At 46.5% G+C, this 144,179-nt stretch overlaps 1 protein-coding gene across 1 annotated transcript; it reads left to right on the top strand.

Moving 5' to 3' along the window:
- The first annotated feature begins 55,721 nt into the window (after positions 1 to 55,721).
- On the top strand, positions 55,722 to 131,094 carry BRMS1L (BRMS1 like transcriptional repressor). The gene is made up of 10 exons (XM_073610529.1): positions 55,722 to 56,061; positions 82,591 to 82,681; positions 100,235 to 100,362; positions 102,630 to 102,709; positions 105,647 to 105,743; positions 108,411 to 108,497; positions 127,266 to 127,330; positions 127,690 to 127,729; positions 129,161 to 129,287; positions 130,181 to 131,094. Exons 1-10 carry the CDS (start codon positions 55,926 to 55,928, stop codon positions 130,296 to 130,298), a joined length of 969 nt encoding a protein of 322 aa, XP_073466630.1. The 5' UTR covers positions 55,722 to 55,925; the 3' UTR covers positions 130,299 to 131,094.
- The last annotated feature ends 13,085 nt before the right edge of the window (positions 131,095 to 144,179 follow it).

The raw sequence follows: 144,179 nt of genomic DNA, 5'->3' as shown, positions 1-144,179 counted from the left end.
CAATTTTCAAAACTTTGTGACAAAAAGTGAGGTCTGCAAAATACTCACTATACCTCTCAGCAAATAGCTTTGGGTGTCTACTTTCCAAAATGGGGTCATTTGGGGGGGTTTTGTGCCACCTGGGCTTTCCATGGCCTCCGAAACTGTGATAGGCAGTGAAGAGTGAAATCAAAAATTCACGCCCTTAGAAAGCCTGAAGGTTGGTGCTTGGTTTTCGGGGTCCCGTACGCGGCTAGGCTCCCAAAAAGTCTCACACATGTGGTATCCCCGTACTCAGGAGAAGCAGCAGAATGTATTTTGGGGTGTAATTTCACATATTCCCATGGCATGTTTGAGCAATATATCATTTAGTGACAACTTTGTGCAAAAAAAAAAAAAAAAATTTGTCTCTTTCCCGCAACTTGTGTCGCAATATAAAATATTCCATGGACTCGACATGCCTCTCAGCAAATAGCTTGGGGTGTCTACTTTCCAAAATGGGGTCATTTGGGGGGGTTTTGAACTGTCCTGGCATTTTATGCATAACATTTAGAAGCTTATGTCACACATCACCAACTCTTCTAACCACTTGAAGACAAAGCCCTTTCTGACACTCATTGTTTACATGAAAAAGTTATTTTTTTTTGCAAAAAAATTACTTTGAACCCCCAAACATTATATATTTTTTTAAAGCAAATGCCCTACAGATTAAAATGGTGGGTGTTTCATTTTTTTTTTTCACACAGTATTTGCGCAGCGATTTTTCAAACGCATTTTTTGGGGAAAAAACACACTTTTTTAAATTTTAATGCACTAAAACACACTATATTGCCCAAATGTTTGATGAAATAAAAAAGATGATCTTAGGCCGAGTACATGGATACCAAACATGACATGCTTTAAAATTGTGCACAAACGTGCAGTGGCAACAAAATAACTGCATTTTTAAAAGCCTTTAAAAGCCTTTACAGGTTACCACTTTAGATTTACAGAGGAGGTCTACTGCAAAAATTACTGCCCTCGATCTGACCTTCGCGGCGATACCTCACATGCATGGTGCAATTGCTGTTTACGTTTGACGACAGACCGCCGTTTGCGTTTGCCTTAGCGCGAGAGCAGGGGGCGACAGGGGTGCTTTTTTTTTTTTTCTTTATTATTTTTTTGCTTTTTTATCTTATTTTTAAACTGTTCCTTTCATTTTTTTTTTTTTTAATCATTTTTATTGTTATCTTGGGGAATGTAAATATCCCCTATGATAGCAATAGGTAGTGACAGGTACTCTTTTTTGAAAAAATTGGGGTCTATTAGACCCTAGATCTCTCCTCTGCCCTCAAAGCATCTGATGACACCAAGATCGGTATGATAAAATGCTTTCCCAATTTCCCAATGGCGCTGTTTACATCCGGCGAAATCTAAGTCATAAAATGCTTGTAGCTTCTGGTTTCTTAGGCCATAGAGATGTTTGGAGCAACTCTGGTCTCTGATCAGCTCTATGGTCAGCTGGCTGAATCACCGGCTGCATTCTCAGGTTCCCTGTTGAGACAGGAGAGCCAGAGAAAAACACGGAAGACGGTGGGGGGGGGCATTCCCTCCCACGGCTTGTAAAAGCAGTCTAGAGGCTAATTAGCCACTAGGATTGCTTTTACATGAAAGCCGACCGCTGGCTGAAAAGAATGATACCAAGATGATACCTAAACCTGCAGGCATCATTCTGGTATAACCATTCAAAGTCGTGAATGGTGTACCTGAAGACAAAAAAATGGTTAACAATAAAGCACAGTAAACGGTAAAGTATAAAAAATTGCATACCTGAAAAGCAAACATGATAAAACATAATAACAATAAAACATTGCAGAATAGAATACAGTAAAAAAGAGCAGAACAAGAGAGAGAGAATAGAGAGAGAGAGAACAATAAAACGACAACTATTTTTTTTTATTTTATATATTTTTTTTTTTTTTACACTTTTTTTGTAACTAACTTTTATAACTGTAACCGGTTCCAGGTTCGGGTCTCTCAAAATGCGATGGCATCTTGGGAGACCCTGTGAAAGTGTGCCTAGTCTGTGCAATGCTGTACCCTACGCTAATACTCAACTAGTGTATGGTAGCGTTCAAAACATTCACCAATGCAAAGACCAGGATTGTCAGGACAGGAGGGACAATAATAGCGGGTGTCACGCCTATATTCGCGCTTGCTGCAGACACGACATCTTTTTTGGGGGTTCGTTGGGTAGGGGTACTCGGGAGGACATAAAGAAAATGCCTCTCATGCAGCCGACTGCATTTGGCTGGGATGTGAATGGGGGAAGTACGGGCGCTGCAGAAGCGGTGGGTTCCCAATTAGGATTGGCGAATGCAGCAGGAAGGGCACTATGGGCACGACGGGCCTGTGTTTGTCTTCTTGGTGGCAGCGGGACACTACTTGTGCTTGCCACCTCACCAGCTTGAACTGCACTTATGGGACTCGCCACGTCACCAAGTGATACTGCAGTGCTGGTTTGACTACGACCGGGGTGTACTAGGCCGCTGGCGCTTGCCAATTCAATAAAAAGCTACCAAAAAAACTGTTAGCGATCGCAGGGATCAGGCCTGACTCTGCGAACGCTGCAGTTATGCGTTTAGTGTTTTGTAGGTGACAGTGATCGATCGATACTGCACTTGGGTGGGCTGGGCCGGGCGGAGGGGCAAAATGCAGGTGCTAGCAGGTATCTGGGCTGATCCCGCTAACACTGCGTTTTTGGGAACCCTAAACTGCTGGGGACGCCAGTATAGATCTGATCGGATCAGATATTGATCCGTTCAGATACTATACCACTAAGGGAGGTGTACGGTGCGTGCGTGGGTGTTAGCGGTACTGGCGCTAATCTGACGCTGCTTGGGGCTGGTGCTTGCCAGTTCACCAAAATACTACCAAAAAAACTGTTAGCGATCGCAGGGATCAGGCCTGACTCTGCGAACACTGCAGTTATGCGTTTAGTGTTTTGTAAGTGTCAGTGATCGATCGATACTGCACTTGGGTGGGCTGGGCTGGGCCGGGCGGAGGGGCAAAACGCAGGTGCTAGCAGGTATCTGGGCTGATCCCGCTAACACTGCGTTTTTGGGAACCCTAAACTGCTGGGGACGCTAGTATAGATCTGATCGGATCAGATATTGATCCGATCAGATACTATACCACTAAGGGAGCTGTATGGTGCATGCGTGGGTGTTAGCGCTACTGGCGCTAACCTGACGCTGCCTGGGGCTGGTGCTTGCCAGTTCACCAAAATGCTACCAAAAAAACTGTTAGCGATCGCAGGGATCAGGCCTGACTCTGCGAACGCTGCAGTTATGCGTTTAGTGTTTTGTAAGTGACAGTGATCGATTGATACTGCACTTGGGCTGGGCCGGGCGGAGGGGCAAAACGCAGGTGCTAGCAGGTATCTGGGCTGATCCCGCTAACACTGTGTTTTTGGGAACCCTAAACTGCTGGGGACGCTAGTATAGATCTGATCGGATCAGATATTGATCCGATCAGATACTATAACACTAAGGGAGGCGTATGCTGCGTGCGTGGGTGTTAGCGGTACTGGCGCTAATCTGACGCTGCCTGGGGCGACGCATATCACCGCCGGGCGATCAGGGGGCTAAACCTTTATTCGGTAATAAACGGCGGGTGCCCTGACACTATAAAAAATAAACAAACTAACCAGCGTCACCCGTAACAGTTATACGGTGATCAGTGGTGAAAGGGTTAACTAGGGGGCAATCAAGGGGTTAAAACATTTATTAGATAGTATATGGGGGTCCCTGACGCTATAAAACGCTGACGGCGAACCTAAATATTTACCTCACTAACTAGCGTCACCAGCGACACTAATACAGCGATCAGAAAAATGATCGCTTAGTGACACTGGTGACAGGGGGTGATCAAGGGGTTAAAACTTTATTAGGGGGGGTTAGGGGGGTATCCTAGACCTAAAGGGGGGTAATACTAACTGTCCCAACACTGTAACTGTCACAAACTGACACCAATGCAGTAATCAGAAAAAAAAACAAAAAAAATCAAAAAACTGCTGGTGTCAGTTTGTGACGGGGGGGGTGATTGGGGGGGGATCGGGGGGCGATCGGGGGGGGGATCGGGGTGTTTTGTGTGCCTGGCATGTTCTACTGTGTGTGTGTGTGTGTTGTGCACTCACATACCTGTCTTCTCTCCTCTGGACGGAACGGAAATTACCGAGTCGAGGAGAGATGACATCATTTCCTTTGCTGCTGTTTAGCATACAGCAGCAAAGGAATGTTCTCATTGGCCGGCGGCGATCGCGAGGGGGGGGCCACGAACGGATGGCCGCCCCCTCATCTCCGATCGCCGTGGGACAAAAGACGACCGCCTCGGGCACCGGGGGGGGGGGGTCCGATCGGACCCCCCACCCGCGGAAGGCAAATCACGTATATGTACGTGATTTTGCCTGTCCGTGCCACCTTGCCGACGTAAATCGGCGTGAGGCGGTCGTCAAGTCGTTAAAAGTAGAAATGTCCATTTAAGGTAAAACAGGCATGTTTCAAACAAACAAGAAATACACAAATCTGGAACTTACAAAGTTCAACTTTTGTATAAATTGAAGGCAATATCAGACATGAGTATTTATAAACTGTGTTTGATATTGCGTTCAGATGGGGTGAAGTCACCCCTGGAAAAGACAAATTTTAAAGATGCACACAAATTGCAGAATGTCAACATGCTGCCATCACGGGGGATCAAGGGACGTGTTTTGTTGGTGCAACCCCTTCCTCACAGCTACTTTATTATTGAGGAAGGGGTTGCACCCAAAAAACGCCTACATTGATCTTCCTTGATGGCAGATAGCACATGGTGACACACTGTGTGCATCTTCAAAATTTGTCTTTTCTATAAAATGGCAAAAAATGTTAAACATTTTTACATTACAAATACCACAAAAAAGGAAGGGATTTGGAGGTGTTTTAAACTCTCCCTAAAACATCAATGATGTTCTTTATTTTGTTTTTAACATCATTGATGTTTTTTTGGATGTTTTCCAAGTCCCTATTACACCCCATGACCTCCCCGATCAGGATCTGTGCACTTTCACTGGTGAAATGACCTGGATCCACAACATCACGATCACCTAAAAATATAGAAACAAAAACACACCATGTATTATAAATATGCCGGCATCCATCTCTTACCTGAGCCTGTGGTCGCAGACACTCACCTGTTGTGGTGACAATTTCCACCACGTCTCCCTCGTCCTCCTGTTGGCTTTGGGGGATTTCACCTTCTTCATGAAGTGGGGGGTCTGTTGTCTCTTCTGCTGAGTGGTGTCCTCCGAGTCTTTTCTCCCCTATGTAAAAAAAAATGGGTATACTTAGCACACAGATATTTGATGACAGAAATAGGAATATGAAACATTGCTTGGAAGTGGGGTACAATTGTCTGTTATGGCCGAGTTCCAAGATGAAGAAATATTTTTTTCCTTTGTCAAGCTTAAATACTTACCTGTTTGGTACAAGCTTCAGAGATGGAGTCACCCCTACATTATACACTGGAGCACCTATGTGGGACCCCCTAAAAAAAAGGTTGTTCTGTTGTCCCACACTAGTGCTCCAGTGTCCAGATGTGTAAACTGCTGCTGAGTGTCCTCTCCTTACACAGAATCTAGTTTGCATTACATTCTAGTTACAAACCCATCTAGACAACAAAATTATTTTAAGAGAAGTAGGCTAGAAAAAATGTATTCAAATGCATATGACCAAAACAATGGTGTTTTATAGGCCGAACGAACAATGTTTCATACGAACGAACAATGTGCCCATGAACATGAAAGTTGCCATTTTAAACTGTACAACAGTATAAAGAAAAGCACATAGAGCAGCATGAACGTAATAAAAATAACGAATAGGAACACAGGACAACTACTTACTTTTTTGCAGCACTCTCCTGATCCTTCTGTACTGCTCATGCTCCCTTAATTTGAGGTCCGACCACCGCTTCCTGAGCTGATCCTTGGATCGCCGTACCCTGAAATTCTTCTGCAGACTTTTGACCACTTTCGCCATGATCTTGGTCTTTCTGACATTGGGGTTGGGGTAAGGTCCATACTTCCCGTCATAGTCGGCCCTCTTCATTATGTCGACCATCTCCAACATCTCCCCAAAGGACATATTTGAGGCCTTAAATCGTCTCTTCTGGGATCGGGACGTTTCAGGCTCCAGACATTCCTCCTCCTCCTCGTTGCTGTAATTAGCAGGCACCTGTTGTATCTCCGCCATGTGCTCTTCCCCCACTGCGCCAAATGAGAAGGGGTGGGGAATAGACTAGAAAGAACGTCAGGGGTGGGCGGAGTTTCAAGCATGCGCAGTGTATATAAAGTGTAACATGCATGCGTAGTACGTACGATCTGTGAGCGGAGGAAGGAGTATCGGAGGCACCGATCGTGATAATGAAGGTAAGATTTAAATTTTGGCCTATACTGCTTCTAGATTGAGGCCTGTATTTAGACAAGTTTATAAGACTTTAGGCTGACATTAGGGTTTGTCTGGTGTTGTGTCTTGCAGTGAAAATGGATCTAGTCAATTATAAGGACTTTATGCCAATCTTCATAGATATGTTCAGGGAGCTGCCTTGTCTGTGGCAGGTAAACCACCCCGAATATAAGAACCAAACAAAAAGGAAGGCAGCGCTGGATAATTTGCTGCAATTTGTGAAGCCGGTGATCCCCACGGCAGACATCACCTATTTGAAGATCTTAATTGGTGGCATGAGGAGCACTTATCTAAGGGAGCACAAGAAGGTCCAGGATTCCCAGAGATCAGGAGCTGCAGATGACATTTATGCCCCCAGGCTGTGGTACTATGACAGGCTGCATTTTCTGTCAGGTCAGACTGAACCCAGGTCAGCACTCTCCACTCTTCCTTCCACGCTTCCTTCCCCCTCAGCTGAGGCTTCTGATGTCCAACCTGGGCCTTCCAGGCAGCAACATGTGGAGGAGCCCAGCTTGAGTCAGGTATAGCATTCTTCTAAATATTTCTGGTTGTCCAATCAATGATGTTAAATAGATGTTAGTTTGGAGTAATAATTTATGATTGTGATTGATGAACCAAAAACTAAAACCGTGTCCCTTTTTCATACACAGGGAAGTCTCAGCCAGGAGGTGGCCGGGCCAAGCAGGCTGCCCAATACCCAGGTCAATCCCCTCTGCCTTCAAAGAAAAAGTGGCAGGAAGAGGAGTAACCTGGAGGAGGCTGCAATAGGCCTATTTTGGAAGGGTACCGAGGCCCTCAGAACACCCCACAGTGTGGAAGATGATTTTGCAGAGCTAACTGCATGCAAAATGATGCAGATGGAGGAGGGCCAACGCCTCTTATGTGAGTTTCTAATTTTGGAAGCTCTAAATAAGGGGTTGAGGGGCCAACTCACATGTGAAACCCACATTTGTCAGCTCACCCATGGTCCTCCTCCTTTTTTGACAGATGTGACAAATCAAAATATATTGATGAAATCATGATAAATATTAAAGAAAGAAGTTTGTGATAACTCCGTGTGAATATCAGCAGCAAAACTACTTCATTCTTCTAGCATTATAAAGAAGAAGAGAGTGCGCTGCATTAAACAATTTTAAACATTGCAGCCTGACGAAAGTGCTATATCCATTCCAAACACTAATTTTACCAGACCGAGCTGTTCTGTCTTGGAATTTCTTCTGCACATGCGTGGCACTTTGTGCGTCGGAATTGTCCACACACGGTCGGAATTGACGCGATCGGATTTTGTTGTCGGAAAATTTCATAGCCTGCTCTCAAACTTTGTGTGTCGGAAAATCCGATGGAAAATGTTCCGATGGAGCCCACACACGGTTGGAATTTCCGACAACGCGCTCAGATCGCACATTTTCCATCATAAAATCCGACCGTGTGTACAGGGCATAACTGTAAATACTGCAGTTCCCCGCCTGTGGTATTAATAGGATCAGAACACCAGCAATTGTCTTCAGGTAGCTTTAGGTGCACACTGCGCAGAGGACACAGTACACTAACTGTAAATACTGCAGCTGCCTGCCTGTGGTATTAATAGGATCAGAACACCAGCAATTTTCTTCAGGTAGCTTTAGGTGCACACTGTGCAGAGGACACAGTACACTAACTGTAAATACTGCAGCTGCCTGCCTGTGGTACTAATAGGATCAGAAGAACACCAGTATTTGTCTCCAGGTAGCTTTAGGTGCACACTGCGCAGAGGACAAGGCACACTAACTGTAAATACTGCAGCTGCCTGCCTGTGATATTAATAGGATCAGAACACCAGCAATTGTCTTCAGGTAGCTTTAGGTGCACACTGCGCAGAGGACACAGCACACTAACTGTAAATACTGCAGCTGCCTGCCTGTGATATTAATAGGATCAGAACACCATCAATTGTCTTCAGGTAGCTTTAGGTGCACACTGTGCAGAGGACACAGTACACTAACTGTAAATACTGCAGCTGCCTGCTTGTGGTATTAATAGGATCAGAACACCAGTAATTGTCTTCAGGTAGCTTTAAGTGCACACTGTGCAGAGGACACAGTACACTAACTGTAAATACTGCAGCTGCCTGCCTGTGGTACTAATAGGATCAGAAGAACACCAGTAATTGTCTACAGGTAGCTTTAGGTGCACACTGTGCAGAGGACACAGTACACTAACTGTAAATACTGCAGCTGCCTGCCTGTGGTACTAATAGGATCAGAAGAACACCAGTATTTGTCTCCAGGTAGCTTTAGGTGCACACTGCGCAGAGGACACAGCACACTAACTGTAAATACTGCAGCTGCCTGCCTGTGGTATTAATAGGATCAGAACACCAGCAATTGTCTTCAGGTAGCTTTAGGTGCACACTGTGCAGAGGACACAGTACACTAACTGTAAATACTGCAGCTGCCTGCTTGTGATATTAATAGGATCAGAACACCAGTAATTGTCTTCAGGTAGCTTTAGGTGCACACTGTGCAGAGGACACAGTACACTAACTGTAAATACTGCAGCTGCCTGCCTGTGGTACTAATAGGATCAGAAGAACACCAGTATTTGTCTCCAGGTAGCTTTAGGTGCACACTGCGCAGAGGACACAGCACACTAACTGTAAATACTGCAGCTGCCTGCCTGTGGTATTAATAGGATCAGAACACCAGCAATTGTCTTCAGGTAGCTTTAGGTGCACACTGTGCAGAGGACACAGTACACTAACTGTAAATACTGCAGCTGCCTGCTTGTGGTATTAATAGGATCAGAACACCAGTAATTGTCTTCAGGTAGCTTTAAGTGCACATTGTGTAGAGGACACAGTACACTAACTGTAAATACTGCAGCTGCCTGCCTGTGGTACTAATAGGATCAGAAGAACACCAGTAATTGTCTTCAGGTAGCTTTAGGTGCACACAGTACACTAACTGTAAATACTGTAAAAACACCAGCCTGCCTGTCAGTATATTGGGAAGAGAATAACAGAAATGGATCTAGCTAAACTAAATACAGTATATATATACATATACAACACCTAGGATGCATATATATGTATGTATATATATATAGATATATATATATATATATATATATATATATATATCTATATATATATATAGATATATATATATATATATATATATATCTATATATATATACATAATACACTGTAAGTGCAGCTAACTGACTCGCCTGCCTCCTCTATCTAACACTAATGACACTGTCTCTCTGTCTATCTCTCTCCGCTGCCACAACACACTACACAAGGCCATCACCCAGGCGGCCTTATATAGTATGGGGCGTGTACTAACCCCCCTGAGCCATAATTGGCCAAAGTCACCCTGGCTTTGGCGAATTACGGCTCTCTGTACAGACGGCGCTGTGATTGGCCAAGCTTGCGGGTCATAGTGCATGCTTGGCCAATCATCAGCCAGCAATGCACTGCGATACCGCAGTGAATTATGGGCCGTGATGCGCCACTCAAATTTGGCGCGAACGGCCCATAACGTTTGCAATTTGACGAACAATCGAACAGGCGATGTTCAAGTCGAACATGGGTTTGACTCGAACCCGAAGCTCATCCCTACTCCTCACAAACAAATTGTCCTTTTTGAAGGAAAACACATAGGCAAGTATTAGTTAAAAAAAAAACCCTTTATTAAAGGGGTCATAACCAAATAAAGAGGAAGGCAACACTGGAGAAACAGCTGAAATTGGCGAAGCCTTTGTACCCCAGAGCACACATCAACTATTTTAAGGCAAAATTGGTGGCCTAAGGAGTCCTTATATAAAGGAGTGCAATCTGGTTCAGAAGTCCAAGAGATCATTATAGCAGCAGAAGACATACATGTCCCCAGGCTGTGGTCATACAAGAGCCTGCATCTTTTGCCAGACCAGACTGAACCCAGGCCATCACTTTCTTGTCTTCCTACCACTCTTCCTTCCAGGTTGTGGCTGTGGTGTTGGAGGTGTGCAAGAGGAGGAGGAGAAGGATGATGCAACTCACACAGGTGGGTATTGGGTGTGATTTTGCCCCTCAACCCCTCATATAATGTTTTATAAACGATTTCCTCACACATGAGGCGTTGGCCCTTCTGCATGTCCTGCAGTTTGGTGGCAGCCATGGAGGCAAAGGCCTCTTCACGAGTGGGGGTGGCTCTGAGGGCCGCAGAAGCCTCCTTAATCAGCCTGAGCGATGACTCCTCCATGTTCCTCCCCTTCCTGGGTCTTTTGGTTTGAAGGCGGAGGGGAGGAACCTGCAATTCTGTGAGGCTCCTACTGGGCCCAGCCACCTCCTGGCTGCCACTAACCCCGGCCACCTCCTGGCTGCCACTAACCCTTGCCTCCTTCTGGCTGCCACATTCCACAGCCTCCTCCTGGCTGCCACATTCCACAGCCTCATCCTGGCTGAGGACTTCCTGTGTATGAAAAAGGGACATAGTTTTAGTTTTTGGTTCACCAATCACACACAATTCACACAGCTCATGACTGTTGCAAATAGAATGTTAATAAATATAAAAGACTATCATTCTGAGCCCAGCATTTTTCATACTTGTCCCAATCATTTTTGGCCACTACTGTCTATTGATATGTAAACGCCTTTATTAAATCAGCAATTAGAGATCAATAATACCATCTAGTAAACATCATATATTTTTGGACCAGAAATCCGTAGAACAATGCTATACCTGACTCAAGCTGGGCTTCTCCACTTCTTCCTGGCTGGAAGTCCCAGGTTGGACATCAGAAGCCTCAGCAGGGGTGGAAGGAAGAGTGGAAGGTAGGGTTAAGAGGGATTCCCTGACTTCAGCCTGCTCTGACAGAAAACAAAGTCTCTCATAGTACCACAGCCTGGGGACATAAACGTTATCTGCTGCAGCTCCTGATCTCTGGGAATCCTGGACCTTCTTGCGCTCCCTAAGATTAGTGCTCCTCAGGCCACCAATTTTTGCATTTAAATAGGGGATGGTTGCCGTGGGGACCACCGGCTTCACCAACTCCAGCAGTTTCTGCAGCGCTGCCTGCCTCTTTTGTTTATGATTATAATGCGGGTGTTTGACCTGCCACAGACAGGGCAGCTCCCTGTATTTGAGGAAAAAAAGAAAAAGGGGGCAAGAGGAGGCCTCCTAAAAAAGATGGTCCGCTCAAGAACAAACTGTTATGAACCTGAAAAAACTTTATTGTGTCAAATTACTAAATAGAAACATAATCCACTAACCATGTATATTTAAAAAATAGGGCAAGGAAAGTCCTATTGTGTGCTGGTGGCCACCACAGACATTACACATACAAATTTCATGCACTCCCACTCATCAAATGTCACTGAAGACCCGGGTCTGTACAATTTTCATGGGATTCCAGAGCAAGGAGATAGCTTCATGAGTAATAGACATTCGGTCCTTTTAGGATAAGGTGCAAGTGCTGGTGAAAAACAAGGGTCCCATACAGATGTGAGCCAATGGCTGGTTAGGCATATATGTGTGTCAACCGACAAGGAGAAAGGGGGGGGAAGAGCGTCCCGATTGATTAGTGAATGACTGCAACTCCAAGGGGGGGGAGGGGGGGGGGGAGGAATGGTGGAGAGGGAGCAGCCTCACATGTAAAGCATTGAAGATAGACGGAGGATAGCCATAGATAAAGTGCCTCCTATATGTAAGGGTACATTTAAGCTCACCGTCTGGCGTCTTCAGTAAAGTCAAGGGCTGCTGATGACCGCGCTCATGTGGGTAAAAGACACGTTCATGCGGCATATAAGTTTATTATAGACATGAGCTGTTACTTCCAGGTATCCTCCAGCAAGATGTACGGTGAGTCACAAGGTTCAAACATACTGACATTTCATACCTTGTAGATTAAGCAGTCATAGGGAACGCTCAGAATCAATGTTCACCACAAAGGCTCCGTCTGATGTCCAAGATCAGGTTGAGACAATTAAAATGTTCACATCCAATTTCGGGAATATCCTTGTTGATGTGTGAAGGTCTGTGTGCCACCTGCACATAAGTCAGATGCTGAGCGCTTTCGCTTGTTTCCAAGCTTCCTCAGAGCTAGTGTGGTATCGGTAGCTGAGTGTTTAAATAGCCTTGTGGCTAATGTTCCATTTCCTTTTCCTTATAATCAGCACCTGAATACCATGGCCTGACCTTAATTACAATCACCAAAATGTGCCAAACACACTCATACACACATCTATACAGACAAACCATTAATGGTAATGGATATATAAAGATTCAATCTGATCGGCTTGTGTATGTGATCAGATTTGAATATTACATCTCCCACCATATATCATAAGATAAGATCCTGATCTCTGGGAATCCTGGACCTTCTTGCGCTCCCTAAGATTAGTGCTCCTCAGGCCACCAATTTTTGCATTTAAATAGGGGATGGTTGCCGTGGGGACCACCGGCTTCACCAACTCCAGCAGTTTCTGCAGCGCTGCCTGCCTCTTTTGTTTATGATTATAATGCGGGTGTTTGACCTGCCACAGACAGGGCAGCTCCCTGTATTTGTCTGGGAACAGGGGGAGGAAGTTGTGATCATTGAAGCCATCCATTTTCTCTGCAAGACACAACACAAGACAAACCCTAATGTCAGGCTAAACTCTCTGAATCTTGTTCCAATATAGGCCTCAATCTATAAGCAGTATAGGCCCAAGTTAAAATTGCACCTTCGTTATCACGATCGGCGCTTCTGATACTCCTTCCTCTGCTCACAGATCGTACGTAAGCTTTATATACACTGTGCTCCGCCCCCCCTGACGTTCTTTCTAGTCTATTCCCCGCCCCTTCTCTTTCAGCGCAGTGGGGGAGAGCACATGGGGGAGACACAGTAGGTGCATGATAATTCCAGCAACAAGGAGGAAGAAAGCCCGGAGCCAGAAACCTCACGATCCCGGAGGAGAAGATTTAAGGCCTCAAATATGGCCTTTGTAGAGATGGTGGAGATGGTGGACATCTTGAAAAGGGCCGACTATGATGCGAAGTATGGACCTTACCCCAACCCAAATGTGAGAAAGGCCAAGATCATGGCTAAAGTTGTGAAGAGTCTGCACAGGAATTTTGGGGTACGACGATCCAAGGATCAACTGAGGAAACGGTGGTCGGACCTCAAATTAAGGGAGCACGATCAGTACAGAAGGATCAGGAGAGTGCTGCAAAAAAGTAAGTAGTTGTTCTGTGTTCCTATTCTTTCTTTTTATTACGTTCGTGCTGCTCCATGTGCTTTTCTTTACTGTTGTACAGTTTAAAATGTCAACTTTCATGTTCATGGGCACATTAATCGTTCGTAGGAAACATTGTTCGTTCGGCCACTAAAATACGATGTTTTGGCCAGATGCAGTTCAATACATTTTTTCTGGCCTACTTCTATTAAAAAAAGTTTGTTGTCTAGATGGGTTTGTAACTAGAATGAAATGCAAACTAGATTCTGTGTAAGGAGAGGACACTCAGCAGCTCTTTACACATCTGGATGCAGGAGCACTAGTGTGGGACACCAGAACAAACTTTTTATTAGGGTGCCCCACACAGGTGCTCCAGTGGATACTATAGGGGTGTCTCCATCTGTGAAGCTTGCACAAAACAGGTAAGTATTCCAGCTTTACAAAGGTAAAAATAAAAATTCTTCTGCTTGGAACTCTGCCAAAACAGACAATTGTACCCCACTTCCAAGTAATGTTCATATTCCTATTTCTGGCCTCAAATATCTGTGTGCTAAGCATACCTATTTTTTTCACATAGGGGAGAAAAGACTCGGAGGACTTCACTCATCAGAGGAGACCAGGGACTGCCCACCTCAGGAAGAAGGGGAAATCCCCCAAACCCAGGAGGAGGGAGACGTTGTTGAAATTGGCAAAATTGTCACCACAACAGGTGAGTGTCTGCGACCACAGCTTCAGGTAATAGATGGATGCCTGCATATTTTTATAATACATGGTGTGTTTTTTTTTTTTTTTTTAGGTGATGGGGATGTTGTGGAAGAAGGTCATTTCACCAGTGAAAGTGCCCAGATCCTCATCGGGGAGATAATGGGGTGCAATAGGGATTTAGAAAACCTAAAGCAAAACATCAATAATGGTCAAAACAAAATGAAGAACACCATTGATGTTTTAGGGAGAATCTAAAACACCCAGAAATCCCTAACTTTTTTCTTGTTTATTTTTGTTTTTATGACTAATTTTTAATTTTTTTTTAAAAGCCAAATTATGAAGATGCACACAGTGTGTCAACATGTACTATCTGCCATCACGGGAGATCAATGTACGCGTTTTGTCGGTGCAACCCCTTCCTCAATAATAAAGTAGTGAGAGGAAGGGGTTGCACCCCCAAAACACGTCCATTGATCCCCCATGATGGGAACTAGCACATGTTGACATTAGGGTTGGGATCAGGAGGGAAATCTCCATTTTAAATCCCAATTTGTGTGCATCTTTAAAATTTGGCTTTTACAGGGGTGACATCACCTCATATGATGAAGGCAATATCAAACACAGTTTGTACATACTCATGTCTGATATTGCCTTCACTTTATAAAAGTTGAACTTTGTAAGTTCCAGAGTTGTGTACTGTTTGATGGTTTTAAACATGCCTGTTTTACCTATAAAAGGCAATTTCTACTTAACGTGACCTGAAAAATTATTATACAACAAACATGTTGGTTTTTTCAAAAACCCTTTTATAAACACACATGTGATTGTGCTTTAAGTAAAAAGTTTGATAATCAACAATGTGTGGCTTCTTCTTTCAATGCTCAAAAGCAGTTTTTGGAGTAAAGTTGTTTTTTTCTGTGACAATGGGGGTAATTTACTAAAGGCAAATCCACTTTGCACTACAAGTGCAGTTTCAGTGCAGTCTCAAGTGCACTTGTAGTGCAAAGTGTATTTTCTTTTAGTAAATAACACCCAACAGTGGTTTATAATTTTACACAATCATGCCATTTTCAGGACTCCCCAAATTTAGGTGATGGTGCTGAAAATGATGAATATTTTTGTCAGTAATGCATTACATACATTAACAACAAAAACAAGGTGTGTTTGTAGCAGACCCACAACATAATAATAATAGTTAGCCGAAGAAGAGATTGAGATTGTCACCTCATGTCTCAAAGAAATTTCGTTTGCACTGTTGAAGAAAAAGGCAAAAAAAAAAATACCATTAAAAGATAAACGAGGAGACAGCTAAAAGAAAGCCAAGTAGTAAATCAAAGCAAATATTTGTTCAGTTTCAAATATATTTTTATTTAAAAAATGTCTCAGACATTGTCTGGCATATCGATGAACCCCCTACTAAAGTATTCAAGGTGTCTTAAACGGACCTCGCGGGCACTCTGGGTGGGCAAGCCAGGATGGCCAGTTTCCAGCGCCGTCAGGGTTGGTTCATTCAGAATTCCGGACTCAAGCCCACCTAAGGCAGCATAGTTCACAGAATTTCTCCTTAAAAATTTGTGGAGAACACAGCAAGACAGGATGATGTGATTGAGTTTATATTCCGCCATGTGTATCGGTGTAAGAAATAGGCGGAACTGGCTGGCCATTATTTCAAACGTGTTCTCCACCACTCTTCTGGCTCTGGCCAGCCAGTAATTAAAGACCCTCTCGTCCAGGGTGAGGGTCCTTATAGGGAATGGCTGCATAAGATGGTCCCCCAGCGCAAACGCTTCATCCGCAACAAAGACGAATGGGAGTCCTTCCGCATTATCTTCTGGAGGTGGCAACCCCAAGCTGCCATTCTGGGACACCTGTAGAACTCAGTCTGGGTGATGACTCCACCATCCAACATCCGGCCATTCTTCCCCACGTCCACATACAGGAACTCGTAAGTAGCTGACACCACCGCCAACATCACAATACTTTTGAACCCCTTGTAGTTGTAATAGTATGCGCACGAGTTGGGGGGTGGGACGATGTGGACGTGTTTCCCATCAATTGCCCCTCCGCAGTTGGGAAAGTCCCACTGGTGGGCAAAGTGGGAGGCCACAGTCTGCCATTCCTGTGGCGTGGAAGGAAACTGTGGAGTCAAACAAGAAAAAAAAATTTTGTAATTTTGCACAGAAACATTGAAAGCAGATTAGACACAAATATTCTTGGCCAAAATCACTATAACATTTATTTTATGGAGTATTTAAAGACAAAAGTATAAGGTCCACCTATCAGATCCCTCACTACCTCTGATGGCTCATTGAAAAAAATTTTAGGGGGGGTTATATTTTGGACAGGTAACCCTCTCCACTTCATTGAGAGATGAATACATACATAATAATGTGTATTACTTTGGCCAGCCCCTCCTAACTTACACTATTGGCAGCCCACTGGACAGGTAAGAAGTGTCATAATACAAAAATAGGAATACACACACTGTCCAAATTGGAGCACATTTTTACATTCTGCAATTACCTATAAAGAGAATAATAGGATACAAAAACTTGAAACAGTACCATTTGAAAGTATTCTGGCAGGCCCTTTCACTACATGCTTTGGGGAATTAATCCATAAATATGACCACAAAAGAGGTAGGTATATCGTGTGTATGGGTTTGGCAAAGTCAGCAGATAGAGGATTGGTATCAGCTGAGTTAGCGGTTGGGGGGAGGAAGGGTTTTTGGGGTCCCAAATGATTTTGGGACCCCAAAAAAAAGCCTCTGGCACTCTGCCTAAATTTAAGGACACAGATAACATTTTTAAACATTTTAGGGGGTGTTTAGGGTAAATCAGTACTATGTAGCTGACAAAATACATTGTTAAGTGACTAGACTAGGTGTGTATAGGCCCAACATAGCATGCTGGGGAGGTAAGTAAAGGCAAATATGCATGAAGGACAAAAAACAAACTTTTAAAAATTCCAGCATGCATGAGGACAAAGGGGACATTCACAGCATATTATAATCATGGTAATTAGGGAATGATGAAAGAAATACAATACATTAGCAAACATTAAATACAATAAAATGTGATATTAAAGGAGAAATCTTACCTTAATATAGTCCTTCTGCAGGACCTGGATGATGGCAGAACAGGTCTCTGGTATAATGATCCCCAGAGCCTAGGGGGAGATGCCTGTCGAGAACTTGAGGTCCTGCAGGCTTCTCCTCGTTGCCAAGTACCACAACGTGGCGACTAGCCTCTGCTCCGGAGTGATGGCTTGCCGCATGCAGGTATCTTGCCTGCTGATATAAGGGGTCAGTAAAGCCAACAAACGGTGAAAAACGGGGTCTGTCATCCTGAGAAGGTTCCTAAAATCATCAGGGTTATTCTCACAGAGAAAAGGCATGTAAGAGAATTGGTTACGCTGGAGCAACCAATTCTTCGTCCATGAACTCCTCCTTGCCCTGTTCATGGACTGGGCTTGTGTCAAAATAAGAATCCCAACACCAAGCCCCCGCACAGCACGAACTCTACGATGAGTACGTACACGCAACATGGCTCCAAAATGGCCGGCTGGTCAGAACGAAGTAACAGAATGCACTGAAGAACAGCAAGGCCTGTGAAGATGACCTGAAAATCAGCAACGAGCGGACAAGAACGCACTGATAATCAAATACGAACTCACTGCATGCACTGAAGACCAGATACAAGCCCACAAGCACAAAGTGAACAGCAGAAAAACGATCTGAAAACCACGAGTCTGAAAAGCGCGAATCATCTCTCACCAAACTTTTACTAACACGAGATTAGTAAAAGGAGCCCAAAGGGTGGCACGCTTGGTATTGAACTGCCCTTTTATAGTCCCGTCGTACGTGTTGTACGTCACCGCGCTCTTGACGTTCGGAAATTCCGACAACTTTGTGCAACCGTGTGTATGCAAGACAAGTTTGATATATTCAAAATGTATAATGGGCTAATATTAACCTCCCAATATAACACGGTGTGATCTCTTAATGATTAATCAGTGAATCATGTGCAAAATAATCAAATGGAGCCTATTATAAATAACATAACATCATTCACCATAACAAAATCCTATAACTAAATATCAATGTGATAATAAATTATTGAACACAATTAAAAAGAGAAAAATAAAGATGAGCATATTAATGTGATGAACCACAGTGCACAGGTATCTCAATAGGACAGCATACTGCTGTGAAAAAATATAACGTCTTTGGTGATTTGATGAATATAGACAGGTTTCAATGAGTATAGCAATTAAGTAAATGGTTGGACTTGTTTACAGGGGAAACAGAGACAGAGCTCCCAATCCCTAAATAGCAAACAAAAAATGAAGAAAGAGATAGAACTCTCTCTAATAAAATGGGATTTTTAAGGGGAGATAATGTGTTTGTTAAAAGTGAGCCAATCCAGCAATGGTTAATATAAAAGTATAAATTTTATTTAAACATATTTAAAATATACATTACAGAATTAGCAATCAAATGTCAGGATGACCATACAATAGCTTGTGTTCAGAGAACATTTGTGATCAGCCAGCCAACATGTTTCACATATACTTTGCTTCGTCAGGGCATTAGGGACATCACTGATTTTCTCTAGATTGCATACAAAATATAAGTAATTATTGTAATTATAAATACATTTCGGCCATAAATAAATTCAGACCATGATAGATAATGCATGATAGGAGAATAGCCAGATGCCCCCTAGTACATCACCCGGAGCAAAAGACCCATGGGTGCCAGATCCCAATGGGTAGTGCCGATAGGGGAACTGGACCGTGCAGAATAATGGGCAGAGGTCTGGCAGAAAAATTAATAAAGGGGAAATTAATTATTATTATATTGCAAGGGTACATATAAAGAATGTATAACCACAAAAAAATATACTGTATCAATTGCCCCAAGGTATAATGTCAATGGGCAATGAAAAGAGGGGTAGATTAAAGAATTTATCCTCCTATATGGCAAGACAATACAAGTAATGTCAAGCCATATAGAGGTTGACATCAAGTGTCAAACATCATTATCCCAGTTTAGATAATAAAAATAAAAAAAATAAAAATAAAATACACCATTTTAATTGTGTATATTAGATCATTGCCAAAAGCTTAAAAAATAGTAAATAAAAAGGATATAATAGATGCCAGAAATCTAAGCCTACATTTGGGTGAAAAGTGCCAGCTTCAATCAAATTAGATATGATTAGAACGATAGCAGTGGAGGATGTCAGGGAGTATGACACCTAATCCATCCAATAAGGCACTATAAAACGGTGCTGGTCAGTTAGTGGGATAGAGGCATACTAACATGCCGGAGCGTAGCATGTACATCACCCAAGAAATCCATAGACCAACAGGCAACCCCCCATACACAAAAAACATGTGACAGGTAGCCAGCATTCACATGTAGAAAAGAAGGCATAAGGGCATTAAGCTCACCTGATGGTAGACCATAAAGTCCTGGTGTTTGCAAGGACAGCCAGCGCCTGCCACTTCCGATGTGGGATCGCGGGGTGCGTCTGTGAGACAGCACACCGGCGTCCCCATCTTAAATCTGCACAGTCCTGCCAGAATGAAAAGGTCAAACACGACCTCCGGCATCACTTCCGGTCCAGAATTTGCCCTTTATTAATTTTTCTGCCAGACCTCTGCCCATTATTCTGCACGGTCCAGTTCCCCTATCGGCACTACCCATTGGGATCTGGCACCCATGGGTCTTTTGCTCCAGGTGATGTACTAGGGGGCATCTGGCATTGGAGGTGGCTGCTCTTTTGTCTTTCTGACTTGCAATAGACTAGGTGAGCACAACTATTCTCCTATCATGCATTATCTATCATGGTCTGAATTTATTTATGGCCGAAATGTATTTATAATTACAATAATTACTTATATTTTGTATGCAATCTAGAGATAATCAGTGATGTCCCTAATGCCCTGACGAAGCAAAGTATATGGAAACATGTTGGCTGGCTGATCACAAATGTTCTCTGAACACAAGCTATTGTATGGTCATCCTGACGTTTGATTGCTAATTCGGTAATGTATATTTTAAATATGTTTAAATAAAATGTATACTTTTATATTAACCATTGCTAGATTGGCTCACTGTTAACAGACACATTATCTCCCCTTAAAAATCCCATTTTATTAGAGAGAGTCCTATCTCTCTCTTCATTTTTTAGGTTTCAATGAGTATTCCCCAGTGATAGCTGGCTTGCTCATATATTCAGCTGCTCATTGGCATGGGCTGGCTTCTGGCTTTCAAAGAACTTCCGCAGTATGAAACAAGAAAGAAAGAAAGACTATTGCGCAGGCAGTGTGATATGTAATCCCTATATAATAAGGGTAAAAATTCACTCACACTATTCAGCAGAATAAATTGCATATGGTAAGGTCAGTTGCATACAGCTAACAGCTGGGATCTCCTCACATGCCAACAGTGTACACACAGCACTGCTCGTCACTGGCTCCTTCCGACAAGTTTGAGCCAACATCCATCAGAAAAAATCAGATGGATTTTATTGTTGGAATGTCCGATCAATTTCTGACCGTGTGTACAGGGCATTACAGATAACTAAAAAGATCACTGGTATCATGCTGCTAGTGTCAGGGCTGGGCTCTCAGCAGCTCTCTTCTCTGTGCTCAAGCTGTTGGATAATTGTCAGCACTCATGGTTTCCACAGTGGCTCACCTGGTGATCATTTCCTGCTCATCAGTCCTGCCTACAGCCAACCCCTTCTGGCTATTTAAACTGTCTTGTTCATTCCTCTCATGCCTTCACCTTGGTCAACATTTCTGGAGATTCTCTACTGTGTTCCTGTGAAAGACTTTGCCTAGCTGACGTCCCTTCTGGTTCCTGATCCTGTTCTTCTGCCATACACTACGCTGATCTCTGGTTTCCTGATTACTGGCTTGTCTGACTACCCACATTGGCTTCCGATCCTGGCTTATGTTTTGACTACATTTACTGATCTGTACCATTTTTACCATTACATTAAAAGGTGTGATTTTTACTGCATTTTCCTTCTCAGTCTGATTCATGATTCCTGAGAGCTAGCTTTGCCAAATGGCTTTTGCTCTGGAACTATGCAGGCACCATCAAATGGAAGGTCTCTGGAGGAACCCTGGCTGAGAATGGCTGGTATAGCTAGAAGTTTCCTCTGGCTTCGCCCTGCTAATTCAGTTTGTCTTGTTTTGAAATGCTGAAGACATTTCAATGCTTATTCAAACAGCTTCCTTACCCTACCTGAGTAACGCATTCACTGTAGTCCAGCTAAACACTCATGTATGACAGTCTAAAAGATTACCAAATCCAGTTACCATGTGAGGCACAAGTCTCATAAATTAAACAAAGTGTCAGGGCCTGGATCTGAACCTGGGACCTCTGCTGTGTTTGGCAGAAGCTCTTTATGTTGTTCAGCCACCCAAGATGCTGGATAGCTTGCTAACTGATCAGTTGGACAAACTTACTCTCTAGCTTGTTTCTGGTGAAACTTAAACTCCTTGCTCCTCCCATGAACTTCCCATTTAAGCCATGCCTTTGCACAGGGCCGATCCTAGGGTCACAGACACCTGGGTGCAGAAAAATTTGTGGCGCCCCCACATGGGCTTGGTCATCTTACCAACTCCTCCCCTTTACAAATGTTTCTATGGCAACAACTCAAACACAGATATGCTCCCCTAAGAAGTCTTCGTTACCCGGGGATCCTCCCATGATCTTTTAACAATAAAGATAATACTCGGAGAGCGTACACTAATGAGACCTGGAGGGGAGTCTCTCTGATGCACACACAGAGGTCTTCTGTTAGAGAGTCTGTTAGAAAGAGCCCACAGACATAGTACAGGAGACAGTCAAAGACTGCAGACATGATACAAGAGACAGTCAGAGACTGCAGACATGGTACAAGAAATGGTCAGAGACTGCAGACATGATACAAGAGATGGTCAGAGACAGTAGACATAATAGAGGAAAAGGTCAGAGACTGCCGACATAATACAAGAGATGGTCAGAGACTGCAGACATGATACAAGAGATGGTCAGAGACTGCTGACATACTACAGGAGACGGTCACCGACTGCAGACATACTACAGGAGATGGTCACAGACTGCAGATATGATACAGGAGATGGTCACAGACTGCAGTTCCTATGGACGTTAGTAGATAATGGCCGATCGGCCCTTTCACCTGACCCAGCGATACTGTATTCTGGCAATGACTCCATTCCTTTCTCCACCAGGGATGGCGCCAGGCTGTGTGGCTTTCCCTCTGGTGGCGCAGGGCAGCGGGGTTCTCTCTCTGATTGTGTTCTCTCAGCACTGTCCTCTCCCTCTGGAGTCCTGGGTGTACTTCCCTGAAAGCTTTCCCAGGCTCCTGGCTCTCTCTTTCTTTCTCTCTCCCATTCAGCTGAACATGCTATGTGGGCTGCAGTTTCCGTGTTACAGTGGGGCTGCCAGTCCTTGGGACTACATGTCCCACAATCCTCTTCTCTGCTCCTTTTTCTATTCTATTTCTTCCCTGGCTGATATGAAGGTGGGGGAAGAAACATAGTGGGCGGCTGTGCTGGCAAGCGACTCTCACTAGTACAGCAGCGCATGCAAGGAGGAGAGGGAGAGGGGAAAGAAGAGCCACAGCTGCAGTGGTGTCACTAGGGTTGGTGTCACCAGGTGTGGTATAACATGGTGTCACCCCCCCTTCCACCAACTATAGTCGCCCCTCAGTACCGACCCCCCTCCACTAAGTATAGACACCCCTCCATCAGTGCAGACCCCCCACCAAGTATAAACCCCTCCCTCAGTACAGACCTTCCTCAGTACAGACCCCCCTCCATCAGTATAGACCCCCCAGGACAAACAACCCCCCCAGGAAAAAACACCCCCCCACCATTAGTACAGACCCCCCCACCAGGACAAACCACCCCTCCTCCATTAGTACAGACCCCCAGGACAAACCCCCCCTCCATTAGTACAGACCCCCCACCAGGACAACCCCCCCTCCATTAGTACAGACCCCCCACCAGGACAAACCCCCCTCCATTAGTACAGACCCCCCGGGACAAACTCCCCCTCCATTAGTTCAGCCCCCCACCAGGACAAACCCCCCTCCATTAGTACAGACCCCTCCACCAGGACAAACCGCCTGTTCCTTTAGTACAGACCCCCTCACCAGGACAAACCCCCCTCCATTAGTACAGACCTCCCCCACCAGGACAAACCCCCCCTCATTAGTACACACCCCCCGACCAGGACAAACCCCCTCTCCATTAGTACAGACCCCCAGGACAAACCCCCCCTCCATTAGGGTGCATAAAAACACCCATAGGCAGCTGTAGAGGAGAGGACAGTGTGCAGCCGCGCTGCCCGAGTGGAGAACAGATCACAGCAGGCAGGTCCTGAGTTAGACACAGAGAGGAGGAGAACATGTGTCAGGCACGGACTGCCCCCCCAGCAACGTCACTGCGTGGCTGGTCTCTGTCCACACAGAGACCAGCAGCTCCGATCTCCAGCTGCTCTCCTTCTCTGACAGGAGGAGGGAGGGGGAGGGGCTTGAGCAAGAAACAGAGCGGCGGCAGCGAGAGCCGCCTCTGGGCACGGACAAGGAGAGGAGGAGGGGGAGGGAGGGGAGCACTCTGGCGCTTCAGCGCCCCCACCTCTCTGGTGCCCAGGTGCACCGCTCCCTGCGCAGCCGCCTAGGATCGGCCCTGCCTTTGCACTTCCAATTTGCCAGATTGGTGTACTCTTCTCCATCCCATATCCTGTTCCTTACACTCATGCTGCCATCTGCATCTTTTTTACTATTCGTTACCAACCTTTTGCTTGTTCATCAACTACACTTTTGCTTGAACCTGCAACCACTTGTTACCAACTTTTGGCTTGTTTACCAACTATGCTTCTACTTGATATCTACCTGCTACATCTGCTTCTGCACCAGGGCTTGCCTCCGTCTGGGTGGGTCCTGAGGACTGTAAGAAATTACCATGGCCATTAAAATATATATATTTACAGGAATAATATATTTTATGGTATTATGATGAGATATGGGCCTGGTTTGTGCTTACAAGGCTGTTTCCTGTCTCTCAGAGGTCAAAAGCTACTACATGGTGCCTTCAATAGCATTCTAAAGTTAAATTATATGCATCTTGGGAAGGTTGTGGAATATAGGTGGGGACCTTTTGCAGACTCATCGGCACCCTAGCTCATGGAGCTTTGGGATGCAAAGTTGGCTGACTGTTTATGTCAGGAGATAGGCTAATGAACTTGTAAATATTGAAAGCCAGCTTCAAACACATGACTCCTTTAACATTGGTTGAGCTTCATATCCAAGTAAGCTTGAGTTCCATCCAGTCACGTTCTTGAGAAAAATGTGATTGTAACATTTGGACCAATCAGAGTTTGTTCAATGAAGGTGAATGGAGGAAACTAGTATAAGTATAGCCAAAAACTGGACTTGGGGAGAATTGGACGAGGGAGCTTGATGAGGGAGACCTGATGGAGAGCTTGATGGAGGAGTAGCTGGTAAACCCTGACTGAAGGCCAGAGAGGACAGGGGGAGACCCTGACAGGAGCTGGACTTGAAGGAGACATGATTGGGAGACCTTGCCGAGGGGGACCTTGACTGCAGACTTGAAGGGCAGACCTGAATGAGGAGTGGTGATATTGGATGTGCTTGCTAGCTAGAACTCCAGTTGATGCTTGATTCTTGAATATTGTTGTGAGTTTGAAAAGTATTTGTCTCCTTAGGTGCAGAGGCTGTATTATTAGCCAGCGTTGAGTGTTGCTGTTAATATGGGTCTGTATCGTTTATATTGTATATTGTAATTTATGTATTTCCTTGTCTGTGAAAAAAGCTGTTCAGGTTAATTCTTTGTGCATTATAATCTTTTTTGCCTACAGTGTGTGTTTCATTGCTGACTTACCCCTAAAAGGGACGGTTACAAGTAATTGTGGATTTATAATAGTGATATTATTTAATAATATCCATATTATTATTTGTGTAATCGCCCCCTTCCACCCCCAATTTTCTTACAGGACCACAACCTGGCTCTAGCATGCAGCGAATCCTGCGCCTTGGGTGAGCCTGCATCACCCACCAGGGGAATCTGCTTGTGTATTTATCCTGGTGGTTTCTCTGTGAGCCTTTCCACTGCTATGGCCACTGGCTTCCAAGCCTGACCCCTGATTGAGACATAAGAATGTTCTTACCTTCTCTGACTGAGCCAAATTCTGTTTTATTTATGTCTCACATGCTCCCACTCTCAGACACCAAAGCTCAAAGATGAAGGGTTTCAGTAGCAGTTCTGCAAATCCAGAAAGCAGGACTAGGTGCTGGCCGGTGCTGACTGACAAACTATAGGCTTGTAATTCTGCAGTTAAAAATAAAAATAATGTGGTGCTCAAAATAGTGACAAATAATTGTTATTGACAAAAAATATAAACGTGAAAAAAGGTAGATATACTAGAAGCAATAATATCATATGTGAATATAACAATATATGTTGTATATGGACAAAATTAACTGAAGGTGAATGTTCCAATAGTGAATGAATCAAAAGCATACAACAGTTCTTGAAAAAACAAGATTATGCAGCACAAAGGTGAATCTTGTGTAGGGAAAATTCTCACACTCCTCCCGGTGAAGTCAAACTGGATCTTGTGTATAAACAAAGGGTAAGGTGGCACACTTACCAGACTTGGTGGACTTGTATACTATACAGCATAGGATTCATGAGGAATATCCTCAACAGGATTCAGCATGCTAAGTTGATGAACTGCGAATGGGCCACTTCTGATATCAACAGAGGTGATCCACTGTCAGAAAATGAGATCCATAACGTGCAGTGATCCACATCAAGGGTGAACTTGGTGATCCATGAAGATGGGTATAAAAACATAAAAACCACACATAGTGTAACACTGTATAGTGGATTTATTGTAAAAACATCAAGTCGACAATCCAAAAAAGTTCTATACAAGACAGGTAACATACGGTTGTAAAAAAGCAATGTGCAGTAGTTTCAGAAGCGTCACCCTTTGGGTGACACCCCTTCGGTGGCGCTCCTGAAACGACTGCACATTGCTTTTTTACAATCGTTTGTCACCTATTTGTTCTCTTTTATCTTTTCAATAAAACTTGTTGATTGGGTTAGAAATCCAGCAAAGTCCTGTGCACTCTCCAGTCTTATCTCAGGCATTGTTATTAGCCCTACCCAGTTGAGCATTGGACCACAAAACATCCCTCTATATTATGGAAAGAGGGAGGCTGCTCTTCATTGGCACAGTGCAGTACACAAGTGTTATCACCCTAGGACACAAATGAAAATAAAGGGAAAGACCCCTTTCACACTGGGGTGGCGGGTCCATTAGCCGTAAAGTGCCGCTAGTCTTAGCGGCGCTTTACCACTGTTTTAGAAACATTTTTCGGCCGCTAGCTGGGCGCTTTTAACCCCCGCTAGTGGCTGAGGAAAGGGTTACTAGCGCCTGCTTTACGGCACTGCCGAAGCGCTTTGCAGGTGCTTCGGTATCGCTGCCCATTAATTTCAATGGGCAAGGGCGCCCCAAAGATGCTGCTTGCAGGACTTTTTTTCCTGTCCTGCAAGCGCACCGCCCCAGTGTAAAAGCACTCAGGCTTTCACACTAGGGTGGCTTGAGAGGCACTTTTCAGGTGCTTTACAGGCACTATTTTTAGTGCTAACACCTGAAAACGACCCCAGTGTGAAAGGGGTCTAAATAAGTAAAACAATCCTGCCAACACCTCTAAGGACTAGTACGTTTAGTACGTTAAATTTTTGATTTTTGAGTTTACATGCACTTTAATCGTTAAAGTTACAGGGTGGTTTCACAAACTCTCATATCTCTTATCATAATCTTGGACTATCAATATTTTTCATTAGACATGTGCGGTTCGTTTCCTTCCTAAACTAAATATTCAGACAAATTTTTCATTATTCTGAGATTCTGATAAATCCGAATACCCGAATTACAGTAGAAACTAAATTTACCAAATGCTCCGAATAATGAAACTAAATTTAAAGTGAAGTTTGAATCAAATTTTACATGGAATTCCAGTCAAATCTGAACTGTAGACATGTTTCTGAAATCAAAGACTGTGGGGGTTATTTACTAAAGGAAAATCCACTTTGCACTGAAAGTGCACTTGGAAGTAAAGTCGCTGTAGATCCGAGGGGGCATGCAAGGAAAATAAAAAACAGCATTTTAGCTTGCACATGATTGGATGATAAAATCAGCAGAGCTTCCACTCATTTCAGATCTACCCCTTAGATTTAGAGCGACTGCACTTCCAAGTGCACTTGCAGTGCAAAGTGGATTTGCCTTTCGTAAATAACCCCCTGCATGTGTTATTAGAGTACCATTTCGAAATAATGCTGGTTTAGTTAAGCCAAAGCTGATTTAAAGTGGCACTTCAGTCAGTTTTTCATCTTTCCATCTATTAAATCTTCTGCCCTTGTTGTTTTAACTTTGGATAGTAAAACTTTTTTTCTGCCAGTAAATACCTTATACAGCCTACGTCCGGTTTCTTGTCTGGAAAAAAAAGCCTAGGCTTATGACATCATGTACAGCTCTCTCTCGTGAGGGTTTGCCAGGAAGGGAGTGGGGGAGGGGGGAAGAGTCATGGTGGGGAGTCATAAGAGGACCAATGAGAGCTGCAGAGCTGGAGGTGTGCCTGTGTGTGTCTGTGTTAATCCGGGAAGTGAACAGGCAGCAGCTTCAGCTGCCCACAGTTAAAATGATTGCAGCCAGACTCAGTGGAGGGAGATTTCTGCAGCATATTTGGCAAGTACAGGATCACAGTAAATATAAAATATGCAAAGTGGTTGGAGGGAAGCTTCAGAATGGCAAAGATGTTTTTATTACAAATTAGGCCACTTTGACACTGGGGCGTTTTTCAGGCGCTTTTGGGCTAAAAATAGCACAGAAAAAACGCCTCCCCTGCAGCTCCAGTGTGAGAGCCTGAGTGCTTTCACACTAGGGCAGTGCGCTTGCAGGACGTTAGAAAAAGTATTTTTGGCAAGTACAGAATCACAGTATATTTAAAATATGCTGAGTGGTTGGAGGGAAGCTTCAGCATGGCAAAGGTGTTTTTATTACAAATTATGTGAGCAGACTGCAGTTCCCCTTTAACAACTTGCCGCCCGCCATATAGCAGAATGATGGCGGCAAAGTGGTTTCAATATCCTGACTGGGCGTCATATGACGTCCTCAGGATATTAAGCCACTGCGCGCCCCCGGGGGCGCGCATCGCGGCGATCGTTGTTGCAGTGTGTCAGTCTGACACACCGCAACTCCGATCTAGGTAAAGAGTCTCTGACGGAGGCTCTTTACCATGTGATCAGCCATGTCCAATCGCGGCTAATCACGATGTAAATAGGAAGAGCCGGTGATCAGCTTTTCCTCACTCGCGTCTGACAGACGCGAGTAGAGGAGAGCCGATCGGCTGCTCTCCTGACAGGGGGGGTCTGTGCTGACTGTTTATCAGCACAGCTCCCCCTCGGATCCCGCCCAGGACCACTATCATGCCACCCAGGACCACCAGGATGGCCATCCACACTGAACCACCAGGTATGCCCCACCTAGGCCCCCAGGGAGATACTAATCTGTGCCCAGGCAGCTGCCAATCAATGCCCAGGCAGCTGCCAATCAGTGCCTACTCACAATGCCTACCACTGCCAGTGCCACCAGGGATGCCTATCAGTGCCACATATCAGTGCCCATCAGTGCCCATCAGTGCCGCCTATCAGTGCCCATCAGTGCCGCCTATCAGTGCCCAGCAGTGCCGCCTATCAGTGCGACCCACAAGAACACATCTTTGCAGCCTTTTAGTGCCCATCAGTGTCACCTATCAGTGCCCATCAGTGCCACCCATGAGTGCCCATCAGTGCCACCTATCAATGTCCATCAGTGCTGCATATCAGTGCCACCCATCAGTGCCGCCTACCAGTGCCCATCAGTACCGCATATCAGTGCTCATCGTCAGTGCCCGCTCATTGGTGCCACCTCATCGGTGCCGCCTTATCAGTGCCTGTCAGTGCCACCTTATTAGTGCCCATCAGTGAAAGAGAAAACTTACTTATTTATAACATTTTATAACAGAAACAAAAGCAAAACTTTTATTTTTTTCAAAATTTTCGGTCTTTTTTTATTTGTTTAGCAAAAAATAAAAACCGCAGAGGTGATCAAATACCACCAAAAGAAAGCTCTGTTTGTGGGAACAAAATGATAAAAGTTTTTGTCATTCAAACTGCGACAGCACTGAAAGCTGAAAGTTGATCTGGGCAGGAAGGTGTATAAGTGCCCTGTGTTGAAGTGGTTAAAGAGTCATTGTAATCATTTGATGGAGATTTTTCTTTTGTTTATTCACTTTGCCACATTCAAATCGAAAAAAGAAATCTAAAGTTTTCGAATCGGCCGATTCAAAATATATCAATTTGAATGCTTGATTCGAAAAAAAAAAAAACGGTAAAATTAGAAAAAGACATATAATGAATTCTGAATATGAATTCCGAATACAAATGCCGAATACAAATTGAACAAATCAACCAAATTTAACAAGGCTAAATAACTAGATTAACTAATCGAAACAAAACAAATTCTTTCATCATGCACAAGTCTATTATTCATAACACATTCCATGTTGATTGGACAAAGGTGACTGGTTTCCCCTTGTGAATATAAATATTGAGGTATGTTCCTGACACTGATAAGAACATGCTCCCCTGAGGTCATATCCACCATCACTTCTGCTGAATGCTGCCCACTGGGGAGGTGCTTATAAGGGGCATGCTTATAAGTGCGGCATACAACTGTGGTCATTAAGCCTAACACCGGCCTGTTCTGCAAAGGTAAGCAAATTGGAGATCTTTTTCAAAATGACATGGTGCCACAGCACTGGTGAATTTTGGTGCATGTGAATACGCATATCTCAGCAGATGTGTGAGGGTGTCATTAACAATTAATGGCACAGCCGTGTATCTAGTAAAGAGCAGCATGTTTCTGTGGTGTCAGGAAAGCAATTTTGCACGCATTCCCAACACACACAAACGTGAATGCAGGTTAAATGTCTGTTACATTGGTGGTCAGTGTATATCTTCTCATTACATTGGGGCTTGGTGTACAATTCTTTCATTCACACTAGTGGCCAGTGTGAAGGTCCCCCTTACATTGGTGGTCAGTGTAGATCCCTCCTTACATTGGTGGTTACTGTAAATGCTCCTTTTACATTAGTGGTCAGTGAAAATCCCCATTACATTGGTGGCCAGTGTAGAAAATCCTCTTTATATTGGTAATCAGTAAAAAATCCAAACTTGCATTTGTGGTCAGTTTCAAATCCTCCCTTACATTGGTGGTCCACATAGAAGCCCCCTTTAAATTGTTGGTGAGTATAAATCCCCCCTTACATTGATGGGCAGTGTAGAAATCCCCATTTATTGGTTGTTGATGAAAAATCCCTGTCAGAAACCATAAAATCAGGCCCAGACAGAAGTACAGTTAAATCACACTTGTTTAATACTAAAAGTAAAAAGAACAAATGTAGTCAAAACATAGCCAAAGTTCGGACCGGATAGTCAGCCAAGCCAGAAGTCAGGGATCAATGTAGTGGAACAGCAAGCAGGATCTGGAGCCAGAAGGGATGTCAGCAAAGCAAGTCTTGAACAGGATCGCAGGAGATATTTTCTGTGATGTTGACCAAGGTGAAGGCAGGGCTCCTCTGGACTGGACAGCTTAAGAAGGCAGGACTGACGAACAGGATATCATCAACAGCTGAGTAACTGTGGAGAGATAGGAGCTGGCAATTAGCCGACAGCTGAGCGGCCAGCTCAGAGAAGGAAGGGCTGAGCTCAGCCCTGACAGTACCCCCTCCTCAACGACCCCTCCCCCTCAGGGGACCACCAGGTTTGAGGAGAAAACGCCTATGGAAATCACGGAGGAGGACAGGGGCATGTGCGTCCAAGGATGAGACCCAAGAGCATTCCTCTGTACCGTACCCGTTGCACCAGGTACTGTATGCACCCACAGGACCTACGGGAGTCAACAATGGACTACTTCATACTCCTCATGGTTCTCAGCCTGTACAGGGTGAGGACGTGGCGCTGAGGTGGTAAAGCGTTTGCAGACCAAAGGTTTTAATAAGGAGACATAAAATACAATTGAAATACGCATATTAGAAGGAAGGTCTAATGCGTAAGCCACTGGGTTAATCCTGCGAAGAATACGGAAAGGCCCAATAAACCGAGATGCGAACTTCAGTGAAGTCGGAGGTTGCTAGATGACAGTCAGACCCTGTCCCCAACCTGGTAGGAAGGCGCAGGCAGGGGTCTGCGGTCAGCATGGAGTCTGTACCTATCATTAGCATGTCGCAAAGCCTCCTGGACTTGTGCCCAAGTGGAACGGAGACCATGGAGATGCTCCTCTAACGCAGTAATATTCTGCTGAACAAACGAGTCAGGCAACATGGAAGGTTAGAAACCATAATTCACCATAAACGGGGACAATCAGGAAGCAGGATTCAAGGCACTGTTGTGAGCAAACTCTGCCCACAGTAATAGGTCTGACCAGCTGTGATGGTCAGAAATATAGCAATGTAGAAATTGCTCCAAGGACTGATTAGCTCGTTCTGCGGCCCCATTAGACTGCGGGTGATATGCAGAGGAGAAAGCAAGCTAAATTCAACTGTGCACAAATGGCTCGCCAGAACCAGGACACAAAGTGACTACCCCTGTCACCTTGGGTAGCCCATGTAAGCGAAAGATCTCCAGAGCAAAAATGGAAGCCAGGTCCTTAGAAGTGGGCAACTTCTTAAGTGGAATACAATGACACATCTTAGAGAACTGGTCAACCATCATAAGGATATCTGTGTTGCCCTGGGAGTTGGGTAACTCCACAATGAAATCCATAGATAGGGTGGTCCAGGGCCTCTCTCCATTGGGTATGGGTTGTAGGAGGCCCACTGGAGGGTGTCGTGGAGTCTTACTCTGAGCACACACGGAACAGGCAGCTACAAAAGGCAGTTACATCGGCATGTAGACTAGGCCACCAGAATTGTTGGGAAATGTCCCAAAAGTGTTGATTCTTCCCAGGGTGGGCAGCAGTGGTCACAAAATTTCTCAGGAGGAGCATGGACCTGAGCAGCAAGAATTTTGCGAACCGTAGCCAGAATATGATCAGGAGGAATCACAGGAATTGGAACTGACTCCAATTTGGAAGTGGAGGAAAATTGTTGTGACAAGGCGTCAGCCCTCACATTCTTAGTACTGGGTAAGAATGAGACAATGTAATTGAAATTTGACAAGAAAAGAGCCCATTGCGCCCTTCTGGGAGGGAGGCATTTAGCCTCAGACAAGAATGTGAGATTCTTATGGTTAGTAAGAATGAGAACCAGCACAGTGGTACCTTTGAGGAGATGTCTCCATTCATTTAGGGCTAAAATGATCGCCAACAGCTCTCTGTCACCAATCTCATAATTGCACTCCGCAGGGGATAATTTCTTGGAAAAGTAGCCACAAGGATGCATAGCGCTCTCAGAGGTAGGACGTTAAGACAAAAGGGCGCTAACACTAGTCTCAGAAGCATCAACCTCAAGGTTAAAAGGTAAGATCAGGATGTGCCAACACAGAAGCAGAAGCAAAGGCAGCCTTGAGACTTTCAAAGGCCTTAATGGACTCCGGAGACCAACTCTGTGGGTTACCGTTCTTTCTGGTGATATTGGTCAAGGACTTGACCAGAGACGAGAAATTACCAATAAACATCCGATAATAGTTGGCAAAACCCAGGAAACGCTGCAGAGGACATAACCCCACGGGTCGAGGCCACTGTAGGACTGCCGAAAATTTCTCTGGGTCCATCGAAAAACCAGCAGTGGAAATGACATAGCCCAGGAATTTAACCTGTTCCCGATGGAACTCACACTTCTCCAGTTTAATAGAGATTGTTCTCTCTTAATTTCTGAAGCACACGACAGACATCTGTGTGGTGGCTCTCCAGGGACTTGGAAAATATGAGGATATCATCGAGATAAACCACCACACAAAACTGCAACAAATCTCGGAGGGCATCGTTAAAAAAATTCCTGGAAAACTGCCGGGGCGTTACAAAGGCCAAAAGGCATTACGAGATACTCATAATGGCCTGTTCTGGTATTAAACGCGGTTTTCCACTGGTTGCCCTCCTTAATCCTCATGAGATTGTAAGCCCCTCTCAGATCAAGCTTAGTGAAAACCGCTGCTCTCTTGAGGCGGTCAAATAATCAACGGGATCGGGTAGGCATTCTTAATCGTGAAACGATTGAGACCCCTATAATCAATACAAGGTCTCAGTTCACCTCTCCTCTTCTTCACAAAGAAGAAACCAGTACCAGCAGGAGACGAGGATTTGCGGATGAAACCTCAAGAAAGTGCATCTACAACATACTCCTCCATGGCTTTATCCTCCAAGACTGACAAAGGGTAAACCCTGGCCACGAGGGGGAGTGGCATTAGGCTGAAGGTCAATTGCGCAATCATACGGCCTGTGTGGAGGCAAACTACCGGCTTGACCTTTGTCAAAGACATTGTTAAAATCACGGTACTCCTCTGGCAGGGAGGAGAGTGAAGAGGTACACAGGACCTTGGCTACCTTCCGGGAGCATGTTTCACTGCATTGTGGTGACCAGGAGAGAACCTCAGCATGGAGCCAATCAAAAGAGGGGCTGTGCCTCTGTAACCAAGAATAACCAATAACCAGCAGAAACTTAGGAGAGGAAATCACTTGAAATTGGGTTATCTCATGGGCAGGCTGTAGAGGTCTCCCGTCAAGAGCTTCAATGGCAAGTGGAGTGTCATGCAGCTGCAGTGAAATCGAGTGCTTTGATACAAAGGCAGCATCAATGAACAGGCCTGCAGCCCCAAAGTCGATTAGAGTATCTGTATCTCGATAGATGATTTAGCCCAACAAAGGGTGACTGAAACCAAGGGGCTTATCCTTCTGGATAACTGGGGACAACACAACACCACCTAAGGTCTGTCCAGGATGGGTAGGACAAGACTTCAAAAAGTGACCTGCCTGGCCACAATAGAGGCACAATCTCTCCCTCCTCTTAAAGGCTCTCTCATCCGCAGAGAAACGCATGAAGCCCAAGTGCATGGGTTCATCTTCACTGACAGACCAGAAGGCATGGGAGGTGAGGGAGGCATGGGTGGGACTGCAAAGCTCGGAGGCAAACGTACAGGAGGCTTCCGCAAGCGCTCCTTAAAAGAAAGTCTTTCTCTGAGTCTGGGGTCAATGAGGATGGCAAACGAAATCAAGCTCTCCAGCTCAGTGGGTATATCTTGGGCTGTTATCTCATCCTTGATGGAATCCGAGAGACCATGAGAAAAAGCAGCCACGAGGGCCTCATTGTTCCAAGAAACCTCTGCTGCCAGAGTACAGAACTCAATGGAGTAGTCGGCAACAGTACTCGTACTCTGTTTGATGGACATGAGGCACTTGGCAGCAGAAGCGGAGCGTGCGGGAACGTCAAATATCCTTTTAAAGGAGGCCACAAACTCTGGGTAACTCAAGACAATAGGTTTTTGTGTCTCCCATAGAGGATTAACCCAGGCCAAGGCTCTCTCAGAAAGCAAAGATATCACAAACCCTACTTTGCTTCTGTCCGTGGGAAACGCCTAGGACAGCATCTCAAAGTATATCTCAACTTGGTTGAGAAACCCTCTGCATTGAACTGGATTTCCCCCAAATCGCTGGGGAAGCGGGGCGGAACCAGACATACCTCTTATAGAGGTAATACTCAAGGTGGGTGCCTGCACAGAGACTGGTGCAGCAGCAGGGACGGCCTGCAACTCAGGTTGTACTGGAGCAGCCAAAGTGAGGGATTCCAGGTGAGCCGTGCGACTCAGGAGCGTTTGTAACGCCATGGTAAACTGATCCATGCAGTGATCTTGCTCATCCAATCTGGAAAAAATATTACCAACAGGTGGATTGACTGTATCTTCTGAATTCATGGCCTTCGCCTACTGTCAGAAACCATGAACCAGACCGAGACAGAAGTACAGTAAAAACACACTTGTTTATTAATAAAAATAAAAAGGTAAGTAAAGTAAGCGTAGACAAAGCATAGCCAGAGTCCAGTAACCGGATCAGGTAGTCAGCCAAGCCTGAGTTCAGTAATCAGATCGGGTAATCAGCCAAGCCAGAGTTCAGTAACCAGATTGGGTAATCAGCCAGACCAGAAGTCAGGGATCCAAGTAGAGGAACAGCAAGCTAGATAAGGAGCCAGAAGGGATCTCAGCAAAGCCAGTCTTTAAACAGGAACGTAGGAGATGGTTTCTTGTGATGTGACCAAGGCGAAGGCAGGAATGAAGTGAGCTGCAGATCCTTAAGTAGGCGGGACTGACGAGCAGATCCACAACAGCTGGTTAACTGTGGAGAGAGATGAGAGCTGGCAATTAGCCGACAGCTGAGCGGCCAGCTCAGAGAACGAAGGGCTCAGCCAGCCCTGACAATATTGCCTGTAGGAGTCCGTCCAGATCCTCTACGGTGAAGAGCTGTCTCCTTAACCTGGACTCTTCCTGAGTCTGACTTAATAGGTCTGGATCCAGCTCTCCATCTGAGCTGTGTTCAGGTCTAGCCTGGCTTGCCTATCCTCCTCTTCCTCATCTATCTGGGCAAGAGGGAGTGACTGCGAGGGTAGGAGAAGGGCACTAGGACTCCCTCCAGAGAGGCTTTCCTGGGATGATGTGCCTTCTCTAGGGGTGAGCTTCTCTGCCTCAGGGCTCTGAGCTGTTGGCTGCCCCTCGGCATCAGGGAAGGCTTTGACTGTTGCCAATATTTCCATTTTCATAGATGAGAGAAACTTTCTTATCAATGCCAAAGCTCTTTTTCCTGCTAACTTGTTTATACATTTATAGCAGATGGGCTTTGAGTGGGACTTGGGGAGTTTGTCCTTATAGTACCCACATTTTTTTTTTGAGGAGCTATGCCCTGTAGCCAGAGCCGATCCGCCCTATACGCTCACTACGCAAGCTGCGTAAGGCCCCACCGCTGTGGGGGGGGCCCAGAAGGGCGGATCGTCTCTGCTCCCGGAGCTCCAATCTGCTCGGACGATCCCCATTCCCCAGCAGCACCTATTTCCGGATGGCCTCTCCGTCCTCCTCCTCCTCCCCTCCCCTGGGTGGGCCCCTGATGGAGGAGGGCTGGCTTAGAGTAGTAACAAGTTTCTGGTCGGAACACACAGGGAATCACAGATAATACAGGTATGCTGGAGTGCTCAGAGGATAATACAGGTGCCAGGATTTGGGTTGCAGGCAGGAACACACACTAGGAATAGCTGAGAGCAAAACAGTGGAGATCACAGGAGCAGGATGAAGAATGAAGGTAATGGCGGGACAGAGGAAGACAGGGAATCACTGAGAATGCTAGGAGGTGCTGGGGGTCTGACTGCTAATGTAAGGGGGGGCCTCTGTGCGGACTCTGTAAGAGGGGGCCTCTGATGTAAGGGGGGGCTCTGTGTGGACTCTGATGTAAGGGGGGGCCTCTATGCGCACTCTGATGTAAGGAGGGCCCCTGTGCGGATTCTGATGTAAGGGGAACCTCTGTGCAGACTCTGATGTAAGGGGGAACCTCTGTGCGGACTCTGATGTAAGGGGGAATCTCTGTGCGGACTCTGATGTAAGGGGGAACCTCTGTGCGGACTCTGATGTAAGGGGGAACCTCTGTGCGGACTCTGATGTAAGGGGGACCTCAGTGTGGACTCTGATGTAAGGGGGGACCTCTGTGCAGACTCTCATGTAGGGGGAACCTCTGTGCGGACTCTGATGTAAGGGGGACCTCTGTGTGGACTCTGATGTAAGGGGGACCTCTGTGTGGACTCTGATGTAAGGAGGGGCTTTCTGGGGACCCTGATGTAAGGTGAGACTCTCTGGGGACCCTGATGTAAGGTGGGCTCTCTGGGGACCCTGATGTAAGGTGAGACTCTCTGAGGACACTGATTTAAGGGGGGCTCTCTGGGGACCTGATGTAGGGGGAGGCTCTCTAGGGACCCTGATGTAAGGCAAGGCTCTCTGGGGACCCTGATGTAGGGGGAGACTATCTGGGGACCCTGATGTAAGTAGGGATGCTCTCTTGGGAAACTGATGTAAGAAGGGGCTCTCTGGGGACCCTGATGTAAAGAGGGGCTTTCTGGGGATCCTGATGTAAGGGGAGGCTCTCTGGAGACCCTGATGTAAGGAGAGACTCTCTGGGGACCCTGATGTAAGTGGGGAGGCTCTCTGGGGACCCTGATGTAAGGAGGGAGGCTCTCTCGGGACCCTGATGTAAGGAGGGGATCTCTGAGGACACTGATGTAAGGGGGGGGCTCTCTGGGGACCCTGATGTAAGGAGGGGCTTTCTGGGGACCCTGATGTAAGGGGAGGCTCTCCGGGGACCCTGATGTAAGGAGAGGCTCTCTGGGGACCCTAATGTAGGGGGAGGCTCTCTGGGAACCCTAATGTAGGGGGAGACTCTCTGAGGACACTGATTTAAGGGGGGCTCTCTGGGAACCCTGATGTAAGGGGAGGCTCTCTGGGGACCCTGATGTAAGGGGAGGCTCTCTGGGGACCCTGATTTAAGGGGAGGCTCTCTGGGGACCCTGATGTAAGGAGGGGCTCTCTGAGGACACTGATGTAAGGGGAGGCTCTCTGGTGACCCCAATGTAGGGGGAGGCTCTCTGGGGACCCTAATGTAAGGAGGGGCTCTCTGGGGACCCTGATGTAAGGAGGGGCTCTCTGAGGACACTGATCTAAGGAGGGCTCTCTGAGGACCCTGATGTAAAGAGGGGCTTTCTGGGGACCCTGATGTAAGGGGGGCTCTCTGGGGACCCCAATGTAGGGGGAGGCTCTCTGGGGACCCCAATGTAAGGGAGGGCTCTCTGGGGACCCTGATGTAAGGAGCGGCTCTCTGGGGATCCTGGTGTAAGGGGGCTCTCTGGGGACCCTCGGCTCTCTGGGGACCCTGATGTAAGGGGAGGCTCTCTGGGGACCCTAATGTAGGGGGAGGCTCTCTGGGGACCCTGATGTAGGGGGAGGCTCTCTGATGACCCTGATGTAGGGGGAGGCTCTCTGAGGACACTGATTTAAGGGGGACACTCTGGGGACCCTGATGTAAGTGTCAGGTGTGACTGTGTGGCAATGGCAAATGGTTTACGGCATCACAGGTCAGGTAGAGGGCCCCTTAGCAGAATTTTGCTTAGGGCCCCAGGGAAGTCAGGATCGGCACTGCCTGTAGCGGCAGGAGGGTGTTTATCTGGGGCCTCCTGGGCTCCACTGGGGGACTCTGTAAGACAAGAGACATAGTATATAACCTTATATGTCTTCCCCCTAACTGCGCACTTGGACTGGGGAGAGAGGAAGGGTAAGGTAATGACCAGCCTGTTCTGACCACTTTCATGATTCTTGACACCTAGAATCTGGGACCTCTTACCCCCTTCCCCACCTTTCTTTCTAATGGGGTTGTACTCACCGGGCCCCGACCTGGATCTGCCCGCAGTTGTAGTTGCCTTCCCTTTCTCCTGTTCCATGAGGAGGTTGGTAGGTTCCTGGGCTGCTGGAATCCCGCTAGTGCGGCAAGTACAGGCAGCCGACCGTTTCTCACCGGCTTGCTCTGCTCTCCACGCTTCTCCTGGTGCTCTAATACTTCCGGGTTGAGCTGTGACTCCAGCGCCGCCCATTTCCTGTGATGTGGCCGTGCATCAGAGTGAGGCTTGGAGAGCAGCACTTCCTGAAACTTTCCGGCAATGAAGAGAGCGGCTGGCGGTGGTGGTTCATACAGCCCCAGCGATGGCGCGCAGTCCCTGCGGCCAGAGCGCTGGTGCAAACTTGGGGGCGGCCCATGAGAAAGGACAAGCCTGCAGGTTAGTTCAGCCCTCCCCAGCTTCCCTAAAACAGGGGACAATCAGACCCTCCTCGGTCATTCGGTCTTTAAACAAAACAAACATGCTGTTGTGTTCAGGAGAAACACAATCAATGCTGAGGATCAAGGGGAAGGGTGGGGACTTATAACAAGCTGTCAAGTGATTGTGTTTCCTGTAGGGAGGAACCCTCATCTCTGAGGTGTGCCGTCCTGGAAGATGATAGGAGAAAGTAGTCTATGCAACTGTAGGACTGATGAGCATGAGAGAAGTAAGTGTAATTGCGCGAAGTAGGGTACAGTACTCTCTACACATCGATCAGATGAAGATTATAGATAGCACGTTTTAGAGCCCGGAGTTTGGGGAAAGATATCGAAGATCGTGAGGTTGAGGAATCGAGGAGTGGGTCCAATGGGGTATTGAAGTCCCCTCTAAGAATGAGCTTACCCTCCATAAAACCGGCTAAAATCTTTAGGTGTTGCAAAGCTGATGGGATTTGGTTGACGCTCGGCAGGTAAATATTAGCTACCGTGAATTTAGTCCCCCCACAATGAAAACTTCACAAAGACATAACTTTCCTGTGGATCAGACATATGGTCAAGTATTTCTATAGGAAGCGATTTATGGAAAACAACAGAGACTCCTCTGGCTTTCTGTGAAGGGTATGTACTATGGATCCGTATTAGTGACTAAATGGCAAAGAAACAATAATTCAAAACCAATACATTACATTATACCTTATGTGAAATACAGAGAGTGTCACTATATAAATTAGAAAATTCACATTCCTCGCAAGTGTGAAAAACAATTGTACAAAAATGGATAAGTATTATGCCCTGTACACACAGTCGGATTTTCCGACAAAAAAAGTGCGATCGGATTGTGTTGTCGGAAATTCCGATCGTGTGTGGGCTCCATCGGACTTTTTCCGTCAGCAGGCTATAAAATTTTCCCACAACAAAATCCGATTGGTTAAATTCTGATCGTGTGTACACAAATTCGACGCACAAAGTGCCACGCATGCTCACAATAAATTAAGAGATGAAAGCCATTGGCTACTGCCCCGTTTATAGTCCCGACATACGTGTTTTACGTCACCGCGTTCAGACGGATCGGATTTTCCGACAACTTTGTGCGACCATGTGTATGCAAGACAAGTTTGAGCCAACATCCGTCGTAAAAAAACTATGGATTTTGTTGTCGGAATGTCCGATTAATGTCCGATCATGTGTACAGGGCTATAGAGTCCAAAAGTAAATTATTAAAAAGCATATATTATAAATGGTGGCGGGGTTTCTGTCTATCCTTCAATATTCAAAGGGTCACATCGGTGGTCACACTTTCCTGTTTGGAATTTTATGGTTTATACTTTTTAATAATTGACTTTTGGACTATAATACTTATCCATTTTTTTCACGATTGTTTTTCACACTTGCGAGGGATGTGGATTTTTATATAGTGACAATCTCTGTATTTCACATAAGGTGTAATGTAATGTATTGGTTTTGAATGATTGTTTATTTGCCATTTAGTCACTAATATAGCTCTTTTTTAAGAGTTTACTTCACATAACATAGCGCTGCACTTTTCCATATACACATATTGCTTTTTTGTCTACAGCTGTGCTGGCTGCTATTTTTATGTTTTTCACAGCGCAGAATATCATTTTTACATTTGTACTATGGATCCACCTATTAAAGTATCTGTTATAGCAGGAGGGGGTAGAGTCAAGTTGGAAGTGCGTCTCTTGCAGCAACAGCACTTGGACTTGACGTTTGTGCATTTGATAGAGGGTTTGTCCTCCTTTAGAGGTAATATTTAGACTATTCGCGTTGTAGGAGCAGAATTTTAACCGGGGGGCGAGAGTTTACCATATGCGTCATGATGGGGTGCGAGGACACTCAAAGTAGGGAGTTAAGATATTTATATTTGTAAAAAATTTTGAACACCATTTATCATTTTCCTTACACTTCACAAGTACAGTATCTCACAAAAGTGAGTACACCCCTCAAATTTTTGAAATATTTTATTATATCTTTTCATGTGACAATACTAAAGAAATGACACTTTGCTACAATGCAAAGTAGTGAGAGTACAGCTTGTATAACGGTACATTTGCTGTCCCCTCAAAATAGCTCAACACACAGCCATTAATGTCTAAACCACTACAGTTCATTGAGGGAACCATTGAGGTGTTTACTCACCTTTGTGAGATACTGTATGTGCCACTTTGTGTTGGTTCACATAAAATCCCAATAAAATACATTTACGTTTTTTGGTTGTAACATGATAAAATGTGGAAAATTTCAAGGGGTATGAATACGTTTTAATGGCACTGTACCTCCCATACCACCCATTCTGAGAATCTTTGCTTTCTTGCACAAAGCCAACAGCAGAGTTTTAATTTCTGGCACAATGTTCCTAGTTTTAGCCCAGGTTCACACTGAGCTGCGGGAATGAAGCCGTGCGAGTTCAGCTGAACTCGCACGATTTCACTCCCGCATGTCAGTCCCGATTTCAGCGGCAATTTCAGACATCTGTGCGGGTTTCTGCACAGATGTCAATGGAAATCACAAGCTGAAATCGCAAAAGGTAGTACAGAGACGACTTTTTGAAATGCGGTCTCGCACCGATTAGGACGGTGCAATTGCCGGCAAAATCGCATGTCAAATCGCACCAGTGTGAACCAGGGCTTAAGCTGGAGTCTCATTCACCAGCCACTACAGGACACAGGGAGGTGCCTCCTACGGGGTATATGGGATGCCTACGTCCCCTGCCATGCTTTGTTTTCATACACTGGCCTCTCCTTTACTATAGAACCTAGGGAGGCACCACCTCCATAGTAAGTTGGATGGCTTCCATATTATCGTAAGAACACCTCCTGCACCACTCTCATTCAACTTTGCTGTAAAGTGACCTTCTTAATAAATACAAAATAAAATTTTGAAAGACAACTGTTTATACTATACTTACTTCTGCCACCACCTCTTCCTGGAATATTCGCTTTCTTGCACAAAGCCAACAGCAGAATTCTAATATTATATACCAGGCTCCCTCTAGTGGCTAATCTACAAATCTCTATAGTTCACACAATTTTGGAAATATGGACAAACACGTAAAATGAAAGTCATAAAAAAATGATGGTAAACAATACAATAGGTACTTACTGAAAATGTATGAATGATGTAGGATGAGAGGGTTAAGAGGGCCCTGCTAGTAAAAACCTACAATCTAAATAGATTGTTAATATAATATTGAAATAGCAAAAACTTCTTAAAATGGACCTTGCACTTATGTAGCATGGTCTGCTTATTCACTGAGGGCCCATTCCCCCATCTTATTTTCTGCACAAAAAGGTATAAAAAAAGCACTATTGGGGGGGAGAAATGAGCAGCTTGCTCTGTGGCACTCAACTGGGGGGAGAGGCTAGGAGTGCCAGCGGGGGAGCCAAGAAAAGGAGGATCAGGACTGCTCTATGCCACTATTGTACAGAGCAGGTGAGTATGACATGTTTATTTAAAAAAAAAAAAAAAAAAAGCTGAATCTTTAGTATCTAAAAAAATTAACCTTCCACTCTATCCCTATAGCTAAATTTAAGAATCCCGTGCTACAAAACTAAATGATATAGGAGGCAGCTAATGTCTGCATCCAACTACCTTTGCAAATGAAATTAATATATAATACCTTCAAGAGTGCATCGCTCTCCTTCAATACGTGAAATGCATAGATTTATTAATATATAAAATTCATCAGTGATCATAAAAATAATATTATTAAAAAAAAATGTTTTGCCTGCACAGGTTTTCAGGCAGTCCCATTTACGTCAACTGAAATGCAGAAGCTGCATGGACACAGCCGTTGCTCCCTATTTGACATCCATGTGGGTGTGGGTTCTGGTGTTGATCCCTGAAAGCACACTGTCTGCTTTCAGGAGCCACACCCACATGGGTGTCAAATTGGGAACAGTGACTGTTTCCAAGCAGCTGCTGGATTCCAATTGGTATGGATGGGACAGCCTGCATACAGACACACAGATCATCTGTGAATTATCTACAGGCAAAACACACATCTCAATTGGGTGTACGCTTAAATATGCCTGTGTGAACAAGGCCTAACAAGATATTACAAATCAACTAGACTTACTAACCGGTTCAAAAACTGAACTGGAACACACAGTGGAACTACAAAAGGGAATTTTTCCATCTATAAAGTTAAGGTTCAAGTCATATATAATAAACAATTGTAGAATAATAGCTTATTCTTTCCTCTGGCAATAGGAATAAAAAGCTTAGTTGAGAAGGACTGAAAACCTCTGCAGAGCATTCTCTGAAACGCACTGTAATGGCAAACTAGAATTAGGAAAATCTAGGGAAATTATTTACTGGAAAAAGCTCATCTTGAGTGTCAGAAAAAAAACTACTTTAAAGTGGTGCAAAAAAGTATTTAGTCAGCCACCAATTGTGCAAGTTCTCCCACTTAAAAAGATGAGAGAGGCCTGTAATTGTCATTATAGGTATACCTCAACTATGAGAGACAAAATGTGGAAACAAATTCAGACAATCACATTGTCTGATTTTTGAAAGAATTTATTTGCAAATTATGGTGGAAAATAAGTATTTGGTCACCTACAAACAAGCAAGATTTCTGGCTCTCACAGACCTGTATCTTCTTCTTTAAGAGGCTCCTCTGTCCTCCACTCATTACCTATATTAATGGCACCTGTTTGAACTTGTTATCAGTATAAAAGACACCTATCCACAACCTCAAACAGTCACACTCCAAACTCTACTATGGTGAAGACCAAAGAGCATCAAAGGACACCAGAAACAAAATTGTAGACCTGCACCAGGCTGGGAAGGCTGAATCTGCAATAGGCAATCTGAACGCGGTGACGTAAAACACGTACGTCGGGACTATAAACGGGGCAGTAGCCAATAGCTTTCATCTCTTTATTTATTCCGAGCATGCATGGCACTTTGTGTGTCGGATTTGTGTACACACGATCGGAAATTTCGACAACGGATTTTGTTGTCGGAAAATTTTATAGCCTGCTCTCAAACTTTGTGTGTCGGAAAATCCGATGGAAAATGTGTGATGGAGCCTACGGTCGGAATTTCCGACAACAAGGTCCTATCACACATTTTCCGTCGGAAAATCCGACCGTGTGTACGAGGCATAAGTCTCTCAAAGACTTCAACCAATACAAATCTGCCCTCCAAAAATACAATTCTTGCCTCTCAAATACTACAGTCACCCGATGACTCTATCCTACACTCTCTAACCCACATCTTCAATCTCTCACTCTCTTCTGGCATCTTCCCCAATGCTCTAAAACATGCACTGGTCACCCCTACACTTAAAAAGCTGTCCTTGGACCCTACCAATCTACGCCCTATCTCCTTGCTCCCTTTTTCCTCAAAACTCCTTGAATGCCTGGTCTAAAGTGACCACCTCAAAGAATAACCTTCTTGATCCCCTTCAGTCTGGATTTCGCCCTCAACACTCCACAGAAACTGCTCTTCTAAAACTCACAAATGACTTACTAACCGCAAAAACCAATGGACGCTATTCTGTACTCCTGCTTCTGGACTTTTCGGCTGCCTTTGATACGGTTGACCACCCCCTCCTCCTCAAAAAAACTTTATTCCCTTGGTCTCCGTGACTGCGCACTTCGGTGGCTCTCATCCTACCTATCCCAACGCACCTTCAGTGTCACTTACAAGTCTACTTCCTCCTCTCTTCTTCCCTTCTTCGTCGGGGTCCCCAAGGTTCTGTTCTTGGACCTCTCTTATTTTCAATCTACACCTCTTCACTGGGTCAGCTATAGCCTCACACAGATTCCAATATTATTTCTATGCTGACGACACCCAAATCTATCTCTCCACCCCTCAACTCACTCCATCAGTCTCCTCATGCATCACTAGCTTACTAACCGACATATCTGTCTGGAGGTCACACCACTTCCTCAAACTCAACTTGTCCAAAACTGAGCTCATAATATTTCCTCCCCCACGTGCGTCTTCACGTGACTTCTCTGTCAAGATCAATGGCAAAACCATCCACCCATCCCCACATGCTAGGGTGCTAGGTGTTATCCTGGACTCTGAACTCTCCTTTTGGCCCCACATCCAATCCCTTTTCAAAGCTTGCTGCCTCAACCTCTGCAACATCGCCAAACTATGTCTCTTACTAACCAATGAAACCACAAAGCTCCTGATTCACTCCCTGGTTATCTCTTGTCTAAACTACTGCAACTCCCTCCTCATTGGCTTACCTTTAAATAGACTATCCCCCTTCAGTCCATCATTAATGATTAATGCTGCTGCCAGACTCATCCACCTTACAAACCGCTTAGCGTCTGCTACCCCTCTCTGCCAATCCCTCCATTGGCTGCCACTCGCCCAATTAATTAAATTCAAAATACTAGCAATAAGTTAGAAAGCCATCCACAACTCTGCCCCCAGCTACATCACTAGCTTAGGCTCAAAATACCAACCTAATCATCCTCTTCATTCCTCCCTCCGCTCTCTAGCTCCCTCATCACCTCCTCCCATATTCGCCTCCAGGACTTCTCCCAAGTCTCTCCCATCCTCTGGAATACCCTACCCCAATCTGTCAGACTATCTCCACATCTATCTACTTTTAGGCGATCCCTGAAAAATTTTCTTATCGAAGAAGCCTACCCTGCCTCCACCTAACAACTGTTCTTTTATTTTCTTCATCAGCTCATCCCCCACAGTTATTACCATTTTGTACCACTTGACCCTCCTTCCTAGATTGTAAGCTCTAATGAGCAGGGCCCTCTGATTCTTCTTGTTTTGAATTGTATTGTAGTTGTACTGTTGTAATGTTGTAAAGCACTGAGCAAACTGTCAGCGCTATATAAATCCTGTGTAATAATATCAAAGTGAGTCCATTTTTCAGTGCCAGTCCATAAAGGTATATATGTATAAAGTCCGTGAATTGTGTAATCTCATACACCAAAAACAATCCTGTGTGTATCAGCCTTTGTTCACCATGGTGCCCTTCACCTCACCTAAGGGTGGCGTCTCACCTGCTTGGGTCCCGCCGACCATATGCAGATATGCGTACTCGGCTTTCCAGGGTTATACCGGGATGATGCCCGCAGCTGCAGGCATCATCCCGGTACCGTTGTTTACAGCGGGCGATCGGCTACCCGAGTATAACAACCGATGCGACTAAAAGCCGCTCGGTTGTTATATCGGGGGAGCGGGAGGGGACATCCCCCCCTCCCACCGCCTCCCGCTGTGCCGATCGCACGGGAGGCTTGGTGTCCAATCGGGTACCTTCGGCGGCTGGGGGCGGGCTGGAACGAAGCTGTGGGCAGCTTCGTACCAGCCTTCTCGTTGTAAACACGGAAGCGACGTCATGACGTCACTTCCCGTTTACTCGGCTGCCAATGGCGCCGAATTTAAAAAAGTACACAGTATTCAGAATCGCCGTTTTCGGTGATCTGAATACTTTGAAGTGTAAAGGAGGGATGGGGGGTCTTTTAGACCCCCCATCCCTCCATAAAGAGTACCTGTCACCACCTATTACTGTCACAAGGGATGTACCGTAGTTTGTCGCCATTCCACGAGTGCGTGCAATTATAAAGGATGACATGTTTGGTATCTATTTACTCGGCGTAACATCATCTTTCACATTATACAAAAAAATTGGGGTAACTTTACTGTTTGGATTTTTTAAAATTCATGAAAGTGTCCCTTTTCCAAAAATTTGCGTTTAAAACACCGCTGCACAAATACCGTGTGATAAAAAATATTGCAACAATCGCCATTTTATTCTCTAGATTCTCTGCTAAAAAAATATATATAATGTTTGGGAACTCTAAGTAATTTTCTAGCAAAAAATACGGATTTTAACTTGTAAACACCAAATTTCAAAAATTGGCTCAGTCATGAAAGGTTTTAATATTCCCAAACAGAAGAAAAAAGGCATCTTGCCATAAATCAAACAAAAGTAAACTTCTGTTCTACTGAGCTTTACTGTGTCCGTAATCTGACCAGTCCTTGTTTTTTTAGTAAATGTCCTTCCAAACGCAAACACTTTGTATCCAAAGTTAGGAAATAAGCAGCCATGCTCCTAGTTGCCTCCTCACATGCAGACACACACTCTCTCTCTGAGAGCTAGGACCAGCTGCCTTAATCAAGACCTGAAAAGAAAACATTAAACTGCGGTCCATGGACTTGGGAGTCTGTCCCACCCAGATCTCTATCAGCCCCGGAACGGACTTTACCAATACAGGGTAAAGAACTATCCTTCTTTACCTGAAGTCTGTGCTGGTATTATCTTAGATTGCAAATCTAAGAATCCATGGAGGAACATATATCCCATCAATCACTTTTCCTGAAATTTTAACCTGTTTCTCACAAAATTGAGTACACCCCTCACATTTTTGTAAGCATTTTATTATATCTTTTCATGTGACAGCACTGAAGAAATTACAATTTGCTACAATGTAAAGTAGTGAGTGTAATTGTGCCCAATTAGCCATTATCCCCTCCCCGGTGTCATGTGACTCGTTAGTGTTACAAGGTGTCAGGTGTGAATGGGGAGCAGGTGTGTTAAATTTGGTGTTATCGCTCTCACAGTGTCATACTGGTCGCTGGAAGTTCATCATGGCACCTCTTGGCAAAGAATTGTTGCGCTACATAAAGATGGCCTAGGCTATAAGAAGTTTGCCAACACCCTGAAACTGAGCTGCAGCACGGTGGCCAAGACCATACAGCAGTTAACAGGACAGGTTCCACTCAGAACAGGCCTCGTCATGGTCGACCAAAGATGTTGAGTGCACATGCTCAGTGTCATATCCAGAGGTTGTCTTTTGGAAATAGACGTATGAGTGCTGCCAGCATTGCTGCAGAGGTTGAAGGGGTGGGGGGTCAGCCTGTCAGTGCTCAGACCATACGCCGCACACTGCATTAAATTGGTCTGCATGGCTGTCATCCCAGAAGGAAGCTTCTTCTAAAGATGATGCACAAGAAAGTCCGCAAACAGTTTGCTGAAGAGAAGCAGACTAAGGACATGGATTACTGGAACCATGTCCTGTGGTCTGATGAGACCAAGATAAACTTATTTGGTTCAGATGGTGTCAAGCGTGTGTGGCGGCAACCAGGTGACGAGTACAAAGACAAGTGTGTCTTGCCTACAGTCAAGCAAGGTGGTGAGAGTGTCATGACCTGGGGCTGCATGAGTGCTGGGGAGCTACAGTTCATTGAGGGAACCAGGAATGCCAACATGTAATGTGACAAACTGAAGCAGAGCATGATCCCCTCCCTTCGGAGACTGGGCTGCAGGGCAGTATTCAAACATGATACAACTCCAAAACACACCTCCAAGACGACCACTGCCTTGCTTAACCACTTCAATACCAGGCACTTAGACACCTTCCTGCCCAGGCCAATTTTCAGCTTTCAGCGCTGTCGCAATTTGAATGACAATTGCGCGGTCATGCTACACTGTACCCAAACAAATTTTTTATCATTTTGTTTTCACAAATAGAACTTTCTTTTGGTGGTATTTGATCACCACTGAGGTTTTTATTTTTTGCGCATCAAATAAAAAAATACCGAAAATTTTGAAAAAAAACACGTTTTTCTTTGTTTCTGTTAAATTTTTTGTAAACAAGTACGTTTTCTTCTTCAATGACGGGCACTAATATGGCTGCACTGATGGGCATTGATACGGAGGCACTGATGGGCACCGATGAGGTGGCACTGATGAGGTGCCACTGACAAGCACTGATGATGGGCACTGATAGGCGGCAATGATAGGTGGCACTGATGGGCACTGATAGGTGGCACTGGTATGCGGCACTGATGAGCACCCATAGATGCCACTGATGGGCACTCGTAGGTGGCATTGATTGGTACTTATGGGTGGCACTGATAGGTGGCATGGATGGGCACTGATAGGTGGGCACTGATGGGCACAGACAGGTGGCACCCATGGGCACTGACGGGTGGCACTGATGACACTGATTGGTGGCATTGCTGGGCAGAACTGAAATATAATGGTGCCAATCAGTGCCCATTTGTGGACACTGATTGGCACAGATTGGGCACATGTGGATGGCCATGGGGTACATACCTGGCCATCCACATGTTGTCCCTTTCCCTGGTGGTCCTAGTGGCGTCCCTGGTGGTCCAGTGTAGTCATCTGAGGGGGGGCTGCGCTGATAAACAATCAGCGCAGACCCCCCTGTCAGGAGAGCCACCGATCGGCTCTCCTCTACTCGCGTCTGTCAGACGCGAGTGAGGAAAAGCCGATCAATGGCTCTTCCTATTGACATTGTGATCAGCCGTGATTGGACATGGCTGATCACGTGGTAAAGAGCTTCCGCCGGAGGCTCTTTACCAAGATCGGTGGAGCGGTGTGTCAGGGTGACACACCGCTCCACCGATCGCCGCGATGCGCGCCCCCGCGGCGGCATGTTATCCTGCTGGACGTCATATGACACCCAGTCAGGATAATGGAACCACCGCCCGGCCGTCAATCTGCTATAGGCCGGGCGGGAAGTGGTTAAGAAGCTGAGGGTAAAGATGATGGACTGGCCAAGCATGTCTCCAGACCTAAACCCTATTGAGCATCTGTGGGGCATCCTCAAATGGAAGGTGGAGGAGCGCAAGGTCTCTAACATCCACCAGCACCGTGATGTTGTCATGGAGGAGTGGAAGAGGACTCCAGTGGCAACCTGTGAAGCTCTGGTGAACTCCATGCCCAAGAAGGTTAAGGCAGTGCTGGAAAATAATGGTGGCCACACAAAATATTGACACTTTGGGCCCAATTTGAACATTTACACTTAGGGGTGTACTCACTTTTGTTGCCAGTGGTTTAGACATTAACAGCTCTGTGTTGAATTATTTTGAGGGGACAGCAAATTTATACTGTTATACAAGCTGTACACTTACTACTTTACATTGTAGCAAAGTGTCATTTCTTCAGTGTTGTCACATGAAAAGATATAATAAAATATTTACAAAAATGTGAGGGGTGTACTCACTTTTGTGAGATAGTGTATATATACTCTGCAGTTAGTGTAGACTAGATATTCAGTGTAGACTCTATATTCAGTCAATGCAGGCAGTGTAGTTTATATAACACAGTGTATTGAAGTGGTTAAGGGGAACCCTGTGGCTAAATGTAAAAAAAAAAAAAAATTGACGTGGAGGTCCCCCCCAAAATCCATACCAGGCCCTTCAGCTCTGGTATGGATTTTTTAAGGGGAACCCCACGCCAAAATAAAAAAAAAATGGCGTGGGGGTTTCCCCACAAAATCCATACCAGGCCCTTTAGGTCTGGTATGGATTTTAAGGGGAACCCTGCTCCAAAATAAAAAAAAAAATGGTGTGGGCCCCCGCCCAAAATCCTTATTCGAGCATGCAATCTGGCACGCCGCAGGAAAAGGGGGAACGAGAGAGCGCCCTTCCCTCCTTAACCATACCAGGCCACATGCCCTCAACATGGGGAGAGTGCTTTGGGGTTCCCAAAAAAAACCTTGTCCCCATGTTGATGGGGACAAGGGCTTCATCCCAGCAACCCTTGCTCGGGGGTTGTGGGGTTCTGCGGATGGGGGGCTTATCAGAATCTGGAAGGCCCAATTAACAAGGGAGCCCCCAGATCCCAGCTCCCCCATGTGAATGGGTATCGGGTACACTGTACCCCTACGCATTCACCAAAAAATTGTCAAAAAAGTAAAAACGACAGCAGACAATTTTTGACAATTCCTTTACTAAAAAAGGAAAAGAAAAGTGTCCCGCGATGTCCATCCATATTCAATCACGGCACCGACGGACCTGAAAAAAACAAAACGGAAAACTCACATGACATCAGAAGGGGGCGGGCCACTTGCTTACATCACCGGGTGGCCCTGCCCTTGCCTATATAACAGCTGTCAAAGCGAAAAGACAACAGTTGCGGGGAAACCTCCTGTGGAGGCGGAGTCTTTCCATTTTTTTAAAAATATTTTCCGGGTCCATCAGTGCTGTGATTGAAGATGAATTTACATCGCAGGACACTTTTTTTTTTAATAAAGGAATTGTCAAAAACTGTCTGCTGTCGTTTTTACTTTTTTGACACATTTTTGGTGAATGGGTAGGGGTACAATGTGCCCGATACCCATTCACATGGGGGGGGGCAGGGATCTGGGTGACCCCTTCTTAAAGGGGGCTTCCAGATTCTGATAAGCCCTCCGCCGCAGACCCCCACAACTACCGAGCAAGGGTTGTGGGGATGATGCCCTTGGCCCCATCAACATGGGGACAAGGTGCTTTGAGGGGGGACGCCCAAAGTAACATATTGAAGCAACATATTGAAAGAGAGCTCTGCCCCCTTGAAGGTAAGAACCTTTAGTATCACTTTTATTTCCCAAAAACTTTTATTGAAATAAGAATTCCAACAGTTGCAACAAGAGACGCAGCCCACAAAAAAATCGGTATGAGCGGTTTACAGGGAAACATTATTATAATAAATGCCAGAGAAATAGTAATTAGTAGACATACACCAATAACCAAAAAGATGACCTTTAGTATCACTTTAACCGTGAATTATAGCCAAAGTATTATTGCTAACACTGATGTTACCTCCCATGTGTGGTGCAATCACGTTTTTCATGCATGTGCACACCTTGGGGGTTATTTACGAAGGGCAAATCCACTTTGCACTGCAAGTGCACTTGGAAGTGCAGAAGCTCTCCATCTAAGGGGTAGATCTGAAATGAGGGGAAGCTCTGCTGATTTTATCATCCAATCATGTGCAAGCTAAAATGCTGTTTTTCATTTTCTTTGCATGTCCCCCTCGAATCTACAGCGACTTTACTTCCAAGTGCACTTTCAGAGCACTTTCAAGTGCACTTGCAGTGCAAAGTGGATTTCTCTTTAGTAAATAACCCCCATGTGTTTATGTTTTTAAATTTTCTTTCATTTAACTTTATTGCTATTACAAGAGGGCTAACAAGCCCCCTAGGTAATAACAGGTTACAGGTACTTTTCATGGAGACCTCAAGGGATCTATTAGACCCCCAATGTCTCCCCTGTCCTCCACTGCAGCTAATCAAGCACATAGTGTGCTAGATTAGTTGCTTTCCTGCCTGTAGCAACCAGGGAATGACAGGTATGAAACCAGAAACACTCAGAGCTAAGTGCTTCAGGCTTCATTAACGGCAAAGGAGACTGGGGAAATGATGTTCTCTGATCTCTTTCTGTTCACCATCCTAAGACCATTTGTCATGGTTCCGAACTCCCGGAAAGAGCAGGAGAGCCTGGGAACTATGGAGTGAGAGTAAGGGGCACAACACCACCCACACTGTAAAGTGATTTTGCCCGGATCACTTGTACATGACAGCCAGGAGTCCGCTGAACAAAACAATAGCTTTAAACCCTTCTTCAGTTTTATGTTATTGGGAGTGCCTCTCTTATGTTTACTTTTACATGACATATATGCCATATTAGGACAGAACTGGAGGTCTCTTCTGTAATTGAAGCAATCTCCTTACCTGGTCCCGGTATATGCGGATATAACGAATGAATTCGACATGATTCGGTAGTTCGTTAAAGATCTAATGAAACAAAAGGTCAAGTCAAAGTAAATCTTACAGTCCAATCAGCTGATTAATTTTGTGCTGGAGGTTGGAATACTGGCAAAGTGCATTCCTGAGAACTGAGTGGGAAGGGTGTTGTATTGTATTTGAGCAGAGGAGAAGAGATATTGTCATTGTGTGTGATAAAAAGATTCAATAAACAAACGACTTTCCAAACTACGAATCATTATCACGAATATATATACATACATAAATATCGAATTTCAACAAATACGAACGAAATTATAGCGCATATAACAAATGAATTCGACATGATTCGAGATTCAGAATAGCGAATATCGACACTCTACAGAAATAACTAATTATCCGAAAGCGTATTAACAAAACATAACGAATATAACAGAACGAAATTATATATTTTATGAATGACAACGAACCAAATCTAAACAAAATTTTCCGTTGTGCACAAGTCTAGTACAGTATGCACATTTTCTATTTTTTTTTACAATGTGTGGTTAGCGTGGCACAATTTTTTATGTTGTTGGTAGCATCGGTTATCGAGGTGCTGTGCATGCAGCTTTCCTTTAATAACCTCTGATTTTAACCTGAGTGCAGATTTTTGCAATCTCTTTATATTGCAATTTACCAATTCTTTGGGGTGATGGCTTCATTCATTTTCTTTTTTCTTATACTTTCTTTACTTTACTCTGACCTGGTGATCTGACCAGTAAGCCTAGGTTCACACTGAGGTGGTGCGAGATTTGCAGCGATTCTTGTGTGTTTCCCGCACTGCATTACAATCACACTCCATTCATGTGAACCACTGGGGGTATCAATGTTAAGTTAACAACACCCCAAAAATGGTTCACAAAATGCAGTGCAATTGGCAGAATCAGGTCATATAGGTGTTAACACCCATGCAATCCAATTCCAGTGCGGCAAAAAAAAGGTGCATGCATACAAAATAAAAGGGCTCAAATCGCACCGCAAAGAATGGCATGTCCTGTCCGAATCACATGCGGGTCCCTGCACTGCACCAGTGTGAACCTAGGCTCAGTCTGTTGGTCTTCATAAGAACAAACTGTTCTGCAGATGTAGCAGTTAGAGGGCTGAGACAAACCATTTAGTACCAACAGGGGTGCTTACAATGATCAGCTTTTATGTAAAACCTTTATCCCAAAAGGAACAAAACTGTTGTTGTAATTGCTTATAGAGTGTAAGCTGGAGTTTGGTTTCAATTTGTTAGTGTATCTAATGAAATTTGCTAGTCCATCTATCCCCTCAGACTAACAATGCCGCTGTCCAAATGTACCCCCTGTGCTCCTTCATCCAAAGTGGGGGCACTCTAATACAGGAGCTGCGTTACTGGCCAGATCACCAGGTGAAAACAGGAGGAAAAAAGGCAAAGAAAAGAAAACTAATCCAGCCACCACATCAGATTGGTTAGCTTCTCCTTTCACTGTCCAGTCACAGACTGGAGGGGTGTTGAGGACAAGCTGGACTCAGAGGAGGTGGGTAGAACGATGCTGCCACCAGGACATCTGGTGGCTGAAATAAAGTACTGCAGCAGAAATGTCTTGACTGATGGTAACTGTCTCAGCAGAAGCTACATCTGCTTTTTATCACTTAAAATGTAATTCATCGTTATCTTATTTTTAGCTTTAACCACTTCCCGCCCGCCTACAAATAACGGCAGGGGCGGCGCGATTCTCGTTCTGGATGGGTGTCATATGACGGCCCTCCAGAACGACTGCTCTCGCGAGCCCGTGGGGGCACGCATCATGGCCATCGGGGGTGTGGGGTGTCAGTTTGACACACCGCTACACCAATCTCAGTAAAGAGCCTCTGATGCAAACTCTTTACCACGTGATCAGCCATGTCCAATCACGGCTGATCACGATGTAAACAGGAAGAGCTGTTGATCGGCTTTTCCTCACTCGCGTCTGACAGACGCGAGTAGAGGAGAGCCGATCGGCTGCTCTCCTGATAGGGAGGTCTGTGCTGATTGTTTATCAGCGCAGCCCCCCCTCGGATGCCCACCCAGGGCCACCAGGTATGCCACCCTAGACCACCAGGGAAACGCCAATCAGTGCCCATCCGTGATGCCCATCAATGCCATATATCAGTGCCGCCTATCAATGCCCATCAGTGCTGCATATCAGTGCCACCCATCAGTGCCCATCAGTGTTGCGTATCAGTGCCACTTCATCGGTGCCGCCTTATCAGCGCCTGTCAGTGCCACCGTATCAATGCCCATCAGTGAAGGAGAAAACTTACTTAAAAATTTTCTAACAGAAACAAAAGAAAAACTTTTTTTTTCAAAATTTTCGGTCTTTTTTTATTAGTTTAGCAAAAAATAAAAACCGCAGAGGTGATCAAATACCACCAAAAGAAAGCTCTATTTGTTGGAACAAAATGATAAAAATTCTGTTTGGTTACAGTGTAGCATGACCGCGCAATCGTCATTTAAACAGCGACAGCGCAGAAAGCTGAAAATTGGCCTGGGCAGGAAGGGGGGTAAGTGCCTGGTATTGAAGTAGTTAAAGGGAAATGCGTAGGAAGATAAAAGGCCAATGCACAGCTATGGTATGGCTGAGGACGGTGATACCGCTGAGTACCATGGCTGTCCAGCTAATCACGACCCTTTCCTTGCTGCATATTCCATAGGGCGCTGCATATTCCATAGGGCTGTGCAACGAGTCTCTACCACACATCTCCCTGCCTGATGAAAGGGACCACTACAAGCATACACTCCCCTATAGATGGGTATTTGATTGCTCTAGCCCGCTGTTCCCTCTGTTTATAAGCCACCCGAAAGCCACGCTGTTTTGCGCTGCTGTTCGGACATTGTAGTTCTTTCGTCCATCCCATGCTATAACTCCCTGCGCAGACCGAACATCAAAGAACCACAACTCCCGAAAGCCACCTCGCCGTGGAAGCCCCGCCGTACGCTGTCAGCCGAACTAAGCAGTGCGCCAGAGAAAGGCCCATCTCCGCCCAATCGGAGAAAAAACGAAGCAATCACAGCTCTGGAAAAGAGGCCGAGGGCGGGGCTATAGCGGGAGTAGGTTGAGAGGTCGCAGCAGAGGGAGGTGAAAATCATTGAGTAGTGATAGTCGGTTGGTGGGGTGGAAATGCCGGTTCATTCCCGAGAGAAGAAGGAGAGTAACCACAATGACATGGAGGTGGACTACCCGGAGAATGAGGGCAGCACCACCGAGGAGGAGGACACTGACAGCTCCAGCGGCAGCGAGGAGGGTGACAGCTCGGGTAATGATGATCTAGTACTATCCCAGCTTCATCCAATAGAGGGCACTACTTGGGGGTCCTCCCCTTCATCCGGGGCTGGTGATGGAGTACTGTGCACCTCCTCTATGTCCGATGTGAGGGTTCCTGTACCCACTACTGTGCTCTATCCTATTATACTAATGTGACGATGACTGGGTGTGTGTACATAGTCCAGGGGTATTCATACACTGTTCTCAGTCCCCCCCCCCAGTCACTGTGGTCCCCTGTCTCCCCCCCCCCAGTCACTGTGGTCCCCTGTCCCTCCCCCCCCCAGTCACTGTGGTCCCCTGTCTCTCTCCCCCCCCCCAGTCACTGTGGTCCCCTGTCTCTCCCCCCCCCCCAGTCACTGTGGTTCCCTGTCTCCCCCCCCCCAGTCACTGTGGTTCCCTGTCTCCCCCCCCCCCAGTCACTGTGGTTCCCTGTCTCTCCCCCCCCCCCCCAGTCACTGTGGTCCCCTGTCTCTCCCCCCCCCAGTCACTGTGGTCCCCTGTCTCTCCCCCCCCCAGTCACTGTGGTCCCCTGTCTCTCTCTCCCCCCCCAGTCACTGTGGTCCCCTGTCTCTCTCCCCCCCCCCCAGTCACTGTGGTCCCCTGTCTCTCTCCCCCCCCCCCCAGTCACTGTGGTCCCCTGTCTCTCTCCCCCCCCCCCCCAGTCACTGTGGTCCCCTGTCTCTCTCCCCCCCCCCCCCAGTCACTGTGGTTCCCTGTCTCTCTCCCCCCCCCCAGTCACTGTGGTTCCCTGTCTCTCTCCCCCCCCCCAGTCACTGTGGTCCCCTGTCTCTCTCCCCCCCCCCCCCAGTCACTGTGGTCCCCTGTCTCTCTCCCCCCCCCCCCCAGTCACTGTGGTCCCCTGTCTCTCTCCCCCCCCCCCAGTCACTGTGGTCCCCTGTCTCTCTCCCCCCCCCCCCCCCAGTCACTGTGGTCCCCTGTCTCTCCCCCCCCCCCCCAGTCACTGTGGTCCCCTGTCTCTCTCCCCCCCCCCCCGTCACTGTGGTCCCCTGTCTCTCTCCCCCCCCCCCCAGTCACTGTGGTCCCCTGTCTCTCTCCCCCCCCCCCCAGTCACTGTGGTCCCCTGTCTCTTCCCCCCCCCCAGTCACTGTGGTCCCTTGTCTCTTCCCCCCCCCCCCAGTCACTGTGGTCCCTTGTCTCTTCCCCCCCCCCCAGTCACTGTGGTCCCTTGTCTCTTCCCCCCCCCCCAGTCACTGTGGTCCCTTGTCTCTCCCCCCCCCAGTCACTGTGGTCCCTTGTCTCTCCCCCCCCCAGTCACTGTGGTCCCCTGTCTCTTCCCCCCCCCCAGTCACTGTGGTCCCCTGTCTCTCCCCCTCCCCCCCCAGTCACTGTGGTCCCCTGTCTCTCCCCCCTCCCCCCCCAGTCACTGTGGTCCCCTGTCTCTCCCCCCTCCCCCCCCAGTCACTGTGGTCCCCTGTCTCTCCCCCCTCCCCCCCAGTCACTGTGGTCCCCTGTCTCTCCCCCCTCCCCCCCCAGTCACTGTGGTCCCCTGTCTCTCCCCCCTCCCCCCCCAGTCACTGTGGTCCCCTGTCTCTCCCCCCTCCCCCCCCAGTCACTGTGGTCCCCTGTGTCTCCCCCCTCCCCCCCCAGTCACTGTGGTCCCCTGTGTCTCCCCCCTCCCCCCCCCAGTCACTGTGGTCCCCTGTGTCTCCCCCCTCCCCCCCCCAGTCACTGTGGTCCCCTGTGTCTCCCCCCTCCCCCCCCCCGGTCACTGTGGTCCCCTGTCTCTCCCCCCTCCCCCCCCCCCAGTCACTGTGGTCCCCTGTCTCTCCCCCCAGTCACTGTGGTCCCCTGTCTCTCCCCCCAGTCACTGTGGTCCCCTGTCTCTCCCCCCCAGTCACTGTGGTCCCCTGTCTCTCCCCCCCAGTCACTGTGGTCCCCTGTCTCTCCCCCCCAGTCACTGTGGTCCCCTGTCTCTCCCCCCCAGTCACTGTGGTCCCCTGTCTCTCCCCCCCAGTCACTGTGGTCCCCTGTCTCTCCCCCCAGTCACTGTGGTCCCCTGTCTCTCCCCCCAGTCACTGTGGTCCCCTGTCTCTTCCCCCCAGTCACTGTGGTCCCCTGTCTCTTCCCCCCAGTCACTGTGGTCCCCTGTCTCTCCCCCCCAGTCACTGTGGTCCCCTGTCTCTCCCCCCAGTCACTGTGGTCCCCTGTCTCTCCCCCCCAGTCACTGTGGTCCCCTGTCTCTCCCCCCAGTCACTGTGGTCCCCTGTCTCTCCCCCCAGTCACTGTGGTCCCCTGTCTCTCCCCCCCAGTCACTGTGGTCCCCTGTCTCTCCCCCCCAGTCACTGTGGTCCCCTGTCTCTCCCCCCCAGTCACTGTGGTCCCCTGTCTCTCCCCCCCAGTCACTGTGGTCCCCTGTCTCTCCCCCCCAGTCACTGTGGTCCCCTGTCTCTCCCCCCCAGTCACTGTGGTCCCCTGTCTCTCCCCCCCAGTCACTGTGGTCCCCTGTCTCTCCCCCCCAGTCACTGTGGTCCCCTGTCTCTCCCCCCCAGTCACTGTGGTCCCCTGTCTCTCCCCCCAGTCACTGTGGTCCCCTGTCTCTCCCCCCCAGTCACTGTGGTCCCCTGTCTCTCCCCCCCAGTCACTGTGGTCCCCTGTCTCTCCCCCCCAGTCACTGTGGTCCCCTGTCTCTCCCCCCCAGTCACTGTGGTCCCCTGTCTCTCCCCCCCAGTCACTGTGGTCCCCTGTCTCTCCCCCCCAGTCACTGTGGTCCCCTGTCTCTCCCCCCCAGTCACTGTGGTCCCCTGTCTCTCCCCCCCAGTCACTGTGGTCCCCTGTCTCTCCCCCCCAGTCACTGTGGTCCCCTGTCTCTCCCCCCCAGTCACTGTGGTCCCCTGTCTCTCCCCCCCAGTCACTGTGGTCCCCTGTCTCTCCCCCCCAGTCACTGTGGTCCCCTGTCTCTCCCCCCCAGTCACTGTGGTCCCCTGTCTCTCCCCCCCAGTCACTGTGGTCCCCTGTCTCTCCCCCCAGTCACTGTGGTCCCCTGTCTCTCCCCCCAGTCACTGTGGTCCCCTGTCTCTCCCCCCCAGTCACTGTGGTCCCCTGTCTCTCCCCCCCAGTCACTGTGGTCCCCTGTCTCTCCCCCCCAGTCACTGTGGTCCCCTGTCTCTCCCCCCAGTCACTGTGGTCCCCTGTCTCTCCCCCCCAGTCACTGTGGTCCCCTGTCTCTCCCCCCCAGTCACTGTGGTCCCCTGTCTCTCCCCCCCAGTCACTGTGGTCCCCTGTCTCTCCCCCCCAGTCACTGTGGTCCCCTGTCTCTCCCCCCCAGTCACTGTGGTCCCCTGTCTCTCCCCCCCAGTCACTGTGGTCCCCTGTCTCTCCCCCCCAGTCACTGTGGTCCCCTGTCTCTCCCCCCCAGTCACTGTGGTCCCCTGTCTCTCCCCCCCAGTCACTGTGGTCCCCTGTCTCTCCCCCCCAGTCACTGTGGTCCCCTGTCTCTCCCCCCCAGTCACTGTGGTCCCCTGTCTCTCCCCCCCAGTCACTGTGGTCCCCTGTCTCTCCCCCCCAGTCACTGTGGTCCCCTGTCTCTCCCCCCCAGTCACTGTGGTCCCCTGTCTCTCCCCCCCAGTCACTGTGGTCCCCTGTCTCTCCCCCCCAGTCACTGTGGTCCCCTGTCTCTCCCCCCCAGTCACTGTGGTCCCCTGTCTCTCCCCCCCAGTCACTGTGGTCCCCTGTCTCTCCCCCCCAGTCACTGTGGTCCCCTGTCTCTCCCCCCCAGTCACTGTGGTCCCCTGTCTCTCCCCCCCAGTCACTGTGGTCCCCTGTCTCTCCCCCCCAGTCACTGTGGTCCCCTGTCTCTCCCCCCCAGTCACTGTGGTCCCCTGTCTCTCCCCCCCAGTCACTGTGGTCCCCTGTCTCTCCCCCCCAGTCACTGTGGTCCCCTGTCTCTCCCCCCCAGTCACTGTGGTCCCCTGTCTCTCCCCCCCAGTCACTGTGGTCCCCTGTCTCTCCCCCCCAGTCACTGTGGTCCCCTGTCTCTCCCCCCCAGTCACTGTGGTCCCCTGTCTCTCCCCCCCAGTCACTGTGGTCCCCTGTCTCTCCCCCCCAGTCACTGTGGTCCCCTGTCTCTCCCCCCCAGTCACTGTGGTCCCCTGTCTCTCCCCCCCAGTCACTGTGGTCCCCTGTCTCTCCCCCCCAGTCACTGTGGTCCCCTGTCTCTCCCCCCCAGTCACTGTGGTCCCCTGTCTCTCCCCCCCAGTCACTGTGGTCCCCTGTCTCTCCCCCCCAGTCACTGTGGTCCCCTGTCTCTCCCCCCCAGTCACTGTGGTCCCCTGTCTCTCCCCCCTCCCCCCAGTCACTGTGGTCCCCTGTCTCTCTCCCCCCCAGTCACTGTGGTCCCCTGTCTCTCCCCCCCCAGTCACTGTGGTCCCCTGTCTCTCCCCCCCCAGTCACTGTGGTCCCCTGTCTCTCCCCCTCCCCCCCCCAGTCACTGTGGTCCCCTGTCTCTCCCCCCCCAGTCACTGTGGTCCCCTGTCTCTCCCCCCCAGTCACTGTGGTCCCCTGTCTCTCCCCCCCAGTCACTGTGGTCCCCTGTCTCTCCCCCTCCCCCCCCAGTCACTGTGGTCCCCTGTCTCTCCCCCCTCCCCCCCCCCAGTCACTGTGGTCCCCTGTCTCTCCCCCCTCCCCCCCCCAGTCACTGTGGTCCCCTGTCTCTCCCCCCTCCCCCCCCCCAGTCACTGTGGTCCCCTGTCTCTCCCCCCTCCCCCCCCCAGTCAGACTCCCCCCACTGTGGTCCCCTGTCTCTCCCCCCCCAGTCACTGTGGTCCCCTGTCTCTCCCCCCCCAGTCACTGTGGTCCCCTGTCTCTCCCCCCCAGTCACTGTGGTCCCCTGTCTCTCCCCCCCAGTCACTGTGGTCCCCTGTCTCTCCCCCCCAGTCACTGTGGTCCCCTGTCTCTCCCCCCCCAGTCACTGTGGTCCCCTGTCTCTCCCCCCCCAGTCACTGTGGTCCCCTGTCTCTCCCCCCCCAGTCACTGTGGTCCCCTGTCTCTCCCCCCCCAGTCACTGTGGTCCCCTGTCTCTCCCCCCCCAGTCACTGTGGTCCCCTGTCTCTCCCCCCCCAGTCACTGTGGTCCCCTGTCTCTCCCCCCCCAGTCACTGTGGTCCCCTGTCTCTCCCCCCCCAGTCACTGTGGTCCCCTGTCTCTCCCCCCCCAGTCACTGTGGTCCCCTGTCTCTCCCCCCCAGTCACTGTGGTCCCCTGTCTCTCCCCCCCCAGTCACTGTGGTCCCCTGTCTCTCCCCCCCAGTCACTGTGGTCCCCTGTCTCTCCCCCCCCCAGTCACTGTGGTCCCCTGTCTCTCTCCCCCCCCAGTCACTGTGGTCCCCTGTCTCTCCCCCCCCCAGTCACTGTGGTCCCCTGTCTCTCCCCCCCCCAGTCACTGTGGTCCCCTGTCTCTCCCCCCCAGTCACTGTGGTCCCCTGTCTCTCCCCCCCAGTCACTGTGGTCCCCTGTCTCTCCCCCCCAGTCACTGTGGTCCCCTGTCTCTCCCCCCCAGTCACTGTGGTCCCCTGTCTCTCCCCCCCAGTCACTGTGGTCCCCTGTCTCTCCCCCCCAGTCACTGTGGTCCCCTGTCTCTCCCCCCCAGTCACTGTGGTCCCCTGTCTCTCCCCCCCAGTCACTGTGGTCCCCTGTCTCTCCCCCCCAGTCACTGTGGTCCCCTGTCTCTCCCCCCCAGTCACTGTGGTCCCCTGTCTCTCCCCCCCAGTCACTGTGGTCCCCTGTCTCTCCCCCCCAGTCACTGTGGTCCCCTGTCTCTCCCCCCCAGTCACTGTGGTCCCCTGTCTCTCCCCCCCAGTCACTGTGGTCCCCTGTCTCTCCCCCCCAGTCACTGTGGTCCCCTGTCTCTCCCCCCCAGTCACTGTGGTCCCCTGTCTCTCCCCCCCAGTCACTGTGGTCCCCTGTCTCTCCCCCCCAGTCACTGTGGTCCCCTGTCTCTCCCCCCCAGTCACTGTGGTCCCCTGTCTCTCCCCCCCAGTCACTGTGGTCCCCTGTCTCTCCCCCCCAGTCACTGTGGTCCCCTGTCTCTCCCCCCCAGTCACTGTGGTCCCCTGTCTCTCCCCCCCAGTCACTGTGGTCCCCTGTCTCTCCCCCCCAGTCACTGTGGTCCCCTGTCTCTCCCCCCCAGTCACTGTGGTCCCCTGTCTCTCCCCCCCAGTCACTGTGGTCCCCTGTCTCTCCCCCCCAGTCACTGTGGTCCCCTGTCTCTCCCCCCCAGTCACTGTGGTCCCCTGTCTCTCCCCCCCAGTCACTGTGGTCCCCTGTCTCTCCCCCCCAGTCACTGTGGTCCCCTGTCTCTCCCCCCCAGTCACTGTGGTCCCCTGTCTCTCCCCCCCAGTCACTGTGGTCCCCTGTCTCTCCCCCCCAGTCACTGTGGTCCCCTGTCTCTCCCCCCCAGTCACTGTGGTCCCCTGTCTCTCCCCCCCAGTCACTGTGGTCCCCTGTCTCTCCCCCCCAGTCACTGTGGTCCCCTGTCTCTCCCCCCCAGTCACTGTGGTCCCCTGTCTCTCCCCCCCAGTCACTGTGGTCCCCTGTCTCTCCCCCCCAGTCACTGTGGTCCCCTGTCTCTCCCCCCCAGTCACTGTGGTCCCCTGTCTCTCCCCCCCAGTCACTGTGGTCCCCTGTCTCTCCCCCCCAGTCACTGTGGTCCCCTGTCTCTCCCCCCCAGTCACTGTGGTCCCCTGTCTCTCCCCCCCAGTCACTGTGGTCCCCTGTCTCTCCCCCCCAGTCACTGTGGTCCCCTGTCTCTCCCCCCCAGTCACTGTGGTCCCCTGTCTCTCCCCCCCAGTCACTGTGGTCCCCTGTCTCTCCCCCCCAGTCACTGTGGTCCCTGTCTCTCCCCCCCAGTCACTGTGGTCCCCTGTCTCTCCCCCCCAGTCACTGTGGTCCCCTGTCTCTCCCCCCCAGTCACTGTGGTCCCCTGTCTCTCCCCCCCAGTCACTGTGGTCCCCTGTCTCTCCCCCCCCAGTCACTGTGGTCCCCTGTCTCTCCCCCCCAGTCACTGTGGTCCCCTGTCTCTCCCCCCTCCCCCCCCAGTCACTGTGGTCCCCTGTCTCTCCCCCCCCAGTCACTGTGGTCCCCTGTCTCTCCCCCCCCAGTCACTGTGGTCCCCTGTCTCTCCCCCCCCAGTCACTGTGGTCCCCTGTCTCTCCCCCCTCCCCCCCCAGTCACTGTGGTCCCCTGTCTCTCCCCCCCAGTCACTGTGGTCCCCTGTCTCTCCCCCCCAGTCACTGTGGTCCCCTGTCTCTCCCCCCCAGTCACTGTGGTCCCCTGTCTCTCCCCCCCAGTCACTGTGGTCCCCTGTCTCTCCCCCCCAGTCACTGTGGTCCCCTGTCTCTCCCCCCCTCCCCCCCCAGTCACTGTGGTCCCCTGTCTCTCCCCCCCAGTCACTGTGGTCCCCTGTCTCTCCCCCCCCAGTCACTGTGGTCCCCTGTCTCTCCCCCCCCAGTCACTGTGGTCCCCTGTCTCTCCCCCCCCAGTCACTGTGGTCCCCTGTCTCTCCCCCCCCAGTCACTGTGGTCCCCTGTCTCTCCCCCCCCAGTCACTGTGGTCCCCTGTCTCTCCCCCCCCAGTCACTGTGGTCCCCTGTCTCTCCCCCCCCAGTCACTGTGGTCCCCTGTCTCTCCCCCCCCAGTCACTGTGGTCCCCTGTCTCTCCCCCCCCAGTCACTGTGGTCCCCTGTCTCTCCCCCCCCAGTCACTGTGGTCCCCTGTCTCTTTCCCCCCCCCCCAGTCACTGTGGTCCCCTGTCTCTTTCCCCCCAGTCACTGTGGTCCCCTGTCTCTTTCCCCCCAGTCACTGTGGTCCCCTGTCTCTTTCCCCCCAGTCACTGTGGTCCCCTGTCTCTTTCCCCCCAGTCACTGTGGTCCCCTGTCTCTTTCCCCCCAGTCACTGTGGTCCCCTGTCTCTCCCCCCCCAGTCACTGTGGTCCCCTGTCTCTCCCCCCCCAGTCACTGTGGTCCCCTGTCTCTCCCCCCCAGTCACTGTGGTCCCCTGTCTCTCCCCCCCAGTCACTGTGGTCCCCTGTCTCTCCCCCCCAGTCACTGTGGTCCCCTGTCTCTCCCCCCCAGTCACTGTGGTCCCCTGTCTCTCCCCCCCAGTCACTGTGGTCCCCTGTCTCTCCCCCCCAGTCACTGTGGTCCCCTGTCTCTCCCCCCTCCCCCCCCCCCAGTCACTGTGGTCCCCTGTCTCTCCCCCCCAGTCACTGTGGTCCCCTGTCTCTCCCCCCCAGTCACTGTGGTCCCCTGTCTCTCCCCCCCAGTCACTGTGGTCCCCTGTCTCTCCCCCCCCCAGTCACTGTGGTCCCCTGTCTCTCCCCCCTCCTCCCCCCAGTCACTGTGGTCCCCTGTCTCTCCCCCCCCAGTCACTGTGGTCCCCTGTCTCTCCCCCCCAGTCACTGTGGTCCCCTGTCTCTCCCCCCCCAGTCACTGTGGTCCCCTGTCTCTCCCCCCCCAGTCACTGTGGTCCCCTGTCTCTCCCCCCCCAGTCACTGTGGTCCCCTGTCTCTCCCCCCCAGTCACTGTGGTCCCCTGTCTCTCCCCCCCAGTCACTGTGGTCCCCTGTCTCTCCCCCCTCCCCCCCCAGTCACTGTGGTCCCCTGTCTCTCCCCCCCCAGTCACTGTGGTCCCCTGTCTCTCCCCCCCCAGTCACTGTGGTCCCCTGTCTCTCCCCCCCCAGTCACTGTGGTCCCCTGTCTCTCCCCCCCAGTCACTGTGGTCCCCTGTCTCTCCCCCCCAGTCACTGTGGTCCCCTGTCTCTCCCCCCCAGTCACTGTGGTCCCCTGTCTCTCCCCCCCAGTCACTGTGGTCCCCTGTCTCTCCCCCCCCAGTCACTGTGGTCCCCTGTCTCTCCCCCCCCAGTCACTGTGGTCCCCTGTCTCTCCCCCCCCAGTCACTGTGGTCCCCTGTCTCTCCCCCCCCAGTCACTGTGGTCCCCTGTCTCTCCCCCCCAGTCACTGTGGTCCCCTGTCTCTCCCCCCCAGTCACTGTGGTCCCCTGTCTCTCCCCCCCAGTCACTGTGGTCCCCTGTCTCTCCCCCCCAGTCACTGTGGTCCCCTGTCTCTCCCCCCCAGTCACTGTGGTCCCCTGTCTCTCCCCCCCAGTCACTGTGGTCCCCTGTCTCTCCCCCCCAGTCACTGTGGTCCCCTGTCTCTCCCCCCCAGTCACTGTGGTCCCCTGTCTCTCCCCCCCAGTCACTGTGGTCCCCTGTCTCTCCCCCCCAGTCACTGTGGTCCCCTGTCTCTCCCCCCCAGTCACTGTGGTCCCCTGTCTCTCCCCCCCAGTCACTGTGGTCCCCTGTCTCTCCCCCCCAGTCACTGTGGTCCCCTGTCTCTCCCCCCCAGTCACTGTGGTCCCCTGTCTCTCCCCCCCAGTCACTGTGGTCCCCTGTCTCTCCCCCCTCCCCCCCCAGTCACTGTGGTCCCCTGTCTCTCCCCCCTCCCCCCCCAGTCACTGTGGTCCCCTGTCTCTCCCCCCTCCCCCCCCAGTCACTGTGGTCCCCTGTCTCTCCCCCCCAGTCACTGTGGTCCCCTGTCTCTCCCCCCCCCAGTCACTGTGGTCCCCTGTCTCTCCCCCGTCTCTCCCCCCAGTCACTGTGGTCCCCTGTCTCTCCCCCCCAGTCACTGTGGTCCCCTGTCTCTCCCCCCCAGTCACTGTGGTCCCCTGTCTCTCCCCCCCAGTCACTGTGGTCCCCTGTCTCTCCCCCCTCCCCCCCCCAGTCACTGTGGTCCCCTGTCTCTCCCCCCTCCTCCCCCCAGTCACTGTGGTCCCCTGTCTCTCCCCCCAGTCACTGTGGTCCCCTGTCTCTCCCCCCAGTCACTGTGGTCCCCTGTCTCTCCCCCCAGTCACTGTGGTCCCCTGTCTCTCCCCCCCAGTCACTGTGGTCCCCTGTCTCTCCCCCCTCCCCCCCCAGTCACTGTGGTCCCCTGTCTCTCCCCCCTCCCCCCCAGTCACTGTGGTCCCCTGTCTCTCCCCCCCCAGTCACTGTGGTCCCCTGTCTCTCCCCCCCCAGTCACTGTGGTCCCCTGTCTCTCCCCCCCCAGTCACTGTGGTCCCCTGTCTCTCCCCCCCCAGTCACTGTGGTCCCCTGTCTCTCCCCCCCCAGTCACTGTGGTCCCCTGTCTCTCCCCCCCCAGTCACTGTGGTCCCCTGTCTCTCCCCCCCCAGTCACTGTGGTCCCCTGTCTCTCCCCCCCCAGTCACTGTGGTCCCCTGTCTCTCCCCCCCAGTCACTGTGGTCCCCTGTCTCTCCCCCCCAGTCACTGTGGTCCCCTGTCTCTCCCCCCCAGTCACTGTGGTCCCCTGTCTCTCCCCCCCAGTCACTGTGGTCCCCTGTCTCTCCCCCCCAGTCACTGTGGTCCCCTGTCTCTCCCCCCCCAGTCACTGTGGTCCCCTCTCTCCCCCCCCCCAGTCACTGTGGTCCCCTCTCTCTCCCCCCCAGTCACTGTGGTCCCCTGTCTCTCCCCCCCAGTCACTGTGGTCCCCTGTCTCTCCCCCCCAGTCACTGTGGTCCCCTGTCTCTCCCCCCCAGTCACTGTGGTCCCCTGTCTCTCCCCCCCAGTCACTGTGGTCCCCTGTCTCTCCCCCCCAGTCACTGTGGTCCCCTGTCTCTCCCCCCCAGTCACTGTGGTCCCCTGTCTCTCCCCCCCAGTCACTGTGGTCCCCTGTCTCTCCCCCTCCCCCCCCAGTCACTGTGGTCCCCTGTCTCTCCCCCCCAGTCACTGTGGTCCCCTGTCTCTCCCCCCCAGTCACTGTGGTCCCCTGTCTCTCCCCCCCAGTCACTGTGGTCCCCTGTCTCTCCCCCCCAGTCACTGTGGTCCCCTGTCTCTCCCCCCCCCAGTCACTGTGGTCCCCTGTCTCTCCCCCGTCTCTCCCCCCAGTCACTGTGGTCCCCTGTCTCTCCCCCCCAGTCACTGTGGTCCCCTGTCTCTCCCCCCCAGTCACTGTGGTCCCCTGTCTCTCCCCCCCCCAGTCACTGTGGTCCCCTGTCTCTCCCCCGTCTCTCCCCCCAGTCACTGTGGTCCCCTGTCTCTCCCCCCCAGTCACTGTGGTCCCCTGTCTCTCCCCCCCAGTCACTGTGGTCCCCTGTCTCTCCCCCCCAGTCACTGTGGTCCCCTGTCTCTCCCCCCCAGTCACTGTGGTCCCCTGTCTCTCCCCCCTCCCCCCCCCAGTCACTGTGGTCCCCTGTCTCTCCCCCCTCCCCCCCCCAGTCACTGTGGTCCCCTGTCTCTCCCCCCCAGTCACTGTGGTCCCCTGTCTCCCCCCCCCAGTCACTGTGGTCCCCTGTCTCTCCCCCCCCCAGTCACTGTGGTCCCCTGTCTCTCCCCCCTCCTCCCCCCAGTCACTGTGGTCCCCTGTCTCTCCCCCCAGTCACTGTGGTCCCCTGTCTCTCCCCCCCAGTCACTGTGGTCCCCTGTCTCTCCCCCCCAGTCACTGTGGTCCCCTGTCTCTCCCCCCCAGTCACTGTGGTCCCCTGTCTCTCCCCCCCAGTCACTGTGGTCCCCTGTCTCTCCCCCCCAGTCACTGTGGTCCCCTGTCTCTCCCCCCTCCCCCCCCAGTCACTGTGGTCCCCTGTCTCTCCCCCCTCCCCCCCCAGTCACTGTGGTCCCCTGTCTCTCCCCTCTCCCCCCCCAGTCACTTTGGTCCCCTGTCTCTTTCCCCCCCCCCAGTCACTGTGGTCCCCTGTCTCTTCCCCCCCCCCCCCAGTCACTGTGGTCCCCTGTCTCTCCCCCCCAGTCACTGTGGTCCCCTGTCTCTCCCCCCCCAGTCACTGTGGTCCCCTGTCTCTCCCCCCCAGTCACTGTGGTCCCCTGTCTCTCCCCCCCAGTCACTGTGGTCCCCTGTCTCTCCCCCCCGGTCACTGTGGTCCCCTGTCTCTCCCCCCCGGTCACTGTGGTCCCCTGTCTCTCCCCCCCGGTCACTGTGGTCCCCTGTCTCTCCCCCCCGGTCACTGTGGTCCCCTGTCTCTCCCCCCCGGTCACTGTGGTCCCCTGTCTCTCCCCCCCGGTCACTGTGGTCCCCTGTCTCTCCCCCCCGGTCACTGTGGTCCCCTGTCTCTCCCCCCCGGTCACTGTGGTCCCCTGTCTCTCCCCCCCAGTCACTGTGGTCCCCTGTCTCTCCCCCCCAGTCACTGTGGTCCCCTGTCTCTCCCCCCCAGTCACTGTGGTCCCCTGTCTCTCCCCCCCAGTCACTGTGGTCCCCTGTCTCTCCCCCCCAGTCACTGTGGTCCCCTGTCTCTCCCCCCCAGTCACTGTGGTCCCCTGTCTCTCCCCCCCAGTCACTGTGGTCCCCTGTCTCTCCCCCCCAGTCACTGTGGTCCCCTGTCTCTCCCCCCCAGTCACTGTGGTCCCCTGTCTCTCCCCCCTCCCCCCCCCAGTCACTGTGGTCCCCTGTCTCCCCCCCCCAGTCACTGTGGTCCCCTGTCTCCCCCCCCCAGTCACTGTGGTCCCCTGTCTCCCCCCCCCAGTCACTGTGGTCCCCTGTCTCTCCCCCCCCCAGTCACTGTGGTCCCCTGTCTCTCCCCCCTCCTCCCCCCAGTCACTGTGGTCCCCTGTCTCTCCCCCCCAGTCACTGTGGTCCCCTGTCTCTCCCCCCCAGTCACTGTGGTCCCCTGTCTCTCCCCCCTCCCCCCCCAGTCACTGTGGTCCCCTGTCTCTCCCCCCTCCCCCCCCAGTCACTGTGGTCCCCTGTCTCTCCCCTCTCCCCCCCCAGTCACTGTGGTCCCCTGTCTCTCCCCCCCCAGTCACTGTGGTCCCCTGTCTCTTTCCCCCCCCCCAGTCACTGTGGTCCCCTGTCTCTTTCCCCCCCCCCCCCCAGTCACTGTGGTCCCCTGTCTCTTCCCCCCCCCCCCCAGTCACTGTGGTCCCCTGTCTCTTCCCCCCCCCCCCCAGTCACTGTGGTCCCCTGTCTCTTCCCCCCTCCCCCCCCAGTCACTGTGGTCCCCTGTCTCTTCCCCCCTCCCCCCCCAGTCACTGTGGTCCCCTGTCTCTTCCCCTCTCCCCCCCCAGTCACTGTGGTCCCCTGTCTCTCCCCCCCCCCCCAGTCACTGTGGTCCCCTGTCTCTCCCCCCCCCCCAGTCACTGTGGTCCCCTGTCTCTTCCCCCCCCCCCCAGTCACTGTGGTCCCCTGTCCCCCCCCCCCGTCACTGTGGTCCCCTGGTCCCCTGTCTCTTCCCCCCCCAGTCACTGTGGTCCCCTGTCTCCCCCCCCCCCCCCCAGTCACTGTGGTCCCCTGTCTCTTCCCCCCCCCCCCCCAGTCACTGTGGTCCCCTGTCTCTTCCCCCCCCCCCCAGTCACTGTGGTCCCCTGTCTCTTCCCCCCCCCCCCCCCCCCCAGTCACTGTGGTCCCCTGTCTCTTCCCCCCCCCCCCCAGTCACTGTGGTCCCCTGTCTCTCCCCCCCCCCCCAGTCACTGTGGTCCCCTGTCTCTCCCCCCCCCCCCAGTCACTGTGGTCCCCTGTCTCTCCCCCCCCCCCCCCAGTCACTGTGGTCCCCTGTCTCTCCCCCCCCCCCCCCCAGTCACTGTGGTCCCCTGTCTCTCCCCCCCCCCCCCCAGTCACTGTGGTCCCCTGTCTGTCTCTCCCCCCCCCCGCCCAGTCACTGTGGTCCCCTGTCTGTCTCTCCCCCCCCCCGCCCAGTCACTGTGGTCCCCTGTCTTTTCCCCCCGCCCAGTCACTGTGGTCCCCTTTCTCCCCCCCCCCCCCCGCCCAGTCACTGTGGTCCTCTTTCTCCCCCCCCCGCCCAGTCAACTGTGCTCCTCTTTCTCCCCCCCCCGCCCAGTCAACTGTGGTCCTCTGTCTGTCCCCCATCCCCCCTGCTGTCCTTCCTTACACAGACAGGGTGGATGATGGGAGGCACAGCCAGTCTGGACAATGGACAGGAGGTGCCAGATAGTGATTGGTTGCTAGGTCCACCCTGCATCCTAGCCTCCATCCAGAGCTGTCCCGTCTCCCATTGTCAGCTGTGTAAAAACGACAACAGTAAAGGCTCCTGGGCAGAACGGCTCCTGAATGGTGAGACCGCCGGGGTCTGGATGAAACATTGACTTGATCCAGACCACCGTCTGGTATAATGGAACTGCACCCTCTCTGGCATCAACTGACGCCAGTGCCTGGGGGCCCGCTTTGGCGTCTAACGCCAGGCTTTGGAGCACCAGGATAGTGGAAGCGCCCATAAAATGACCATGTTTTGGAAAGCAAACATTGCAAGGTATTTTTAAGAGGCATGGTGAGTCTTTTGAAAACTTTGTTTTTAGTCACAAGTTTTTGGACACATGACTGCAGTGTTAATTTTGACATCAAAGTTCGTTTTAGTTATAATCTTTTGACTGAAATGCCATTTTAGTTTGAGTCCCGTTTTAGTTGAATAAAATGTGCAGGAAATTTTAGTTGATTAAAATCTAATATGTTTCGTTAAATTGCAATGCATTTCTCTAGAATTTCCAAACTCATTATATACTCCTGGAATAAAAAAACAAATATGTTATAATTTATGGTATTAAGGTTTGAACAAACTCACAGATACAGATGTTGACGGTCTGAGGAGGCCTCAAATACTGCACAGTGCTCTGGAGGGTGGTCTGAGGAAGCCTGTACAACTTCATTCACACCTACGCCATTTGAATTGTGATTGGAATCGCCACGATTCTGCCTGTGATTCCAAATTGAAGCCAAACGTGGCATGCTTTTGTGATGCCATTACTTAATGGCACCCTGTAAAACTGCAACGCGCAAAGCTTGCAGTGTTTGCAGTGCGATTTATCGCTGCAAAATCGCACCACGATTGGGGTGCCATTATGAAGTAATAGCATTGCAAATGTATCCCAGGTCTTGATGCGATTTGCAATCAAGGGCAGAATTGTGGCGATTCCGCCCACGATTCAAATTGCCTAGGTGTGTATGGAGCCTAATGCTGCACAGTGCTCTGGACTGTGGTCTGAGGAGGCTTTTAAGGCTTCATGTACACATAGCCTACTATGAATGCCAGCTGCAGGAAAAGCAAAAACGTGGCAAAATTGTGCCAGGATTTTACCACAACATTGCTGCGTTTTTTGGGCGGCATTTAAAAAGTTTCTATCCTGAATTGTGGTTCTTCCGCTTTCAGGAGAGGGAGATTGAACCTCCCCTGACCACAGCAGCTCCTAAACGATCCTAAAAGCTTATGTGTACATGGACACTGGTGCTACACGATTCTGGCTAAAATGAGAATCACGATTTTTTTTTTTTTTATTGCTTAGAATAAAGCTCTCGTGGCGTAACACCATCTTTCACATGCTACAAAAAATTGGCCTAACTTTACTTTTCTTTTTTTTTTTTTTTTTTTTTTTTTTTTTTTTAATTCTCTTAAATGTATTTTTTCCAAAAACATTGTGTTTGAAAGACCGTTGCGCAAATACAGTGTGACATAAAATATTGCAACAACTGCCATTTTATTCTCTAGGGTCTCTGCTAAATATGTATGTATGTATCTTAGTGCAGGGCTCAAAATTGCAAGTCCTGAGCCACTAGCCAGGCCTTAAGGGTTACTTACCACCAGTTGCCCCACCCAACCCCTAATACTGTTCCAATGCACGCCCTCATAAATTCTCATGAAATGACACTTAATTGTTTTATGCAGAATTAAGTTACACAAATAAATATTAACAACAACTTTATCACTCGTGCCCATCAATGCAACCTCACCCATTCCCATCAACTCAGCATGACCAGTGCCCACTAACGCAGCTGTAACAGCTTTATATTACAATTGAAGTCCGCACGCCGTCTCACTGACCCTGCACCTGTGATAGGCAGAATGTGCCCTGGCATCTGATCGGCGTTCTGTCTGTCACAGGTGCGGGGTCAGGAGGGCGGGGCTGTTTGTGATGGCGCACGGACTCCAATTGCAATGTAAAGCTGTTACAGCGGGTAAACCCGGCTTGATCACGGAGCGGGATCTCCTCTTCCTCCACACGTCTTCCGCTATAAGACTGGCCAGACTGGCCATCCCCTCTGTTCCACACTTTTTTTCTCTGGGAGAACGGCTCCCATTCATTCCCGCCTGTCGGCGGTGCACACCCCCCAAGCAACAAGTGTCAGAAAAAGGTTAAGTCTTTTAACAAGGGTTGGGGGGGGGGGCAAAACCCTAGGTGAATGAGTATGGGGTACATTGTACCCCTACCCATTCACCCAAAGAAAGTGTCAATAAATGAAAACACTACACAGGTTTTTAAAGTAATTGATTAAATCAGCTGTGGCTTCCGGCTATTCTCCCCCTGTGTAATGCTGGGTCCGCCGTGTGCCTTGACATGGGGTGGGGCCACCTGCTGATGTCACCCAGAGGCCCCGCCCCCTTGTGACTTCACCACCCGTGGCATGATGGGGTGGTGATGGCACAAGGGGGCGGGGCCCCTAGATGACATTAGCAGGTGGCCCTGCCCAAAGTCAATATATGTCATGGCACATGGCGGACCAGCATTACTCCGGGAGATCTCGTTAACATCAGGAAAAACAGAGGGAGTAGAAAACGGAAGACGCCACAGCTGATTTAATAAATTACTTTAAAAACCTGTGTAGTGTTTTCATTTGACACTTTGTTTAAATGGGGTACCTCATAGTCATACTCATTCACCTAGGGTGGGGGGTTCCAGATAAGATAAGCCCCCACCCACAGACCCCGACAACCACCAGCCAGGGTTGTCAGGAAGAGGCCCTTGTCGCCATCAACTTGGGCACATGCCCTGCGCCCCCACCCCAAAGCACTCACCCCCTATGTTGAGGGCATGTGGCCTGGTATAGTTCCCCCCCCTCTTATTTGGTGTGGGGGTTCCCCTTAAAATCCATACCAAATGCTGCTGAAAGCTAGTGCACCAAAACGCGCATTGATGCCTATACAAAGTGCTGATTCGCGTTTTTTTTTTCCTGGCGTCGATACTAGCTTTACAGCTCGTTTTTTTTTTTTTTTTTTTTTTTTTTTTTTTTTTTTTTTTCTATACCATCAGTTGCATATAGATTAATTGTTTACTTTACTACACTTTTCATAGATATTTTTGAGCATCCTGCCCCTGATGAGTGGTTTACACAAAACGCGTCGGACATTTTGTTACGCAGATACATGTTCACATCTTACCATCAACTCAGAACATTCTCCTTCAATCAAGTTATGGTTATATATAATATATTTATTATTGTGTTATGTATCAATCGATCACTTGAGACCATCATGTGGCTTCTAGTTGACATATTTGATGTCTTATTGAATGCGCCCATACATATGTGCGTATGAATATTAATGGAATGACATTTATCATAATGTTCTTTTCTTACATATGGCGTTGATGGGAAGATGGATGGAGCCATATATAGGGCAATCTTAGAAGAAAACCTGTTAGAGTCTGCAAAAGACTTGAGACTGTGGCGGAGGTTCACCTTCCAGCAGGACAATGACCTTAAACATACAGCCAGAGCTACAATGGAATGGTTTCGATCAAAGCATATTCACGTTTTAGAATGATCCAGACCTAAATCCGATTGAGAATCTGTGGCAAGACTTAAATTGCTGTTCACAGATGCTCTCCATCCAATCCGACAGAGCTTGAGCTATTTTGCAAAGAAGAATGGGCAAAAAATGTCACTCTCTTTAGATGTGCACAGCTGGTAGAGACATATCCAAAAAGACTTGCAGCTGTAATTGCAGCGAAAGGTGGTTCTACAAAGTATTGACTCAGGGGGGCTGAATATAAATGCACGCCACACTTTTCACATTTATTTGTAAAAAAAAAATTGAAAATCATTTATCATTTTCCTTCCACTTCACAATGTCACAAATGTGACACTTTGTTGGTCTATCACATAAAATCCCAATAAAATACTTTTACATTTTTGGTTGTAACATGACAAAATGTGGAATATTTCAAGAGGTTTGAATACTTTTTCAAGGCACTGTACTATGACAAGTCCTGTCTAGCAGTGTCTTACAAAATCACACAACGCTATTGTGTCACGTGTGATAACTGCTGTCATTTCTGGATACACCTTATGTGCTTTCAGGCACTAATGGAACCTATATATCAAGAATAATGTCCAAGTGAATGTGAGAGATGACATCACTAAGGGAGCTAGGGAGGAGGAAGAATTCTTATAGGTAGCTTCATCCCTTTGGAGCTCTATGGGGAAAATTTAATAGTGGGAGTATGCTATAGGCCCCCTAACCTGAGGGAGGAGGGGGAGACGGACCTCCTATCACAATTTGGTTTAGCAACAAGGATGGTAAGTGTTTATCATAATGGGGGATTTTAATTATCCAGACATGGAGGAAAGCGTGGTTTCCTCCGCCCAGCCTAACGCTTGCCAGTTCCTTAATGTCTAGCAGGACAATTTCATGGGTTATATGGTAGACGCACAACTAGTACCAACTAGTACTAAATCTACTGATTACCAACAATACAGACCTGATCACGGATGTGGAAATACTGGGCAATTTAGAAAACCGCGATCACAGGTCAATTGGCTTCAGTATAAATCACACAAATGGGAAACGCAAGGGGAACGAAAAGACACTGCATTTCAAAAGATCCAACTTCCCTAAACTACGAACCTTGCTAGAAGATATAAATTGGGATAAAATCTTAGAAACAAAGAACACGGGGGAGAGAGGGGTTTGCTTTAAGAGCATATTAAATAAGGGCATTAGCCAGTGCATCCCATTGGGAAATTTTAACCACTTGCTTACTGGGCACTTAAACCCCCCTCCTGCCCAGACCAATTTTGAGCTTTCAGCGCTGTCACACTTTGAATGACAATTGCCCGGTCATACAACACTGTACCCAAATGAATTTTTTATCATTTTTTTCCCACAAATAGAGCTTTCTTTTGGTGGTATTTAATCACAGCTGGGATTTTTATTTTTTGCTAAACAAACAAAAAAAGATGGAAATTTTTTGAAAAAAAAAAAAAAAATCATGTTTAATAGTTTGTTATAAAATTTTGCAAACAGGTAATTTTTCTCCTTTGTTGATATGCGCTGATGAGGCGGCACTGGTGGGCACTGATAGGCTGCACGGATAGGCACAGTTAAGGCGGCACTGATAGGCACAGTTAAGGCGGTACTGATGGGGACAGATAAGGCGGTACTGATGGGCACAGATAAGGCGGCACTGATGGCCATGGATGGGTGGCACGGATGGGTGGCACGGATGGGCACTAATAGGTGCCACTGATGGGTGGCACTGATGGGTGCACTGATGGGTGGCACTGATGGGTGCACTGATGGGCACTGGTAGGTGACACTGATGGGCACTGATAGGTTGCACTGATGTGGGTGCTGATGGGTGGCACTGATGTGGGTGCTGATGGGTGGCACTGTGGGCACTGATGGGTGGCGCTGATTGATGGCACTGTGGGCACTGATGGGTGACTCTGGTGGGCACTTGTAGGCAGCACTGCTGCCTATTGCTTTGTGTTGTAAGAGCGCCGTGATCGGGACTAATGTCCCGATCACGGCCGCCGGTGATCAGGTTTTTTTTTTTCCTCCTCACGCTGTCAGCGCGAGGAGGAAAAATAGCCGATTACCGGCTCTGTTTACATCACATGATCAGCTGTCATTGGCTGACAGCTGATCATGTGGTAAGGGGTCGGGACCAACCCCTTACTCTGATCTGTGATCAGGCGAGTCTCATAGACTCGCTGATCACCGAGCGCGCCGCGCGCGCCCTGCAGGGGGCGCGCAGGCCGCTCGTGCACGGGACGACGTCAATAGACGTAGTCCCGGCAATTTAGATCCGCGCTGTTGCCGTCATTTGGCAATGGCCCGGATCTAAAGCAGTTAAAGGAGCGAACAAAAGTCCTGGATGGCTTAACTCCAATGTAAAAATGCATATAAAAGCAAACAAGAAAATCTAAAAAAAATACAAGGCTGAGGGATCATCTTCAGCATTCAGACTTTACAAAGAATGCAACAAGATATGTAAGGGTGCAATTAGGGCAGCTAAGATAGAACACGAAAGACACATAGCAGAGGAGAGCAAAAAAAATCCCCAAAAATTCTTTTAAGTATATAAACAGTAAAAAAGGGGAGGACCGACCATATTGACCCCATAAAGAATGAGGAAGGACATCTGGTTACAAAGGATGGGGAGATGGTGAAGGTATAGAATTTTATTCTTCTCAATCTTCACAAGGGAATTTTAGGAGGGTGGTGGTTTGAGGAAGCACCCTCATGGCTAACAGGACAGAATTAGAAATAGACTTGGGAAATTTAATATTAATAAATCACTGGGACTGGATGGCTTGTACCCGAGGGTACTTGGGCAACTCAGTCAAGTAATTGCCAGACCATTGTTCATAACTTTTTTCTGACAGTCTACTGACTGGAATGGTACCAGCTGATTGGAGAAAAGTTGATGTAGTACCACTATTTAGATAAGGGCCAAAATACATCCCTGGGAATTACAGACCAGTTAGCCTAACATCAAAAGTATGCAAGCTCTTGGAGGAGATAAGGGACTATATACAAGATTTTAATAATGAGAATGGTATCATTAGCAGTAATCAGCATGGATTCATGACGAATCATTCTTGCCAAACCAATCTATTAACCTTCTGTGAGGAGGTGAGTTGCCATCTAGATAAAGTAAGGCCTGTAGACATGGTGTATCTGGATTTTGCAAAAGCATTTGACACAGTTCCCCATAAAGGTTTACTGTACAAAGTATGGTCCGTTGGCACGGACCATAGGGTGAGTACATGGATTGAAAACTGGCTACAAGGGAGAGTTCAGAGGGTGGTAATAAATGGAATGGTCAGGGTTGGGAAGTGGGGTCCCACAGGGTTCTGTGCTGGGACCAATCCTGTTTAATTTGTTCATAAACGACCTGGAGGATGGGGTAAACAACTCAATCTTTGTATTTGCGGACGACTAAGCTAAGCAGGGCAATAACTTCTCCGCAGGATGTGGAAACCTTGCAAGAGGATCTGACCAAATTAATGGAGTGGGCAACTACATAGCAAACAAGGTTTAAAGTAGAAAAATGTAAAATTAATGCATTTGGGTGGCAAAAAATGCGAACGTAATCTACTCACTAGGGGGTGAACCTAGGATGGAAAAGGACCTGGGGGTCCTAGTAGATAGGCTCAGCAATGACATGCAATGCCAAGCTGCTGCTAACAAAGCAAACAGAATATTGGCATGTTTTAAAAAGGGGATTAACTCCAGGGATAGCAATAATTCTCCCACTCTACAAGACTCTGGTCCGGCTGTATCTAGAGTATGCTGTCCAGTTCTGGACACCAGTCCTCAGGAAGGATGTACTGGAAATGGAATGAGTACAAAGAAGGGCAGCAAAAAAGGGTCTGGAGGATATTGGTTATGAAGAAAGGTTGCGAGCACTGAACTTATTCTCTCTGGAGAAGAGACGCTTGAGAGGGGATAGGATTTCAATTTACAAATGCCGTACTGGTGACCCCACAATGGTGCTGAAACTTTTTTGCAGAAGGTAGTTTAATAAGATACGTGGCCACTCACTAAAATTAGAAAAAAAGAGGTTTAACCTTAACTGCGTAGACACACACAGACACACACAGACACACACAGAGAGAGAGGTTGGCCTTGTGTCTTTTTTTTTTTTTTAAACCTCACCTACTATGTAACTCAGAACACCAGTGCGGTATGCTGTCTGTAGCCTTAGCTAAATGCGATTTATACAGCACATCCAACAGCCTCACATGTTGGTGAGGGACATAGTTAATTTATAATGGTTAACTGTGGATGTACTTCACCAAGGTATGTAGCCAAGGCTCTTTTGGCCCTACTCCTGTGTTACAGGAGTGCATTTTGTTCTACACTCCTGTGACCTGTATTTAGCTGACAGTGGGCTAAAGTCTGCTGTGAGCTGACGTCACTCAGCCGGTCCAGACTCTGAAGCGATCCCAACTTTAGTGTCAGGATCCACCCAGATGCTTTACCAGTAGTTGGCTCAGCCTATCGGGACTGCTGAGAGCCTGAGCAATCTACTCCCAATCCCTGCACATTCAAGTGCTCTAGTGATCGCTGGAGGGGCAGAGCAGAGAGCCAGTGACTGACAGTCACCGGTCTCTGCTCAGTCAAAATTGAGAACTGAGTAATCTGGTCATGTGATCATTTAGATTCTCTGTATTAGAGGCAGCAGGGGAAAGATGCTGCAGTGGACTGATGATGCATCCACCTAGGTGAGTATGATTATGATATTTTTTTTTTTTATCCCACTCTTTTTCCTTTTAAATATGCTGTTCTGTCTAAAATTAGTAAAGTTGAAACTGTTGCAATACTGTTCCCACCCAGCAGATGGCAGGAGGTGCCTATTACTCAATACTTTTAAAGCAAATCTTTCTCATCACTTGAAAAATTCAAGTGACTGTACGGATAAATAGTAGGCAGCCTCCATTGAAATGTTTACTGGCATCCTCTCCTTTATGGTGTGGGAACTCCTAAAGTATGGGCTAGAAAGCCCCCTAAACACAAAGAACATACTAGGGCTGAAACTAACTATTATTTTAACAATTGATTAGTTGGCTGATTTTTATTTTTGATCAAATAATAACCTTAAACGTGTGGCGTATAATTTAGTTGATATGCAAAGTATAAAAAGGCAATTTATTCTTAAATCTATATGCAGTGGTAAATATAAATAACCAACTATGTGGTTATGGAGCAAAATCTCTAATCCACTCTGAGAATGACAGAAGAGATATACTGTATATACAATTTATAGGTTAAATCTGGTAAATATCAGACTCAAATTTTTTATTTTAAAGACAAAAAAAAGATTGTTTTGCCGAATTATTATTATTATTATTATTTATTTATTTTTTTTAATTCTGCAATATATTATATGCTGGTCATACAAAAGCAATGTCTTCCTTTTAAAAAAAATGTATTTTTAAGAACATTAGTTTTGATTTTCTAATTGTTAGTGGGGTCAAATCGATGTTCTCTTCGACCAAAGTGATGGGAAAATTCGAAGGAGCAGAATAGATAACTTCTTGGTCAAAGGAATTTTGACAGTGTATATGGTTTTCATTCAGAAATTACATTCATTTTAAAACAATGTTAAAAGCAAGTGAAATTTTCAAATGACAGTCTTTTGTTCAGCGAATGTAAAAGGATTTTTGTATGAATATTCAATATCCAAAAATTGATACGTGTATGGCCAGCATAAAGCTTGGTTCACACCTATGCAGTGGGCGTTTGCTCCATTTTCTACACTGCGTTTGTGTCTCGCATTTTTTATGTTTTTGGCCAGTTTATTGTAGGGCAGATGAAAAAAATGCAAATTGCTGCAAAAGTGCACTACATGCTTTTCTGCAGCTTCTCCATTGAAGTCTATGAAACCAAAAAAGCACCGTTTTGCATTGAAAAAGTCCTTGGCCCTTTCCAAATACGCAGTGGTTGAAAAAAGCATAGATGTGAACGTGTCCCATAGGAAACTTTGTTAAATGAACTGTAGAGCGTTTCTGCAAAAAGCACCAAAAAACACTTAGGTGTGAACTTGTGCCTAAGACGTTTAGTAGCAGCAGAATGATTTTTCTTCTTTACCTTTTTTTATTTTTTTATTTTTTTATTTTTTTTTTTTTTTGTATCGCCTGTAAAAATGGGGTTAAAAAAACGAAAATTGACCCTTTTTTAATAGTAATACTATAAGGAGTTCATTTATACTGTGAAACCGTAAAGGTAATCATATAATAAATACACCCAGAAGTAGGATATATGGGCATTTTAACTAGGAGTCAGGCATAAAGCTATATGAAGGGAGATATAAATCCTGTTGTGTTAAAGTAGTACTAAAAGCTGAGGGGTGTGTGTGTGTGTGTGTGGTGTTTTGTTTTTGTTTTTTTTGTTTTTTTGTTTTTTTTCATGGATGTAATAATTTTTAGTTTACTTTATATGTTATTGTAATGCCTTTATATTACCTCCGATCTATCAGCATCCACCTTCTCTGGGTTCAGATGCTTATCTTCCCTGCACACAGTCTTCAAAGTAATTTTATTTATTTATTTTTTTTTTTAAACAAACATGTTATACTTACCTACTCTGTGTAATAGTTTTGCACAGAACAGGCCTGATTCTCCTCTTCTTAGGTTCCCCCCCACCGACGTTTCTGGCTTCTCCTGCCTTTAGAGTGCCCCAATAGCAAGATGCAAAGTATAGTATAGAGTGGCCCTATAGCACGGTAAAAAAAACTTCTGACTTTTTAGAACCACTGACTTCCTGCCCAGGACTAAATGTCCCATGAGGCATTGCTCCTCACACATTCACAAGTTCTCAGGCTCTTACTGACATGTGTGGATGGTGTACTGTGTATGTGTGCTGCACTGTATTTCCTGATATGTAAACAATGCTTTCTGTATGCAGGCCGAATTATCGGTTATGAAAATAGTTGACAACTATTTTCATAATCAATTAGTTTACGATAAATCGTTTAGTAGTTTCGGCCCTAGAAATACAGTACCCTATGGGTTACCTACCCCTTTTTACATTGTATATATACAAAAGTGAGTCCACCCTTTACATTTTTGTAAATATTTTATCTTTTTCGTGTGACAACACTGAAGAAATGTCACTACAATATAAAGTAGTGAGTGTACAGCTTGTATAACAGTGTAAATTTCATGTCCCCTCAAAATAACAACACACAGCCAATAATGTCTAAACCGCTGGCAACAAAAGTAAGTACACCCCTAAGTGAAAATGTTCAAATTAGCCATTTTCCCTCCTCTGTGTCATGTGACTCCTTAGTGTTACAAGGTCTCAGGTGTCAATGGGGAGCAGGTGTGTTTAAATTTGGTGTTATCACTCACTCTTTCATACTGTTCACTGGAAGTTCAACATGGCACCTCATGTCAAAGAACTCTGAGGATCTAAAAAAAATAATTGTTGCTCTACATAAAGATGACCTAGGCTATAAGAAGATTGCCAAGACCCTGAAAATGAGCTGCAGCACAGTGACCAAGACCATACAGCGGTTAACAGGACAGGTTCCACTCAGAACAGGCCTTGCCATGGTCGACCAAAGAAGTTGAGTGCACATGCTCAGCGTCATATCCAGAGGTTGTCTTTGGGAAATAGACATATGAGTGCTGCAGAGGTTGAAGGGAGGGGGGTCAGCCTGTCAGTGCTCAGACCATATGCCACACACTGCATCAAATTGGTCTGCATGGCGGTCGTCCCAGAAGGAAGCCTCTTCTAAAGATGATACATAAGAAAGCCCACAAACAGTTTGCTGAAGACAAGCAGACTAAGAACACGGATTACTGGAACCATGTCCTGTGGTCTGATGAGACCAAGATAAACTTATTTGGTTCAGATGTGTGTGTGTGTGTGAAACCACACTTTGTCATACAAAACTGCACCCAAATGCAATTTTTAGTATTTATTTTTTTATTTTTTTTATTTTTTTTATTTTTATTTTTTTTTAGCTCAAGCTTTCTTTTGGAGGTATTTGATCACCACTGGGTTTTTTTTTTTTTTTTTGATCAACTAAAGACCGAAAAATTTGTAAAAGTTTTTCTTATAAAATTTTTTTTCTTTTTTGCTGATGAGGTGGCACCAATTAGTGCCCTGATAATCAGTGTAAACAATGTTCTTGCTGTGCCCTGTCATCCCTGCTGGTTATTGGTTCCCCTTTGCTCCCACAGAGACCACATGTAAGGAAAGGAATGCCAATAACCAGCAAGTCTGTGTTTACACATGACCAGCTGTGATTGAACACAACTGATCACATGGTAAAGGGCACAGCAGTCACAGAGTACGTCCGATGCGCGGTTCTGGAAGGACGTCCGTGGATGCCATCCCAGAACTGGGCAGCAGCACTGTAGCCATTTTTCAGCTAGAGTGTGTTGGGGGAAGTGGTTGAGATCTGCCTGAACTATACACACAGGGTTAATTATGGCAAGCAAAGCTGCCTGCCCCCCTCATAAACCAAGAACGAGTAGGATTTTATAGCGTTGGGATTTCAAGAATAGAACATCTAAAAACCAGTAAGCTGTAACTTTTTAAATATATTTAAGCTATGCTTATATGAATGAGAATGTGACACAAAGTAGGTGTTAGCTCAATTTGACTGTAAAAGTGAAAATACACTTTAAGGCCTCATTCACGCAGGCACACTTAAGCATACACCAATGCGAGGGCCATGTTTGCCTGCAAGGGGATGCACAGGTGTTCATGCTTCCCATGCAGGCAGTCCTATACGTACATTTCAAATGGAACACAGAGCTGGAGCTCCCAAATTAAAAGCTGTGTGGGTCTCTGAACGCAGACTGTGTGTGTGGACCCGAACCCACATGGGTGTCAAATTGAGAGCAGCTGCTGTTTCCATGCAGCCGCTACATCCCACTTGGCATGAATGGGACTGTCTTCATGGGAACACGCAGAACATCTGTGCTTCCCTTTTTGGGTAAATGTGGCCCTTGTATGCCTTTGTGATTGCAGCCTAAGGCAGTTTATGTGGATTTTGATTACTTTAATCTCTTCCCACCCTAACCTTATGTATTTATCTTGTAGAGATGGACGACGAGGACTGTGAGAGGCGACGAATGGAATGCCTTGACGAAATGTCAAACCTCGAAAAGCAGTTTACGGATCTTAAAGATCAGTAAGTATTTGCTATCCTAATGCAACTTAAGTGTGCTAGAAACATCCAGTCGAGCTGTCAGAGTTCTACAGTAGGACTGGCTGAATATTGGGATTGAAGTGTATTTGGCTAGATTGAGTAATGCCGCATACAGATGATCGGACATTCCGACAACAGAACCGTGGATTTTTTTCCGACGGATGTTGGCTCAAACTTGTCTTGCATACACACTGTCACACATAAGTTGTCGGAAATTCCGATCGGCAAGAAAGCGGTGACGTTCAACACATACGACGAGCCGAGAAAAATGAAGTTCAATAGCCAGTGCGGCTCTTCTGCTTGATTCCGAGCATGCGTGGAATTTTGTGTGTCGGAATTGTTCACACACGATCGGAATTTCCGACAACAAGTTTTATTGTTGGAAAGTTTGAGAACCAGCTCTCAAAAATTTGTTGTCGGAAATTCCGACAACAAATGTCCGATGGAGCATGCACACGGTTGGAATTTCCAACAACAAGCTGACATCGAACATTTTTTTTGTTGGAAATTCCGATCGTGTGTATTTGGCATTACACTGCTAATATAAGGCAATGACATTCCGGTGTAAGGTAGCCAGATTAGTTGTGAGGTTAACCGCTTATATTCATTGGCCAGATGGGAGCAGCGTCGATGTAAGTGCATGTGACCGTAGGTCCTCCTGCATCGCCTCCCCTCATCAGCCGCTCAAAGTGTACAAAAAAAACCCTGACCCCCCTCCCAAAGTGGTACAGTGTCACGATGGTGACACTGCAGTGCTCTGGTGACAGTATGTATACTGTCACAACTCGGTGTGCCTAATCAGCGCCGCAACATTCATATTGTCCCTAATCACTGCCACACCAGTCATAGTGTTACCATAAGGACTTTCTCGCATGTGCTTTGCTCTCTGAAGAAATAATTGAATAGGCAGCGAGGGAGGCAGTGTATCGTCGCCTCACCACCTGCTTTAACCCCTTGGACCCCACACAAGCAACCCTCTTTACTAGAATGGGTCTCAATCAGTAATCGGAGTTTAATTCCTGCCAGAGTTGTAAAGAAAAGCATCGCAGCCATGGTTTATGTACACCCCCAGCCCGCCAATGCCTCTGCAGCTAAAGGGGGGATCGGTTGAAGGGCGTTAAAACCACAGCTCAACCACGAGGCACGTGTTCCTCATTGTCACCTGTACTACCCCTGAACTGTTTATGGACCACGTTTCTGGTGGTAGCCTAGACGTAGGCTAGGCCTGCTTTTGGTTTATAGGAACTGAGACTATTTATAGGTGATGCTGCACAAAGCTATATTCCCTGATCACTCATATAGAGGAGACCATTTACAGTACATCGTTTTGATACAATCAATTGATTTTGTGTGATGCACAAGGTTACAATGTCCAGTATATAATCAGTCCAAATAGTGAAAGTCTTTACACATGTGATATTGCCATACTCGGGTAAGTACACCTCTAAACAAATTTTGTTTTTCTAAAGTTTGCCCATGCTGTGTGTGAGATATTTTATTAACCACTTAAGGGCTGAGCCTCTTTCTGCGATTTTAACACCCCGGTCGTTGCAATACTTTCTGTCACACCGTACTTGCGCAGCGGTCTTACAAGTACACTTTTTTTTTGGAAAAAATAAAATTTTTTTAAAATAAAAAATAAGACAACAGTAAAGTTAGCCCAATTTTTTTATATTATAAAAGCTAATCTTATGCCGAGTAAATTGATACCCAACATGTCACGCTTCAAAATTGCGCCCGCTTGTGGAATGGAGACAAACTTTAACTCTTAATCTCCATAGGCGACTTTTAAAAAATTCTACAGGTTGCATGTTTTGAGTTAGAGGAGGTCTAGGGCTGGAATTATTGCTTTCGCTCTACCGATTGCGGCGATACCTCACATGTGTGGTTAGAACACCGTTTTCATATGCAGGCGCTACTCACGTATGCGTTCGCTTCTGCACGCGAGCTCAGCAGGACAGGGTGCGTTGTGTTTTTTTTTTTTTTTTTTTTATACTGATCTTTTTAAAAAAAAAAAAAAATTGTCACTTTTATTCCTATTACAAGGAATGTAAACATCCCTTGTAATGGAAAAAAAGCATGACAGGACCTCTTAAATATGAGATCTGGGGTCAAAAAGACCTCAGATCTCATATTTACACTAAAATGCAATTAAAAAAAAAAAATAACTAAAAAAAATGGTCATTTAAAAGAAAATGAAGAAAAAAAAAATTTCCCTTTTTTTTAAGAGCTATGGGCGGAAGTGATGTTTTGACGTCAGTTCCACCCTGCAGTTATATGGAGACGGGTGGGGGCCATCTTCCCTCACTCGTCTCCATGTCAGCCCAGAAGAAGGGTCCGATCGCCTCCACTCCTGCCGACGGCCCTGGTAAGCGGCGGAGGGCACCGGAGCGAAGCAGGAGTGGAGGGGGGGGGGGCCTCTCCTGTCATCGATAAAAGTGATCTCACAGCGAATCCGCCGCAGAGACCACTTATCTTGAAGCAGACCGCACGCTGAAGGAGAGGATACCGGGGTTATGGTAGCTAGCTACTGCAATAACGATATCTCTCTTCAAAGTACCGATGTATAATGATGGTGGGCGGTTCGGAAGTGGTTAAATTGACAACTTTGTGTAAATAAAAAAAAACTTTCATTTCTTTATCGTACATCATGGGACACAGAGCTTTAAGTAATTACTTAATGGGTTATAGGCCACCTTCAGGTGTTGACACTGGTAAACCCAATCAAGGAAGTTCACTCCCTATATAACCCCTCCTTCTTCCAGGAGCACATCGTTTTTTTTGCCAGTGTCTAAGGTGTTTGTCACGAGTGAAGATGTGCTCCAGGAGGGATCCATGCTGGATTTAAATAGCCTCCATAGACCAGATACATCGTGCCATTGAGGCCTAAAAGGATGGTACCTGGGACCTCATATCCGAAGCTTGAGGTTTTGCCTGTAACGCCTCTCTTTGTAGGCCGGAATCCAGGGCTTAGGTCTTGCTACATTGCCTAAGCTTCCTGATGGGGTGCTTTTTACAGGTCCAAGGGAGTTGGAACCCCTGTTTTAGGGACCCAGTCCTTGAAAGTTTGCTAAACGCAGCCCGCCGTGATGGGTGAAGGTTGGATTGTCTGTTAATTCAGCAAATCATGCGGCGGGGATAAGGTAAGGGAAGAAACCTGGGTATTAAAAACAGCTATGTATTCTTCCATTCAAAAATGTTGTAATGCCTTAATTCTCCACTAGAGGGAGTCTATGCACATACCTGCACATACCTTACTGTGTTGTCTTCACTGTAAAGCTCAGTCCGAGTCTGGTTGCAGCAGCGTGTGGAGGGAGACTTTTCAAGGTAAAAGAAATCTGCAAAAATGTTTTCTTTCTCCCCCCTGATGGGACCAGAGGGTTAGGTGGACATCAGCGCTGTACCCCCCCCTTACATTACCCACCCCCCGGGGGCGGGGGTGCGGACGTCCCACTAATACCGCTAAGTTGTTTTGCTGTGGCTGTTTTTATTATTGTATGTGCCTACTGCTGGATGGGCCCCTGCCTCCCCTCCCTCCCCCTCATTTTGGGTCTGGGATCCGAAAAAATGCAGCGCACAGAACATTTTAAATATAAAAAGGGGCGGAATTTTTCTCGGAGGGGACGGGGCCTAAACGCGGTGCCGTGAACGTCCGTGAGGACGCATGGCAGGCTAAAAATGGATAAAGCTACAGCTGTGACAGTCTCTCCTCGGCTGATGAGGAAGAGACAAGCAGCCTGCAACACAAGGACACAGGAGCTGTGGGACACATATGGGTTGCAAACTGCATTCCAGATACAGGAAGGACACCTTTTTCCTAACACTAGGCTGAACTTTATAGCAGCTTTTAATGTCATGACTTTTTTCAGCGATTAAGTGCAATTTGTATAGTGCCTCTGTTTTTGTACTTAGGAATATGCCTACCAAAAAAGACACCACAAAAACAAAAAAAGTAAAGGTTTCACCCCCAGGCATTAGATCTCGAGTCACATTTCCATGCTATCATCCCCGCCTGAATTACCAGTTATGGCACGCCAGGGAGAGCCATTGGAACAAATTGATGGTGCAGCTGTTTCTCGCCTCTCCGCCCCTGTATACGTGACTGAAGATGCCCTTTCCTCCCTGCAGGGTCTGGAAGAAAGATTAGCGGCTTTAATTGCATCCTCTATTCAAATGGATAGATCCCCTCCCCCCCCCACTTCAGAACTATTGCAAGGGGAACAGTGGGCACAGGATGAGGTGTTAACCTCAGTTTATCAGGCGGAAAAGCAAACCAATGATTCCTCTGTGGAGGAAACAACGGTAGATGAACCTTTTTCAGCCTCTCATTCTGAGAAATTGCAGATACAAACTCTTACAGAGATGGTTCGTTCTACTTTCATGCTACCCCCAGCTGAGTCTCCTGAAAGCTCAGCTTCTTCCTCGGGTTCCTTAAAACCTTCTCATCCTTTGCATGCGTTTACTGCACATGCATTACTAGAACAGCTTATTTTTGCTGATTGGGATCACCCGGATAAGCATTTTCTCCCTCCTAAGAGATTTTCAATTCTCTATCCCCTGGAGGAGAAATTCTCCAAAAGATGGAAAGTACCAGCAATTGACGCTGCGATTTCCAATGTGAATAATAGCCTAACTTGTCCTGTAGACAATGCACAGATGCTTAAGGATCCAACAGATAAGAAGTTGGAATCCCTGCTAAAATCTGCCTTTTCCATGGCAGGTGCTCTTACTCAGCCTGCAGTCGCTGCAATAGGCGTCTGCCAATCCCTAAAGGACCAATTTAAACAGGCCCTTAGAGAGCTTCCTGCACAACAAGCTCGGGATTTGACTGAACTCCTAAAGGCATTATGCTTTGCCATAGAGGCCATTAAAGATTCTATTCACCAGGCGTCCCGCCTTACGCTTATGCTTGTGCATATGCGTAGAATCCTGTAGTTAAAAAAAATTTGGTCAGCTGAAGCACCATGTAAAAACCTCCTAATTGGGTTTCCCTTTCATGGGGAGCGATTATTTGGAGAAGACTTGGATAAATATATCCAAACAATGTCTAGTGGGAAAAGTACTCCTTTTTGCCAGTCAAAAGTATAAACGCCCTTCATTTAAACGGGCTCTTTCCCCTGTGCCAAGGGCATCTGCCTCTAGGCAGTAGCGATGGCCTTCGCCGTCAGACTCTAGAGGAAAACCTCAGGGTCAAACCCAGGCTCAAAAGAAGTCTTGGGGTAGGAAACCTGCAAAGCAGAATCCTAAAGCCTCATCATGAAGAGGCAACCCCCTCACCAAGGTGGGGGGAAGACTTCTGCAGTTTTCAGAAGTCTGGAATGAGGAAATTCAGGACAGATGGGTCATCTCCATGGTAACGCTGGGGTACAAGCTGGAATTTCGGGACTTTCCACCACCTCGCTTCCTGAAGTCAAGCGTTCCCTAAGATCCAGAGAAAAGACAATCTCTGTTTCAGGTACTAGACCAGGGATCTTCAAACTACGGCCCTCCAACTGTTGCAGAACTACACATCCCATGAGGCATTGTAAAACTGACATTCACAGATATGACTAGGCATGATGGGAATTGTAGTTCCTGAACAACTGGAGGGCCATAGTTTGAGGACCCCTGCACTAGACCGATTCATCTCTCAAGGGGTGATCATACAGATCCCCACAAAAGAGCAAGGTCTGGGGTTTTATTCAAATCTTTTCATGGTACCAAAACCAAATGGAGACGTCCGACCCATTCTAGATCTAAGAAGGCTAAATCAGGTCCTGAAGATCCGCTCCTTTCGCATGGAGAAGATCAGGTCAGTTGTTTCTATCCTTCTAGGAGGAGAATTTCTGGCATCAATCGACATCAGGGATGCATATCTGCATGTCCCTATATTTCCCGCTCCTCGAAAGTTTCTGCGGTTTGAGTTAGAACTGCAGAATTTCCAATTTGTAGCCCTGCCCTTCGGGCTAGCCACAGCACCCTGGGTGTTCACCAAGGTGCTGGCCCCACCTCTAGCCAGGTTAAGGGCACCGGGCATAAGTCGTAGCCTACCTAGACAATCTATTGCTAATAGATCAGTCGGTGGCTCGTTTGGAGCAAAGCGTACGCACTACAACCAACTATCTGAAAAGTTTGGGTTGGATTCTCAACTTCTTTCTTTAATACCGCTAAAAAGGCTGGAGTACCTGGGTCTGATCATAGACACAGCCCAGGAAAGGGTGTTCTTGCCTCAGGCAAAGATCAACTCCATAAGAAAGCTGGTGCGGATGGTCAGGTCAAATGGCAATCCCTCCATTCGCCTTTGCATGAGGTTGATAGGAACCATGGTGGCTTCATTCGAAGCATTTCCCTATGCCCAGTTCCATTCAAGACTGTTGCAAAACAGTATGCTGTCTGCTTGGAACAAAACAATTCAAGCTTTAGACTTGCCAATGCAGCTGTCCCCAAGAGTGTCACAAAGCCTGACTTGGTGGTAACTACCCCAGAATCTGCTCAAGGGAAAATCCTTCAGACCAGTCATCTGGAAAGTGGTAACGACTAGGGTTGTCCCGATACTAGTATCGGTATCGGCAACGATACCGAGCATTTGCCCAAGTACTTGTACTCGGGCAAATGCTCCCGATGCTTCCCCCGATACCTGGAAGACAGCTGTGATCGGCGCGTGGGGGAGTTACAAGATTCTCTCCCAGCGGCTTTCAGCTGCTTTAGTGACATACAGCGGTGATCGGTCACCGCTGACTGTCACTGCATCCTCCTCCATGCCCCCTCCGTTCCTCTGTCCCCCTCCGCTGTCCCCCTCTGTTCCTCTCTCCTTCCCTGTGTCTCTCCGCTGTCCCCCTCCGTTCCTCTCTCCTTTTCTGTCCCCCTCCGCTGTCCCCTCCGTTCTGCTGTGTCTCTCCGCTGTCCCCTCCGTTCCTCTTTCCTTCCCTGTGTCTCTCCGCTGTCCCCTCCGTTCCCCTCTCCTTCTTCTCTGTCCCCTCCGTTCTGCTGTCTCTCTCCGCTGTGTGAATGGACAGAGTCAGCTGACTCTGTCCATTCACATAACTGAAACATTGTAATCTCCTGTGATTACGATGTCAGTTTATGAATGGAGAGGAGCCGCTGTCTTCTCTCCATTCATTCTCAGTGCAGCTGAGGCTGCAGAGAAAGGGACTGGGGAATCTCTATCCTCTGTCTCTTTCTCTGTCTCAAGGGGGAGATATCAGAGGTCTGTTAAGACCCCTGATATCTCACCAAAGCCCCCCAACAGGGCTGATTTAAAAAAAAAAAAAAAAAACATATAAAGAATAAAAATATTATTGTAAAAAATAAAAATTGTAAAAAAAAAAAAAAAAAAACACACACCGTTCACCCCCCCCCCCCCAAAAAAAGAAAACACTGTTTAAAAAAAAAAAAAAACACTGTCACGTGACATTAAAAAAAAAAGTATCGGTAATCGGTATCGGCGAGTACTTGAAAAAAAGTATCGGTACTTGTACTCGGTCCTAAAAAAGTGGTATCGGGACAACCCTAGTAACGACAGATGCCAGCCTTTCAGGCTGGGGAGCAGTACTAGAAAAGACAACTTTCCAAGGACAGTGGTCAAGAACTGAAAGAATCTTGCCCATCAATATCTTAGAGATTTGGGTAGTACGTCTGGCTCTAAAGGCCTGGACTTTCAAGTTACGGGATTATCCTGTCAGGATTCAATCCGACAATGCCACAGCTGTGGCCTATATCAATCACCAGGGGGGCACCAAAAGTCTCTCAGCACAGAGAGAGGTGAACCATATTCTAACTTGGGCAGAAAGGAATGTTCCATGCCTTTCGGCAGTCTTCATTCCGGGAGTAGAGAATTGGCAGGCGGACTACTTAAGTCGCCAGCAGTTATTCCCAGGGGAATAGCCTCTTCACCCAACATATTTTGGCCTGTTTGTCAAAGATGGGGGACTCCGGACGTAGATCTTCTTCTAGCGTCCAGGTTCAACATGCAGTCAGTCAACTTTGTGGCCAGAAAAAGGGATCCATTCGCATGTGGAATAGATGCGTTGGTGACCCCGTGGGATCAGTTCTCACTGATCTATGCATCCCCCCTATTCAGTTGCTGCCTCAACTTCTTTGCAGGATCAAGCTGGAAAGAAAGCCAGTAATTCTGGTGGCACCAGCATGGCCCATAAGGTCATGGTATGCAGAAATCTTAAAGATGGCAGTGAAGGGCCCATGGTCCCTCCCACTACGGCCAGATCTGCTCTCTCAGGGACCGATATTCCATCCTTCCTTACGGTCTCTAAATTTAACGGCTTGGCTATTGAAACCCGCATTCTGAAAAAACGTGGGCTTTCCAGGTCAGTTATCTCTACCCTGATTAATGCAAGGAAGCCAGCTTCCAGAACTTTATATTGTAGTCTGGAGGGCTTATGTTTCCTGGTGTGAACCTAAGGGTTGGCACCCTCAGATCTATCATAGTCAGAATTTTTGCCTTTCTACAGTTAGGGGTAGAAATTAAATTGGCCTTGAGTACTATTAAAGGCCAAGTCTCAGCTTTATCGGTCTTATTTCAAACACCACTTGCTACTCATTCTTTAGTCTGGGGTTTTATACAAGGGGTAACGCAGCTTAATCCTCCCCTTCTAACCTCCCTTGAAACCTTGGGACTTGAACTTAGTTTTGTCTGTTACAAAAAGAGCCATTTGAACCGATACAACATATTCCCTTAGTCCTTCTGACAAGCAAGTTGGTATTTTTGGTTGCTATATCCTCAGCAAGGAGGGTTTTGGAATTGGCTGCTCTTTTTTGTGAAGAGCCATATTTGATTTTTCATGAGGACAGAGTGGTGTTACGCCCTTGTCCAAGTTTTTTACCAAAAGTGGTCTTAGGTTTTCAACTGAACCAAGATATTGTCCTGACATCGTTTTTTCCAAAACCATGTTCCAGGGAAGAAAAGTCACTACGTTGTCTTGATGCGGTGAGAGCGGTCAAAGTCTATTTAAAGACGACTGCTCGGATCCGGAAGACTGATGTCTTATTTATTCTGCCAGAGGGTCCTAAGATAGGACAGGCAGCGTTGAAATCCCACTGTCTCTAAGTGGATTCGGCAAGTGATATTTCAAACTTAAGATTTAAGGGGCAAGATTCCCCTGTTTCAAGTTAAGGCGCACTCTACCAGGTCGGTTAGTGCTTCTTGGGCACTGCGTCAACAGGCCTCCGTGGCTCAGATCTGTAAGGCCGCAACTTGGTCTTCAGTGCATACATTCACAAAATTTTATCAGGTGGATGTAAGGAGATATCACCTTCGGGCGCAGTGTGCTGCAGGCAGCATTATAGATCCTAAAGTCTGGGGGTACCCTCCGGGTTGTGTCACCCACCCCTCAAGTAGCATTGCTATGAGACGTCCCAGTAAGTAATTACTTAAGGCTCTGTGTCCCATGATGTACGATAAAGAAAATAGGATTTTTATAACAGCTTTTTGGTAGTAAGGCCATAAAGTCTTACTGGCTGGGTGCTGTTGCAGGTCCAGGATTCTGGGTTACCTCTAGATTCCCCTGCTCCTGAAGGTTTACGGAGCCCACCGTGAAGGGTGAAGATTGGGTCTGTTGGTTTACCACAGAAAACCCTGCGGCGGGAAAAGGTAAGTGGAGCTTTCTAAGAAATATATTTTAGAATTATCTTTATGAATGTCTTCTTTAAGTAAATAATGTTGTCATGCCTATGTGTCACCACTGGGGGCTGTATTGAGCACTCACCGCCTCATGCTGGAAACAGCACTGTCAGGAGCCGATTACTTCTTCTTTCTCCTCCGGCCAAAGCAGCAGATCCTCCGGTAAGAGAAGGGGGGGACTTGTCTCCCTGCCTGTGGCCCCCTATGCTGAGATTCCCCCCCCCCTCGGGGGGGGGGGTTTAAGAGCCCAGGTTCATTTAAAAAAAAAAAAAAAACGGGAAACCCCCCCCATGCTAGCTCTGGGTCCGAGGGTACCTGTAGTCTGCCGCTCGCGCGGGAAAACCTGTTCTTTTAAAAACGGGGGTGGAGCCATAGGCAACATTGGGGGGGCGGGGCTAACGGTGTCTGCGTTCTCGCCAGGTGCACGTTAAGGAAGTTTTTAAAAGCACACACTGTGCTGCTGCCGGATGTGGAGAGACACAAGAGCAAAGAGGTGGCATTACTTCAGGTTTGGTGACACAGGCATATCCCTTGACACATTTATTGCTTCAGGCTGGGCATTAACAGCAGCATTATATTGCTGGACTATAGCCTAGCAGTGTATGCATTCTTTCTGGTAGTGAGTCTGCTTTGTGCATCAGGCAATGAGTGGAAGAGGGACCAGGAACTCCTCAAAGGGTTCTAGGGGTTTGATTGTTTAACAACCTAAATCCATGTCCAAAATAATGTCATCGTACTCAGAGTGATGTGGCTGGTCAGAGTGAGCCGTCGGGGGAGACTGGTGTTGCAGCAGCACTGGACACTTCAGCCCCTATATATATCACACAGGAGGTTTTTTCTTCTACCATTTCTAGTTTGGAAAAGAAGATTGATGCTATGATCACTCTCCATTTTTTAGGGTGGAGTGTATGAAAGATTCTATCATTCAAGCCTCACGGCTTATGCTAGGACTAGTACATACACGCAGAGTCCCGTGGCTGAAGTATTGGTCAGCTGAAACACCATCTAAAAAGCTCTTGGCCAGTTTCCCTTTTTATGGTGAATGGTTATTTGGAGACGATCTAGATAAATATATCCAAAGGATCTCTAATGGGAAAAGTTCTCTTTTACCAGTTAAAGAAGAAGTTTAAACATTTCTCCTCTTTTAAGCATGCTTCCTCTCTAGTACCAGGAGCATCTGCCTCTAGGCAGCCTCGACGGCCTCCACCGTCAAGCTCAAGAGGTAGACCTCAGGGGCAGGCTAAAGCCTCCTTCTGAAGGGGCGCCCCCGCTCTCTCGGGTGGGGGGGGAGGCTTCTGCAGTTTTCAAAGATCTGGCAGGAGCAATGTCGAGACAGATGGGTGGCTTCCTCAATTTCTCTAGGTTACAAACTAGAGTTCCGAGAATTCCTGTCTCCTCGCTTTCTAAAATCAAATGTTCCCAGAGATCCAGAGAAAAGGAAGTCTCTTTCTAGCTCTGGATCATCTTTTATCCCAGGAGGTGATATCAGAGGTTCCCTTAGAGGAACAGGGTTCAGGGTTTTATTCAAACCTTTTCACGGTTCCAAAACCAAACGGGGGGGTAAGACCCATTATAGATCTCAAAGATCTGAACCGGCCCTTAAATATCCGGTCCTTTTGCATGTAGTCAATCCGATCGTTGTTTCCATTTTTCAAGGAGTAGAGTTTTTCAAGGAGTAGAGTTTTTGGCATCAATCGATATCAAGGATGCATATCTCCACATGCTGATATTTCCAGCTCATCAGAAATGACTATGCTTCGAGGTAGAAAATCGTCATTTTCAGTTTGTGGCTCTGCCATTCTGTCTAGCCACTGCACTGCGTGTGTTCACAAAGACCCTGTCACCTTCCTTAGCCAGGTTAAGGACTCCGGGCATAACGGTCCTAGACTATTTATCAATCAGTCTCTGGTCTAAACCAAAGTTTAATCTCAGCTGTAAGCTACCTGAAATTCCTAGGTTGGATACTCAACCTAGAAAAGTCCTCTTTAAAACCATCAAGGAGATTACATTACTTGGGGCAGGTCATAGATACCATACAAAAGAAGGTATTCCTACCCCAGGCAAGAATCGGCTCCATAAAAGAACTGATTCAACTTGTCAAAGCAAAGAGAAATCCTTTCATTCGGCTGTGCATTAAATTGTTAGGGAAGATGGTGGCCTCCTTCGAGGCCGTCCCTTATGCGCAGTTTCATTCAAGACGGCTACAAAACACCATTCTGTCGGCCTGGAACAAGAAGGTTCAGGCTTTGGACTTTCCAATGCACTTATCCCCTGAGGTGCGTCTGAGCCTCAGTTGGTGGTTGATATCCAGCAACCTCCAAAAGGGGAAATCTCTTTTACCAGTATCCTGGAAAGTGGTAACAACGGATGCCAGCCTTCTAGGTTGGGGAGTAGTCCTGGAAGAAGCTTCTGTCCAGGGGAAATGGTCCAAGTCAGAACGGACCCTGTCCATCAACGTTCTAGGAATTCGGGCAGTACGTCTGGCCCTAATATCCTGGACACTCAGGCTGCGGAATTGTCCTGTCAGGATTCAGTCCGACAATGCCACGATTGTGGCCTACATCAATCACCAGGGGGGTACGAGAAGTCGTGCAGCCCAAAAAGATGTGAATCATGTTCTAGCTTGGGCAGAAAGCAACATTCCTTTTTCTATTAGCGAATTTTTTCATTCCAGGGATAGAAAATTGGCAGGCGGACTTCTTGAGTCGCCAACAATTGTTTCTGGGAGAATGGTCCCTTCACCCCGACATCTTCCTGTCGATATGTCAAAGATGGGGTATTCTGCACGTGGATCTGTTCGTGTCCAGATTCAACAACAAAGTCAACAACTTTGTGTCAAGGACGAAGGATCCGCTAGCGTGCGGGAACAGACGCCTTGGTCTTCCCATGGGATCAGTTTTCACTGATCTATGCGTTTCCTCTGGTTCTGCTACTTCTGCGCCGTCTCCGCAGGATCAAGCAGGAATGGAAAGAGTTGATTCTGATGGCCCAGAAGATCTTGGTTTGCCGAGATCATAAAGATGGTGGTAGGAATCCCTTGGACCCTACCATTATGGCCAGACCTTCTCGCTCAAGGTCCGGTATTCCATCCTACCTTACAAACGCTAAATTTAACGGTTTGGCTATTGAAACCCGCATTCTAAAGGATTGTGGGTTATCCCCTTCAGTAGTGTCTACTTTGGTTAATGCTAGGAAGCCTGCCTCCACAGTCAATTACTATAGAGTCTGGAAGGCATATGTTTCCTGGTGTGGATCCAGGGGTTGGCACCCCAGGAAGTATGTCATAGGTAGGATCCTTGAATTCCTGCAAATGGGATTGGAAATGAAGCTGGCCTTGAGTACTATCAAGGGCCAGGTCTCGGCCTTATCAGTATTTTTTTCAATGGCCTCTTGCTTCTCGCTCTCTGGTGCATAGTTTTATTCAGGGGGTAATACAAATTAATCCCCCTGTCAGGGCACCTCAAAATCCTTGGGATTTGAATTTTAGTCTTGTCTGCTTTACAGAATCAGCCTTTTGAGCCTATACGGGAAATTTCCTTAGGTCTTTTGACAAGAAAAATAGTGTCTTTGGTTGCCATATCCTCTGTCAGAAGAGTATCGGAATTGGCTGTCTTGTAAAGAGCCATGTTTAATCATGCATAAGAATAAGGTGGTATTGCGGCCTCATCCTGAATTCCTACCGAAGTTGGTGACCGGTTTTCATTTGAACCAGGATATTATTCTGCCTTCTTTCTTCCCAGAGCCTCGACCTAGGGAAGAGAAGGCACTACATTCCCTTGATGTAGTAAGAGCGGTCAAGGTCTAGCTAAGGGAGACCTCTCAGGTTCGCAAAACGGATGTTTTGTTTGTACTGCCAGAAGGTCCTAAGAGGACAAGCAGCATCGAAATCTACTATTTCCAAATGGATTTGTCAAGTGATTGTTCAAGCTTATGGTCTAAAGAAGAAAATTCCTCCTTTTCATGTTAAAGCGTACTCCACCAGGGCTGGCAGTGCATCACCAGGCTTCTATGGCTCAGATCTGCAAGGCCGCAACTTGGTCTTCAGTCCATACATTTACCAGATTAACTGATGTTAAAGGTCATGAGGATATTGCCTTTGGGCGTAGTGTACTGCAGGCTGCAGTTAAAGCGGGATTCCGGCCGTAAAAACAAAAAAATTTAAAAGTCAGCAGCTACAAACACTGTAGCTGCTGACTTTAAATAAGTACTTACCTGTCTTGGGTTCCCGCGATGTCGGCCACCCGAGGCTGACCTGTCCCTCGGCTCTCGGGTCCCGGGACCGCCATCCTAGGTAAGGGAAACGGGCAGTGGAGCCTTGCGGCTTCACTGGCAGTTCCCTACTGCGCACGCGCGAGCGCTCTGTGAATGGCCCCGTGGTGTTCTGGGAACACACAGTTCCCAGAAGACAACGGGGCCGCTCAACGAGGAGCAGAACACGCTGCGGAATGGGAAGAGGCAGATTAAGAAGACTGCCTAGCAACAAAGGTTTAGGTAAGTTTAAAAATTTTTTTAATTAGGATTTTTGGTGAATTTTTTTTTTTTTTTTTTTTTTTTTTTATTTTCAGGGTGGCCCTCTACTTTACTTTAATGCCCTACCTTTTTTTTTTTTTTTTTTTTTTTTTTGCTAGTAGCACTAGTAACTACTATGGCTCAGTGTCCCCTGATGTATGAAAAAACAGGGTTTTTAAACGGCTTACCTGTAAAATCCTTTTCTTTGAAGTACATCAGGGGACACAGAGATCCTTCCCTTTTTTGGTATATGCGTGTATTGCTTGGCTACTAAACTGAGGTACTCCCAGTAGTGGGAGGGGTTATATAGGGAGTGCACTTCTTGTCTTGGGGCGTGTCAGTGTTCATCACCTAAAGGTGGCCTATAACCCACATAGTAACTACTATGGCTCTGTGTCCCCTGATATACTTCAAAGAAAAGGATTTTACAGGTAAGCTGTTTTAAAAATCCTTTTTTTATAACAGCTTACCTGTAAAATCCTTTTCTTGGAGTACATCATGGGACACAGGGGTACCTCCCCTCTTTTTTGGGATTTAAGTATATTGCTTTGCTACTAAAACTGATGTGCTCCTGGAAGGAGGAGGGGTTATATAGGGAGTGAACTTCCTTGATTGGGTATACCAGTGTCAACACCTGATGGTGGCCTATAACCCATTAAGTAATTACTTAAGGCTCTGTGTCCCATGATGTATTCCAAGAAAAGGATTTTACAGGTAATCTGTTATAAAAAATCCTATTTTTTTTTTTTTGTTTTTTCTTTCTGTATTTTCTAAAAACTTGTGCCAAAAAGTAGTCTTCTAAGAGGCATGACGAGTCTTTTAAAAATATCCTGGGGTGTTTGCACCCAATAAAAAGTGGTCATTTATTGGGTGACTCCACTATCCTGGTGTTCCAGGGCCTCAAAAATGTGAGTCAGGAAATTAGCTGGATTATTTATGCCTCTTGAAAGCTCAAAGGTGCGTCTTTGGATTTTGGGCCCCTTTATGAATCTAGACTGAAAGTCTCGCACATGTGTTAAGTCTATACTCGGGAGGCCTAGCAGCATGTGTTTTGGGGTATTATTCTAAATATGCTTATGCTGTGTGAGAAATTTCTTGTTTAACCCCATCAAGCCTAAGCCTTTTTCTGACATTTGTTACTTACAAGTTAACATCTGTATTTTTTGCTAGGAAATTACTTAACATTGCGTGCACTCGTGGAATGGCGACAAACTACAGTACTTAAAAATCTCCATAGGCAACGCTTTAAAAATTTCTACAGGTTACCTGTGTAGCGTTAAAGGAGGTCCTGTGCTAGAGTTACTGCTCTCGCTCTAACGATTGCGGCGATACTTCACATGTGTGGTTTGAACACTGTTTACATTTGCGGTCGCAACTTGAGTATTTGTTCACTTCTGAGCACAAGCGCGGAGGGATGGGGCGCTTTACATTCTATTTTTACTGTTCCTTTAGAAAAAAAATTCTGATCACTTTTTTTGCTGTCAGAAGGATTGTAAACATTCCTTGTAACCGCAATAGGCAGTGACAGGTCCTCTTTATGGAGGGATCTGGGGTCTATAAGAATTAGTTTGGGTCTCTGACCAGCCGGCGCACGCGCCAGCTAGTTGCTCGGGCCTCCCAGTGGGACGGGAGAGCCCGGGTCAGCCACGGGAGCTGGGGGGGGGGGGGGGTGCCCCTCACACCACTTGGGATAACAGCCGAGCGGCTTTTGGCTGCATTGCTTGTTATCCCAAGAAAGCCAACCGCCAGCTCTAAAAACGGTACCCGGGTGATGCCTGCAGCTGTAGGCATCACCCCGGTACAACCCCTTCAAGCTGAGGCCACATATTTGAATACGGTTGGCGTGAAAGGGGGTAAAATGGCAACTGGTGTAAATAAAAAAAAAAAAAACAAACAATTTTTTGGAAAATTAAATTAAAAAGAAATTACAACTTGCATTTTAGGGCCACAAGAAATGAGAAAGGCACACAGTACGTCTATGATTTAGCAATTTTCAGATATATTTACTATAGTTTTGTAAACTCTATAACTAGGGATGCACAGATACCCTTTTTTTTTTTTTTTTTTTTTTTTTTTTTTTACGAGTACCGATACCTACCGTAACTGTTTTGTTTACACTTCAGCTGTCAGCAATGGTACAAAGCATTGAAAATTCATTTACAAATGAAATTGATTTAGTTTTTTCATTTTGCACTTTTTTTAATGTGAAATGTGTAAATTATGTTAATATATATGTGTGACAATATTCACTAACAAAGCAAACAAAAGTATCGGTGCATTTGCACGAGTACCGATACTTGTGCAAATACTCGGTATCAGTACAGATACTGCTATCAGTGCAAACCTATCTATAACCTTTACACAGACTAAATAATATAAATAATATACACTGATTTGGGTTATTTTTACCAAAAAAATGTAGCAGAATATATTTTGGCCTAAATTTTATGAAGAAAAATTATTTATTTGCAAGATGTATTAACAGATGTTTTCTTTCAAGTTTATTTCACTTTTTTTTTTTTTTTTTTTTTTTTTATTACATAGCAAAAAGAGAGTGGTGATTAAATACTATGAAAAGAAAGCTTAATCTAAAAAAAAAAATAAAAAAAAAAAATTATCCAAATTTAATTTGGGTACAATGTTTCATCATAACTGAGTAATTGTCATGCAAATTGTGACAGCTCTGAGAGCTGAAAATGGCCTGGACTTGAAGTGGTTGAATGCATGTTGCTTATATTTATTGCTTATTGAATGATTCAAAATTTTGTTTTATGTTGGTGGCTTCCTCCAAATTTGTCTATTCAGCTATCCATCTGCAGTTTTGAGAACTGTTCTCCTCTGCTCAAATGCAGATAAGTGCAAAGCTATGCGAAATACCTGGTGCAGTTTGGCCTTGTGATACAGAGTTTTTTGTATATCGCAATTATATTTTTTAGCACCAGGGAGGGGTTTAAAGTCAGGATGGCATGCAGAAAAGACGGTGATAATTAGATCACTTGCTCTGATCAGGGATATCTGATCTCAGCTATATGCACAGAGAATGATACTCGCAGGAAACCAATTGCAGCCTTATATGGTTACAAACGGTGACCTTGTTCAATGTACATGACTACATATGTACTCTGGTATTTCAGCTTTTATCTGTAATATGCATGAAAGACTACATTTTACAGTTAACACAGTACAACATTTATTCTGTAAATTGAAGGTTTACAGTCAGATGTGTTCATCGCCATAGAAAGCACGCTTTCACTGCAATAAATGCTTTACCTTCACTTACTAATTGCTAGTTGTCTGCTCTTTTTGTTGCTTTTGTTAATTTATTTCTGGAAATTTATAACTATGAGTAAGGTACAGATTACATTTGCCTAGCTATATTGTTAATCACTTTTGTTTTCTTGCATTTATAGACTTTATAAAGAGCGGTTGAGTCAAGTAGATGCCAAATTACAGGAAGTAATAGCTGGTAAAGCTCCAGAATACCTAGAACCACTTGCAGCTTTGCAGGAGAACATGCAGATCCGGACAAAGGTGGCAGGTAGATAGAATTCGGTGTTTATTGGATGTGAAAGTGGCATCACTTTATCTGGTCATCAGGGGAAATGGCAGCTTGTACCATGCTTACAAGCAATGCAAAGGTGCCAGAAACAATAGCTGTATCCTTACCGTAAAACATATGCTGGCTGAAATTTGCAAGCCATCGCTGGACCGGTCTCCTAAAAGAAAAAGTTTAGTTTTCTGGTTTATGCTAATCCTGTAGCTTTAAGGCTATTTTTTTTTTCATAAAATAATAAACCTAGTATACTTGCCTGGTCCTTACAATGGTATAGCACAGAGCAGCCCCAAACCTCCTCTGGGGTCCCCACCAGTACTCTTGGCTCTTCCTCTTCTATGTGTTCCCCCATAGCAAACTGTGTTATAGGGCACTCCTGTGGGCTTACGCCTGAGCCCTGCTATCTGCATCCATAGATGCACAGCATGGCTTAATCCTGCCCCACGCTTCCTTCTCCACAGGATTTTATTTACAGCAGCAGGAGGCAACTGTCAATTCGGACAGGAATCGTATCGCATGGGTGTCTTCCACTGCTGCCTCTGTGTCCTGTGAGGAGATGAACAAAGACCAGTGCCACTGCAGATGTGCACATTGCTGGATTGAGATAGTGTTACAGGAATATAAGCGCATAATCGAGCCTAAAATCAGTCGTTCATGAGGACCTGGTTCATCTAAAGCTAATGGGAGCAACACCGCCAGTGTTAGGAGGTGAAGTAGCTCGAAACCAGTGGATACGTCCACTCGGGAGCCAGTCTGACCGCATTTGAACGTGGCCGATGACAACATATGCTGGAGGGGATGTGGCTATGTGTTTCAAGGCGGCAACACCGCTTTCTCCAGCCTGTCATTGGGCTTGAGAAAGGGGCATTGCTACCTCAAAATGCATCACCTCATCCCCTCCACCCCTCCTGGCATCTGATGTCATCAGGCACGTTCCCATACCTTCAGACTGGCTCCTGGGCTGATGTATCCTAGTTTTGAGCTCCTGCATCTCCTAACATTGACAGTGTTGCTTCCATCTTCAGGCATCTCAGGTCCTCATGGATGATGGCTTTTAAGCTTGATATGTGCTTTTATTCCTACTTCATGTGGGTTGCATTATGCCTGCACATGCAACACCAGATTACCCTGAAAAAATCTGAGAATTTTCTATTAAAGAAGACTGCCCTGTAAATGTGTTTTAACAGCTGTGGAGAAGTAACTTTGCCCAGACCCCGATTATTTCTTTTATTATTTTTTTTTCTCCTTTCTCTAAAATGCATACACATGTTTGACTGTTATAGAAGCATGATTAAAGACAGACTGCTCATGGACTAAAATTCTGGGGTTATCAAGTTTATTACATAATCCAGCATAGATTGCATGATGTGGCGCAGGGAGGACATTTCTTCCCTTTCTATTTTGCTCAGCCATATGTAGGTGTGTGAAGCTGCCTAAAAGGGTTATCACAGAGCTTGACAACTGATAGTTTGTATATGTGACTTTATTTGCTGTTCTATTACAGCTGAATCCCTCATTCATTCTTACTGGGTTCCTGAAGCCCTGTTTACAAACATTTTTGCTGGAAACGGTTAAAAGTTGCATGGACTCAAGTCATTCTGTGCAAAAAGACAAACTCCATTAGCTGCAACAAAGGCACTATTTAAAAAAATATCCACAGATCTGTAGTCCATAAATGGACTATAATTATTTCTCTGATCTGGTCTGTGTCGCACCATGCTGATGTGGTTTTTGCTTGGATTTCAAATCGGAAGCATGCTAATTCCATTACATTGGTGCCCAAGATATGGGCAATCAGTGATGATATGTATGTTAACATCATCTAAAGTTATGATGCTTGGACCAGTGGTAAAAGACCGTAGAGGGCGTAACCTTGTATTGATGGCCTGACTGAAAAATAAGCTTGTGATTTTGGGGTGTATTTACTAAATGCAAATAGACTGTGCAGTTGCACCCATTTTCCCCAGAGCTTAGTAAATGTAATAAGTAAATAATACCCAAATCAAGGAAATAAAAAAGCCATTTTTACTTGCCCGTGATTGATGATGGAAATCTGCTTCACCACATTTGCTGAGCTCCGGGGAATATGAGTGCAACTGCTTTTGCAAAGTGCACAGTGTTTGCCTTTAGTAAATCCACCCCTTTGTGTTTTCATAAAGGGGCCATATGCTTACTGTTGCATCTTCTTTATGTATATATTTACTTGACATGCAAGTTTGTCAAATTTCTTCCTTTTGCAATTCTTTTTTTAGGAATCTACCGTGAGTTGTGCCTAGAGTCTGTAAAGAACAAACATGACTGTGAAATCCAAGCTGCCCGCCAACACTGTGAGGTGTGTGTATATGTATATATATATATATATATATATATATATATATATATATATATATATATATATATATATATATATATATATATATATATTTTTTTTTTTGTATGCTCAAGCAAATTGATATTAATGTGTACTTTTTGTTCTACGCACACTTTGTATACCTAAAAGAAATTCTAATATGGTGGAGTCCAGTCTGTGTGTAGCAAGTACATCCTAGATCTGTTTAACTGGCTTGCAGTGAGTGGGAAATTTATGAGCATTAATGTTGGGGTTCATTCACATGCCCATGCTACTCAATACAGGCCCAACACAACTACAAAGTAAAAATACATTACTTCCACTGACCTAGTTCTGCGAGAAGATGGGACATACTTCATTTAAACACCGCTCAATGCACCACGACATGTCTGAACACAATGTAGTGTTCATTAGGAAATGGCAAATGGGCTCTTGCCAACTGCGTTTAACATGAATCAACTTATATTTAACACTATTCACATGGTGTGATTTCTGTCTAAAGGCTCTGTACATTGTGTTACACTGTGGTAACATGCATTGGTACAATAGTACCTTTTCATTCTGAATGGCACTCCAACATACCACCTCCATGCACATTTTTGCAGCGCAACACAATCTGTGCTGCCGAATATGCTGCATGACCCTTTTTTACTGTTTTTTTTTTTTTCTGTGCATTCAGTAGTCCATTCAAATGCCCACCAGTGAGATGTCATGTGGGAGAGAAACTATGCTGTTGTGTCACACAAGTAGAGGGTGAGATTTAAAAAGGGCATGCAGTGAGTTCTGTGCAAGGAGACCTAAAAATCTTTAAATATGTGCAGGGCACTATTGACAGATCTCACATAGCTTTTCAGAAATATACCATTATTGTGACCTGGAATGTGGGCAGTGGTGTAATATAAATCCCTGAAGCTTGTGTAGGACAGCCAGGCCACTGAACATGCAAGGTGTTTTGTGGCTCAGATGAAAAGCTGCTACAAATGAAACGGCACTAATTTCTAGTGTCTAAACCTGCAGGTGTAGGAAAATGTGGTGTGTATGAATAGGTATAGTGTGGGTTTTGTGCTTGGGTTTTGTTTTATTATCCCTACTCCAGACCACCCCTGAACAAGGTGTGATTTTACTGTGAAGCTAGATTTTGGCTTAAAGCTCGGTTTGCATTGCCCTATGCTTACCGATGCTGGTGAGTTAATGACACCCCCAGATCGGTTCGCATATCACAGTGCGAACGGTCAATTCAGACAGGAATCCAATCGCGTGGGTGTGAACACCCATGCGATCCGATTCTTGTGCAGACCAAAAAAAGGGTCCTGCACGACTTTGGTCTGAATGTGATGCAAATTCAGCCATACAATCTGTATGGCTGAATGTGATTCGCACAGCAGTGCTGTGCGAATCGCATGCCATATCTGACATCGCAGCAGTGTGAACCCGGCCTAAAGTAGAATTCCGGCTTACACCTGGTCAAGTGATCTCCGCTGTGTCATCCAGTGATGATGGAGAGGGGAGAGTGCTCTGATGACTAGTAAAGCCTGGAGCAGTGATGTCACCCATAGGCTTCAGTGGTCCATCTGTTGTTGGCACTTCCTCCTCTCCCTTGTAGGCACGCTGGCTGACATGGGAGCCAGTTCATTTGACCGGACCAGAGGGGCCTGAAAATAGCATCTTTTAAACACAGGTCAGTTGGCACAAGTTAGGAGAGGGGAGCAGGCAGTTTTAAGGCCAGTTAGGTGTAAACTGGACTTCCACTTTGAGGATCCATTCACACTTGTATGACTCCAAAGTTGAGTGACTTTGGAGTGCAACTTTGAATGGGTGCAACTTGGATGCAACTTTGGCTTTGACTAATGGAAAAAGACAACTGTGACATTTATAACATTCAGGACTGACTTTCACTTGACATTTGAGGATCTCTGGCACTCAAGTCGCACTCAAGTCAGACCAGTAGTAGTGCAGGAACCTTTTTAAATTTGCTGCAACTTTAAAGTGGTAGTAAACCGCTGGCTTTTTTTTTTTTTTTTTTATCTTTCTAAAACCTGCAAGGCAATGTCAGAATGGGCTAACATAGACTGCATACTAGCACATTATGTCAAACTTACCTTAGAATGAAGCCCTCCAGTGGTGCACTGTCACCACTGAAGGCGCTTCCATCCTCACCTGGTCTTCTTCCCGGGTTCACAAACTCTGGCTGTGTGAGTGGCCGGAGCTGCAAAGATGTCACTCCAACGCATGCACGCGGGAGTCGCCGTTTACAGTACAGGACTTTGAAGGATCGGCACGGGTATGCTGTTTAGACTGCATTCGCTTTGACGTCGACGGCTTCATCTAAAGTAAATGGGTAACTCTTATTATAGGCTTGCCTATAGGTAATAATCATACGTCGGAGTTCACTCCCACTTTAACTGCTTCCGGACCACCCACTGCACAGTTACTGCGGCAGGGCTGCCCGGCAGCTCGTACCTGTACGTTGTTTCCTCATCTGGGGCATGCATGCCAGGGCAACCCGCTCCTGCTGTGTCCAATCACTGGGTCTGATGGCTGCCGGGACCCAATGATCGTTTGCTTGAGAGGCAGAATGGCGTCCTGGAATCCCACATCTTGTGTGTGTATGTATATATGTGTGTGTGTGTGTGTGTGTGTATATATATATATATATATATATGAGATCAAATGCCCCCAAAAGAAAGCTCTATGGGGGGGGGGGGAACATTTTGTTTGGGTACAGCGTCGCATGAACGCACAATTGTCAACGCAGTGCCGTATCGCAAAAAATGGCCTGGTCATGAATGGGGTGAAGCTTTCCAGGGCTGAAGTGGTTAGGTCACATGTATTTGAACGGTTGTCATTGAAAAACATGGGATGTGACTTTAGTGTCTTGCCAAACTTATGTCTGCCAAACAATCTTCTGTTTCTTTGCAGAGTGAGAAGCTTTTACTGTATGACACTGTTCAAAGCGAGCTAGAGGAGAAGATCCGCAGACTGGAGGAAGATCGTCACAGTATTGATATTACATCCGGTAAGCTTAACCACTTCAAACCCTGCATATAGTCATATGAGGCCTGCAGGAGGGATCTCCCATCCTGGGGGGCATCATATGACGTCCTGGGCTTCCCGGCTGTCTGGGGGGTGCGCGCGCACCCCCGCCACATCACTTGGGACCCGATGTCTGCCGGGCACCCGTGATTACTGAGCAGGACTGTGGATCTGTGTGTGTAAACGCACAGATCCACATCCTGTCAGGTGAGAGGAGACCGATTATGTGTTCCCAGTACAGAGGAACACCGGTCTCCTCCCCTTGTGAGTCCCCGCCCCCTACAGTTAGAATCCCTCCCTAGGACACAGTTAACCCTTTAATCGCCCCCTAGTGTTAACCCCTTCCCTGCCAGTGACATTTTTATATAGTAATCCATGCATTTGTATAGCACTGATCACTGTATAAATGCCAATGGAGCCAAAATGGTGTCAAAAGTGTCCGATCCGCAATGTCACAGTAAAAATCGCAGATCTCCGCCATTACTAGTAAAAAAAAAAAAATTATAAAAATGCCATAAAACTATCCCCTATTTTGTAGACTCTATAACTTTTGTGCAAACCAATAAATATACGCTTATTGCGGATTTTTTTTTTTTTTCCCAAAAAATATGTAGAATACATATCAGCCTAAACTTTTTTTTTTTTTTTTTTTTTCAGCGCAAAACATAAAAACCGTAGAGGTGATCAAATGCCACCAAAAGAAAGCTCTATTTGTGGGGAAAAAAAATGATAAAAATTTGGGTCAAGTGTTTCATGACCACGCAATTGTCATTAAAAAGTGCGACAGCGCTGAAAATTGGCTTGGGCGTGGTTAAATATGCAAAACAGATATCAAACTACATATCGAGCTCCTTGTTCTAATATATGTACCTGTATAGGAGACATTCCATTCCCTTTCATATACTTGTTACAGCCAGGAAAAAATCCATTACTATTGTAAGGATGTAGTATTGCATATAAATATTTCCCACTTTTCTTCCATTGTATTTTTTTTTTAGTCCTTAAAGCGGATGTAAACCCTCCATATAACCAGTGAAGTGAACAGCCTCAGATGATGCACAGAGGAAACAAATCTCCCTATGAGTTTTACATGTATATCTGCTGTCTTCACCTTGATATACTGTTTAGAAAGTGCACTTCCTGTTAGAATTTTCCCTTCCTGGTTCCCCTGTAGGAGGAGATCAGTCCTAGAGAATATGAGAAAGCAGATTGGAGGAAAGGCATACACCGCCCCCCCTCCCCACACATGCAGAGCTTTTCTGTGTATAGTTTATCTGGCTGCTAATCTATTTATTGCAACCACTTCCAACACACACTTCTATCTCCAGGCCTTGGAGAGCTTGTCAATGTTCTCAGCCTGAGAACAGAAGAATGGAGCAGGACAAAGCTACGAGACACAGGGCTTTGAAGAGGGATAACAAAACACTACGGATATGTGCCCAGCTCAAATTTCATGAATCGGGTTTACATCCACTTTAACATTTCTTACATCCTGTGTAAGTTCACCTTACGGATTTTTCTGTAAGGGTGAACTTACACTTTATGATCATGTTATTTTACATGCATAGTGTTCTAGTAGATAAACACTGATGGGTTATAAAGGAACTTTTTTAGCAGCTCATTTACTGGCACAGAGCCATTAGCCATATGCTTCTGAGAACCTTGTTGATCTTTTCAAGTATTTCCCAGCATGCAGCCTGATTTAGCCTTCAATGGATTCTTATGGTTTAGAACTAGAGCTGCACGATTCTGGCCTAAATGAGAATTTTTTTTTTTTTTTTTTTATGTTTGGGGGTTCTAAGTAATTTTCTAGCAAAATGATTTTAACTTGAAACCAACAAATGTCAGAAAAAGGTTTAGTGTTTAAGTGGTTAACTTTCCTCAATTACACACAAAGTGTATTCCATTGACAAATTGTTACAATGTTTAGACTTAGTTCAACTGATAAACAATGTTGTGCTTCTTGGCAGACTGCAAAGATTTTTTTCTTCCTTTCTTTTGAGGGCTGTGGCTTCAGAAGAGCAGAGAGAATTATTTGCATAGCAAGAATCGTGAAACACTTTTATCAAGATCGCAACGGGGAAAGAATCGCGATAACGATTCTTGACGATTAATCGTGCAGCTCTAGTATGAACTAGGAATTAGAAAAAGGGGTGAGCATTTCTGGTAATTGAGAATAACGCAAAACATACAAGTAGCATAAAACCCAGTCAAGCAAATTCATATCCTCTATAAAAACAGATGAACCATGGGGCCAAATAGGCACTCAGATCTCTTCCTGTCAGAGCAGAAAGTGATGGTAAATTCCTTTTAAACAAAGGCACAGACAACACACAACGTTTTTAGTAGAGTCGAGAAAGTTTACAATTTGTTTATTTCCATTCCTGTACTCATGATATCCATGCCCCCAATTATTGTACAAGCATCAAGTGGACAGAAAGGGAATAAAAATCTCATTCAAAACTGTTTTGACTGGAGTTGGGCTTTAAATAAGTAAAAAAAAACGTGAAAATTCATGTGGGGTCTTGCTATAGGGAAATTCTTACAAATGGGCATATTTTTACTGCAATAGAATCAGTTGTTTACTATACAGTGGGGAAAGTTCTGCACTAATGTTAAAAGGTACATAATATATTCCTTGACTCCTCAGAGCTGTGGAATGATGAACTGCAGTCACGGAGAAAACGTAAAGACCCCTTCAGCCCTGATAAGAAGAAGAAGCCTGTTGTTGTTTCTGATATCCTTTTGACTATTAAATTTTTTTTTTTTTTTTTTTCTTTACCAAGGTGTTTTTCTAATTTTACAGTGTAACTACTGCATTGGCAGATTTAGTATCTGTGAGAATAGGGTTACCCTGGATGTTTTATGGTTCTTCCTTAAATTATCCATATTTATTGGTTTATTTTAAGCACCATGACAAAATTGGAAAAAGTGTGTGGGGTTTTTTTGTTTTTTTTATATTTAGTTTGTACACTGCCTGACACCTTTTTACAGGTATATGGACATCCACAGTATGATGACGGTAAAAAAAAAAACTTACAAATACAGGTTCAAATTATTTCTTTCTTGTACATCATGGGACACGGAGCCTTAAGTAATTACTTAATGGGTTATAGTCCACCTTCTGGTGTTGACACTGGTAAACCCAATCAAAGGAAGTTTACTCCCTATATAACCCCTCCTCCTTCCAGGAGCACATCAGTTTTTTCGCCATTGTCTAAGGTGTTGGTCACGAGTGAAGAAGTGCTCTTTGGAGCTCCAGGAGGGATCCATGCTGGATTTAAATTCCTCCATAAAAAGAAGCCAGATCCATCCAAAGTGCCACTGAGGCCTAAGATGGATGGTACCTGGGACCTCGTATCCGAAGCACAAGGTTTTGCCTGCAACGCCTCTCTTTTGGACCCCAGGAACCCAGGGCTTAGGTCTTGTTACATTTCCTAAAGCTTCCTGATGACGTGCTTGTACATGGCCCAAGGCAGGTGGGACCCCGTTTTTAGGGACCCAGTCCTTGAAGGTTTGCTAAACGCAGCCCGCCGTGATGGGTGAAGGTTGGATTTTCTGTTAATTCAGCAAAATCCTGCGGCAAGGATAAGGTAAGGGAAGAAACTTGGGTATTAAAAACATCTATGTATTTCTTCCATTAAAGGAAAAAATGTTGTCATGCCTTTTAAAATCTCCACTAGATGGAGTCTATGCACATACCTTACTCTGTTGTCTTCACTGTTAGCTCAGTCTGTGCCTGGCTGCACAGCAGGAGGGAGATTTGCAAGGTAAAAAAGAAATCTGCAAAAAATGTATTTTTCTCCCCCTGATGGGACCAGAGGGTTAGGGGGACAGCAGCGCTGCACCCCCCCTTGCATCACCCCCCCCCCCCCCGCGCCGTGGGGGATGCGAAGGTCCCGCTATTTTACCGCTAAAAGTTTTTGTTACTGTGGCTGTATTTTTTTTATATATCTGTGCCTCACTGCAGGAGTCTCTGCCCCCCCCCCTCGTGTTGGGTCTGGGACCCGAAAAATGCTGCGCTCAGGTGCGGGAAACATTTTTATATAAAAAAGAGGGTGGAATTTTTTCGGAGGGGGTGGGGCCTAAACACAGGTGCCGTGAACGTCCACGAGGATGCATGCCAGGCTAAAAGCAGATAAATACAGCTTTGACAGTCTCCTTTGCTGATGAGGAAACAAGCTGCCTGCACATAGGGACACACGAGCTGTGGGATACATAAGGGTTGCAAAACTGGCATTCCTGATTCCTTTCCAGCACTAAGCTGAACTTTTATAGCGGCTTTCAAAGTCATGACTATTTTCAGCGATATAGTACAGTTTGTATAGCGCTTCTGTTTTTGTACTTAGGACTATGCCTGCCAAAAAAAGACACCAAAAAAGTAAAGGTTTCTCCCCCTGACGTTGGGATCTCGAGCTGTATTTCCACGCTGTCATCCTCGCCTGAATTACCAATTATGGCAACTCAGGGTGAGCCAGTGGAACAAATTAATGGTGCAGCTGCCTCTCACATCTCAGCACCTGTATACGTGACTGAAGATGTCCTTTCCTCCACCCTGCAGGGTCTGGAAGAAAGATTCGCTGCTTTAATCGCATCCTCCATTCAAATGGGTAGGAAGCGTACTAGGTCCCCTTCCCCCCAGCTTTGCAAGGGGAACAGTGGGCACACGATGAGGTGTTACCCTCAATCGATAAGGAAGAAAAGCAAACCGATGATTCCTCTGCAGAGGAAACAACGGTAGATTGACCTTTTTCAGCTTCTCAATCCAAGAAATTGCTGATACAATCTCTTACAGAAATGGTTTGTTCCACTTTCATGCTGCCTCTAACAGTCTCATGAAAACTCGGCCTCTTCCTTAGGTTCTTTAAAACCTTCCCATCCTTTGCATGCATTTCCAGCACATGCATTACTTGAACAGCTTATTTTTGCTGAATGGGATCACCCAGATAAGCATTTTCTCTAAGATTTTCAGTTCTCTATCCCCTGGAGGAGAAATTATCCAAAAGATGGAAAGTACCAGCAATTGATGCTGCGATTTGCAATGTGAATAATAGCCTAACTTGTCCTGTAGACAATGCACTGATGCTTAAGGATCCAACAGATAAGAAGTTGGAATCCCTGCTATAATCGGCCTTTTCCATAGCAGGTCCTGTCACTCAGCCCGCAGTCGCCGCAATAGGCGTCTGCCAATCCCTAAAGGACCAATTTAATCAGGCCCTTAGAGAGCTTCCTACACAACAAGCTCGGGATTTGGCTGAACTACCTATGGCATTATGTTTTGTCATAGATGCCATTAAAGATTCTATTCACCAGGCATCCCGCCTTATGTTTATGCTTGTACATATGCGTAGAATCCTGTGGTTGAAAAATTGGTCAGTTGAAACACCATGTAAAAACCTCCTAACTGGGTTCCCCTTTCATGGAGAGTGTCTATTTGGAGAAGACTTGGATAACTATATCAAGACAATTTCTAGTGGGAAAAGTACTCTTTTACCAGTCAAAAGAAAATATAAACACCCTTCATTTAAACGGGCTCTTTCTCCTGCGCCAGGCGCTTCCGCCTCTAGGCAGCGGCGATGGCCTTTGCCGTCAGACTCTAGAGGAAAACCTCAGGGTCAGACCCAGGGTCAAAAGAAGCCCTGGGGTAGGAAATCTGCAAAACAGAATCCTAAAGCCTCATCATAAGGAGGGGGAAGACTTCTGTAATTTTCAGAAGTCTGGAAAAAGGAAATTCAGGACAGTTGGGTCATCTCCACGGTAACGATTGGGTACAAGCTGGAATTTTGGGACTTTCCACCGTCTCGTTTCCTGAGATCAAGGGTTCCCAAAGATCCCAGAGAAAAAACCATCTCTGTTTCAGGCACTAGACTGATTAATATATCAAGCGGTGATCAAACAGATCCCCACAAAAGAGCAAGGTCTGGGGGTTTTATTCAAATCTTTTCATGGTACCAAAACCAAACGGAGACGTCGGACCCATTTTAGATCTAAGAAAGCTAAATCAGTTCCTGAAGATCCGCTCCTTTCGCCTGGAGACGATCAGGTCAGTAGTTTCTATCCTTTCAATCGACATCAAGGATGCATATCTGCATGTCCCTATATTTTCCGCTCATCAAAAGTTTCCGTGGCTCGAGTTAAAACAGCAGCATTTCCAGTTTGTAGCCTTGCCCTTCGGGCTAGCCACAGTACCCCGGGTGTTCACCAAGGTGCTGGCCCCACCTCTAGCCCGGTTAAGGGCACAGGGCATAACAATCGTAGCGGTGTACCTAGACGATCTATTGCTTATAGATCAATCGGTGGCTCATTTGGAGAAAAGCGTATGCACTACAACCAACTATCTGAAAAGTTTGGGTTGGATTCTCAACCTAGAGAAATCTTCCTTAATACCGCTAAAAAGGCTGGAGGACTTGGGTCTGATCATAGATACAGCCCAGGAAAGGGTGTTCTTGCCTCAGGCAAAGATCAACTCCATAAGAGAACTGGTGCGGAGAGTCAGGTCAAATGGCAATCCCTCCATTTGCCTCTGCACGAGGTTGCTAGGAACCATGGTGGCTTCATTCAAAGCAGTTCCCTATGCCCAGTTCCATTCAAGACTGTTGCAAAACAGTATCCTGTCTGCTTGGAACAAAACAATTCAAGCTTTGGACTTACCAATGCAGCTGTCCCCAAGAGTGTCCCAAAGCCTCACTTGGTTACTAACCAAGAATCTGCTGAAAGGAAGATCCTTCAGACCAGTCGTCTGGAAAGTGGTAACGAGTGGATGCCAGCCTTTCAGGCTGGGAAGCAGTACTAGAAAAGACAACTGTCCAAGGACAGTGGTCAAGAACTGAAAGAATCTTGCCCATCAATATCCTAGAGATACGGGCAGTACGTCTGGCTCTAAAGGCCTGGACTTTCAGGTTACGGGATTGTCCTGTCAGGATTCAATCTCACATTGCCACAGCTGTGGCCCATATCAATCACCAAGGGGGCACCAAAAGTCTCTCAGCACAGAGAGGAACCATATTCTAACTTGGGCAGAAAGGAATGTTCCATGCCTTTCGGCAGTCTTCTTTCCGAGAGTAGAGAATTGGCAGGCGAACTACTTAAAGCGGAGCGCCGCCGAAAATTTTTTTTTTAAAAGTCAGCAGCTACAAATACTGCAGCTGCTGACTTTTAAAACATGGACACTTACCTGTCCAGGGCGCCCGCGATGTCGGCACCCGAGGCGTAACCGTCTCTCCGTCCTCGGGTGCTGCCGCTTCCATCTTTGGTAAGGGAATCAGGAAGTGAAGCCGTGTGGCTTCACTTCCCGGTTCCCTACTGCGCATGTGCGAGTCACGCAGTGCAATACGGATGGTCCCTGCTGCCTCTGGGACCCGTGTGTTTCCCAGCAGGCAGCGGGGAGGGAGCAGGAAGTGGCGTAAATAACCGCAGATTCTGCGGCTATCTATGCCGGAAGTGAGTACAGATACCTGTAATATACAGGTATCTGTACTCCCCTCCCCCCTGAAAGGTGCCAACTGTGTCACCGGAGGGGGGGAGGAATCTGATGAGTGGAAGTTCCACTTTTGGGTGGAACTCCACTTTAAGTCGCCAGCAGTTATTCCCAGGGGAATGGTCTCTTCACCCCGACATATTTCGGGCTGTTTGCCAAAGATGGGGGACTCCGGACGTGGATCTTCTAGCATCCAGGGTTAACATGAAGTTGGTCAAATTTGTGGCCAGAACAAGGGATCCATTCGCATGTGGAACAGATGCGTTGCTAACCCCATGGGATCAGTTCTCACTGATCTAGGCATCCCCCCCCCCCCCCCCCCCCCGTTCAGTTGCTGGCTCAACTTCTTTGCAAGATCAAGCTGGAAAGAAAGCCGGTAATTCTGGTGGCACCAGCATGGCCCAGACGGTCATGGTACGCAGAAGTCATAAAGATGGCAGTGAAGGGCCCATGGTTCCTCCCACTACGGCCAGATCTGCTCTCAAGGACTGATATATTCCATCCTTCCTTACGGTCTCTAAATTTAACGGCTTGGCTATTGAAACCCACATTCTAAAGAAACATGGGCTTTCCGCGTCAGTTATTTCTACCATGATTAATGCAAGGATGCCAGCTTCCAGAACTATATATTATAGAGTCTGGAGGGCTGGTGTGAATCCAAGGGTTGGCCCCCTCGGAGATATATCATAGGCAGAAATCTTGCCTTTCTACAATTAGGTGTAGAAATGAAATTGGCCTTAAGTACTACTAAAGGCCAAGTCTCAGCTTTATCGGTCTTATTTCAAAGACCTCTTGCTACTCATTCTTTAGTCCGTGGATTTATACAAGGGGGGAAGCGGCTTAATCCGCCCATCAAACCTCCCTTGAACCCTTTGGACTTGAACTTAGTTTTGTCTGTGTTGCAAAAACAGCCATTTGAACCGATACAACAGATTACCCTAGTCCTTCTAACAAGGAAGTTGGTATTTTTGGTTGCTATAGCCTCAGCAAGGAGGGTTTCAGAATTTGCTGCTCTTTCTTGTAAAGAGCCATATTTGATTTTTCATGAGGACAGAGTGGTGTTATGCCCTCGTCCAGGCTTTTTGCCAAAAGTAGTTTCAGGTTTTCACCTGATCCAAGATATTGTCCTGCCATTGTTTTTTCAAAAACCATGTTCCAGGGAAGAAAAGTCACTACATTGTCTTGATGTGGTGAGAGCAGTGAAAATCTATTTAAAGAAAACTGCTCAGATTCATAAGACTGATGTCTTATTTATTCTGCCAGAGGGTCCTAAGAAAGGACAGGCAGCGTCGAGATCCACTGTCGCTAAGTGGATTCAGCAAGTGATAATTCAAACTCATGATTTAAGGGGGAAGATTCCCCCGTTTCAAGTTAAGGCGCATTCTACCAGGTTGGTTAGTGCTTCTTGGGCAGTGCGTCACCAGGCCTCCGTGGCTCAGATCTGTAATGCTGCAACTTGGCCTTCAGTGCATACATTCACAAAATTTTATCAGGTGGATGTAAGGAGGTATGAGGATATCGCCTTCAGGTGCAGTGTGCTGCAGGCAGCAGTATAGATCCTCAAGTCTGGGTGTACCCTGCAGGTTGTTTCTCCCACCCCTCAAGTGGCATTGCTATGGGACGTCCCATTAAGTAATTACTTAAGGCTCTGTGTCCCATGATGTACTCCAAGAAAAGGATTTTACGTGTAAGCTGTAATAAAAATCCTATTTTTTACAAAAGTGTATTCCTCATATAGTCAAATGACAAAACAGTAAATGCTAGGATATAAATACAAAAGAGTGTATTTTCAGTGAAAACCACATGTCAAAACGATTAGCAGATACAGAGAGGTAGCTGAGATTACATGCTTTCTGACTTTTCTCCAGTCTGGAGTGGATTTAAAACCTGGCCTTGGGTACAGTCAAAGGTCAGATTTTGATCTTGGTGGCCCTTTTTCTTCCTTTGTTATTTATAAAAAAAAAAAAAAAAAAAAAAAAAAAATTTTATTAGGCATATAGAAAGAGAAATATACATACAAAAGACATTGGAGTCGCGAACAATTAGGTGCAACTGGTGGACAATCAAACTGGAAATCAATAAACATCAGAATGTAATCATCCAAGTACAGTAGAAGTGTAACAAATTCCAAATCACCTAGAGTTATCAACCAGCAGATATCATTTTTAATCTGAATATAGTCTAGTAATGTAGAAAGGGAAAGAAAAAAGAGAAGGAAAGAAGAGAATAGGAATAAGATGGGAGAGAGGGGAAGGGAAGGGGGAGCTCGGCCGCCGGCCTAGGGTGGGTCCTCCCGCCTGTGCCACTCCTCCCAGACATTATCATATGCCTCCAATCTATTTTGTAATCTGGCTGTCATTTTCTCAATTAGCTCTATATCTTTTTATTCTGGTATAAAGGTCTGTTTGAGTGGGTGGAATCTGTCTTTTCCAGTACAGGGCAACCAGGCATCTCGCCACTGTAAGAACATGGCCGAGTAGTTTCCTGGAGTGTCAGGGTATTTGTAATCCGGTCACACCAAAGAGAAATAATTTCGGAGCTCTAGGCACCTGCACGCCCAATAAGCGGTTCAATAATAATTGCGTCTCCGTCCAAAAAGGAACTATTTTAGGACATGACCAGTAAATGTGATAGAAGGTCCCTCTGTCTTTTAGGCACCGCCAACATCTGTTCGAACTAGAAGGGTAAATGGCGTGGAGAACATCAGGCGTCATGTACCAAAAAAAAAGAATTTTATACGCGTTCTCCTTATACAATGTACAGAGTGAACTCTTAGCTGCCTGAGACCAAATCATCTTCCATGTAGTTTCTGGAATCTCCTCGTTCATAAACCTCTCCCAGTGGAGCATGTATGCGTGCTTACCCTGGTCAGTGATGTTGTAGGAATTTAGTATCCGGTAGATATCGGAAATTAGCCCACGTCTAGCTGAACCCTCCAATATCAAGCCCTCCAACGGAGTTGGAGCCGAGAATTGTAGGTTCGGGGCTAATGATTGAGCATAGTGCCTAATCTGCAAGTATCCATAGAACACTTGCCGCGGTAAGTCAAATTTTTTTTGAAGGTCTGTGAAGGAGAGCAATCTAAGCGTGCATGGATGCACCAAATGACCAAAATGGAACAGATCTCTCGTTGCCCATGGGAAAGACATCTGGTGTGTAAGACCTGCAGTCAACCTGGGGTTGTAGAGGAATGACGTGAGGAGTGATCTCTCTGAGCATAACTTATGTAATCGTGATAATTTACGCCAGAGTGAGCTGAGGTGGAGCATGGGGCCCAAAAGCTGAGCAGAGTCTACCTTCACCATCGCATTCCATAACATACTATTTGGGTGGACTGGTGCAATCCATAGTTTTTCAATTTCTGTCCATCTGTTATAAGAACGCTGGGTAAACCAAGAGGCCAGGGCTCGCAATTGGGTGACTTGGTAGTATTTAGTTAGGTCTGGGAAGGACAACCCGCCGTCCGATCGCGCCGCTGTCGGGACCGATTGTGATATTCTATGCCTCTTGTAATTCCAGACAAAGCGTATCAAATCTACTTGGAGTTTCCGCAGCTCCGCCTGTGGTACTGGGATGGGAAGTGTTTGGAAAAGATAGAGCAGCTTTGGTAGGATAGCCATTTTAACAGAGGCCATCCTCCCCAGTAGGGAGATGTGATGAGCCTTCCATTTTTGTAGGAGGTCTCTTATGATTTTAAAAAGGGGGGGTAATTGGCTCGGTATAAGGTAGAGTAAGAGGGAGTAATCTGAACTCCCAAATATTTTAGGGATGATGTTTTCCAGTGGTAAGGGAAGCATTGTTGTAAGTGTTGGGTCTCCTGTGTTGGGATATTAATGGATAACGCTTCGGATTTAGCTGCATTTATTTTATAACCCGATAAAGATCTATATAGGTCGAGTTCAGCGTGCAAGTTGGGAAGTGAAACCCTAGGCTGGGTCAGGGTGAGTATAATATCGTCAGCAAACAGTGCTAATTTAAATTCCCTACCTCTCACCGGAATCCCATGTATGTTCGGATTTTTTCGAAAAGGACGCCGCCAGAGGCTCAACACACAACGCAAATAATAGCGGTGAAAGCGGGCACCCCTGGCGGGTTCCATTGGCAATCGGAAAAGCCTGTGATAGGGCAAAGCGAGTTTTAACCTGGGATGAGGTATTGGTGTACAAATGTCTAATAGCTTGCAGAAATGAACCCCGGAATCCCATGCAGCTCAATGTGGCAAACAGGAAGGACCAGCCAAGGCGGTCAAAAGCTTTTTCTGCATCCAAACTGAGAACTAAAGCCTCCAGCTTATTCCTGTTCGCCACATCTATCAGGTCAATAATTCGTCTCGTGTTATCCCCCGCCTGACGCAGGGGGACAAATCCCACCTGATCCTTGTGTATTAGAGAGGGAAGTATCAAGTTAAATCACATCGAGAGGAGTTTAGTAAAAAATTTTAAATCGGAGTTTAGAAGTGCGATTTGGCCTGTAACTGGCACATACTGAAGGATCTTTGTCAGGTTTGGGGATTAGCGTGAGGAACGACCTCTGCATGTCCGCGGGAATAGTGGTTTTCTGAAAGAAGGCGTTAAACATCCTGCACATGTGGGGTAGGAGAATCGGGAGAAATGTCTTGTAGTACTCATAAGGGAGACCATCCGGTCCAGGGGATTTATGTGAGGGCAATATTTTAATAGTGGCCGTTAGTTCTTCCTCCATAATTGGAGCATTAAGTGACATTAGGTCCGTCCCCTGGATTTTGGGAAGTCCACTTTCCTCCAGATAATGTCGCATACGAGCATTTAAGTCGGGAGGAAGCGGATCCTGGGGGATTTCAGGGTTATTATATAGGGTTGTGTAGAATTCCCCGAAGGCCCGAGCTATATCTTGGGGGTGTGATAGAAGTGCCCCCTTCTTATCTTTAATTTGGTGGGGGGTGGACATGTGGGAACGCTCAGACAATTTACGCGCCAGAAGGGTATGGGCTTTGTTGCCTTTATCGTAATAGGTTTGTTTTAGCTGAAGAAGTGCCTTCTCCACTTGGCCCAATGCTAGGTCTCGAAGAGTGTTTCTGAGACAAACCACTTTTTTAAGAAGAGGTACGGATGGTGAGGTTTGTAATCGGAGTTCTAGGGCTTTAAGATCTCTCTCAGCTTGAAGTTTAGATGCCATCGCATTTTTCTTCATAGCCGAAGAGATCGCGATGCACCGTCCCCTAAGGACTGCCTTGTGGGCTTCCCAGAGAATAGAGAGGGAGAAGTCAGGGGTATTTTCTAAGAAGTAGTTCTGCAAAGTTGTCTCTAGTTCCAATCTAGACGGAGTGTGTTGGAGGAGAAAATTGTTTAACTGCTAATTACTGGGTTTGCGGGTGGGAGTGCCTATTTCTAGTGATATAATAACTGGGGCGTGATCAGACCAGGAGATGGAAAGGATCTGCGCCATTTTTGTAGCGCGTAGAGTGCCATTGTTGATGAAAAAATAGTCTAATCGGGAATGCATATGGTGAGGGGCAGAGAAGAATGTGTATTGTCTATCTCCCGGGTGTAAGGCCTGCCATGCATCAAATAGGGCATGACGTCTGGTTAATTGACAAAATAGTTTGGAGTCATGGGCGGCTCGGGTCTGAGGGGCTGTAGGGTTGATCACGTGGCGGTCTAGGCCTACCGAGTGAACCAAGTTAAAATCTCCACCAATGATCAAATAATCATTGGGTAACCTAAAGAGACGTGCAAAGACCTTAGATAGGAAGTGTATCTGATGAGTATTGGGAGCGTAGATATTACAGATAGTTACCGCTTGCATTTGCCACTGGCCCCTCAAGATTATGTAGTGTCCCCTCGGGTCAACAAAGGATTCAGAGCATTTAAACGGGGAGCCTCTTTTAAATAGGATAGCCACACCCGCTCGTTTGCGGGGGCTAAAGGCCTGATAAACCTGAGGGTATTGTTTAGATGCAAAGGTAAAGGCGCCTCCCTTGTTAAAATGTGTTTCCTGCAGCAGAGCTACGTCTGCCCCAGTTCGCCTGAGCTCTCTCAGCACAAGATGCCTTTTTTTGTTTGAATTCAAACCATGGACATTAAACGACATGAGCTTAGCCATGGTCATTAGTGTATGTGTGCACACGTTTACTTAACTTATCCAGCCTTGAGTCCTCTACGAAGTCCAGAAAGCGAGCAGATCCGGAAATGGGGTGCGACCAGGTGACCGTCCCAAACCCACGGCGAGCCAGGAAGGGGGAGGGGGTAGGAAGGCAAGAGAAGAAGAGGAAGAGAAAAATAAAAGAATTGGTTATTAACATTTCAATTAGAAATAAGCATTTTGTTGTGGTCCCGGGCAGTACACACCGCCCAGCCTCCATTAAGTTCCAGTAGGTCCCCCCGGTCAAAGCCTCCAACAAGGGCCCAGTCCGGGGGGGCATAGTGAACCACTCAGAACAAATTCAACTGTGTTTAAGTTCTCAAAGCAAGGTAACAAGGGGGAACTTTAGTAGGGTAAACCTCTGGGGGGACTAGTGATCAGAAAGAACTACCACTGACAAGTCTCCAAAACGGGGTGCCCAATGTTGAAAACGAATTAATAGGCGGGGGGGCCTTGGGGGGTAATGCATATAACTGTGATGAGAGGGGCAGGAGTAGGTAGCATGGCAGTCATCCTTGTTTAGGTTTAGTAGATCCTCCGGGAGAATCCTGGTCCCTGGGGCGTTTCGTTGGGGGGGGGATCTTCTGCCAAACCAGGGTGGCGTTGGCGAGTCCACTAAGTCCCATTCAGGCAGACGGGGGACAGGGATCTCCAAAGTGTCACAAAAGTTATCCAAGTCTTCAGGGAAGTGCAGTACTGCTGATTTTCCCTGCCGGCGAGCCGTGAGGCTGAAGGGGAAACCCCAGCGGTATGTTATATCGTTTTCTTGAAGCAAAATGAGCAGGGGTTAGAGCAGTCTTCGTTTCTGCAAAGTAATCCAGGAAAGGTCTGGAAATAGCTGGACTTGCGTATTTTCGAAGAGCACTTTCTTTGTGATGCGGGCTTTGCGCATGCTGTCTTCCTTTTAGGGGAAGGAATGGACCCTGCATATGACGTCTCGGGGTCTGGAGGCAGGCCCCGCAGGGTGCGGTTAGCACGGTCCATTTCTATGGGTTTATTTGGGGGGTCCCCCAGAAGGTCGTTAAACAAGAGTTGCAGGGTTTCATGGAGGTCTTCGGGACTCTCTGACTCAGGTAGGCCCCTGATTCGGATGTTATTTCTGCGCCCCTGATTGTCCAAATCTTCAATATGGCGTTGCATGTTCCGGAGCATTAAGTGGTGGTCAGCCCCCTGCACTTGAGTACGATGTACCGCCAGTTTAGTCTCTTGAATTTCCTCCTACGCCATCTCCACCCTCTCAGATAGATGTTTAAGATTGGCATGGATCACTTGGATTTCCGCCCGACAGGCGGATTTAACTTCCTCAATAAGGAGTTTAAAGTCCTCCTTGGTGGGAATGGCTTGAAGGCAGTCTTGCCATGAGGTGGGCTGCTGAAAGCGTGGAGTGTGTCCCATGTGGTGTTGTGGGCTGCGTGGAGGGGAAGATTCCCTTTGGAGTGTAGGGGGGAGTGCGGGTTTCCGTGAGTCCCAGAGCTGCAGCTGGGGATCCCGCAAATCTCCCCATGAAGGCCTCTGTGTATGAGGAGGGTGGCCCATCTTCCAGGACATCCATAGGGGTCAGATTCGGTGAACTTGCCACCTAAGCATACGATTTTGTCTGGCATGTCCCCTGTTCTGTAGGCCTGGGGGCACTATGGCGGGCGTGCCTCTGCGGTTGAGGGGAGTCAGGGGGGGGACCAAACACTGGTTGGGGAATGCATCCTCCATATTGTGCCTCTGAAACATGTCCATGATCCCATATTCCCTCTGGATCTGGCAGTGGGGGGAAATCACTAGGTTGCAGTGAGGAGGTAGGAGAGACCGTTCCTCCCAGGGATAGGGATGGATCTGACAGCGAGCGCAGCAGCTGCGGAAAGGCCTCTGAACACTGCGTGTAAGAGACTGCAGTGGGGCCTTGTGAAGTGTCCCGGGGTGCGCTCTGAGGCTTCCCTTGTGCTGGGAGAGGTGGGGATGGACTCACCGCTGCAGATCCCCTGCTCATCGGTCCCTCTGTCTCCCGCTCCAGATCCGCTGCACGCTGGGGTGATGGAGGCGTTGCCGAGCAACGCTGTAGCGATGGCCTCGTGGAAGAGGTGGGGGCCATCAGCGCCATCTTGTCCCGCCCGTGCTCAGACATGGAGGGCGTTTTAAAGTACTTGTGGAGGGTTGTAGTGGAGCCGGATGGCGGCTGGGACGATCCCCTGGGCTTGGAGGATCTAGTTCTCCTTCTGCCTCCCATATAATGTAGCTGAAAATCCCCCTTTCAGACCTTAAAGCTGTGGGCTAGTGGAGAGCTGGGAGTTCAAGCGTCCATGCAGGGCAGCTTCCGGTCATGCCCCCCCGGTGGCCCTTTTTCAAAGACTGATTGCTTCATGCTCTTTGGTGTAGGCCTTTTGTGCAAGGTGTAGCATGCATTGCTTTCCTGGCTATGACTTTCCAGGACCTCACCTTGGTACTTTTGATATTGCTGAAATCTCCATTTAAACCCATCCAGGATATTCATTTAGTCCTCCTGACTTGGAAGGCTATTTTTCTGGTTGCCATTATTTTGGCTACAAGAGTTTCAGAATTGGCTTTCCTTTCGGGAACCATTCCTGGTGCTCCATCGTTGCAAGGTGGTTTTACAGTCTTCACCATCCTTTGTCTAAGATGTGTGTGTTTTTTTTTCACATATTCCCTCCTAACCAGGACATTGTGGTTTTGTCCTCTTTGTGTACTAAGCCTTCGATGCCAGGGACTTCACTCCTTGAATGTGGTTTGTGTGATTAGGTGGTCCAGAATTGCTTGCAATCTGCCCTGGGACCCTCTCCTCAAAAATGTATATTTTGTTTTTAAGATGTTACTGTAAAAGTGAAAATCCTACCCATATATTTTGGGGTATTCATTAGTTAATGAAATTTCAATTTTGGATTTTCAACTGCAAGAACCAATCTAGGGAATGTTGCAGATCTGTTTTTATGGAAAATGGTTCCATCCGGCTTGTTAAACCTCTTGTTAAATATAAGTGCGCGCACAATTTTCCTCCTACTAGAGATTATTTTTCCATATTTAACTTTGTGCATTTTTCCTCTACTGCTGGTTTTCATACAAATCTGTGATGCACCATTTTAAATGAAATGTGTTTTATTTTTTTATTTTTTTTGGCTTGATAATCACTTAATAGTCTAAAATATGTGGCTGCTGGTGGTCAGATCCTGCCAAAAATGGCCTCCTTAGACATTGGACACAGTGTCCATTCACTGCCATCATAACTAATTATCTTCTTATTCTAGTAAAGCCTTTCAAACCATTGATTTGCATGCATTTCCCCTACTGTAAATTACATCGGCCCACACGAGCAGATTAAGTACTTTCGTCCATGATTATGTTTTGAGTGGAAAGCTTGTAGAGTTGAAAGATCTACTTTGTGATAACCAAGCAGGAATGCCTGGCTCACAATAGTCTTATGATCCCGAAATACAAATGGTGTGTGCCAAGAAATGCTACAGATTATTTAAATTTGAGGCACAGAGCGGAAAAAAATAACTATTGTGTCCTTGGAACATAACATAACAAGCCTTTGACAATTTTTTTTTTTTTTTCCTTGAAGGTTGCCACAACCCTTATTTTAAAGGGAAACGCTGTCTGACAGGGAATCTGTTTGTATGCACCCTTTCAAATGGGGCCCTGTGGTGTTATTTTTTTTATTTTTGTGCTGTAAAACAATGTAGATTACTGTGGAGGGCTACATTTATATGTGAGGAATCAACTGGCACGTGCAGATTAGTACAGAATGACAATGACCTCACACTACCAATATCCAAATCGTTAAAAAGCTGAGCCACTTCAAAGGGTGGTCAAAGATACCTCCGCTCTTACAAGCGTTGCAGTAAATTAATAAAATTCAGAACACAACCCATGCCACTAGGAGCGATATTGTCATCCCAAAAAATTGTCAAGATAAATGACACCAAATTATAACCCATATATTTTGATTTATTTTTTTGACAAAAAAATTTTCATAAAAGAATTGGTGTGATGTTTTGTGTGCTAGTTTCTGAGCGTAATAGGTCTCCAACCACACAACATTCACCAAACCTATATCATAAATATAGCATGGTTTCCATGAGCCACAGATTTTATAGTCCATTGATAATGGCAAAGGTTCTTCTCATGCCGCTTTATCTTTGACTCTTCTTCAGAAGGGGGGGGGGGGGGGGGGAGAGTATTGTCATAAATGTCATCAGAAACTCATACCTGCACAGTGTCTACGCATGGCCCCAAACTGTCTCTAGGGCTCCACATGGGGTTTAACCCTTTCGATGCGAGGCCTTGTGCTCCATTTTTACCCTCCGGTGGCCAGACCATTTTTGTAATTTTTCCTTTGCTCTATTATTTTCACTAATAGCTTTCAAAGTTTGTAAAAGACCCCCCCCCCCCCCCCCCCCGACCATATATTTTCTGAAAGCACATGACCAGTAGAATAAAAAGAAGGTGCTACTGATTTCTAAGGTCCCACAATATTTGCGCAAATGTTTATCAAAACAATATTTTTACTAAAAATCCACTAAAATCATGATTAGCAGATGAATACCTAGCAAATTTTACAAAATTCCTACTAACCTTAACCTGTATAGAGTTAATAAAAAACATTTGTGATTTTTTAATTTTGCACAGGGATGTACAGGTGCATCCCTGTACAGGCAGTCCCATTTATGTCAATTGGGATGCAACGGCTGCGCAGGCACCCCATACCAGACAGTGTGAGCGCAGGGTCATGCATGCGGACCTACATTGATGTAAAATTGGGAGTAATGGCTCTGTTCATGCAGGTGCTACATCCCAAATTACATCAATGGGACGGCCTGCACAGAGATGCATGGAGCACCTGTGCGGCCCCATAAAGGTATGCTGTGTATGCCCTGTGTGAACAAGGTCTTTAGGCCCCTTTCACACAAGCAGACCGATCAGGTCTGCACCTGTTGCCGGCTAATGAGGGTAGCGGGTCTGCTGGGGGGGGGTCGGATCGGGTGGGGGGGTGAAGGGGGAAGTAGTTCTAAGTAAAAGTTGGAGGTGGAGAGCCAGGGGACAGCGTGGCGGCGGTCACATTAGAGTGTTAATAACTCTGATCAGCAGGTTGTAATCCACTGATCAGTTATAGAATTGTTAAACAGAGTCTGCTGAATAATTGTGTGTGTGTGTGTGTGTGTGTATATGTATGTATATTAGATATTGATATGTATGTATGTATGTGTGTGTGTGTATGTATGTATGTATATATATATATATATATATATATATATATATATATATATATATATATATATATATATATATATATATATATATATATATATATATATATATAAATAGTGGAACCTCGGATTGCGGTTAACTAGCGATTCACAATATGAGCACTGTATTTTTAAAAATTGTAACGCAGTTTGCAGGTGTTGTCTCGCAAAACAAGCACGAATCAGGCCAAAGCGGTGTGCAGTAACGCTTTTGGCCTGAGGTGGGGGGGCGCCAGAGCTGAAAGTCACGTTCGCAAATGCACGGAATGGCCCGAGTACAGCACATCTGACCTCGGCTATTCTCGGGTAGGAAGTCTCTCCCGAGGTTTGCCGAGGTCCGCTGAAGTGTCCTCTGGCCTTTTCGGCTGTTTCCGAGGCTCTCTGGCGCCCCCCTCCCCTCCCGGCCTCTGGCCGCATGCGGTATTGCATCCCATTGAAGTCAATGCGGAAAGAATTATTTTCGTTTCCATTGACTTCAATGGGAAAACTCGCTTTGATATGCGAGTACTTGGGATTACGAGCATACTCCTGGAACAGATTATGCTGTAATCCGAGGTTCCACTGTATGTGTATGTGTATATGTGTGTGTGTATATCTCTATATCTCAATATCTCATTGAAATGACCATAAGTCTTTAGGAGAGGGAGATATGAGGTCTGTACAGACTTGGCTACCTGCGGGCACTTTTTAGGTCTGCACAGCGTAAGGACATGACAGTGAAAGGGTTAAAACCCATAGTACCCACAAGCCGTACAGAATGGTAGGAAGAAACAGATTACTTCACTAATGTTTACCAGATACGATAATGTGGTTATGTGACTCATTTGCATAAATTATCGCATGTGGTAAATTAAGAACAATTCATCATTTACCTCAAAATTAAAAATGTGTCAGTAAATATTGTTTTAAAGCGATAAAACAATGAGTTTAAATACAGATAAATCGAACAAATACCGCATTCGGTAATTAACGCCAAATTCTTAAGTGAATTGCACTTTCACAGCTGTTTTACTGCAGGCGTTATTTTACTGCATTTTTTTGGTCGTTCTTTTTTGCTTAGTGAATTGACCCCAAAGCCTTCAACAATATTAAAATGCATACCAAAAAAAAAATCTAATAGGCAGTGCACATATCCAACAAAAATAAAAGTATAAATCAAACTTCAATAGGTATATACAGTATACTGTTCAAAAATGTATACAAAGCTTTAATGGGTGTATAAAACCCTCATACAACTTATTTCATGCATATATGATTTGAATTAGCTTAGTCACACCAGTTTGTATAGGAGTAAGCTTGGTATTTACAAAAACATAAAGATGTGTGTTTTTCGGTCTTTACGAGATTAAGCACAGTTGCCTGCTGATGGCTCTGCCTCGTAAATTCCCCCCTTCCTTGACCCACTCCCACCACCCCAGCCTTGCCCATTCTGTAATGGCTTTGTGCTTGTTGGTTTATTATGAGTTGTTTGTAATATGATTCTCTTGTCTCTAAGGTAGAATTGGCCTTTTATTTCTGGGGGATTATTGTAATATTTGGTATATAAAAAGGGCAAACAGAAGGGTGGGGTGGGACAGCTGACATAAAATCAGATGATCGTAGAATTTACATGTCGGTTTTTTTTTTTTCCCCCATATTAAATCTTTATTAGGAGAGGAGGGGCAGCGATGTTATGACCTTTACCTCCTTCAATAAGGTATTCTCTGAATGGTGGCAGTGAAGAGCGAGTAAACCCCCCCCCCCCCCCCCACGATTGGTCCACAGAGGGAAATTGCTTGGCACAGGACCCGGAAGATCTTGGCTCACTCTAGTAGCACTGCCTGTTACCTTCCCCAGAGGCTCCCCTTAGATATGAGATATGCATACTTACATTAGTCCGAGCTGAACCAACGGAGGTATGCAATATAGCTCATACCTGGAGTTTTAACCACCTCCCACCCGCTGTTTGTCAAAGGTGACGTCTTGCGGGGAGCACAGTAAAGTGCCGATGACGAGGCTCTTTACCCATGTGATCTGTGTCCAATTACAGCTGATCACATGTAAACAAGGAAATGCCGGTTATCGGCTTTTCTTGACTTGCACTGACAGCGTGTGAGGAGAGATCTGCACATATAATAACTGTACTGATTATCAGTGCTGCCCTAACAGTGCCCAGCAGTGCTGCCTATTAGTTCCACCTCTTTAGCGCACATCAGTGAGGGAGAAAAATTACTTATTTACAAAATTAAGAAACTTTTTTTTTTTTTTACTTTCAGACTTTTTTTTTCACAAAAAATAAAAAAAAACCAGTGGTGATTAAATACCACCAAAAGAAAGCTCTATCTCAAAAAAAAAAAATGGTCTGGGCAGGAAGAGGTGAAAGTGCCCAGTATGCAAGTAGGTAATATGTGAATGTGGGTTTGTATGTTCCTCCATGTGTGAGAAGTGGCCTTTTAATATATCCAGCATGTTATTTGTTCATAAACTTACAATAAATCATGATCCTTTGTGTTTTTTTTTAAATATTTTTTTTTTTTTTTTTTTTTTGCAAGTAAAGGGAAAAGCAAAAGTTTATTGCTGATAAAGATGTTGCCACTTATTGCTATGACTGAATGATGGAATGTATGTTACTGACAAAAGCTGTAACAGGTCTGTGTACAGTCCTTATCTATACCACGTCCATATATTGTTTACATGTTACAAGATCTGGATATACTTGAAGATTGGACTACAATCAGAAAGGTAAGGTTTTCTGAGAGATGTTTCTGTTTTGAGCCTAGGTTCACACTGCTGCGGGATGGAAATTGTGCGAGTTCAGCTGAATTTGCACAATTTAGCACCCGCATGTCAGTCCGACTTCAGGCGCGATTTCAGAGACATCTATGTGAGTTCCTGCACAGATGTCTATTGAAATTGCACCCGAAGTCGTCAAAAGTAGTACAGAAACTACTTTTGGGAACTGGTGTGGCATTGCATTGATTCGGATAGTGCCACTGCTGGCAATAGCAACAGATTTGACATGTCAAATCGCATCAATGTGAACCTGGGCTAAAGATTTTTTTCTCAAAGATTTCTATTAAGTCATTCTTATTGTTACATAGGCAATGGCAACACTGGGTCCTCATCGAGTAAAGCCAGAAGGTAAGAATTATTAGTAGAAGTTTTGTTTTATAGACTGTCTTTTCCCAAGAGCTTTGTGTTCCCAAATTTAAAATGCTCATCAAATGCAAACCAGCATTTTCCCAATGATTTCTTTTGTAGTAGTGTAAACGACCGTTTAGAAACTGTGATTGACTTGCTTTGTATTGCGTTGTGTTTCCTTTGACGCAGCAGGTCCTACTAAAGCAGACAATCGCATGGGCACTGTACAGCAGTGCACGCATCACGCTGCTGTACAGCAACATGAATTAAGTGTACTTTTGTGTACTTCAAATAGTTTGTGCAAAAAAAAATAAAAAAGTGTGTGATGTGCTGAATCACGCACTACACTGCCCACTACTGCCGTTAGTAATGGACAGCTGCTGGAAATTTAAAGTGATATGGCAGCTGTCTATTCCTTTGTGAACAGGCTCTGATACACTGAGCAATTCATAGCAGTAGAGACATGTAATGTCTCCTCTACAATAAAACTCCCCTTACCTGCCTGCTTGCAGCAAACTCCAGATTGTAAACTGAACTGTGCTTGTGTAGCTCAATTTAGAGCAGCTGGGCTGATCCTGTGTGCCAGCATGACTAGCACATGTGCAGGAGTGAAGACGTTCCACGCCAGCCGATGAAGATAGCCAAAACCCAGCACACAGGAGAAGATGCTGTCAAGGGAGCATTGGGATGCTGATGTAGTATTTACTTATTTTGTTTTTTGTTTTTTTTTTAGCTTGATCAATTGTTTTAGAACCATTTTGCATAGCCTTTCTTTAAGCAAATCTGCATGTACATGTACCTAGTAAAAAAAAACACATTATGGCCACTAAATAGTACTCAGGTGCTCATGAAATGCATATGTCTTTGTAAAAAGAAATACAATGCGACACTTCTAGAGAGCACTAGAGGGAATTATCAAATGTATTCAATGGCTTAAAGAACATTATTTTTTGCACAGAAAAAATGTACACACAGACATGCTAGACGAATGGCTATGCAACTTAGACTTATGCAGATCAAAGAGCATCCTTTTGATATGCTATGAAAGAACCAGAGTGTGTGGCAATAAATGATTGCTACATTGTACACTGCACATGATCTGCTAGTGCCAGTTTGCAAAGAAGCAGCTATATCTCCATCTGTGATACTAAACAAGTCCTTGCTGTTGGTTTCCAATGTGGTCAGGGAGCTGCAGAAGAGGATGTACCACACATGCTCAGAGCATTTAGATGACATTTTTTATGGGCTTGTGTGGCACATTCTAAGTCCGAACTCCAGCCATTAGCACTTTGGTTTTAATCTGTGTTGTATTAGGGAGAGTCTTGATGACATTTTTATGGGTGCGAAAGTGAGGGGAAATCCAACATTTGACAGTTGTCACTAAAACTAAAGGACAATCTCCTGTTTATGTCAATTTTATCATGTTTTTAGTTACAGTAAAGATGGAAAAACATCAGCATGCGGCAAGATCAGAGGATGGTAGGCTGCATTATGATGGAGAGTGGTACGGGCGAGGGCAGGCGATTTGTATAGACAAGAAAGATGAGTACCCAACCAGGTAAGTATTTTGCTGTTAGTCATGAACTTTTGACCAGGATTACTTTATCGGCTGAACTAACTGCCCTAGATGGGCAGCGTTATATATAATTATTTTTATTATTTCTCGTAATGAAAATGTATTTCTGCTGACAAGTTTTGTGTAAAGCCTACTCACTACTTCAGCGCTCTTGCTGTCTTGTCACTCCTTCCTTGCAGTCACAACTAAAATACTTGGCGTCAGATCTCTGGCATGTGAGAGTACCTGAGCCTAATCCCTTACTATTGGGACAGTTTAAATGTATGTTTGATTCATGTCTTTAGTTGTGTACCTATACTTCAACTTTAAAGCCCAAGTTTAGCTAAAAACAAAAACGTAAAAATCAGCACAAGGGACATAACCTACAGTTAGTAAGATGTGTCCCTTGTCTCGATTCTTCTATTTTCAGTAGAAATCTTCCTGTCCTATCTCCCCTTAGCAAAGCCCTGCTGCTGTAATAATCTTCCAGTGTTGTGGGGGTTAATACAGCTAAGTTGATGTTAGGAGCTGGACTATGCCCTCCCTATCCTGCCAGATCCGCCAGTCATAGAAGCCCTAATACAGCTTCTAATAATGAACGGCTTCTATAAAGGGCAGGCATAGTTAGGCTCTCTTGATGAGAGCTCCTGAAAGCTCTTTAACTGTATTAACCCCTGCCACACCAGAAGATTGTGGGGGGTAGGACATAAGGTTTTCACTGAAAGAAGAATCAACTCAAGGGACACATCATACTAACTGCAAGTTGTGTCCCTTGTGCTGATTTTTTTTTTTTTTTTTTTTTTTAAAGCTAAACTTGGGCTTTAAGCAATCACTAGTTTATATATGCACTTTGAATTATTGGTGTAGCTTCTAAAACCTTTTATTTTACCTTGCAGTGCTGTCATCACATCTATAAATAGCGATGAGGTTTGGTTTAAAAGACAAGATGGCAGCAAATCCAAACTTTACATTTCTCAGCTTCAAAAAGGGAAGTATAGCATCAAGCACATCTGACTACCTGAATACATGGGAATCAATACAAGACCTTTTGAGGATCAAAACTGTGCCAAGTCATGGGAAGTCTGTTGACCTGCTCTTATGACTATTTCAAGTATTATCAGGAATGTGTATGTGAGCATGTAGTGTGTGATTTCATGACTGTGTGAATCTGTACGTACAGTATTGTGTACACAATCTCAAGATAATCATTTATGGGTAAATATATTTGTGCATATCATGGATACAATGTCTGAAATACCTCCTGACCTCAGTGAGCAATGTACATTTTACATATGAGTAGTCTGCATAAGGATGTCTAAAGGTACTCCTAGATGTTACGTGCCATGGTGTAATGCTAGGCAGCTCTTGTATGGTGTTGTTTTTTTTTTTTTTTTAATCTTTTCAGAGGATGCAAGATCATTATAAATGGCTGCAACCTCTGGTCACTGATCTGGAAGAAAAGTTGGTCAGACAGCCAGACTGGACATTTTTTTTGGCCAGTTTTCTGATCCAAAAATTGATAAGCTTGGTTTGACATTTTAGTCTATGTATGGATTCTAAGATATCTTCTAAAAGACTGAAAGAACGGCATAGGAAGGTTTTTAGGTAATGAATGACTTGCAACTGACTTTTTTGTGAATTCTAGGCTTCCTACAGGAACTGCGTTCAACTGATAAAACTAGTAGAAGGTGCCCATATTGATATTTAGTCACACTGGGAAGCCAATGTAACAAATGTGCTGTAATATTCGGTTTTAAACCAGATTTAATATATGCTTTTTTTTTTTTTTTTTTTTACATTTTTTCACAAAGCTCAACACTATTATGGCTGTATTAAGGGTCAGTAAACCTAAGTTACAACGATGTATTAATAAGTAATTAATATTTCCAGATGTGTATTAAAAAGGTTCTGGAGCTCATCAGACCTGTAAATTTCCTTCAGAGCCTTTTCCTTCACAGGACTAACAACGTCCTTTTTGCTCTTGATCGACTGCAGGTGGTAAACCTTTAGCTTAACAGGTAAAAGGTATGTACATTTCATGAACACAATGGCAGATACCTCATGTTGTGTATGTAAGTGTTGCTTGTACTTTAGGTTTACAGATTCTTTATTTCAGCACAATTATGTGAGCGATATAGCTGTACATTCTCTTTACGAATTGGCAGATTCTTTGTTGTGAACTTTATATTTGCCTCAATGTATGTGTGTGTGTGTATATATATATATATATATATATATATATATATATATATATATATATATATATATATATATATATATATATATTTTTTTTTTTTTTTTTTTTTTTTTACCATAAACAGTATATGCCAACATGTCTGTCTGTGTTAATGAAATATTGATTTTAAGTATTCATTTAATTTGATATCCTAGAGTCACTGTTGGATTGTAACTAAATGTTTTTTCAGTGGTCAGTCTGAGACACTATTGTCTAAAGCAGAACTTCTTTTGTAGCAGCCATAATGGCTACTGCCATATCTGTAATTTAAAAAAAAAAAATTCTGTCATTGAATAGATCCATGATTTTTCTTTCAGTAATCCTCATGAAATACAGCTGCCTTCACTGTCAGGGTTGCAACTTCTTTTTTTTTTTTTTTTTTTTTTCAAGCTGCAGTTATTTTCTTAATTTTATATTATGTTATTATTGTGTTAAGGAATTCTACATATGTCCCTGAAGGTATCCAATTCTGTCTGAACTGCTAAATCTGTCTGAATGCTTCCTCCATCTGCTTTCAGTACATGAACTATAATTTATTTTTATTAGTTGTGTTAAGTTTGTCATGTCGCCATAAAAGGTAAACTGATCTGGCATGAAGTCTAGTCACCTAGGGTTGCCTTCATGTAGATTCAGAAATCTTAGAGCACAACGGTAACCACATATAGTCAGGAAGATTTAATCACATGCTTGAACACTGCCTGGTAGTGTTGAAGGCTGGTCTGCCCATGACGTTCCGTTTGGCCCATCGTATGATAGGTAACATCGCTGGCCAGTAGGCAGGTGGGGGAGAAAGGCAGGCTAGCCTTCTCCAGTGCTAGGATTTGCTAAAGCTTGCAGAGCATCTCGCACTAGGTTTTCACGAGACCAGTGTTTCTCTTGAATCATGCATGTAGTATGTGCAGGCACCACAAAATGCATGCTTTAAGTTTACTTTTATTTTTAAATGCTCTTATATAAGCACTCCCATTGTCAACCAGACTTGCAATATTATGTGGAATGTAATAGAAGTTTACTTTTGGCCTAACTTTTTATTTTATTTTTGCTGTTTCCAAAAACTTTCAATATTGACATTTCCAAAAAGATTTGTTTTTATATAAGGACTAATTAATACATTTTATGATGAATATGTTTAGTAAAAAATAAAACCATTTGCATTCCTTGCAGATTTTTGGCATACAGAAAAGCTGGCCATTGTTGCATCTATCATAAATTACAAAAGTAGAGCTGTTTGCATTGATTTTGTGCTTGTTGTGTCCCTGAAGACACACTTTTGTTACTGGGCCATTTGGGCTGGCATCAGGAGTGCTTCTCTAATTTTTATTAGTTGCTGGGTGCCTATTCTGAATCCCCCTTCTCCTGCTGGCTTGCTGTTGATAGCGTTAATACTTTGGGATAGAGTTGCTAATGTCATACCACTGGGTGATGTATCATGCACACACCCCTTTCCCACCACACAGCTAGGAACTGTTGCCCTGCCGCTGTTTCTGCTACAAGAGCCACCTGGAAGTTAAATCCTAGATCTATTTCTACTGCCTACCTGTGGAGACGGTTGGTCACCTCCCTGGCCACTCAGCCCACTGGACTTTAACATCTGCTAGCTCTCCAAGTTCTGTGGGTACCCAACTTGAGCCTGTACATTGAACTCGGCACTTGTGGCTACAACATCTGTCTTTTTAGCTGTACAGGCCAGGGTCTGCCTGTAGCACACCCCTTGTTAGTGCTAATGCACATAGGTTAGATTTATATTGCCTGTTGGTGTTTGGAATATGTCATATCTGTCCTCAGCATTGTCATTGGGCCTGCTCCTGTCTGGAGGAAGTTTTTACTACTGTGACTTTGCATATTTTCCTGCTTATCTCTGACCCTGACTGCAAAGACTGCAACCACATTTGCCACATCTTCCTCTGCAGGTACAGTGCCTGATTTGTCAGCAGCCTTTGTTGCTTCTGAAATTTTGGCTGTGGAAACTTTGCTACTGTACAATTCAAGCCACTGGCTGATGCTTTTCCTGGGGGAGTCAGTCATCTGCTATTACTATGAAATTGAAAGACAGTTCCAGCCCTTATTGATGCACTTTATCACACCCTGGAGACAGAAGATAGGCCTTTCAATGCTACCAGTACTGTCTGGCCTTGGGTCTTACAAGTCCTCTAGGGCCAAACCTTTCCTTTACACTTTGAGTGGTTTCTGTATGAACATTGAGGCACGCTGTCCGTTTTTTACACTTCCCAAACATTTTGTTGTCGCTGTACCCTTTTGATGAGTGATTTTTTTTTTTCCCACTAAATGGTCCATTACAGGTGTGGATCCAGCCATTTCTTGCCTTAACAAGACGCTCACCTTTCTACTTGAGGATGCTAAATCTGCCAATGAGCCTGCCTCTGCATGAAGGTGTGCCTCATCTTTCTGGAATAGGGGAGGGGGCGCGCGCATGTGCTAGCCTTTGCAGGCATTTGGAAGTCTTGCATTTCTGTTGCAAGAGCTGCTGTCCCAGGGTTACACGCTTAAGTTTAATTTTCTACCTCTTCCTCTTTCTCATCTCCAGTCTTTAGGTGCCTCCTCTGTGTCTGGCAGATCTCCCATTGTGCGCTTTCTGGTCTCTTGGAACAAAGAATCATTGTCCCAGTCCCTGCTGTGAAATGTTTACAAGAGTTTAACTCCAAGATGTTCAAGCCCAAAATGGGACATTCCCCACATGCTGGACTTCAAAGCCTTAAATACTTATGCCACGACCACAAATTTTAAACATCATCGATTAAAATCCATTATTGCTTCTCTGCATCAAGGAGACCACCTGGCCTAGATGGGGGGGGGGGGGGGATACTTGTCTGTTTTTTTTTTTTTTTTTTTTTTTTCTCACTTTACCGTGGGACCCCACTGGTTTTTCCAGTCAGCATGTCCTCTGTTCACTAAGGTGATGGTTCTGGTGTGAGCCCCTTACGCTTTTGAAGTATCCGGATCTGTGGGCTTCTGGAGGCGTACGTTGCCTAGTAATAGTCTAGAGGCTTTTACCCAAGGAGTTTTTTCATGGGATAGATCCTTTTTTCTTCCTACAGTTTAGGATGACCATTTGGCCCTTAGTGCCATCAAGGGCTAGATCCCTGCTCCTGCCATTCTTTTCCAGACTATTGGCTTTCTGCTGTTTTGATCAAGGTTTCCCTGGTCAAATCCCCTTGTTGCCTCTGTGGGAACTGAATATGGTGCTTTTAGAAGTCCCAATTTGAATCTGAAAGAAATCCCTCTACCTGGTCTGACTCGCAAAGTTTGTTTATTTTTTTTTCTTTGCTTCTATCTGCTCAAGTGACAGCATTATTTTGAAAGCTTAGGGCTTCCTTCCTCCTTTAGTTGGTCTCTGCATTTCACCTTTGTGACATTTGTCCTTCCCTCTTTGTTACTAGCTCCAGTTCATCCAAATGCGATTTTTCTCTTCACTGTCTAGACATGGTTCAGGGTTTTTGAGTATGTCTCTGTCACTTCTTCTGTCACGTTCTGCAAGACGGCTTTTCTTTGTCTTTGTAAATGGGCCCTGAAAGGACACCTCAGCTTCTCGTTCAATCGTTTCTAGGTGGATCTTCAGTTCACACGGTTTCAAGTTTTAGACATTTTGGCCTTTTCTGATACCAGCTTTAGGGTCTATCGGGTGGCCTCCTAAACTGCTGCTGGAAGTCCCCAATGCCTGATGGGCCTGTTGGGCCTGTTGGCAGTTGTTTGCTGTTGCCCATCCCTAAAATGGCCTGCTTTTGGACATCCTGAAAGTTTTAAGACTTCCTGTGTCCCTCAAAGGACACAAAAATGCAAAGAAAATGTTGCTTGTACTTGCTGTACAATCCTCCTCCTTGTAGTCCATTGAGGGATACAGGTCCCACCCCTCTGGGTTTTTTTATAATGCCCTTTGTGCTGCTGTGTTAGAAAACTAAGGTATGTTGATATTAGGAGGGTTTCTGACGAGGGCTGGCCTACATATTTTTTGTTTACCCAAGTCTAAATTGTCTTAAGGTGACAATATAAACCAAGATTTTAAGACCTGTGTCCTGTAAACTCCAATAAAAGAAACTGGTGAGTACCAAGACTTAAAGCGGAGTTCCACTTTAAAAAAAAAAAAGTCAGCAGCTACAAATACTGCAACTGCTGACTTTTAATAATCGGACACTTACCTGTCCCAGGGTCCAGCGATACGGGGTATGAAGCCCCGCTCGTCTCCCCCCTCCGCTCGGCATTGTAACTGTGGGCGCCCAGCTGTGGCTTCACAGCCGGGCTCCCACTGCGCATGCGCGAGCTGTGTGCAGTGACTGGCTGCGCAATCATCTGGGTCCTATGACGTGTCCCAGATTGCCTAGAGGGAGGGGGCAGAGCTGATCTCCCTTCCGGCACCAAGGTGACGTAAGGAGCTGAGGTGAGGTGAGGTGAGTAAGGAGGCAGATTACGAGGGACCCCCTAGCAACAGGCATTAAGAGGTGAGTAAAAAAAAAAAATTTCTCCAAATTTTTTTTTTCAAGTATATTTCATGCACATTAACTGCTAGCCGCCTGCCGGCTGTCATATGGCGGCCAGGCGGTGTAGCTCTCGTTCTGGGAGGGTGTCATATGACGTCCCTCCATTTAAACAGGGAATGCGCACGATCGCGTGCGCGCATCCCTGTTCCTTCGGTGGCGGCGTGTCACGGAGACAACGCTCGCCACCGAGGGGGGTGAACAGCCATTGGGTATGGCTGTTTACCATGTGATTGGCCGTGATAAAGCCACGGCCGATCACAGGTGGTACCGCCCCACTTTGTATGGCGCATGCACGCGATTTCGAGCACACTGCATGTCGGTGACGTGTTCCCGGGAAGACTGCTCGTCACCCACGCTGGTAAACACCCATTGGCTGGCGGCTGTTTACCACGTGATCGGCTGTGATCGTTTCACAGCCGATCACTAAATGTAAAAAAAACCCTGTGGTAACGAGATGTTACCAAGTTCTTACACACCGATCGTGTGTGAGGAGGAGATTGCGGTAACATCTCGCCACCCATCAAAGTACTTGTCACAGTTCATCTGAGTACCTGTCGGTCCATATGAGTACCTGTTGGTCCATATGAGTACCTGTCGCAGTTCATCAGAGTACCCGAGCTCCTGTCACCAGGCCATGAGAGTACCCGAGCTCCTGTCACCAGGCCGTGAGAGTACCCGAGCTCCTGTCACCAGGCCATGAGAGTACCCGAGCTCCTGTCACCAGGCCGTGAGAGTACCCGAGCTCCTGCCACCAGGCCCTGAGAGTACCCGAGCTCCTGCCACCAGGCCCTGAGAGTACCCGAGCTCCTGCCACCAGGCCCTGAGAGTACCCGAGCTCCTGCCACCAGGCCCTGAGAGTACCCGAGCTCCTGTCACCAGGCCCTGAGAGTACCCGAGCTCCTGTCACCAGGCCATGAGAGTACCCGAGCTCCTGTCACCAGGCCGTGAGAGTACCCGAGCTCCTGCCACCAGGCCCTGAGAGTACCCGAGCTCCTGCCACCAGGCCCTGAGAGTACCCGAGCTCCTGCCACCAGGCCCTGAGAGTACCCGAGCTCCTGCCACCAGGCCCTGAGAGTACCCGAGCTCCTGTCACCAGGCCCTGAGAGTACCCGAGCTCCTGTCACCAGGCCCTGAGAGTACCCGAGCTCCTGTCACCAGGCCCTGAGAGTACCCGAGCTCCTGTCACCAGGCCCTGAGAGTACCCGAGCTCCTGTCACCAGGCCCTGAGAGTACCCGAGCTCCTGTCACCAGGCCCTGAGAGTACCCGAGCTCCTGTCACCAGGCCATCAGAGTACCCGAGTACCTATTTGCAGCCCATGCCTCATAGAATATACGTTGGGATGTTTTCTTTCCAAAATGGAGTCATTTGTGGGTAATTCCACTGGGCTGGTGCTCAAGGACCTTCAAAAGTGTGATAGGTAGGAATGAAATGTATGTTCCTAGAACGCCTGAAGGTACTACTTCAATGTTGGGCCTCTGTATGTGGCCAAGCTGTGTCTCACACATGTGGTATCCCCATACTCGGTAAGAGTAGCAGAATGTATTTTGGTATTTAATTTGTGGTATGCATGTGCTGTGATTGAGAAATAATCCGATAATATGACAATTTTGTTAAAAAAAAAAAAATCTTCGTTTTGCATAGAATTGTGGGAAAAAATTTAAAACTAAAAAAAAACTCACCATGCTACTTACTTAATACCTTGGAATGTCTATTTTCTAAAAAGGGGTAATTTGGGGGGGGTATTTGTACTTTCCTGACTTGTTAGGCCCCTTTCACACTGGGGCGGGGGGTGGCGTCGGCTTTCGTCCGCTAGCGTGGCGGTTTTACCCCCGCTAGCGGCTAGAAAGGGTTAAAAACCACCACAAAGCGCATCTGCAGAGGCACTTTGCTGGCGGTATAGCCGCGCTGTCCCATTGATTTTAATGGGCAGGAGCGGTGAAGGAGCGGTGTATACACTGCTCCTTCACCGCTCCGAAGATGCTGCTAACAGAACTTTTTTTTTTCCCGTCCTGCCAGCACACCGCTCCAGTGTGAAAGCCCTCGGAGCTTTCACACTGGAGAGACAGCAGCGGCTGTTTTGGGTCGGTTTGCAGGCACTATTTTTAGCGCAATAGTGTCTGCTAAAACTGGTCTGCTAAAACTGGAACATTAACCAAACAGAAGACTGTTATACAAGCTTACCTAAGTGATGGAAAGATGGGGAGTCCACTATTGAAAGTGTGCTGAACCTCCTTTTTACTGGGATTGCAATCAACTGTGCTTGCACATTCAAAAATATATCTTCTGAAAAATGTGACCTACCACACCCCATTGGTAACAAAACTGAATGTGCCTTGCTGAGATTTCTTTTTGCTCTAAAACTGGATTATCATTATGCACGGAATTAGATCTCTGAGGAAACCCTTTTTAAAGATATACTTTTTATTTTTTTTATACAGTATTAACTACTTCTTCTTCCTTCTTTCTTCTTTTTTTTTTTTTTTTTTTTTTGTAAGGGTGCCTTAGATCATCCTTTTTAAAAGTGCTTCAAAATTCTTAATGCAAATAGTAAAGCCAAAAGTACCAAGGGATAGGAGTACAGTAATAGGGTTAAGAGTGATTAAATCAATGGCATCATCAAGGGCCTGAGACGTTACTGCTGGGCAAACGCCAGCATTGCTGTTGTAGGACTCAGTCATACCAGAGGTGGCAGAAACAATAGGAAAATGTCAGCAAGCTGGTATTGCAGCAGCCCAAATGATAACAGGGAATAACATTAACACAATGGTATGGTGTGTGTGTGTGTGTGTGTGTATATATATATATATATATATATATATATATATATATATATATATATATATATATATATATATATATATATATATATATATATATATATATATATATATATATATATATATATATATATATATATATATATATATATATATATATATAAATAAATTATAATTTGTGTGTGGTTTTTGAAGGAACTCGTGGGTAGGTTGGTTCAAACATCTTGGAGAACTAACCACAGATCTTCTGTGGATGTGGGCTGCCTCAAATCCTTCTGTCTCTTAATCCCAGACAGACTCAACAGTGATTTTGAGATCAGGCCTCTGTGGGGGTCAAACCATCACTTCCAGGACTCCTTGTTTTTCTTCACACTGAAGATGGCTCTTAATTACATTGGCTGTTTGTTCTGGGTCGTTATCCTGCTGCAGAAAATGTTGGGGCCGATTGCACCCATCCCTGAACAACACATCTTGAAACCCCAGTCTGCTTTGAAATCTTTGCCTGGCAGAGACCTTGCAGATGCAGCATAACTACCTTGTGTCTTGTTGCTGTGCTCAGACTATGGGGGCTGGGGAGGAGTCAGTACACTCTTGTTTCAGGAGACATGGTTGTAGGAGGAATTCCGTTAGCCAATCAGTGTTTTGGAGCTCAGAGTGATTTGGTTATCCCTTTATCCCTGGACCTCTCGTCTGTGAGGTCGTCATCTAACTAGGATTCAGTTGGACCATACTATGCCAATGGTCTATCTCAACTATCAGGGAGAATCTAGAAGTCTCGTACCTCAAAGAGAAGTGGGTCTGATTTTCACTTGGGCAAAATGGCGAACTTCAGCCCTGTGTGCCGTGCACATCCCAGGAGTGAAAAATTGCTCCTTCCTCGCCTGCTACATGGGATTGAAAAGAGCATTCCAAAAATTCTTATTGCACTGAACTTGCCCAGACTGATATGGTATTCTGATGTCGTCAGACTCTGTTGGCCAGATCTTCTGTTCCAGGCTAAGACATTGACTGCTCATAAAGTCCACATCACGCCTGGAAAGTGTATTTCTCGTGGTGTGAGTCTAGGAATATCAAACCCAGAATGCTTAGTGGGAAGTATGTCATTTCTCCAGTCTGGTTTGGGTCAACAGGTGGTCTTGAGTACCATCAAAGGTCAAATCTTGGACTTGGCGATTTTCTCTCTTTCAAAGACCGCTGGCCTCTCATTTCTTAGTAAGAGCCTATGTGCAGGGTGTAGCTCACTTTGCTTTCCTTGTATGTCCCTCAGCAACTCCCATTAGATCTCAACCTGGTCCTGTTGGTTCTCTGGAAGCTGCCCTTTAAACTTGTCTGGGCTATTCTCACCCACCTCAGCAAGGCGAGTTTCTGGGTTGGCAGCTTTATCCTGTAAGGAGCCCTTTCCTGTGCTACACAGAGACCAGGTTGTTCTCTCTTCTTTGTCCTGCTTCCAGACACCTGAAAGAGGTTTCCCTCTGTCTGGATGTAGTAAGCACTGTTTGAGTCCATTTCTCGTCTACAGCTTATTGCAAACAAACCAACACACCGTCATTCCTGAGGGTCACAACCTGCTTTCTCTTTCCACTATCTGCAAGTGGATTAAGATGTTCATCATTCTGGCCTATAGACTTATTGGCAAGGTTCCTCCTTTCCCTGTCAAAACATACTCCCAACTAGATCATTTAGTGCTTCTTGGGCTTTTCAGCATTTGGCATCTGTTTGTCAGATTTGCAAGGGTGCTACCTGGTCTTCTGTTGACACATTTTAAGTTATACCAGGTGGGTGTTTTAAGCTCTCTCTGTTGCCAGCTTCGATCATAAGGCTTTTCAGGCAGCAAGGTGAGCTCTTTTTGAGCTCTCTCTATTCACCTATTGCATTGCTCATGTGGGCCTGTTTAGCATTTTTGTTTGCAGTGTTGCCCACCCCTCGTTTGGACTACTTTTGGGAATCCAGATGCACTTGAATACTCCTGTGTCCTTTTTGGAGTGGTTTTAAACTCCAAAAAAAATATTTTTTTTTTTTTCCCCCTTGAAGCATTCTCTTAAGGTGTAAAACCTTCAAATACATCTTCACCCCCTCTCTAAACACTTACCTGTGTTCCCTCTCAATCCAAAGCTGTGTCCAGCTGCACAGGAGACTCTGAGAGCAACAGGAGCCATTGACTCCTGCTGCTGTCAGTCAAATCCCATGAGGGGAGGCGAGGAGCAAAGAACACCAGCGGGGTAAGAGGAAGTAAGGGACTGCTCTGTACAAAATACTTACACAGAGCAGGTAATACCATATTTTTTTAATGATTTTAAAAATAGCCTTTACATCCACATTTTTGACTTGCCTATAAAATCCTTTTTATTAGAGCATGTTTAGGGACACGGGTACACCCTCATTGTTCTTATAATCCACTCCCACAATTGTGTCCTAATGAAACTGGGACATGCTGGGAATGGAAGTGGTTATACTGGGCTGTTTTCCAGTGTCCAAGGAGCACTCCTGTTTTCTTTTTTCTATACAAGATTTTTTTTTTTTTTTATGTCTAATACTGTGCCACCTACATCTGGATGGCAGCTGAGGATATGAAAAAAGTTTTTTATTCCTGCAGCATTCCAATGTCAAGTGTGGGCTTCCGCTGCTCAGACTGACCATTCTGGGTAGTGTTCCCCTTCCTCACCTCATTCATTCACAAAAAGCCTTGTACTCTTTTCACTGAGAGGGAGGGAGGGGGGGTAAACCACAGGATCCCCTCATGCATTCACAGTACGCCTTGTATTCAGTGAAAAGAATAAGGCTTTTTGTGGAAGGGGTTCGTGAACTGAACAACTTTTTACTGTACACTAGCTGGAACTGTCAGACAGAGCAGCAGATGCTCACAGTTAACACTAGTATACAACAGCAAAAAAAAAACACCAACGCTTTAGGCATCCCCAGCTACAATTCGGGCACAATTGGTGAAGTGTGCATACGTTTTTGGACCAAACAAAGTATTTTTTTTCATGGAGTTCCACTAATTCTGGTAGATGAACAGACCTGCAGTGTAATTGCACAACAGAATCAGCTTGTACTTGCCTTCCCCAGTAAAATCCTGTACTTATGGGTACTTGTGCAAGTTTTGGCTTTCTAATGGAGAGCATAAGGCTATGGAAGTCTCAAGGTGGAGTTCTTAAACTGCTGTACTTGCCTTCCTCATGGTCCCCTGCTTGGCCAGTAAAAGCCTGGTACTTCTGGGCGCCAGGGAATGCTCCCATTTAGGAAGTCAAAATTTGCACAAAGCTTTGGTCTCTGGAGTAGCACTTAACATTTATTTAAACCCTAACCGCAATCTTCTCTTGTTGGCTCCCTTTTTGGTCTTTTTTAAATATATCATTAAAAGCATTTTGTTATCTCTAAAGGCTGGGTTCACAATGTTGCGTGGCTCACAGCAGGGGTTCAGTATATCCCTGTTCATCGTTTCAGGTCTGAATTTTTGGCTGAATTTGGACCTGAAACGGACCAGAAGACTCGCAGGACTCTTCTGCAACCCGCTCCGCAGCCGTCCCAGAGCTGTGTTAACTGGCTCCATTGAGAGCCAGTCACAATCTCCTGACATACGAATTGGATGCGGAGAAATCTACATACAATTCGCACCAGTGTAAACCCAGCCTTTAAGAAGTGCAAAAAAAATACCCGTTGATCTTGCTATAGAAATCTAGTTGCTTCAGTTTACTTTCATAACTGACTAGAAAAAAAAAAACGCACAACCTTTTGTCCTTTTTTGTTTATGGGTTTTTGCAAGGTTAACTGTGCAGTTTTAGAAAAAATAGCTTCCACTGCCTACCATTGCATTACAATGGCTGCTCTGCAATACCAGGTTTCATCAAAAGGTGTTGGTGCTGCAGGAGAGCTACGTAATCGCAGTTTCCAAAATCCCAGGAGTCACATTTAGTTTTTTTCTTTTACAGAGGACCGTATTAAAGTGAAACTTTTGTCAGAAAATGAAGTCCTGCTAGATCACGTCAGGCTGGCCCCTTTTGTAAAACATTAGAGATAAGTGCCTATTTAGTAGGAAGTGGATGGAAGGCGCGTGATCAGACGCTTACATCAAGAAATGTATGGTTTATTTATGTAAAAGAATACAGACATATAGTCATATAGATATAAAATCATACAAATACTACATAATATTATACAAAAAAAGGAAAAACAGGTAACAAAAGAAGTACTAGGAAGTTAAAATTGGGGTGTGCCCATATTGAGGCAGGTATTTAAGAAATGCTGACGCATTTCGAGGAAAACCTCTTCATCAGAGCCAGGAGAACTGGAGCACAGTCTGTATGGGCCGGTAGACACAGCTGTAAACTGTAGAGATCCTTTGGAGTGGAGAGCCGTGTGATCCTGGCAGCAGAAGGGGGGGGGGGGAGGAGGGAGGAGGTGTCCTTGAGGCAGCTGATGGCTGGATAGAAAGCGTCTTGCTGCCTAGGGATAGGAAAAACCTTTGTCTACACACTTCTCCTGAGACAGGCACATCTGACAGCCTAACAGGACCGCAAAAAGAAAATACAATCTATTTACATTCTAATTTCATCCATAGAACACCTGGGTATGGAACTTGGAATAATCAATTGTCCATCACAGGACACATCCTCCTACTAGCCACACCACCTCTCCCCATGTACACATGTCGGCCTACCGGCCCATACAGACTGTGCTCCAGTTCTCCTGGCTCTGATGAAGAGGTTTTCCTCAAAACGCGTCAGCATTTCTTAAATACCTGCCTCAATATGGGCACACCCCAATTTTAACTTCCTAGTACTTATTTTGTTACCTGTTTTTCCTTTTTTTTATAATATTATGTAGGATTTGTATGATTTTATATCTATATGACTATATGTCTGTATTCTTTTACATAAATAAACCATACATTTCTTGATGTAAGCGTCTGATCACGCGCCTTCCATCCACTTCCTACTAAACAGTCCTTTGCAGACCACCCCTGGTCAGCTAAGGCAGCGGGACACGCTCCATCATCTCCCCCAGTCCTATCTCTGACTACAATACTACCTTTGTTTTACAGCAAACGATCTCACAAGCGCAGGAGTATTTTTCACCATATCTTGTTCACACTTTTGAGATAAGTGCCTATACTGTTTAAAATCCAGTAATACGCTGTCTTGCCCTGCTCTGCACATGCTCAGTTGCTCTCTATTTTTAGTCACTCTGAGTTTGTAGAGGAAGATCTGACCGCCTTAAAGTGGAATTAAACCCTCCTATCCTTTACAGCCAAAGACGCTGCTTCTGTTTGAACTGCAGCTGCCATGGTGCCGCACGTGTAATCGGTTAGGACACCAGTCATTTGATGGGTTTTACAGTTTGGTTGAGGACACAATCAAATCAAACTTGTTTTTGATACTGGTAAATTGA

This window comes from Aquarana catesbeiana, linkage group LG13 (assembly GCF_042186555.1).
Source record: "Aquarana catesbeiana isolate 2022-GZ linkage group LG13, ASM4218655v1, whole genome shotgun sequence".
NCBI classification, from domain to species: Eukaryota; Metazoa; Chordata; class Amphibia; order Anura; family Ranidae; genus Aquarana; species Aquarana catesbeiana.
The sequence above is the reverse complement of the archived record's forward strand: the minus strand, read 5'-3'. Positions and strand labels throughout refer to the sequence as shown.

Coding starts and splice junctions, on each gene's coding strand:
- BRMS1L (XM_073610529.1), top strand. CDS start 55,926: ATGCCGGTTCATTCCCGAGAGAAGAAGGAGAGTAACCACAATGACATG. Junction 102,710..105,646: donor CTGCCCGCCAACACTGTGAG/GTGTGTGTATAT, acceptor GTTTCTTTGCAG/AGTGAGAAGCTTTTACTGTA. Junction 105,744..108,410: donor CAGTATTGATATTACATCCG/GTAAGCTTAACC, acceptor TTGACTCCTCAG/AGCTGTGGAATGATGAACTG.